Source organism: Triturus cristatus, chromosome 8, assembly GCF_964204655.1.
Source record: "Triturus cristatus chromosome 8, aTriCri1.1, whole genome shotgun sequence".
Lineage (NCBI taxonomy): Eukaryota > Metazoa > Chordata > Amphibia > Caudata > Salamandridae > Triturus > Triturus cristatus.
This window is the reverse complement of record NC_140591.1, coordinates 1,373,726,806-1,373,870,984: the sequence shown is the minus strand read 5'-3', so window position 1 is coordinate 1,373,870,984 and position 144,179 is coordinate 1,373,726,806.

Genomic DNA, 144,179 nt, shown 5'->3' with positions numbered 1-144,179 from the left:
GTCGGCATCTGTTGAAGTGAATACTTACACCACTACAAACAGGACCAAGGCGAGGATTCTCGCCGCCACTGGCATACCCCGGGGCAGGGGAAATATGACGCCATGGATGGCGGGCAAGCGTCGCCTTGTTCCAGGCTAGAAAACAGACCCATTTATCAAATGCTCTTTCACTCATTCGAGTATGTGGGTTTTCCTGATTGTGAGATTTGCCTGTGACGGAGTAAAGGCACCGCTGGGCTGTTTGTTGAGGACCCGATTTCGTGTGTGTGTGTGGGGGGCGGAAGGGGTGTCCGAAGACGGGGAGATCGGAGACTAGATGTCAACTACACTGCTGTCTTCTACCATCCACTTTCACCGAGGAAGGGCGTTAGTAGGACTTGGAAAGCCTGTGTATTCAATGCTTTAAATGGGCCGGTACTGAGTACAGGCACTTTTTTATATTGAGCTGGGCAGTACCGGCACTTATCACGAGAGATGTAATACTTATAATTGGCGAGTACCGGCACTTCTTTGAAACATGCAGGCACTCTGGTACAGAGTACCTGCACTTCTATTTTTCCATTTTCCACTAGCAGAGATCATGGGTCTCCGTGTAAACGTGTATTCTTTAGGGCAGTAGCCCTAAAAAATACACACATAGGGTCTGCGTGTAAACATGTCAACCCCTTAAGGCACTAACAGACAGTGGTGTGGATGCAAACGTTTCTGTCCTGTGTGCAAGCTTGGATTTTATATTGCACAAAGGCACAGATTATTTTATAATTTAGAAAAGAAAGCAGTGAAGTATAATGAAGTGTCAACTTAGTGCCTGAGTGGGGTGAATGGATGATCTGTACTTGCGAGACTCAACCAGGAACGATGCAAAGGGGTCACTGTTGCAGGCGTTACATAGTTTTCCTCTGGAGCGCTCCACATTTACATCCACTAATAATAAGGTTCTTCTTTTTTCTTGTAATACCCTGCCACCGAGTGGTAGCACTCTAAGGCTGTGCCTCAACTCGCCCTAGAGTGGCACAAGTCCCAATCTCAACATAGAAAACACATGCTGCACAGTGCAGCAACAATTTAAACAGGTGAAGTACCAAGGCTGAGTTTGAACCCCAAACACAAGCTTTTAGTTGTTGGTGGTGTGCATGTGTCGGATGCTGAGCCTGTGCACTGGAGGGGACTGCACACAGAGCACTGGAACCCATTCCAGTACCGGAGCCCAGCACCATTTCAACTTCCTTTTGACTCCTCACGTCTTCTCCTGCTGGGCTCCCTAACGATCCAAGTGGTGAATTTGCCTGTGACCAATCAGCGACCCCATTACAAAAGTCAGGCATATGTAGTGTCACCAAATTTATGGACAATCCATCTGTGAATGTTGTGCAGTCTTGTTTTACAAAGTAAACATTATAACCCCCTAACCAGGGACCAACCTTTTAATTGCATATTCTAAAATCTTTTCCATTTCAAAGAAAAACAAGCATCTGCAATGCAATAGGTCTCGCATTTACGCGAGTTTGAGCTATTGGCATTGTAAATGACAAAGCCTTTTCTTTATGTTTTAAAACCCAACACATAAAGAAAAGGCATTGTCATTTACAATAACAATAGCTCAAACTCGCGCAAATGTGAGACCTATTGCATTGCAAATGCTTTTTCTAGATGTGCACAATGTGACCATGGGCTTGGCCATCCTGGGAAACCTACCAAACCCAGACTTTTGGGAAACTAGACACCCATAGGAGTCCAGAATGGTATGACCTGATTGAATACTACTACGTTTTGCCAGTCATGATGTCCTGAAACATCAAACTTTGGCTAAAATCATGCATTTTTCTCACATTTCTGTAACGGAAAATTATGGCATCTGTGTGAATCCCAAAAAATCGTAAGACCCAGCATTCCCGGTCTTGTGTAGTAAAAATATTACCCTATTTGTGTGGCTGGGCCTGTAGCTATGGAGACTTGCACAAACAGAGACCTCTACAACTTGACAGCCTTCAAGTCCAGACCATGGTCTGAAGCACCAGTTCAGACACACAGAGGTATTTGGATATTAACTGCACATATTTACCTGCACACACATAAGCGAATGTAATATTCTATGGTATAAAAAGAAAGGACTGTAGTTGATAGCAACAACATTTGTAATCTAACTTCTCTTTTTATTTGCCCAGATATTTTTGCCGTATCTCCTCTATATATGTTTAGTATATTGATATTTAGCATTGTTTGGGCTATTTTCTATAGGTATTTGTGTTAGAAGCATGGCTTTTATTTTCCTGCACCTTGAAGCACATTTTACCAGGGTAAGAGTTGAACCTGATAAAATCTGCCAAAGATACAGCTAGTGGTAAGGTAAAGAGCCCTTCAGTCTGTCAGTAGTTGAATTTGGGCCTTGAGAAAACTTATGAAGAGTGCATAATTATGCAATGTGGTGCAATGGTAAAAGTTCTGTAATTTCGCATAGCAAGCTAACGCACAATTCCCCAAATTAAACAAATTATGCTGGCGTAATGAAAATTTCGCCCAGGCCTACTTTAGAGGCTTGTAACTTGAACGCAAGGTCCCTGTTGCCTTTTAATAGATATTGAAATCTCTATTGGGAAAACTGCTGCTACCAAAATCATTGTTTTTTTCAGTAAATGAAACGGAACTGAACATAACATAAACTAAAACAATTTCTAAACGAATCACTTCACATTACGTGCAAAATACCTCTCTGTTCATGCGCGCCATTTTTATGCTGCAGAAAAACCCAAACTTCCAGTAGGCGTTGCGAGGGACAAGGTCAGGCCTGCTCTTTCCAGCCAGGGGAGCATGTGGTAAAAGGTTTGCTCGGGAGACACTGGCCCTTTCTTCTTGTGGAAAGAAGGCGCTCCTGTTTTATGGCAGCCCGGAGGCTGAAAAGCAGCCTGCTGCCAGGGCTGCTGCTGCTGTAGTAGCCTCAGCAATCGAGCTGACTCCGGCTAAGAGGTAAAGTGGCGAGGCCTCTGCTTACCATTTGTTTATTCTGTAACCTGGAGCGGCTGTCTTTTTTCTTCCTCTCTGTCTCTGTATGTCTCTCCCCCAGCTTATTCTAGGAAGTCCAAGCACAGTGTCAACACACTGTATAAACTGACAGAAACGGCCTGTCTTCTGTGTATGCTACAATACGACAACTTCTTTAAAATCCCTTTTGCCTCTAGCCATGGCTTTGAGAAAAAAAAAATTGCACGGATTTATACTTTTTTATCACATTTTCATAAAATCATTTCACTAACTTAACGAGCATTTTTGGACCGGAATTTACACGCGGAATTTGCTTGCTGCTGGTGGATTATCACCAGAAATCGAACACACTAACCGCATGACTGGGACAGGACGACACTGCTTTTCACGACCGAAATGGAAAATATTTTGGTAGCTAACTGTGAAAAGACTTAGGGGCAGATTTACAAGAAAGTGACGCATCTGTAGAGATGCGTCACTTTCCCTGCGCCAAAATGCAAAACCCTTGAGTCACCATGGATGCGCCGTATTTACAATACGGCACACCATGGCGCAAGGGTTGACAGATGCATCTGTTGACGGAAAAGTCATGCATTGCTGGAGTCATGTCGCAAGCACGGCGCAACTCCAGCAATGCTCAGGGGTGCCCTATGCCTAACATGCTGCATCACTCCTTACGCCTGCTTCAAGCAGGCGCAGGGTTTTGACGCAGCATGGACGTAAAAGTGACTCAGTGAAATCTTGTAGATTTCACTGCGTCACTTTTAGGGGGCTTCCTGCGAAGGAACGCCCACCCTGCATACATTAAACCTGATGCAGGTTTAATGCGGTGCAGGGCTTCACAACGTGACGCATCTCCCTAGATGCGTCATGTTGTAAATGGGCCGCAACTTTTACGATGCCGCTGCATCACAAAAGTGACGCAACGACGGTGCAAAAGTGACACAAGGGGCTTGTAAATCTGCCCCTTCAGAGGACACTCATGCGGATTGATATCTGCGATATATATATGTTCACTAAATTACATCTTCTGGTGTCACCGCCAGCATCTTCCTATTTCGGTGTCCCAGTACAGTAAACTTTGCATACACTGTCCACAAACAAGTTTCTGAAATCGTCACAGCTGGTGCATTGGGCTTTGGAGTTAAGAACTGCAGTTGTAGGACATCAAAGCAAACAGAATTGACTTTCTGTATACCTTTAAAGTACTGCACAGGTCAGTACCGTACAGTGAATGCCCAAGGAGAATACTCGTACTTGCTTCATTTTAAATGCCACAAGCTCTCTTTTATTTTATGTTACATGAGTCATTTAATGCACATTCCTAGCATGGTTAATGTTTCTGTTTTTAATTGTGTGGTCGAATTAAAGTGAGCAAATCATAAGGATTACTGAGAAGCAATGAGTTGCTGATGCTGACACTTATTATCAGGAGAGCTGGCGTTTATTCCGGAAACGCCGAGGCCAAAAGAGAAAGTGGCACCTCTTGAGAACCAAAGTCCCGGCCCTCCCGAACTTCACATCTCCTTTGCATCTTGAGAGATTGCACTTTGCGCCTCCCACAGGCAGCTCAAGATTTCCCTAACACTTCTTCCATCTGCTCCAGCATAAAGCACCGGGCGACGGGTCAGCGCACTTCAGCTATTGGCTAACTATGCTTTGAGCTGTGTGCTATGCTTTGTGCCAGGGACTGCTATGGCAAAGTGTGCTTTTTGAGACCAAGAGCTTTTCATAGATGAACCTATGCAACTTGAGAGCTTACTTTTAAAAAGAGTGTCAGGTCTGAAACTGCAGTTGTACAGCAGCCTTAAATGATGAAAAGTTTATGCCCTCTGAGGTATTACCAAAAGCTGTATATTGTCTCTGGTTGAAAGATGAAGCTAATAAAGAATAGAATCAGAGTAAACAAGATTGAGAGAGCGCTAAGAAGCTCTTTCCAGTCGATTAGCTAAGCTTGTATGAGAGCTTGCCTAGTGATACGTATGGCTGGGCCTGAACTAGGGTGGCGAAGTGAGCTAAAGAACGATGATGGATTCAACCCCGATCTATGACTAGGGGTGAGTGTCTGAAATGTTACAGCGCTCCATCCATCATTTCCTTGTGTTTGCTTTGTGGTGAAACCATGACCACTACTCTCTGAGACAAAGTTTGTAATCACAGTTCTAGGCGCCATGTTCCCACTTTGAGTCAATAGTCCTATGCGCATACACTGGAACTGTTTCTGCCCACAACCTCTCTTATTCTTGGAAATCTCCTTGGTGAAGACAGTCCATTGCCAAGGCCCCATTGCCATACATGATTCTCCAGTGACTAGCTGTCCCTGTTCACCGTCCTCGCAGAGCCCTACCTTCTCAATGAGACCACTGTTTCCTGGTCACCACAAGGTGAGTGAAACTCCTTTCTTAGCTCCTGCCTCAGAAAAACTGCATTGCTTGATAATTTATTTTAGTTTTTGCTTCTCAGTAGGCAGACACAATTCGAGCAGCAGACAGTAAATAAGAAATATTTAGGTAAGGCATTACAAATTCCTGAACCATAGGAATACTGAGTTTTAACTAGTAAATATGTATCAGTATAATTTCAGTCTAACACAATTTACATAATACCTTATACTGGAATAATGTACCATAAAAATGTATTAGCATTTTTAGGAGGTTTTAATTAAAAAATAGAAATAAAAAAAGGAGAAAAAGATAAGCGGGACATAGTATTAAGATGGGCAATCCTCATGGCTAAAGACAGGTTAAAGAAAAGAAGAAGCAGTTGCTCTCCACAGCTGTGGTCTGACAAAGACAGTTTTGTTTATAGCTCTGGTTGCCCCTCTGTGCTCCTCCAGTGACCACCCACATCGCCGATGTGTAGGGCCTGCCCTGACCATCCTTGATAGAGTGCGACGTCACTCCCGTGAGTCCTTTATTTTATTTTCCAACTCCCGGGGTAGTAAAGTTAAGGTTGCTTAGAAGGGGTCATTTTATTTCCAGTTCAAGTGTAGGTGTTTGCTGACAGGTCCAAACAGCAAAGACATTTAGTACTGTTTATTAAATATTCAGATTATTTAGTTGTTGCTGCACCAGGGTACCAAAAATTCATACCGCAATACCAATAACTCACAGTAAAACCACATGTAATTGTAATTGTTACTGGTATTAATATAGCGCTTGCTACCCCTGACGAGGCATTGAAGCTCTTTTCGATGAGTAGCACACTACTTCAGAACCCAAAAAAGATTAGTGGTGAGTTAATACAGGGAAAAATATGTGTTAATTTGAGTGTTGGACATGCAAGTCTGTTAGTTTATTTAAAAAGGATAGTGGAGGGATAGAAAAGGGAAGCATCTAGAAAGTGTTTATTTGGAGATCATAGTAGTAGGAGGAGGTTTTGGATGGGGTAGAGTCTCTAAAAGTGGATTAAGGAGAAAAATGAGGTCTTGGATGACTCTAAGGAGGGATACATGAGGATTGAGATGATGCAAGGAGGGATAGAGGGAGGAAGTGTCTAGAAATGGTTATTTTGAAGATCATAGTAGAGGAATGAGGTTTGGGATGAAAACTGGAGGTGAAGGATATATTGAGAGAGGTATAAGTTTTTTTTTTTTTGCTTAAGTTGTTTAAATGCAATCCTGTTCCTGCATTTTGAATTAGTTAAAACACCTTTACTCTCATTAGGGATCTACATTTGACTGTATCCACGTCCTATGGATTTTCTCATCTTTTATTTGAGAGTTTTCACTTCTTTGGGGGTAGTTATAACATGGCATTTGGAGGATACCGGAGATCAAATGAAGACCCTTCGGATGGTCACAAGCCAAGGCCCTCTCCTGTGTAAACTGTAAGAGTGTGCATCTCCATTCTACCGGGAGTCAGGAAGGCAAAACTGGACACCTGCAAATTTACCAGGCACTAAAACATATTTGCTGAGTACTTCTGGCATGCTAAAGCATTTAAATGTATGGTCTACACATATGTGGACTTGTCTTTGATAAAGATCGCGCTCTATGAGGAGAATAGAGCTTTCAGTCTTAAAACAAATGAGTCTGTTGAATCTTTTGTTTCAATGGGCGTAGGTTCAGAAGGTTGGGAGCATTATTGCTGGAATTAAGAGCAATTGTGTATTGTGTTATGAAGATAGCAATTGCAATGTAATACCTGAGGTCACAAAAAGATGGGGAGATGTCCAATGACCCAATTTTGATAAATGTCATTGTTAAGAGTTGCATTTCAATCAGCATGTAGAGATTTCTGTTTGATGCCTAGTTGGCTATTAAAACACATCATTAGGTATTAATAAATAGCTGCACATCATCAGGTATTCATGTATTGTTCTATTGGTTCACATATTAAATACTATTGTCAAACAACTAAAGAGAAAATGTTTCATGTTTTCTAATCTCCTCTGGAACTCCTCTGCAACCTGAATGAGAAAGAGGCTGTCCATAAGTCAAAGTCAGACATAATCTTATGGAAACGATAACCTTCCTGGGTCAGGAGCAAAAACACAGCTTTTTGCATGCACTCAAAATATCTGAAAAGCGCTGGCAGTGCCAAAGACTAAGATTAATTACTATATATGGAAAGGTTGGCTTCATAATCAGTACAATGTGGCTTGCGCTGACATGCAGTTTTTTAAAATAATTTGATAAAGAATACATTTCTGCGAAAAGTGGGAGTAACTGTGCTAATTAATGCTGCAGCCCACGTTCTTGTCGGAGATCTAATGATGTAAGCATTTTCTCTCATTTGTTATTTGTCATTCATGAAAGAAAGCGTACATGGTGCAATTGTACTAGGGTTAACAGGTGAAATATGCAGAAATTCCAAACATTTAGGAGGCTTGACATTAGTAGTAAAGTTGTGCAATAGGCAGCCATGCTGTTCTGAATAAATAGCTTTGAATAAGAACACACAGTGTAGCAAATATGGAAAAATGTCCAGTGGTTATCGGTTTTTAAACTTACAGTGACTGATGAAAATCCACGCCCAACTTAGAAGCACACAAGAAAAAAACTACGTCCCCACAAGGAAGCAGAAATAAAACCTAACCTGCATGTGAAAAAAGTTCACATTTTCAGAGTAGATAGAGTGCTTACACATTTTACTAAATTAGCAGCCACTATGGACTCACTCTAGCACTACATGCCTGCTCACAACACTGTAAGAAATAAATAGAGCATCTGTGCTTCTGAAAATAGACATGGTTTGATGTTGCAGCTGCTGCATTACTGTGTTGTGAGAGTAGATCTGCTGTATGATGCTTCATAAAATGAAGGAATGGAGCTGTTTTGGTTCCACAGCAAAATACAATTGATGAATTGATGAGTTGTGTTTCCAAAAAACATCTGACTAATTCATTGTCACTTTTCCAGTGGCAATAGGCTGTAGTGTCCTCCCCAGCCAATGAGCAGGTAACATACCACACCAGACTCGGAGCTCTGGTTTGCACATCTTTATTTTTCAGCAGGCCACCGATAACTGAACACACTGCGTTCCAAACATAATCAACTACACTCAGTCACACCCACCGGATTATGTAATACTTGTAAGGAGTCTTCCAGGAACCACTAGAGGCCATATTCACACAAACACAGGACACAAAATCTTCCCCTTTGTTACATAAAAAGTATGAACAAATATATACACATATACACATTATAACTCCTCGTTGAGTTGTCAACGTGCCTGCACCAGCATTCCTGATCTAGTTGTAAGAGATAGATGAGGGGCGCCTTCATCTGGCATCTCTAAAGAAAAGCAGCATGCTTGATTTGGGCACTCAGGTGGGCTTGCCTAACTCCTGAGTTCTTGAGCTGACGAACATCGATGCAAAGGCTGAATTGTGACAAGTCTTTGGTTATGGCTTTTCCAGGTCATTGGGCAGTTACCTTATGTCCTTTGCTCGTCACAACTCTTAGTTGTTCAGAATCAAATGGAGCATCAGTCTTGTGTGTCTGCTTCTCGTCTGACAAGAACTTGGTCTCCTTTCTCTAACACTGTGTCTCGGGCACATCAGTGCTTATCAACGTAAACCTTCATTTTGCATTTTTGAAAGGTGCCAGTGACACAAATGTCATCTGGGTATATTGACCGACTCGTGGTCCATTGTGGTATCTTTGTTCCAAGAGCAGTCCCAAACAGCAAGGTGGCAGGACTTTCTCCTGTCTTGGAATTAGGAGTGGAACGGTAGACATGAAGGGTTAGGCATAAAGTTGACTTGAGGTCGATGTCTTCCAGTGCAGTACGTTGAACCACCCTTTTCAAAGTACTCATAAATTGTTCAACAACATCATTTGTCTGTGGACAGAAAGGTGTATTTCTCTGATGTCTGATTGATGTTCAAGCGATTAAGAAAGTCTTTGAACTCTCTGGTATTAGAGGGTGAACCGTTGTCAGATTTGATAATCGAGGGAACACTCCATGTCATGAAAATGTCATCCAGCCCCTTGATTACTCTGTCATGTGTGGTTGATGATAAATCTTCCACTAGATGAAAGCATGAGTACTCATCAACTACTACTATGAGATGATTTCCATTGTTGAGGGGTCCAAAGAAATCAACCGCAATCCTCTCCCAGGCTTACTTAGGAAGATCAGACATGCTCAGTGGGTGCTGAGTCATTTTGGGAGACAGAAAGTTGCACAGATGACGAGCTTTAAGCTCCCTTTTAACTCACTCATCAAGGCACAGGAACCACTCTCGATCCTTGAGGGCTCCTTTAGTTGCGCCAATGCCCCGATGTCCTTCTTGTGCCAGTTCAATAACTTGTTGCTTCAGGGATAACAATTGTTGCCCCTCTTAGTATGACATGATCATGTGAAGGAGAACGTTCTTCCAGAGCAATTATTGAACCTCTAGTACTCAACATCATCTGTAATAGATTGAGTATGTTTCCTCCATGATTGTGTTGTAATGAGTTCTTTAAGGTTAACCATGTCTTTGTCAGTATTAGTAGCTGTCAGAATCTGTTCAATAGAAAGGGCTGCAGGAGCAGTTGGGTTTACTATGAAATTGATGTAGGCCTCAGCCGCTTTGGATGTTGTACTATGATGCGGTGGCAGCACTCATGAAAAGTAGTCTGCAGGGTTTTGATCCTTCTCCTGGTTTGTGCACAATAGTGTAAATGTTCTCCTGCAGAAGTAACTCCTGCCTCTCAATGCGAGGGGGCATCTTGACTTTTGGATTTCTGAACATAGTAAGTATTTGAAATGTGGTCTGTAGTTAGCAGAGGTATGCACCCTGTCCAAGCAGGAACCACAATCCTAGTCAGGGGCACCTAGATACGCACTAACAGATAACCTGTGATCACCCTCTGGTAGCCTGGCACAGAGCAGTTAGGCTTATTCTGGTGCTTAATAGCAATAATCGCCTCTGGGAGTTATCTGGTCATGCTGGACAACAGTTTAAGCTGACTGTGATGGAGCGCAGCCCGGGGACAAGAGCCAAGCAGGCCCGGTGAATAGAGTACCTTGATCCTGGTCAGCAAGATACGGGGCGCAGAAGAGCAATGCGCCGATGTTGAGTGATGCATCAATCTTCCCCATGCAGTGATGGTGATGCATCAATTCTGAAGCAAAAAGCCCTGAGATGTGTTGGTTCTGAACTGCGATGAGCTGGGTTTCTCCATGCAGTTGAAGAATGCGTCGATCTCGGTAGTGCGTTGGATTCTGCAAGCGCTGTGCAGTTCCAATCTATGTGCTGGGTTCTGCTTCTGCCCAGTGATGATGCACTGACTCCTGCTCATGCAGTCAGCAGATGTGTTGGTGCCTCTGAAGAAATTATCTGGGCCTACGTCCAGTGAGCTAGGCACAAGAGCTGGGGTAAAGACTGAGTCTCAACAACAGGATGCTAGCCAACAAGCTCCTGGAGATCACTATGGTGTGAGGCAGAGTCTAGCTCTCCTCAGCAGGGTCAGAGAGCAACAGACAGCACAACAGAAAAGCAGGCCATCCCGGTCAGCAGTACAGCAGAGGGTCAGTCCTTGATGCAGCAGTTCTTCTGACAGAGTCCAGTCGTAGGTCCAGAAGTGTCTGATTTATTTGGATCAGAGACCCTGTACTTAAACCCAGTTGTGCCTTTGAAGCGGGGGGACTTTAAAGAAGGGTCTTTGAAGTGCACAGAAGCCTTTTCTTCCTATTTCTGGCTCCAGGCTATCAGTAGAGGGTAATCAGCCCTTTGTGTGAAACAGGACACTACCTATTCTGGTGCAAGTGTCAGCTTGTCCATCCCTTCCTTCCCAGGAAGGGTAATCAGAATGCAGACGAGTGCTCAGACACACCTAACCTTCCTGTGTTGTGGCTGCCTGGAAGGAATTCACAAAGTGAAGCTGCCACCCACCCCAGACATGTATTGGAGTCAGGCTGTGGGATACAGACCTGTAAGGGCAGAGAAATGGCAAATTTCTAAAAGGGGCCTTTCTAAAATAGTAATGTAAATCCAACTTTACCAGTAAAGAGGGTTAATCATTACCATTTCAAAGATATAAAACATGACAAAGCTACATCTGTCTAATCAGGAATTACAATTTAAAAGTGCATTAATTAATTCCCAATGTTAACCTTTGATAGGAGTAGGCCTCACAGTACTGAAAAATGAATTTAGGGATTGTGCACTACCAGGACATGCAAAACGCAAAGTACATGTCCTATTTTTACTTACACAGCACCCTGCCCTACAAGCTACCTAGGGCCTACCTTCAAAGTGACTTAGGTGTAATAGCAGTGGAGTTCAAGGCTTGGCAAAGGGTTAACTGCCAAGTTGAAGTGGCAATAAATTTCACACTCAGGCCCTGCAGTGGCATGCCTGAGACAGGGTAGAAAGGCGACTTATATGGTTGGCACAGTCAGTGCTGCAGGTCCACTAGTAGCATTTAATTTACAGACCCTGGGTATATGGTATATCACTTTACAAGGGACTTACAAATAAATTAAATAGGCCAATTGTGTACAGAACAATGTTACTATGTTTAGGGGAGAGGCACATGCACTTTAGCACTGGTCAGCAGTGGTAAAGTGCTCAGAGGCCTAAGGGCAACAAAAGAGGAGGAAAGAAAGGAAAATGTTTGGGGGAAGACCGCCCTAAGGACGACAGGTCTAACAATTTGCTTTTGAAATGGTTATTCTGCGCATGCTCTGCAGTAACAGATGTGAATGGAAAAACCCATTCAGAGTATGCCACACCACCTTCTATGAAACTGATGGTGTTAGACATGTATATACTATAGTGTTTCCTGAAACCTGATATCCTAATGGAGTACTGTTTGTGAGTAGTGATGATGTTTCTTTCCCAAAAGCACACTTAGCTCACTAGACTTGCAGTGCAGGTCTGCTGTTGTACAAATTAGTGCCAATTCTCACATATCCTACATGAAGGTGAGTAGTTCTCACTAAAGTCAGAAGGCCAAGGGAACATCTGAGTCCTCAAAGACTTCTGTTTCAGATCAGTGCACTATTCTCCAAAATGTACCTCTTCAGATTTCAACTGATACTTTTGACAAAGAGGACCTGTGAGTTGGCTGCAGTTTAATTTCAGGTGTAGTTGCAGTTCAACTGATAATTGAATCAGCATATTCTCAAAGTTGTGTTTTACATGTTGAACTCGGTCGGGATACAGTGTTTGTACCTGAGATGCTAGAGTGGGTGTAAGGCTTGCACTAAATGAGATGATTGTGTGGCTTCTAGAGTATGAGAAGGCCTTTAAAAGAACAGAAGAACATTTGTCTTCAGAAAAGTTTTTTTTGTTCAACTGATCAGAATAGTGTTGAACATAATGTCTTCTGCTACTCATCCGCTTCTAGTTGTGCCTATTTGTGTATGCTCTTTAACAGAATTAATAAGCACCTCTTGTTTCTTTTGAAACTGGCGTGGGTTGAGGGGGAAAATGCAGTTTCTTAAAATGTTTGCTTGTCACAGTAAGTACAAAATATTTCGTAAAAGAAGGACTGCAATCTTGGTAACAGGAAAAGGAGATTAAACATCATGAACCACAAATGTATCTATATTGATTTGACAACCAAACAAATATATTTCCCTGGCTCACCGTGCATGCTGCATATTACCCCATCGTGATCTTAAAATATGACCAACTCTCCTCTGTGGAACTGGAGTTCAGGAGGAGTCAATTGAAATTATTATTTATAAACACATACATTTAATTGATGTTTTCTCTCAAATGATATCTGTAGGTTAGAGCAGAACATGTTCATACTTAATCTGTGTTTTATTTTCTGTCTATATATGTGATTTTGAGAAGGCATTATTTACAGATTGCTATTCGGTTGAATAGGAAGGAACAGATTTAGAACTAGGCATGCATATCTATAAAGATATTTGTGTTCAATGAAGATGTTCTATTTAAGTTCAGATGATAAACACAAGTTAACAAATGTTTAACCCTTTCAGTGCTCATGAGGGAATGGTTCCGTCATGAGCACAAGTTCTAGTGTGCTCATGACGGAACCATTCCGTCATGAGCACATGCTCAGGAAATCCCTCTGCTGCAGCCAGCAGAGGGAATTCCTTTTTTTTTGCCTGGGGAGGTGGGGAAGAGCCTCTCCAGGCCGATTTTTGCATTTCATTGAAATGATGATCACGCGCATGGCGCACTATCGTCATTACAATGAAATCAAAACTGAAACTTAGTTTCAGTTTCTCAGTTTCGGTGCTTGTGGGGCTATCTCAGCCCCCCCCCCCGAGCACCGAAAAAGATAAAGATGGGAGAGGTCTCATTGGAAAGGGGAGAATCTCCCATTTCCAGTTGTACCCTTCCCTAGTGGATCCTTGCTTAGGGATCACCCCAGGAGGGTGATCCCCAAGCAGGGATCCACCCACTAGCACCAGGGAGGGGGGAGCGGCCCATTGGGCAAGGGCCTTTGCTCCCCCCATTCCCATTTTCTTTTGGGCACAACAGTCTTTCTGATGGGGGTAGTAGCCCCCCGGGGGGGGGGGCAAAAGGCCCACTAGACACCAGGGATTTTTTTTAAATTGATGTTGGGGTGGTGGCTGCCCAAAAAGGGCATGCCAATGCCCACCCCCGAGAAATGTCAGTCTTTCTGCTTTCTGCCCCCTCTGGGCTTAGCAGCCATCTAGAGAAACCTACCAAACCCACACATTTTTAAAAACTAGAGACCCAGGGGAGTCCAGGGAGCTATGGCTTGCGTGGGTCCCCTAACGTTTTCCTACCCAGAACCCCCTGCTAACCTCAAATTTTGATGAAAAAATCACTTTTTTCACAATTTCTGTGTGGGAAAGTTCTGGAATCTACGTGGATCCACAAATGTCCTACCACCCAGCATTGCCCCAGGTCTCCCGATGAAAAATGATACCTCACTCACGTGTGCGGGTCAAGTACCCGTGACAGTCAAGGGCCTAAAACGTGTTGAGGAGACATCAAAATGTCCTATCACAAAACAACCTGGTTTGGCAAGGGGGCTCACCTGGGTTTTTGGCCCCGGGCTCGTGGCCATCTTGGAAAACTACCAAACCCACACATTTCTGAAAACTAGACACCTGGGGGAGTCCAGAGAGGTATGGCTTGCGTGGGTCCCCCCAACGTTTTCCTGCCCACAATGCCCTGCAAACCTCAAATTTAGCTAAAAAAACCCCACTTTTTTCTCAAATTCCTGAGTGGGAAAGTTCTGGAATCTACGTAGATCCACAAATTTCCTACCACCCAGTGTTCCCCCAGGTCTCCTGATAAAAATGATACCTCACTCGCGTGGGTGGGTCAAGGACCCGTGACAGGCAAGGGCCCAAAACATATTCCTACCCAGAATGCCTTGCAAACCTTACATTTAGCTGGAAAAACTACATTTTCCACTTATTGTTGGGTGTAATCCCTGTGCCGGCACAAATGTCCAACCCCACAGTGTTCCCCTCAGTCTACCGAGTAAAATAATACCTCGTGTGGGTGAGGCAAGGGCCTGTGACTGGTAAGAGCCCAAAACATAGGGAATATGGGTATAGCACCGAGAATTCTAAGCGCTACATTTAAAAAAAAAAAGTTTTTAGCCACTTCTGCGTTGGACACCCACACAAGTGAGGTATAATTTTACTCGGGACACTAAGGAGAATGATGTGGGGTAGGACATTTGTGCCGCCACAGTGATTCCACACAAAAATATGTGGAAAATATATTTTATTCAGCTAAATCTGAGGTTTGCAGGGAATTCTGGGTAGGGAAACATTTGGGGATCCTAGCAAGCCATTCCTCTTTAGACTCCCCAGGGTGTCTAGTTTTCAGAAATGTGTGGGTTTGGTAGGTTTCCCTAAATAGCGGCGAGCCCGGGGCCAAAAACTCATGGGACCCCCCTTGCAAAATCAGGTTGATTTGTGATAGGTAATTTTGATGTCACCTTGATAGGTTTTTGGCCCTTGCCTGTCATGGGTCCTTGACCCACCCACGCGAGTGAGGTACCATTTTTATTGGGAGACCTGAGGAAACGCTGGGTGGTGGATATTTGTGGATCCACGTAGATTCCAGAACTTTCCACCACAGAAATGTGAGGAAAATGTGTTTTTTAAACATTTGTTTAGGTTTGCAATGGATTCTGGGTAACAGAACCTGGTGAAAGCCAGTCAAGTCACCCCATCCTAAATTCCCCTGGGAGTCTAGTTTTAAAAAATGTATAGGTTTGCTAGGTTTCCCTAGGTGCTGGCAGAGCTAGGTTAAAAAATTACAGCTAGGCACTTTTTTATTTTTTCATTGTGAAAATGTGTTGTGTCCACGTTGCTTTTTGAGCCATTTCCTGTCGTGGACACTAGGCCTACCCACACAAGTGAGGTACCATTTTTATAGGGAGACTTAGGGTAACACAGAATTATAGAGCAACTTTTATTACCTATTGGCTTTTGATGCATTTCTGCCTTCCAAATGGAAGACAATGTGTAAAAAATAAGTCATTTTGAAAAATGACCTATAATTCTCATGCTAGTACGGGTAGTCCAAATTTTGGAAATGTGCAAATATCTACTGTTTCTAAACTCTATATTGTATTCCCATTTCAGAAATACATAGGTGTCTTTCATACCGATTTTCACATGTATACATTTTCCCAGAATAATTGCTATATACCCTGTACATAATAAAAAAACATTGCAAGTCGCTGCTAGGTAATTGGCTCTGAGTTTGTCGGGTTCTTGGTGAACCTACAAGTCCTATATATCCTCACAACCAGAAAGGTCCATTAGATGTAACGGTATATTGATTTCAAACAGCTGTCATAATTAGAAGAAGTTACAGGTAAAATCATTGACACAGATGGCTGTTTTTTTCAACTAATTTTCAATTTTTCCTATATTCAACGGTTAGTTTCTATAAAGAAACCTTGGAGGATCTACACAAATGACCCCTTGCTGAATTCAGAATTTTGTCTACTTTTCTAAAATGTATAGCTTTCCAGGATCCATTATTGCTTTCATACCCATTTCTACAATTAACTGGAAAGAGGTTGAAAGCACAAAAAATAGCAAAAATATGCTATGTCCCAGAAAATGCCAAAATATTTTGGTTTTCTGACAAAAGTCTGCTTGTCCCTGAAAGCCGGGAAGAATGTGATTTCAGCACCAGAACCACTTTTTTGATGCCATTTGCAGGGAAAAAAACAGACGCTTACATCTGTAGTCCTTTTTTCCCATTTAAAAAAAAATTTAGCTGTATTTTGGCTAATTTCTGAGTCCCCTCAATGGGAATCCACAAACCCTGGGTGCTTTTAGAATCCCCATCATGTTGGAATAAAAGGATTCAAATTTGGCGTGGATACCTTATGTGATCAAAATGTTACAGGGGCCTAATCTCGAACTACCCCAAATAGCACAGGGGGGAAAAAGGCCTAGCAGCGAAGGGGTTAAAAGGTGAACATTTGCAAAGGCACAAAATAGCAACAATAAACAGTACATTCTCGCACACAAGTCTGGAAGCACCTCATATAATTTTGGACTGCTCAAAACGTGATGATAAAGATACAGCTGTTACAATGCAGCTGGTGTTGTCTTCCCATCCACTATCACTGGCCAGCGAGGATTACATTTTACGGCCTAGGCTACATCGAGTTTTGATGACTTGTGATCTTACACAACCCCTTGGTTGAGCGCCTGCTAAGTGTTTGTCTTTTGCTGCTTTAGTTTCAGAAAATATGACTTTGATCTTTAGCACACCGGTTATGTATTTTTGTATAACTGATCATTCCTTTCTTGTTTCAAAAGAAATGGATGCTGAACGTATCTCTATTCTAGTGTTACCCACATTTTCAAGCTCTGACGGTATGTGGGGGAACATTAGGTGCCAGTGGAGCATCACTATTTTTGACGATCTGGTGACGCAGCACCATTTTCCATATTTTTAAGGTGGGGTTAAGACATGTGGGGCTTAACGCCATCTTGTAAATATGCCCCTTTCCACCGCAGTCCTGTGAGGCAAAAGGGTGTGCAATGGGTGTTGCTATGGGCATTCCACCGCAACACCCATTGCTTTTTGATGCTGCCTGAGATTTACACCGCTGAGGCAGCGCCAAAAATAACGCCATAGAATACCATGCGTTGCAATGTTGCAACGAGGAGAAATTATTAATTCCCCCTAATTTTTGGTCTTTCCATGTGTGCTGCATTCTGCAGCACATATAGAAGGTGCAATTCGTCATTACTGATTGTTTATGTGCAGGAAAGTGTCCCTTCCTGCACATAAACAATCGTCACTGCAGTGCGGGCACTATTGCAAAATGGCAGAAGGGTGCCTGTGTTGCCGCTAGGCAGCTTTTTTTGTACCAGGGCTAGGGGAAACATAGGGGTGCGCCATATTCTTGTGAATAAGGCACATCCCTGTATTTTGAAAATGTCGGAGTGTGGTGCAGCCAAATTTGGCACAGCTCAGCGGTCTGGCATTTTCTTGTGGATATGCCCCTAGACATCCAGAAAGGTATTCTCTTTTTAAGTCTTAATCTTCTCTTTGTCAGCTTCTGTTAACTTCAAACATGAACACAGAGTCTGCCAAATTATCTTGTTTATGTTTGTTTTTATTGTCAAGGATACATAACAGCTTGCTTAAGAAACTGTGTTGTATTTCACATCAAAGGTCACTCAAGAGCAAATAATCGTTTCTTTTACTTTGCGCTCAAGAACAAAATACTCTTTTTTTCCAGGTCTGTGTTTTTCCTGGGATCACAACTGGTGTTTAACAATTGGCAAATGTCTTGCGCTGATGCTCTAATAAATTGAATTAATTATCCGAGTTTCTCCCACGTGTTAGGTTGTGCTCACAACATTGGCTTGCCTGTCTGGAAAATTAATTGTATCTCATGTGTTGAATCAGAATTGGTGTTCTAATTCTCTGTGTAAGTTTTCAACCAACATTTCATTTCTTGCTTATAGCAAATTGTGTCAATTTCCATACATAAAAATTTAATTCAGATATAAACAATACATGTGCTTTCACAGTATAGTTGCTAACCATACATTCCAATACTGAAGGTGCTTCTGTTTGTCGTTGCCTGGAAATCCTAGGTAATCCAGAGGCGGGTGCATAGAGTTACATGTACACGTGTTTACAAAGGGGCAGTCATTTCAAAACTATCACTGGGTTCCATTATCTATCATGTTCATGTTGTATGGTTTACACTACTATGGTCCTCATAATAAGTGCCCTAGTGAACTTCCTGTATTTTCCTCACCTCTGGAGCTCCTGATACCAGAGGTAATAGTAATTTCCTGCAACTTAACATGATTTCAGCTGTTTTCTGGGTGAAAGCGAAGCAATTTGTATTATTTACTCATAATTCCGATGGAACCAGTAACTGTTCCTGGGACCACTGGGATTACGAGACCCCTCATATTGAGGGCCAATGTGGTTAACATCAGTCAAATCATGTGACCCATGATCCACCTTACACGCCCCCATAACGTTTAGGCAAACTCATCCTATATACACCCCTTTCGCTGCCGCACGCCACCATTGCATGGTACTCCTCCATTCTCTGATCACTGGTGGCCATGGGCTCACCCATATCCTCTCTAGGTCGGATTTTGCTTTTTGATGCCCTGCAAAGTTCTGTGCTTCCCGTTTTTCAAGTAGTGTTGTAAATGCCTTGAGCTTTTAATTACATGAGTAGCAACACATCTATTTCTATCTGTATGTCCAGTTGCTATTCATGATTCAGCAGTTCCATGAAGTATGGTTTAAGGTACCTTGCACCCGACAAGCCCTTAGATAATTATGATTGTTTGTTGTGCTAATGTTTTCATGAATGAATGAATTAATTAATTAATGGAAACATATTTATTGAGTGCGTACTTACCCGAGGGCATCCCACGCTAGGAGCAGCTGTACACAGATGATGATAAAGGTACTGAGCGAGATTAAGGAAAGACCATGTTTTAAGACGTTTCCGGAAAGCTAATTGGTTCATCTGGACCATTGTGTAGTTTATCCTGTGCAGAACTTTAAATTGCACTGGCCTAAACATTAGTATGAGTGAGACCCCCTGATAGTGCATTGAGTTGTCCTCCTACCCTTTTTACTATGTCTGTTTCCCAGTCTGCTTTTAGATTTTCAAAATGTCCCTGTGTTGAGCATTAAGGTTGCGTATGTGCAAGGTACCACCTCTTTCACTGTTTGTGAATCCATGTGTCTGATTTTTAGTGGAGATTCCTCTAACGCCAATGTGCTGTCTCTTTTGAGCTGTGTCGTGCATTTGTAATTAATAGGTATCTGAATATCTGGGAGTTATTAATCCTATAATTATTTTTTTACTTTTGAGAATGGTATCATGTCTGACTTTGCCCACACGTCATAGTGTTGAGGTTCCTGTAGTATTCCTAACCTAGAAGCTTTTTGGTTCAATCTGTCTGGGCAGTTTGATTCCTACCCATAGAGGTGCCTTGGCCATTAGATTCCTTTTCCATCCCACTTACCTTGTGAGTTTGTGCTACAACTCCATCACCATATATGTGGCTGGTGGTAGCTTGTTCATTGGTCTTCACTCATATATTGCTCATTTGTCCTATTTTGTATCCACGTCTTGTCTGGTAATTCTTTTTTTGTATATTATTCTTACTGATTTTAACCATATACTAGAGGCACATAACATCACACCACACTGTTGTTCATAAATAAACACATGAATTCAACCTTCCGCCTTTAGTTCTACAACCCTCAACCTGGTGCTTCAGGTGGGTCTCAGTATCTTATGTAAGGACAATGTGGAAACAGTGCCAAAACGACCTCCATAAGTTTTGTGTTTATTGGGACAATCCCTGGTGTATGTCAATTCTTAATGCAGATTATTGTGATGGGCAAGGAAACGTTCAGTCACTGTCACTAATTCAGCAGCTTTGTAGTATTTTCTAAATTGGCTGTGCTATCGCCTTAAAAAGTGTTTTGTTTGTGACCTCAGATTCACTAGTGTTCAGTTTTGCTCTGAAATGTGTGTTTCCATTTACAATTGTTGTGCCAAATGTCTTTCTCTTTATTATTACAAATCCAAATATGTTATGCACTCATGTAAATAAAATCAAAATGCCTTTTCAATATAACATTGTTTCTTCCCTGCTACATTTTATGCGGTTTCTTTCTATACATAAAGCTTTTCTCCTCCACCTGCATGTCTCCAAAGACTGCTGAAAAACATGTCAACATCATTGTGCTGGCCCCAGAAGTGCAGGGCATTACACTAAAATCTATATGCACAGCATATTAAACAATTTGTTAGCTTAAGAAGGTATGCACCTGAGAAGGCGCTGAGATAACGTGAAGTTCACTAAACACTTCCTGATCTTTCTTGCTCATCCAGAATAGCTATCCATGCTCTTGGGCAGAACACATGACGGTGCAATGCTCTGATGGTGTAACCAGCGTCTTCAGTGGTAGAGCTTTACTGTGCCCCCCAACAGCAGAGCCCCACACTGGCAGGTGCAACACGTATAATTCTTGAGACTCTACTGACAGCCATCTTTTCTAACTATGAACACTAGAAACAAGAGGAAACAGCCCCGATGAGCATCAGGCATGCTTCCACACTGCTCATCTGTTCTCAGAATCTTTGTAAATGCTCTTAGAGTAAAGTGCTAAGTAAATCCCCTCGGCAAGGCACAATGTAGAAGAGGTCTTATGTCCTAGAGCCGTGGATTTCCTCCATATTTTCTCAGCTCCGGCAGACTAGTTTTGATTTTGATAAATCCAGTGGTGGCCGGCACGGATCTGGTGTGGGGGTGGGAGGGTGGGGGCAGTATTGTGATTGGTTAGAGCGCTGTGGCTCGGCACTCAGCCAGGGAATGGGAGCCTGGGCATGTTCTCCAAACAGGCTGTAATGCAGCCTGCGTGGAGAACATGCAAAGTGTGCATGACGGTTTGACCAGCCCGCGATGGCCGGCCAAACATTCATGTGCACTTGGAGTGGGCAAACCACTCCTCCCCCTGCTCCTCTGTCAGCGCAACAACCCGGTCCCACCCGCAAACCTGCAGGAAAACATAAAATGATAATAACCTCGAGTTATTATCATTTTGTTTCCTTTATTTCACTGATGGAAAGCAGTGGGCGACGCTTCTCCGCCTTCGCAGAGGAGCCGCTGCTGGGTATATCATTATAATATGCAGCTGGGGCCCTAGTGGTGAAGATGAGATTGCGTATTAATCCTCATTAATTGTCTTCTAAACTTCTCTGTTGATTGTAGAACTGTTAGACTCAACACCTTAAATCAGCTAATACCTGCATCTCAGTTCTTGCATAATTTGCAAATGTCCTTTCTTTAATGGTATACATATCCCTGTATTTCCTACACAGAGGCAGCAACCAAAACGTTTAGACTATTGAAACTTTTAGTAAAATTTGCCCTCATATCAAATAATCCACTTTGGGTAAATGAATGGATCACCCATAAAAATAGATGGTTCACAATGTGATTTGAAACATACAATAAAGAGAAGTTGTGGGGGTCATGTTCTTGTAATTTTGTGCTATGGTTCTCAAGATAACACCTTAACTAAGAGAAACAACAAAAGACAGTTTAAAGATAATCCAGGGACAATAAATGAAGTCAGTGAAGATTGTTAAAAAAACGGTAAAAATGCCACTTCCTTGACAGAGGAGGTCGAGAAGAATGATGGAAAGAATAATACCGAGAATTTGTAAAGAACATGGTTAAATAGACAGTAGTAGTAGTGGCAAAAGATCTCAAAAGTGTATCAGTTAGGGGGCATAAATTCAAGTGAGAACCAGGAGGGAGGAAATGCAAGAGTTGAAGAATGAGTCAATGATGTTCAAGACATGTATCTTCTCCGTGACCGTGCCCAGGACTTTCAGCACTATTCCAAGTTGAGCATCACTTCTAAAGATAAACTAAAGATATTTCGCATTTAGATAGTGAATGGAATGGGGACTTTGCTGAATGCCATGCACAGGCAGTGTGGAGCATTTCTGAAACTGTGCTTCCAATGAAAGGAGCAATCAGGGGAAATAATGGTTCAGGTGAAAGAATGAAGAACCAGATTTGTGAATGGTTAACATCGTGAAAAATGGAAAAACTGATGGAATGGGATACAAAAAATAAACAAAAGACAAGAGTTACCCATGGAAGGGGTATTTGGTAAAAATTCCCAATTCTAGACTTCTCTACTGAGATGTCAATTTCTTTAAACAATATAATACAGAAAAGTGAAAGAAAAAAAAGGGCATTTGTGCAATTTTCTTATAGGAGAGATTCTGAATACACAAAAATAAATGTTACACATACTAATTTGATCTTGAAGGCCAATGTATTGATATTGAAGCAGCGCAAATAATAGAAGCTGAAAGAATAAATGACTTACATACACAGCGTCCCACGGTCTTTTGGTACTCAAGGTGAGTGTCCTAATTAAAGGTGAACGTGGCAAAATCGAGCAAAACCTTTGAACACGATGGTAAAGGGACAAATCACTAAGCTATGTTCAAACATACCCATAGGTTTACTTCAATATATACCTCATTTACACCTATCAGGAGTTTGGAAGAGAGATTCTTGAAGGCATGAATGCATTTACTACAGTGAATTTCTCAATGAATGCAGAGAAATCCACACTCAAGGGGTGGGAAATGGGCATTTCAAGTCATGGTTTACCTTTCAAGTTAGGGAACACCCACAAACATGCAAATGTTTTGTCTTTCTCAAACTTCTATCCAACCAAGTTTCACCCTGGAAATCTGAGATCTACTCCCACAATGTGCTGGATTAACTCATGTTACAGGATGAGATAGATAGCAAACCAGACCCATATTTGCTTTGTCAGGAAGGAGTATTCTCTACAGGGAAAATGTTTTTTCCAAGGAGAAAATAAAAATGGGCATTTAACCAGGGGGTTCCCTTCCACCTGTGAGTACTTTTACACAATGTGGAATTCTGCACATCAGGATTTGGTGTCCAAAGATATTGTCATATGACATTTCATGTAGCACGACTAGAAACTTGTGCCTGTGACAACTTTCCAGGCATGCTGCAAAGAATGTTTGTGAATTCCCAAAATAGCAGAGTTACGTTCAGATTGAGATATTTATCTCCACCCATACTTTCACATTTTTATTGGTGAATGGTACTCAAAGTGAATAAAATGACAGGTGCTTAATTGCACAAATTTAGAAACAATGGTAGTCTCTCAAAGGAAAGCTCAGCACAAAAGAGAAACCACAAACAAGGCCAATATACATAGGGTAATCTGACACTTTGGGCCAGATTTGACATACTTTCATGCAACACAACGCATCAAGACAATTTGCTGTGCTGCGCTGTGTAAGAGAGAGAGAGCAGGAATGCACTATATTTACCAATATATGGCGCATTCCTGCTCTCTGCCTGCGCTGGTGCAAAATCTGCTGTTTCGCACCAAGGCAGGCATCCTTGCCTCATAGTGCAAGGGTGCCTGTGCTACAAGCAGAATTGATTTTGTGCCCTGTTGGCATTGCAGTTTAAAAACTGTGTGAGCAGACACTGCAGTGGCAGGCCTGAGGGACATTTGAAAGGCTACTGGTGTGAGTGGCACAATACATGTTAGCGGCCCACTAGCAGCATTTGATTTACAGGCCCTGGGCACACAAAGTGCACTTTACTAGGGACTTACCAGTAAATCAAATACGCGAATCATGGAGAACCAATCAGAATTACAATTTACATAGGGACCACTTGCACTTTGGCACTGATCAGTAGTGGCAAAGCATCCAAAGTACCTAAACCAAAAAAAATGAAGCCCAGCACACAGTCAAAATTACAGGAGGTAGAGGCATAAAGACAGTGGAAACCACTCCAAGGGTGCCAGGTCTAACAGTGAGATATTTAAAAATGTGTGTCTCTAAGCTAACGTTATTGTGATATCTTCAATGTTTTAGATTTTTTTATGTTTTATGTTTGTGGGTTTGTATGAATTTGTTAATAGATTGACTATGTGTACATGGGACTGTGTCATAGAGCTTTGATTTTATATGAATTTTTTACATCTTGTGTTTGTCTCATTATTGTCTTTTATAGTTGCAACCCTGATGAAGCCTTTGTTAGGTGCATGGTGTTGGCTGTGGGTTTATAGTGGGGCTGAAGAAACAAAAATAAAGAAGATCAAACTGCCACTGTTATTAGAACCTATGAGTTTTGATTTATGCTAACTGTTACTCCATACTCAATTGTGTTTGTTGCCTCTCTTTCTTGTGCAAAACATATTCTATGACACCATTGATAATATTATAATAATCAAACTGGAGGGAGAAGGAAGAACTTCTGATCCACTCAGCTTCCTTGTCACAAGTATACAATAAATCAAAAGGGAGTGGATCACTAGTCCCAAAGAACCAGGGTGTGCAAAAGCAGTAAAGGTACTGTTTAAAAAACCCTCAATCACGTTATAAATGTTTCGGATGTTAGCGGTATATTTTCATTCTCCGCTTCGTTATTGGTAACGTGACAGCATCATCATTGGGCTTGTTGTAATGCTTTCTCCACCTGGAGATCGTACCACTGGTTTTGTTGGTAGTGATCGTAAATGAAAAAGAGTGAGTTTGGTGAAGTGTACAGTGGTGAAAAAATGGAAGTATTTAAAATCCAACAGAGCTAGTAAAAAATCTTTAATTGTACTAGATGTCGGAGAGTTTTGTAAATTCCTCAGTGTGCACTCAGGGGTGAGTTAGGACCCTGTGCATTCTAAAAAAGTGTCATAAAAAAGGTCGACATGTTTCAGCCCTTGTTGTGCCCATAGGGTCACACGGGCTTTCTTCAGGACCTAGGAGGTGAGATAAAGACCTGAATATTCACAGGATCTTTAGGGTGAAAGGATTTTGGGTTAATTAATCCCAAAGGTAACTGTTCATTTGAACCTGTAGTTGTAGTTCCAATTAGTAAGGTGGGGAAGGAAAATAAGGGGAAGAAAAACAGACCTTGTTAGAACAAAAAACTTATTAGTGAGGTTAAAATACAGTTTTCTTTAAATTAAGAACAGACAGCGAACAGTCCGAAATTATTGATTTTTCCTCAGACCATAAGGATGTCTGCAGCAACTGGAAAATGGCAATTTCTATTTGTTTGGAGTCAAGACACTAAGAAGCGTCCCGTCTCTCATATGGCAAAATTCGTCCCTTCTAGGGCAGAGTCAGCACAGAAGCCTCGTTCAGCGCCGAAGAGGTTCTTAATTTAAAGAAGACTGTATTTTAACCTCACTAATAAGTTTTTTGTTCTAACAAGGTCTGTTTTTCTTCCTCTTATTTTCTTTCCCCACCTTACTAATCAACCTTTTTTATGACAGTTTTTTAGAATGCACAGGGTCCTAACTCACCCCTGAGTGTACACTGAGGAATCTACAAAACTCTCCGACATCTAGTACAATTAAAGATTTTTTACTAGCTCTGTTGGATTTTAAATACTTCCATTTTTTCACCACTGTACACTTCACCAAACTCACTCTTTTTCATTTACGATCACTACCAACAAAACCAGTGGTACGATCTCCAGGTGGAGAAAGCATTACAACAAGCCCAATGATGATGCTGTCACGTTACCAATAACGAAGCGGAGAATGAAAATATACCGCTAACATCCGAAACATTTATAACGTGATTGAGGGTTTTTTAAACAGTACCTTTACTGCTTTTGCACACCCTGGTTCTTTGGGACTAGTGATCCACTCCCTTTTGATTTATTGTACCATTGATAATATCACAGCAAAATTTCCAAATAATTATTGATGAGAAAACTGTGCTTGGCGAGGATGCTAGTCATAATTACCCTAGGGCATGGTGCATGGTTACCAGAGCTAAATATAAGTGGCACATTATAGTGGTTTTGTACATTTAAAATGCTACATTGTCACTGAAATTTTCACTTTAACAGCTGGTTTTATCAGTATATATATACATATATATATATATATACAGAATATATATATATATATATTCACTGAAAAAACCATAGGTTTCAGGCCTGATATAGTTAGGAATTAGCATTTAAAAAACCTTTGAAATTCACTGAAAAAAACATAGGTTTCAGGCCTGATATAGTTAGGAATTAGCATTTAAAAAACCTTTGAAATTCACTGAAAAAACCATAGGTTTCAGGCCTGATATAGTTAGGAATTAGCATTTAAAAAACCTTAGAAAGTCACTGAAAAAACAATAGGTTTTAGGGGTGTTATAGTTAGCTGGACATTTCACTCGAACAAAACCATTGAAATTCCTCCGATATAGTTGTACTAACTACATCTCGCGCGCCCGCAATCCACTGCTGATGATGTCACATATTACATCATTCATGACATGGTCAGTGACATCATTGATGACATCAGAAATTTTTTCACATAGAATCACCAATGTTATCCTATGGCAGAAAATTCACTTAGCAGATAAGTAGTGTTATCGGTACTTTTTCTTACTCAGTGGTGGATCCTGGATCCAGCACTGGTGAGTCTCCTGTAAACAGTTGAAAGATTGTGTTTAAGTCATACAGACGATTTTTTAGGAATATTTTTAGTTTGTGAAAATAGACACTCAGAGGCCACGCCTCTTTTTACAACACTCTGCAACTCAGCTCCGTGGCGCTTACTGGAGGTACCTGATGGGCTAGTTGGCCCCTAGGGGACCTCTGGATTGAAGAGGAATTAATTCCCCAACTTAAAACGCGCCACAGGACATGTTTGCACACATATCACCTCAGGCCCCACCCCCTACCTTCACCACTGTGCAAACGCGCCCCGTGGCGCGTTTTAAGTTGGGGGATTAAGTCCCCTTGAATCCTGAGGTCCCCTGGCGACCAACTAGCCCACCAGGTACCTCCAGTAAGCACCACGGAGCTGCGTGGCAGAGAGGTGTAAAAAGGGGCGTGGCCTCATTACACCTCTCTGCAACGCAGCCCCCTGGTGCATACTGGAAGTTCCTGGTGGGCTAGTTGGCCCCCAGGGACCCCCAGTATTCAAGGGAAATTAGTTCCCCCTCTGCAAACGCGCCAGGGGGTGCGTTTGCAGAGTGGTGCAAGGAGGGGGCATGGCCTCCGGCCCGATCCCGTCTTTTTAAAAAAAAGAATTTTTTAGAAGGGGGGCTGTGTAGCACCCCTTCTTTTCCTAATTTATTGGCCCTGGGGACCCCATTTCCCAGGGCCTGCCCCCAATTTGATTTTTTTAAAAAAATACAATCGGGAAGGCGGCCGCGTGGCCCCCCTCCCGAGGCCATAATTTGCCCCAGGGACCCCATCCCCCGGGGCATGGCCCTTTTGTTTTTGAATTTTTTATTTTGGAAGGGGGCTGTTTTTTGCATTTGAATAAAAAAAAATTAGGAGGGGGGCCGCGTGGTCCCCATCCCGGGCTACTACTAGCCCTTGGGACCCTATCCCCCGGGGCTGGCCCTCTTCGTTGGGTGCCGTGGGGGGGGTCACCAATCCCCCCACGGTCCCAGTCGGCTCTCCGCGTCCTGCAGGAGCCAGCATTGCGCCGACGCGGCAGGGTCGTGGACCAGTGTCAAAAACGGACTCGATAATTCTCGCCTCGGTACCTACTCTAACCAGGAACACACTCGGCAACTCTGGGCATTAGCTTGCCTCATCTCCACAACGGCCCCCCACATTCGCCAGGGATGCCTGGTTTCACCTTGGAGATACCCTGGAGGGACCATCTCACAGGGATAGCCAGGATGGGTTCCCCAGCGGTCTACAGCGCCAGGACGCCTCAGGGCAGCAGTGCGCTTTACAAGACACATACATTTACAAGACACATTTTTCCACATGGGGAGCACCTAACATCGGCGAGGCTCCCGTCCTGTCATTGCAAACTACAGTGTCCCGGGGGTGGGCACCCCGGGACACTGCAGGAGCCGACCCTAGGGGGTGGCGGTCCCCAGGGCCTATACAAGACTCCAGGAGGGGTCCGCGCAGACCCCTCCCACATTTTGAAGTTGCAACGGGGTGGAGGTCCCCGGGGCTGGGGGGGCTCACAGCCCCCCCATACCAAATGTTTGGAAGCCCCGGGGGGTGGTGGTCCCTGGGGCTGCAGGGGGGGCCGTGAGCCCCCCGCCTATATTATGTTAGAACTCCGGGGGTGGCGGTCCCCGGGGCAGTGTGGGGGGGATTGGGACCCCCCACACTTAATTTTTCATTAGGCCCCCAGGATTTGCTCCCCCGCTGATTTTTCTTTTTCTATCGGCAGGATGCGCGCAACCAGCGCACATCTCCCCGTTTAAAAAAAATAAATAATAATAATTTTTTGGGCCTTGGGGGTCCTTGTGGGACCTCCTGAGCAAGCCTAGGGGGTCAGGGTGTTTCTACCCTGCCCCCTTTTCACGCTTTGCGACTTTTTTGGGGGGGTTTCTTGTGCCTCGGTTCTACCGAGGCACAAGATGGCTGCCAACACTTCCTGATTCAGAGTGTTGGCAGCCAATTAAAATTCGGCTCGTGATTGGGAGGGTGCGCGGATCCTCAAGGGTCATAGACATATATGTACTTTTAACTGTAATTTTCTCAGGAACTACTGAACGGATTTACACCATTTAAGTAAAAGGCACGAGTCTGAACTGAGGACTACCTCTTTGCCAAATTTGGTATAATTCCGTTTAGCAGTTCGGGCTGTAGCTGCGGCTAAAGTTCCTATGAGAAAATGCATGAGGAAAATGTGTTTTTGGACCCCCTTTTTTCTCGACCCCCGCTTGACGAATGCCCGTGGAACTTTCAGGATAGGTGCGGACAGGAGCTGGCCAAAAGTTCGGAAACTTTCGCGAAGATTCGTCAATCGGTGCCAAAGTTATTCCAAATAGAATGTTGCGGATTTCCTATGGAAAATAGGTCCTAACTGTATCTACCTACTGGTGACCACCAGTAAGTAATATATATAAAGATATATATATCAATATACATATACTGATATATATATATTGATATGCATATATCAAAACAATAACCTTTCATGCTTAGAGTGCTGCATAAATTATGCAAAAAAGAAAACAATGGACCTCTGGTTAGATCCCAAATTTAGGTGGACAGCAGCTCCTATATAGAGCACCCTGCAACACCAGCAGCACTCTGAATCTGATCACCATTTTTACAGCAAAGTCTTTAAGCATAGGATTAGCTAGTGCCATTGTTGCTGACCTGAAAAATTACAAATGCCTTTTCCCGCTCCAGGCACAGCATTACAGCTTTGGAGTGGTATAATACTACCCAAGCCAACCTCTAATGAATAAAAGCAACCTCTGACACGTGTTTGCTCTTGTTATGAGCTTTTCAAAGTGGTATTGCTTTGTCCAGACACAAGGGAGCACCCAATACAAGTCAAAACAATAACCTTTCAGGCTCAGAGTGCCACATTACTTATGAAAAAATTAAAGCAAGGAACTGTGGGTAGTTCCCAAATGTAGATGGCAATGAATCTGCTCACCTCAAATTCCTGTCTTTCTAGCTAACTTTTTAAAGCCTAGGATTAGTAGAGTTCCATTTGTACCAAGCTAGAAAGTGACAAAGTATTTTGCCATTTTTACAGCACAGTCTTGAAGCATAGGATTAGCTAGTGCCATCCACGCTGACCTAAAAAAATGTCAAATTCCTTTTAGTACTCCAGGCACAGTATTATAGCTTTGGAATGGTAAAATACCATCCAAGCCAACCTGGAATGAATAAAAGACAGCAGAGCCCATGCCCCAAACTGAAGAGAGGGAAACCAATGTGTTTGTTTGCAATAACAGACACCGAGAATAGACTTCTTGCAGGAAGTTGAGCACCAAAAAGGGATAGAGCATTTGGATGGGGATTGAAAAGTGACAAATTTTACCAGTGTCAGAGCTAAAAAGCAAAACATTATGCACATGAACCCTTTCCTATTTCAATAATGCTGTTGAATATTACAGGACTTTACTTTAAGAGCAACATACGGCATACAAGAATATTGTGAAATTGAGTCATTATAATTAAATGGTTTTCATTTGTCACATGAAAATCACCAGATTTAAGAGCAACTCATTACATTTATACAGACCACATGGTCCGAATTTGGATTGGAAAGATGGGGGACTTCAGATTACTTTTGTTGATTTATATGGGAGCATTTTGATTAGCCTCCACAACCTCAAATAATTCAAGGGATTTGCAAGCCTCTTTTCAGGGAAACAACCTTAACAACGCGGGCATCACATCGCAATGCCATTACAACACGGTCATTACAACGACTACGTTGTTACCACTCAATGCCATTACTACGCAAGTCATTACATCGACTTGCAGTAGATGGCGTGCTAACATTAGAAATAGTATAGTTTACTATTCCAACACCTTCCCTACTGTTACGTAGGCTGGAGATAGAATAGTAAATTATATATTTCCAATGTCAGCGCGCCATCTACTGCAAGTCGCTGTAATGATTTGCGTAGTAATGACTTTGCGTGGTAACAACACGTTTGTTGTAACGACCGCATTGTAATGGCACGCGTTGTGATGACTCGCGTTGTAACGAGTCATATATTCCTCTTTTCAAGAATTTAATCCTAAAAAGGAAGACTGAACGATTGGATGGTCTCCGGTCTGCCACACATCACTATTTAGACCATAACAAAAACATGGGTGATTCTGATTTGACAGCTGGTTAGTGTGACTAAGTTCTGACCCTATATACATTATTTTATTACAAAGAAATTGGAAAATGATGGTGATATACTAAGAAGTACGCCTCCGGTAAAACAATCCTTTTGTTGTGTACAATGTTCTGAATGGTGGTTTGCTGTTTTGAATTTTCTTTCGGAGTGGATATATTTGTTACCACATCTGTATAAACAAATAACTAAGTTGTAATTGTCTCCTTCGGCACACATTTTGGGGCATATTTACAAGGGCATTGCTCCACAGGAACATCACTTTTAATGACGTTCCTGTGGCACAATGCCCTGCTCTATAGTTACAAAGTGGTGTTAAACCACTTTTTCTGGCTTAACGCCGCATTGTAAATATAGTACCCTTTCGGGCATCTGCGTTAAAGGGGCGTGCAATGGATGTTGATGTTGGTGTTTTACCACAACACCCATTGCTATGTGACGCTGCCCCAGATTTACAAGGATGTGCAAATCTGAGGCAGCGCCAAAAACGAATGCCATGCAATAGCAGTCATTAGAATGGAGATATAATGAGAAATACTTTTCTCTCTCCTTGTTTTTGCTTTTTCTATGTGTGCTGTCTTCTGCAGCACACATACAAAGAGTGAAAACGCCATGAATGATTTTTTATGTGCAGTTAGGTGTCCCTCCCTGCACATAAACAATCATTCATACTTTTATTTCTCCTCATTTGTGTTTTTCTTTGTGTGCTGCCTTCTGCAGCACCCATAGAAAGAGTGAAAACGCCATGAATGATTGTTTATGTGCAGGAAAGTCTCCCTTCCTGCACATAAAAAATCATTAAATAATGATGATTTGCTACTTCGATGTGTGCAGCATTCTACAGAACACATAGAAGTAAAAATATTGCATTTATGGATTGTTTATGTGCAGGAAGGAACACCTTCCTGCAAATAAACAATCATTCCCTGCAGTGCAGGTACACTTGTACTAAGGTGCAACGGTGTCTGTGTTGGTGCTAGGTAGCTAATTTCTAGTGACAGTGCTGCAGCGTGGAATACAAAATCCCTCATGCCGTCACAGACCAAAGATCTCACAAACACACGCAATCAATATATTCGCTGGTGGGGCCCATAACACCAACATTCACTCCTCCTCAGTCTGTATTTCTTGGGAGATGATTGTTCCAAACGCTGATTTGAAAGGAAATACCTCTTTACCCTAATGAGCAATACATCTACATAGCCTTCAACTCATTAGGCCCTAAATTCCACCTTTGGCATGCCTCTCATAGATTGGCGATGAATCTGTTAGTTGCTGGTTTAGGTTAATTTCTAATTCTCTATTCTCTTTGAATTAATACATTTTCTATGAACAAACAACCCAACTCATTTGGCAATTTAATCAAATCAATCTTTGTCTAATTAATGCAGGTTAAATCATTTTTTATTCAAGCCGCCAATCATCATATTTACCTATTCTGGCTAATTGTCGTCCTCTAAGTCAAAATTTGAGCATCAGTTCAATCTGTCAAAGATTCAGGGAAACAGCTGTCCTGCAGTGTCACCGTCCTCTTCGTCAGCATAACGTCAGGAACCAAGAACGAACGTCGAGTCGAGAGAGTCTCAGACCTCACTATTCTACCATAATTTATAGTAAAATCACTGTCAAAAAGTATCAAATATTGGTTTTCAGGACTTCTGATTGGATAATCAGAGATCGTCCTACAGAGTTCTCATGGAATATTGTCCAATATGTCATCACACTTGCTAGTTCCGGTTTCAAAAGACATTCCATTATTCTCAAAAAAGCTGGCTGTCTTCCCGGGGCGACCTTGGTGGGTACAGTCTGGTTAGGGTCACGACGAGGCCACTGTAGCTTGTGTTGGCGCAGGCGCACGTCACCCAAAACCTCGTGGATCGTCTACCGTCACGTTAGGTACAGGAGGCAGCCATCTTGTGGCAGGCCCAAATGGTCAACTTAAGCAAAAGAAACACAAAACGCAATTAATACATAGAAATGACTAATAAAATGTTATTCCCTCGCTAATACCCATATGTGTGTGTATTTATCTAGCAGAAAGCAACACTCAAGCGGTTTATACTCACTTAATAAAGCACAAATCATAAATACATCACAAAAGCAACATATATCATGAAATATTCTACTTGTCTATAATTAGCATGCATACATAATTTAGTTTACGTATTAATTAAGCCATGCAAATGCAATCCCACGTGTATTTCAGTTATTAATAAGATTGGTTAATACTTTTCACTTCAAACTATTAATACGGTTATAATTAATTAATTAATCTAATTAGTAAAAACATGTAAATTGGGGAGGGTATACAAAATTTTGCATTACCCGCTCCAGCAACAGCACTAGTGAATACACAGAGGTTGTGAATACGGTGCATCCCTGCAAATGTCGGAGTGCAGCACTGCCAAATTTTGTCCCAACTCCGCATTCTGACATTTCCATGTACATATACTCCTTTGTGTTTTTCATGTTCATATCCAGGCTCCTGGCAGATTATTGGGGTGCCCTATCTGGCTGTACTTGCTTAGTTCATTTAAGCACATTTAAGCTCCAGTTTTTGGCAACTAATATTGGGCCCTTTCTAACTTGAGGGGGGATATTATACTTTAGATTATCAATTCTCATTGGTAGGGCTATCCTACTTACTGGAAATTATGAGTTGTCCGGTAATTGGAGGGGGAGATAACAGGTCCTGAGTTTGACCAGTATCTCCACAAGCCATGATCGATCATAAGGAGTTACATAGTGCATAGCTGAGGAAAATATGAAAGACCTGGCACTATTGGGTCCGCTGCTGCAACCACTTACACAATTCTTGGCTCTTTGCCCAGAAATATTCCTCTCTCTTTCAGCAGAAGGAAAATGTGTGTGAAAATAAATTGATTTTATTGGCTGGGTTCCCGCAACCATAAAATCTTCTACAAGATGCAAGCCCGCATGACTCAAAATGAGGACCTAAGACAAATGGCAGGTTTTCTGTGGGAATGTACGATTACTGATGCTGTACCCAGGACTGATAAATTGACATTCTTTGGAGAGCTCTTGTAGATTAGACTGGAAATTGATGTGCATTTCAGAAAACGTAAATATGATCATGAAAGCAATGAAAAAATACAAAGAGCAGATACACCCACTACAGGGTTGTTCCCTCCCCACTACAGTACTGAAAATATATCTACTCCTGTCCTCATCAGTACATTTCCAACAGTTTTGGGTGTAACATATTTCCTGAAAAAGCTTTATGGATGCCAACAAACATGTGTTTTTATTCATGTTCACCAGCTTTTGCAGCTGTTGCCATCACTGAATTCACACAACTTGAGGTGTAAAACTCTCATATAAAATTAGATGTGGAAGTGCATCCATCTTCTGGATGCAAATTCTTGTTGTGAGAGTCCCAAAGGAGAATTTAAGCTCATTAATGATGTTGTTTGATCTCTATAGTGTCACTTATGTATGCAAATAGCTTTGTAAAACTGGCCAAAGATGGAGTCCAAAATGCAACCATATGAAGTCGACGGTCATGGAAATTCAATAATCAAGGAATTAGACACATAAGGCCCGATTCACAGAACTAACTTTAGACAAAATCCTAAACTTACTACCATTTTGGTATTCACAGAAGGCATTTAGGAGTCCTAAAGTTAGGAGTCCTAACTTTACTATTCCTAAACTGAGAAAAATCCTAACTTTAAGACTTTCGGTATTCACAGAAGGCATTTAGGAGTATTAAAGTTAGGAGTCCTAACTTTACTACTCCTAAACTAATCCTAACTTTAAGACTTTCAGTATTCACAGAAGGCATTTAGGAGTCCTAAAGTTAGGACTCCTAACTTCTGTGAATACCGAAATGAGTAAGTGCTTTCTGTGAATACCAAAATGAGTAAGTGCCTTCTGTGAATACCAAAATAGTAGTAAGTTTAGGATTTTGTCTTAAGTTAGTTCTGTGAATCGGGCCCATTTATCTTTTATCTTCCAAGTATGCAGTGGTGTTTATGTACTAATCAATTAAGGAGGAGTGAATGCCTACAGCTTTTGAGATTATAAATGATTATCTTTAAATGTTATCCATCAAGGAATCCTTGATTCTGAAATTACGTCATTGAAAGCACTGTCCAAACTGACCAATCAATGTTATCAATAGGATGCCGTTCAAACTGATAGTACCACATTAGGCATTTAGGACCCAACTAACTTACAGGCATTACTAAGTGTCTACAACAGTCGTTCCCAAACTTTTGACTACTGCGGACCCCCAGTAAGTCACTACTGGAAGCCAGGGACCCCCAAGCAATTTGTACTATTTAAATTTCAAACATTAAAACACTAATTCGTGAAAAATACACAAACAATTGTACACCAAACAAATACTCTAATAGCTAAAGATAATAATATTTTATATTGAAAAAATTTGCAAAAATCTAAAGATTGTGATGGGAAGGTTGGTACTGCACCTCGGTGACTAACTTTTCATTGTTTGCTTTTATTTTGCGGTACAAGGCTCCTGCTCCTGCCAGGGCCGTACTGGAAACCCAAAGCAGCCCTGGCAAATGTTGTCAGACCAGTCCCTTTACGGTGCGCACCAAGTGCAGCGAGTGAGCCTGACCACTACAAAGGGAGCTTTGGGGGTCTCCCCCAAGGAAATTAGGGAAAAGTGGTGCATTCCACATACATTTGTCATTATATATTGGACCGTATTAGCATAGTAATTGAAGAGCTAACTGTGTACCAGGATACAAAGATCTTTGTTGAGGCTCTTCAATGATTCCCTCACTATCACCCTCCAACAGTGCCTCTTATCTCTCCATAGAACCCCTGTCACATGTATTGTATTTGTTTGATAGCATCTCTCATACCAGTGTAGGGCAGTGACAATGAATCATACATGTGTAAATCAGTTTATAGAAAATGTTACCTAAGGCAAAGGGGACTTCAAGGTGTAGGATTCAGATGTCATCTATACTGGTAGGCATTTTTTAATTGTACTTTGTCTGGAGAAGCACAAACTCAGGATTCAGAACATAACACAGTGGTCAGCATTGACATTATTAATAAGAATTTATTTCTACCCAAATAAACCTTTATTGGCAGCATCAGGATAGTGAAAGATTGAGAGAAAACATAATTTACTAACTTGTAACATGCAGTTTGAATGCAGCTCTTTGATGGCAATTCATAGCTCACTGTGCTAGTTTACGATTGTAACTTATGATCTGCGCAGTAACAACAGAAGCTCTGTGACAAAAGCAGTAACCCACTGAGCTATGCACATAAAATATTGTTTTTTTAAATGCTTGGTACACTTTCTTTGCAGCAGGCATATTAAACCTCTGCCCTTCCTTAGAGGAGTCAAAGCTGCTTCTAGACAAAACTCCCATCTCTCTTCAGCAGATACATTGTCTTGACACTTTTATTGTTGCTTTGAAAACTGCTGATTATACAAGGAACTTTGCAGCACTTTTAAACCTGCAGCCTGCGGACCCCCTGGGAATGTGTCATGGACCCCTAGGGGTCCACGGACCCCAGTTTGGGAACCACTGGTCTACAATAAAGAAAAATGAAATAAAATCCTCCAAGTCATTTACTACCAAACTATTAATTGTTGGTCCCCTGCGGAGCTACAATAACATTATTCTGCCATACTACTACTCCCTCTGGCTTAATCTGTATAGCTATAAAGTACTAGGACGCTGTGCCTGTTTCATCAACTTTCAAACCCTACATTTCTGCCAACACATTCATTACTCATCTCATGCGTTAGTTACACTCTACAGCACTATCTCAGACCTATGTACCTTTTTAAATTGGCCTTTTCACTTTTGCCTATCAGTGTGTAAAATGAATCAAGTCTATAAGCTAGAAGACCTGCATTGAGTAGTGGATGATATAAACAAGACCCTGGGGAGGGCCATTTTGCCCTTCTCTGACATCTTGCAACAGCTGAGCCTTGCTACAAGTGCAATTTTAATACTAACTGGTCTGGGAATGAGAGTTAATAGCCCCATCAGAACTGAGTCCTACAGGAACTCCGCAGGTTAAGTGTTTAGGGATTTGCACTTAGTAAAAGCAGACGGCATTTCCAGGGGAACCACAAGGTGTGAAAAAATAAGCAGGGGAATCAGACATATTTTGCGAGTTGCCATTGTAATTTCTTATTTTATAGGGGACCACTTGCAATGCATATCAACTCTCCCCCCCCTCCCTCCCCGCCAGACTTGCAGATGTCTCCAGTATCAGTAACTCCAAAGAGTGGAGCTACAATGTGGATTACTCGGGGCCTTGCAATTAGATCCTCTATTATATTTGACGTGACTAAAAATCGATAAAACATATTCAAAATGTTACAAGTATTTATAGTTTTTCCCTTGAGTGAATTGCTTCTTTTGTGAAATAAATACATGTTCGTACATATTATTTTGGTCCTGAATCATATTAGAACTTTGTTTGTTCTATGCTTTTGCAACCTTACATCTGTGTACTGTGCAATTTGAACTTCTGGAGCAAAACATTCTGATGCTTGGTCTTCAATGATATCTGTGGATAGATATAAACAGGATGTATTAATTTCAAGTCAAAACAACCTTACTAGGTCTGCCTGTGTACCTATCCCCAATAACATGTCAAAATGTAAGAGGTCTAAAACTTGGTGTATATATAAATTAGACCATGTTTTTATTAATCATACACTTGTTTATTTACTTTTTAATCTTTTTAATGGAGCAATCTTATCCAGGAGTGGTGTGTTCCTTTACATTGATAAGAAACTAGAACAAATGGAGGAAGAGAATCTAGTGTTCTTGGTCTGAAGGGATAAAGGATGTAGTATAGGAGCAGGGGTATTGTTCGCAAAGATCAAATATGCGTAAGCGAAGAGAGAAAGGTACAGTGCCTTTGATAGTCATGATGCGCTCCCAGAGGTGTTGCAAAGATAGAGCGTGGTAGAAATAGTCGAAGGAACACTTTCCTGCACAAAAACAACCGCCTGGGACATTTTCCTCTTTCTCTATGTGCTGCATTCTGCAGCACACAGAGAAATAGGATGTAACGAGGAGAAATAAAAACTTTCTCCCTGTTACGCCTCAACTGGGAGGCGTAGCATTTTGACGCATTCCCAGGTCTACCTGCAATGGTAAGTCTGGGAATGCTATGGGTGGATGAGAGGGAACACCCACACTCCACCCATGGAACACCTCCCTGGGGCACAGTAATGCAATGGAGCAATTTGCGCTGCTGTGGGATTCGAGTCAAATATGTGTAGTTAGCATAATGTATCTTAGACTGTATCTCTACTCCATAAGCATCGAGGACTGCTTTATAAAGTAACTCTTGTGTCTCCGTGTCCTGCATGATAGAAAGGGCCGAAAAACCATACTGTGGCCATCTTGAATCATGAGCGGTCGTGCTTCGGGTCACGTGTCTCTCTCTACCCCCTTCTGTATGATTTAGCTCATACCAGCCTAGAGACAGGGTGAATTGTATTTACGGCCGAGGCCCAAGGTCACATCTGCAGTAGGGAGTACTAAGCTAAATTCCTCTGTGCCCGAGACGAAAGGGAGTCACCCGGCCGGCCTTCTTTGAACGAGATAGTAACCTTATACGGGCAGATGGTATGAGCTCATTTAGGAGCTCTAGGACTAACTGGTACTTTTCCACTTGCAATGCTTTGTATGCTGAATCTGTAAAGTATATAAGTGTGGTTCTCTCAAGGAGCCAGCAGTCTTCCTCGGCGCACCTGATGGGTGAGGTTCGATGAGGCTCCTCTATGTAGAGTTCTGTTGTGGCCAATAAACGCTTGAACCTTCTACGTTGCCAACTGCTTATTATTGACTTAATATTGCGGACCACTGGTAAGTGTGGCCCTTGGGATTACTATTAGATTACTTCACTGCATTACTCTAGATTTATCATGGCACGCAAGGCCATGCAAGGTGCCCTTGTGTGGCTTGATAAATCAAACTTAAGAGTTGTGTCACTCTTGCATCCCATTGCATGATGCAAGGGCAACATAACCGCTTCATACATTTGGCCCTAAATCTCAAGATTATGGCCTTTGGAGTCCTAGACTCACAGAATGACATGAAGCGTCTACAGTCCTAAATTCGAGGCCACAGAAGGGTGAGTTCTATGCGGGTTGCAATGAAAAATGCTTTTGAAGTCACAATTGAAAAGCAACAATGAAAAATGTCATTGCTTTTTTAGGGAAGTGGTTTCTATAGAAGGAGAAATATTTTCACTCAGGAGTTCAAAAAGGAAAAAACACTTGTGATGTGCATATCCATAGATCTGTGGCTTCTGCTTGTGTGGAGATTCTGCCCTATGAATAGTTCTCAGCAGTGTAGAGGACCTGCATCATTGTCCATGCATTGTCGTGTGGATTTTTGTGAACCCAGTGAAGGTCAAAACCCGATGCACCTTTTGGCACATGTGCATGAGGTAGAGATGTCTGACTTTCTGCAAACATTTGTGGATTGATTCTCACTTTTTTATTCTTTACTTTAAAGGTGGTGCAGGGTGATTTAAACATTGTTCTACAGTTGACAATGTTTCAGATGGAGTAGGCGATGATCCCGTTAGGACTGTAGTTTCTGTAGCAGAGTCTGGAGGTGATTTTAGGTAGGTCATGAATATGCCTCTGACCAATTAACATGTGACAGGGATTTATTTAAGTACCATTTATCTATGTCTTGCATGCAATTGCACTTCACCCGATGTACAATCTACAGGTATTGCTTCATATAAGCCAACAAATGCATTCACATATGCTAGATGAGAAATCATTATTATTTTATGCCAACTTGTCCTCTGTGTTAACATATCAACGCTACATCAAGGGAAATGCAGTCATACCTGAATGGGCCTTTGTGGGAAGGCGTGTTGTTATGCCCCAAATATGGTCCAAGCTAATGTCTTAGATACACTGGATCTGAAGGAGAACCAGTCACACTGCTTACTGAAGGCTAATGTCTGCTAAACATACAGTGGAAGGTTTTCCTTCTAAAGAATATTAATTTACACCTAATGGCATTAGAACTGGGTGAATCAATGTGTTCTACCCTGAGCAATCTAGATGTCTGAGAAGCTACCAAACTGTGGACATGTTCTAAGGGCCAGGCAGGTCATTTATTCCACCAGGTATTTCCCTGGTGGGCTCGTGCCCTTTGGAGGCAGGTTTCTAAAGCCCAAGGCATTTATTTCTTGGTGCCCCGTGACTTCCCCTGCTTCCCAAGGTTAACTGCAGCAGGTACTGAGAGGCTTCTAGAAAGAGAGGGAGAATATAGAGAGAAAGCAATCAGAGAGGGAGAGGAGGGAAAGTGAGAGAGAGCGAGAGAGAGAGAGTGAATGGAGGGATGGATGGAAAGGAAAGATTGCATGATGATACAAAGGGAGAGGGGCTGCTTTTTGTTCCTCGGTCCAGCTCTGAGTTTGATTAAGCATCTGATTGCTGTCTGCATTATGAACACGCCTTTAATTGAAAAGATTGCAAATGGCATGGCTGAGGAAAGACCTCTACGTATTTGCAGTTTGCTGCTTCTATCAGGGAACCTGATGAAGACTACTCAGAGACCAGATAAACAAGGGCCTCATTTTTCATTTAAAACTCTTTAGCATGAACATGATAATTGTGTTCAACACATGGACTGCATGTGATGATTTTCACACCCTGGTTAAGTACTCAGGAGATAATTACCCAATGGTGGAGCTGAGTACAGAGAATATTTTCAAGTTGGGATAATTAGTAAAGAGGGAGTCCAATGGAGGTTCCATGCAAAATGTTTCCACAGTGAGATAGATGAATAAGCTGCCCCAAATCCTACTAGCTTTTACAGGTAAGTATCACTTGAAAAAAACCCCATGGAGCGAAAAAAACTTGATTTGAAAATTCACAAACCAGCTGCACATAACTGTGTTCAATTTGACTTTTTGAATGGTCCTCTGAAGACTATGCTGAGATTGTGCATAACTTTCAATGGCTAGCTATGGAGATTTTGGGAATCCCAGTACAGTAATTTCTTTCTGAAAACCTAGGCATATGTACCTAGCACGGCACATCATTATGACATGAGGGGTCCAAGCCACCACTTTTTTAAGGTTCACGAAGAATGTCTGTCAGGCTGAGAAAGGTCAATGCAGAGGCGACTGGATGCCTGAGCTGAGTTTTGCCGGGCTGAAGATTTCGCTACCCGAGAGTGTGGCCTCCGTGGCCCAGAAAATCACTGTGAGGTTCATCCCTTCATAATTCAAAATGAGGGAGAGCATCACGGATAGACTCAGACCTGGGTGCATCAGATTTAAGCCCGGAAGTGCTGAATCTCAACAGTCCATTAGTGACACCTCGTCACAGAGAACCATCCCACTCTGTCCACCTCTCATTGGCTAATCTATGACAAGGTCAGGCAATGAGAGGAGATGGTGGGATCTTCCAGCAGTCCTTTCTCCAAACCCTTCAGGAACCACTAAGACTTCTCTCCCGCCACTCACTGTTGCTGCCACAACCAGGTGATATTTTTTATAATGTGGGGTGCATGTGTGTATGTATGAATGCATGTGTATTTGTGCATGTGTGCTGTAAATGGGTGTGTACATGTGTATGTGCTTGTGAATGGTGGGTGTATGTGTGTGGCTTGTGCATGGATTGGTGTGAGTGTGCATGTGCATGGGTGAGTGAGTGTACACACATCTGGCCCGTCCCACTCTCAGGCACATTACCAGCCACCACTGATATGTACAGAAGTAATAGATATTCAAAAGACTCCAAACTTATGTGAATCATCCACATACATTTGGGGAATTTCATTGCTCAAAAAAGAGATGGCCGGTAGTTTAAAAATGATTCTAGCTGAGTTGGTGAATCAATTAAAAGTTCCAGGTTTTCAGACATCAGACAGGGATTCCAGTAAGAGTGGAGTTTTCAGAGCAGAGTATGGAGATGATTATAGGGAGGTCATAAATATGCATCACATTATTTAACATGCAGTAGGAATTAACTGAGCAGTCACCATATCTCACATGAGTTTACATGCCAACTTTCCTGTATGTAAACAATTCAAAACTACTGGAGTGCTCACTTTACAGAACCTCAGGAAGAAAATTACATTTATCCAGAACGTGTGTCTATATGGAAAGCAGGTTTTGTTTGTCACGTAGGGAAGGTTACTGGCCAGTTTATGTACCAAGCCAAATACATTACTCTTAATGTATTTTAAGGCCCTAAATCCACTGGAACATAGCTTCATCCATTCCAAGTTCACAGTTCAGGTTCAATATGTACTAAAGTAATTCTGGAAAGTTTTGCGTTACCTAATAAGACTGTGGGAATCAAACTTGGTAAATCCCCGACTATCCATATGTTTGGGAGAGTATCACATATGACTATTGTGATTTGAACAATGTGTCTACAAGCTGTCAGTACTGTAAACAAGGCAGCATGATAATACTTTCATGCTTCCTACTAAAAGTTAAGCATTTCAATTAATTTCATGGTTTGCAAAATGTCTCTTATTAGAATGAGGTCTACTCTAGCCTTCACAAGTTCCTCTCAGTAGAAAGTGAATCTCATTTTCATCTGCCATATACATTTTAAAGAAAAGGCAGATGGTAATGAAGCTATCTGAAAAAATGTGTATGCTACCTGCAGGCCATAGATTTTGATTCCAGTAAGGACACATTCATTTCCCTCTGGTGATATTTATTAAGTGATAATGTTAACAAAGTCACTGGTGTTGCTTTTACCAACTCCACAAGGACAAATGTTTGGGACTGCTCATCCCATGTTGGAATGTGTGACCTGCAAGTCACACACATATCTCTACAAAGGTGGAAGTAATCACCCAGACCTCTCAATAAAATTGTTTATTGAATGAGAGGTCAGAAACGATCAGCAAATAGGATACTACACGCTACACTCAGAATTGCCTCTTGACACAAAGATTGGTTGATTATATGAAAGTACTTCAATGGTACTCATTTTCCCAACTTCAGAAGGACACAAGGTACTGTCAAGGCATTTGAATAGCTTTTCGGGCACCATAGGCCTATTAGACCTGAAATCTCCTTAGTTTAATGTTCTCCAGTGGAAATGATGTGCCTCTCACTAGAAAGAGGCACTGAGATATTACATAACCTTTCAGCTGCGATGTTACCCTTTCGATTATACTCATTTTAGGGAAAACTCAATGAAAACACTATAGCAAGCTTGTCTGAAATGTTGATGGCTGCCTTTCAGAGGTACAGACCAGATGGAAAATGTTATAATTGTAACATTATTTACTCATGTAATTGGCCCTGCAATGGGAACAGTTTGAGGCAAGCAATCCTGACATGTGACTCCCTGTCTACCACAGGGCTGTCAGCTAATTTACATCAGAAGTTCTGCCCTATATATTATGGTTCTTCCAATCTACAAAAGCCTGGAAGTCTCAAAGTAGACATGCTATGTGATACAAGGTTTTATTTCACTACTGTCAATACAACAAATGGGAATAGAAGCATATTTAGTCTTGGACAAAATACGGGGTGTGATAGACTATGAAGTGAACGTGTGGTTCTTCATCTTTTTTTGAGTTCAAATTAGGTTTATTGAAATAGAAGAACACAGTAAAGCAATAAATACAATGTTAATAGAAGTAAAGATATTACAAACAATGTAATAATGCATTCCTGATAAAACATAGATAGTGTACATGTAAGTCCAATAGCATAAAATAGTCAAATATCGACAACACATTAAAATCGGTGTAAACAAAAGAAGAAAAAGGATAATTATGCTTAGCGCTAATACAGCAATCATAAATTGTATATAACTATACTATATATTATTAACATGAAGGAAGTCATGGAGGTTTAGACACTTCCTGCTGGAAAGGAGTCAGAGACGGAGATCGTCGGGCACTAGTATCAATAAAGAGTGTGACAGGCATCCATAAATCTAAGCGCTTGGATGCCATGTGCATCGGGTACACATATGTTGTATCTAATCTATGGTTGTGGCAAACAGCATACCACCATGCTCGGTATGATATTTTGGTAAAATCTTTCCAATTCTTAGTTATTTGTTGAAAAGCAACAGCTAGCAATAAATCTATTATCTTTATGTTAGAGGTGCAGCTTTCCCAAATAGGAGACAAACTTCCCAAGAAAACATGTGAAATGGAAAAGTGATGGGAAGACTTAAAAATCAAATTAATTTGAGACCATACTTTTTCCCAGAAATCGTGAACAAACTTACATGCGAAGAGCAGATGATGTAGATCCGCATGCAATGAGGAACAAGTCCAACATTCATCTGAAAGGCCAGCGTGTCTTGTGCTGAGAATAAGTGGAGAGAGCAGGAGCCTATTATATATAAAAAAAAGTGATTGTAGAGTGCTTGCAGCCCTAGACGATTTCCTAAGCTTAAGCCAAATTTTGTCCCAAAATTCCACAGGCCAAGAGAGTTCGAGATCTTTTTCCCAGGCTACTTCTACTTTGGTTTTCTGTCTTGGAATGGATGAGCTATGTAAAAATTTGTATATAGCAGAGGCTCTGGAGCTATGAAGAAGAAGAGACCGTATTTTATTTGCATGGACAAGCGCAGAAGGAGTAGAGGTGCGGGAAGCCGTGCATTGCATGCGAGCAGTTTGAATAGCCGTAGTCAGGAGGGAATATTTGGCGCAGAAAGATGCAGGCAGGTCAAAGGAGCTACTCGCAAGTGCAAAGGGTATGATCGTATCATGGAGATATAATTGATGCACCCAAATCAAATTCCGTTGTCTCCAAGATTTCCAAAATATAGGTTTGTTATTGATTAAAATATAGACGTTATGCCATATGGTAAGGTTGAGAAAGGAAGGCCAATCAGGAGGGGCCAAGGAAGTGAGAGATGGTAAAATCTTAGATGTATGTTTAATTATAGGAGTAGACACGGATTGGGGTTTATGCGTGAAAGATAGAACTTCTTGGAACGAGAATGGGGAAATGAACGACTGCTCAAGCGTGACCCAGAGAGGGCAATTGATACAAGACTTAGAAAACCATCTCGAAGCCTGATGTAATAAGAAGGATTTGTGATAAATAGGAAAATCAGGGAAGTTCACACCTCCCTCTGATTTGGGGCGAATCAACTTTGACAAAGACATACGAGATTTTTTATTATTCCATAAAAAGGAGGACAGAATAGAGTTGAACTTTTTAAAATATTTTAAAGGGATAGAGAGTGGAATGTTGGAAATTGTATATAAAACTATGGGCGAGAACATCATCTTTATAGTGTCTAAGCGGCCCCACCAAGACAAGTATAGCGGGTGCCACTTCGTTGTTAAGAGAAGTAACCTTTGTATGCAATTATCCATGCAACGTGATATGGTGCCAGATATGGACGAAGTAAAATGTAAACCTAAATACTTAATGTATTGGGGACTCCATGTGAAACCAGAAGTAACAAAGTCAGCCTTAAAGGTATATTTGGTGAGAGGTAAGATTTCACATTTATCCTTATTTAGCCTGTACCCAGAAACACATGCAAAGGAATCCACTTCTTCTAAAAAGGCGGGAAGGGAGAGCTGGGGTTGCGAAAGGAACAAAAGAACATCATCGGCGTAAGCTGCCATTTTGACTTGGGTGTCTTTGAAGGTGAAACCATGAATGTTGTCATTTTGACGAATCCTCAATAGAAAAGGTTCTAGGGCAAGATTAAAAAGAAATGGAGAAAGTGGGAAACCCTGTCGGACACCTCTTCCAAGTTGAAAATAAGAGGAAACACCACCATTTGCGCAAACAGCCACCCTCGGATTAGAATACAGAATAGATATTAGAGCAATAATTTTTGGACCGAAATCAAACCATTTAAGCGTTTGGAAAAGATATGACCATTCAACTCTGTCAAATGCTTTTTCTGCATCTAAGGCTATTGCTGCTAAGGAATGAGGAATCTGAGAGACTTTGGAAAGGACATCGAAGAATAGGCCAGTATTATCCGTAAGGAGCCGACCCTTAACAAAACCAGATTGTTCTGCGCCTAATAGGTCAGGCAAATGGGATTCCAAACGTGACGCTAGAGCTTTGGAGAAAATCTTGTAATCTATATTGACAAGGGAAATAGGACGGTAATTTTTGCAATGTTGTGGATCTTTGCCATCCTTAGGGATCAGGCATATAAGGACGTCCGAGAAAGAACCAGACGATCCTCCTGTCTGCAAAAAGATGGTGATGAGAGTATGTAATTTAGGGATAAGTAAGTGCGCAAAGTGAGTAAAGAATTCCACAGTGAACCCATCCGGGCCGGGAGCTTTATCCTTTTTGAGTGATTTTAAGGCACTGAGGAGCTCCTTCTGCGTAAGGGGAGTTTCTAGAGATGAAAGATCTGGGCGCGTGACGGGTGCATGTTGGACTTTAGAAAGAAATTGAGAAATGGAGTGGTCTGAAGAAGGAGTTTCAGATGTATATAATGTTTTATAGAACTGGAGAAATTCATTGAGGATGTCATCATCTTTAAACTTCAATGTATGGTGTCTATCATAAATAGATTCAATAGTAAGTTTGTTATGTTTGACCTTTAAATAATTAGCAAGCAGTTTCCCAGCTTTATTTTGGCCACCGTAAAATTTTGCACTGGACCGCAATAGACAATTAGAGGCATTATTAGTCGTGTCTTGATTAAATTGGAATTTGGCTTTCATGAGCTCTGATAAACATGTTTTTGATTTAGAAGAATAATAAGACTGTTCCAATCTCTTTATTTGAGATAATAAGGTATTAGTAATTCGCTGTGCTTTTTTTCGTTTAGCTGAGACAAACCTAATAACAAAATCTCTGGCTGATGCTTTAAATGCGTCCCACACCACATGAAAAGGTATAGTGTCTGATTGGTTGATAAGGAAATATTTGTTAAAAAAAGAAACAAATGAGGACGTAAATGCTGAGTCCAAAAGTAGGGCGTTGTTAAAACGCCACTTCCGAGGGAAGGTAGGTTTCAACAAAACATCAAGATGAATAGTGACAGGAGCATGATCGGAAATCAAGATAGAACCTATGTCTGCTGTCACCAATGATTGGGATATATTATGTGATACAAAAAAATAATCTAATCGTGACTGAGTGTGGTGTGTCGGGGAGTAATAGGAATATTCTCTCAATGTAGGATTACAAAGTCTCCAAGCATCAATGAGCTTATGTTGCTTAATTGTTTGTGTAAAAAGTTTATGGGATTTGTGTGGGACAAAGGGGATTGACGAGCTCCGATCAAGAAATGGATCAAATACTTCATTACAATCTCCTGCAAGTATAAAATTGTCATCTAGATGTTGTGTAATTTGCTGAGCTATGGAGGTCCAGAAGGAAGAGTCGCCTACTGTAGGCGCATAAACATTTAACAAAGAGATTGGAGCATCATCCACCACAAATTTAACAAAAATCCACCTACCAACTTCATCTATGAATTGCGACAGTATTTTAAAGGAAAGGGATTTACGAAAGAGAATGATGACTCCATTACGCTTACCATCGCCTGGAGAGAAAAGGACCTCCCCTACCCATCCTCTTTTAAGTTTTTCAGATTCTTCAGCCTTCAAATGAGATTCTTGTAAACATGCAATATCAGTTCCCAACTTAGCTAAATGGGTCAATACTCTCTGTCGCTTAATAGGTGAATGCAAACCTCTGACATTCCATGAAACACATTTTAAGGGCATAAACTAAGACTGTAAACAAGCAGTATACACCGAAAAAAATAAAACCTTAATTCATTAATGATGTGCCAAACAACAAACCTACTGTTTACGAAATATTTCAACTGAGATAGAAGAGAGGAAAGAAAGAGAAAATTACAGTGTAAAGGTAGTGTTTGAAATATAGAGAATAAAAGTGAAACAAAAAGAAATGTTAGCATGAAAACAAAGTAAGGCAGACCATTCAGAATGATGTGAAGACAGAAGAGAAAAAACATAGTGGGGAAGAAGAGAAAAGTGTATAAGATCTGGGACTTACATAGAATCCAGAACACACGAAGGGTGAAGGGATGTGAGGCCACACGGATCAATGACGTGTCTCAAGCCTACACGGTAAGACGGACAGGATAACAGAACCAACGGACGCTGGAACATATGGGGAGGAATAACATGACATATCTGTGAGGAGAAAAGGGAAAACGATCAGTTAAATGGAAAAGGCAAATTAATATAGAAGAAAACTTCAGCTTACTAAATATCAACCTGCAAGCAAAACAACATTAGAAATAAAACTGACAATTAGTATAAGGCCATTGGAAAAAACAGAAAACGCTTATTTGGCTTTTGATGAAGAAGTGTCCATAGAGTCAGCGTGGTAAGAATAAAGAAAACTCTTCAGCTTCAGTGGATCCTCATAGGTATTAGTTTTGTTATTAATGGTGACTTTGAATAAGCAAGGATGGAAGAGGCCATAGCGTGCACCTATGGAGCGAAGTTGCGGTCTTAATGCTAGAAACTCCTTACGGCGATCGGCAGTTGACTTGGCATAATCTTGAGAAAAAAACAAGGAGGCCCCTGACCAGGTAATACGATTCATTGCCCTGGCCGCAGAGATGATTTTGAGCAGGTCAGTGTATTGTAGGAAATATAAGATCACTCCTCTTGGTCTTCTTCCAGAAGCAGAGGCCATCGAGGATGGTGGTGCCGGTCCCAACCGATGGGCCCTCTGAATGTTAAGAAGAGTGCCTTCCGGTAACTTGAGAAGCTTTGGAATGAAAGTTGCGAAGAAAGTGATGGGGTCTGCACCTTCCGTTCCTTCAGGCAGACCATAAATACGAAGATTGTTTCTTCTGCTCCTGTTTTCCAAACTTTCAATTTGCTTGTGTAACATTGACGTCTGGGAGCATAAGGATTCAACCTTGGAAGCAGAAGAATTTAAGGAGTCAACATTATGTTCCAACGCAACAACACGCTCTTCCATATTCTACCACCTATCTGAGAGAAGCTGTAGCTTAGAGTTAGTTTCTTCAACAAAGGGATGCAAGGCCCTGATTTCTTCAAGTAGGAGATCCATTGTGACTGAAGTAGACTCTTTAGGGGGCGACGGAGGATCCTTCTTCAATCGTTTGCTCGATGCTTTAGTAGCAACTGGAGTTGAAGAGGTAGTGGATGTTGATGCACCTTTAGGCGAGGTGGTAGTTGAGTCATCCATGGATAAGCAGTTGTAGCGTGAGCTGGTGCGAATTAAAAATGTTCGTGTAGAAGGCTTAGATTGAGAGAGACCTTTAGTTAGTCTACCCATAAATTAGGGTAGAGTTTTCTTTGAAACATTAACAAGAACAATAATAACGCACCCTGCAACAATCCAAAGCTCAGTTCGCTAAAGATACATAGAAAATACACAAAAATGTAAAAATACATATGATCAGGTGCAGAACCATAAAGTAATCACAATAGCCTGAGTGTACATGAAGCAACAAAGGTGGCAAAAGAAGTAAAATAAATAAGATATAAATAAGGCTATTACATGTCACAAAAATGTGTCAATAGAGGCATGTCAAGGATATAAGCCTTGTAGAAAGACATAGGTATTTATAGAAAATACAATGCCCGCATGAGAAGGCAGTCACACTGTAGGTATAGCTGAGAGGAATAGATGAATGTCGGTCCATGAAGTAGTAGATAGAGGAGGACACATTGTCCATAAAGTTGAATAAAATGACGGCCTTGGATTTGAGCTGAATAGAGATTATAAAATCAAATGTCTCGCCAAGAGGGCAAACAAAATGCTGCCAATGGTGCACGTGGTTGTCAGAACTCCGCGCTCAATGTACTAGAGGAAAAAGAAGGACTCCATCTATGAGCATACCCAAAATGGCGAATGGGGGTGTACATCAACCGCGCCTTAGAAAAGAGAAATCATCAACAGAACCCCAAGTAATGATATATGTAGTTCCCTTTGTGCTTCAGGAAGTTAAAGAAACAATGCACTGAAATTGAGGAGCACGCCTGCAGATGATGGTGCTGTAGAGGAGCATAACCACTTAGAAAAATAGTTAAATAAATAAATAAAAGATAGAATACAAGTCTACATCCAAGGGCAGCCACATTTAGCAAAATTTGGGTGCAGTCCAAATTAAATCCTACACAGAGGAAGTATTGTGGAGTCAAGTGTCACTTTAAGAGGGCAGGCAGAGTGTTTCCGACATGTTAAGAGAGCAGGCAGAGTATTTCCGATGTTGTATGCGGCTGACAGAACGCCGCGTTTAACGCGCTGAGGAGATGAAAGTCTCCGTCCGCAAGAGCAACCAAAATGGCGGACGCGAACGTATCACAGCCGCACCTCCACTCACTTGACGAGAAGAAACGCCAGCAGGTCACCAGAAAGTATGGAAAACAGCTCCCTCGGCGCCTCAAGGAATCAGAAAAGCATTTCTCCCGGTTAGAGGCTCATGTCAGCAGAAAACATCGCGTCCGTGCCGTTACCGCTCCCGTCAGTACCGGAGAGCTACGGACCAGCCGCCATCATCGTTGGGCGCTAGCCACGCCCCCCTGTGGTTCTTCATCTTAACACCAAGGTCATTGTATTTTTAGGGCTCCAGCGGGCTGTCTGAAAAGGGCGGGATTTAAGTGTTTCATTAAAAGCAGTTGCTTTGCCCTTGGTTTAATGGTGGTGTTAAATGGTAATCAGAGTTGGGGTTCTTGCACTACAGCAGAGCTGCTTCCATGTTTGATCTGCTTCAATTGGATTAACATTTTATCAGGGTGTTGTAAAACCTGGGATTTATTGCAGTCTAAAGGCTCCTGGACATTGGCAAAAACTATTGTTTCTTGAGTAGATAATCTTCTCTGAAACATGATTCACTCACTTGTTAATAGTTGTGAAGCTAAGTTTGCAGCCCTTGAAAACCACCATTAGCTTACAACCTGATTTTAGCCACTCTAATTAATGCTGTTTGTGTTTACATTACTCTTACTGTTTGCTTTTTACACGAACATAAAGCAGCCTATAATGTACACACAAAGAGCATCCAGACTTTAATCATATTATGGAGCAGTCTCAGAAATGATCTGCAACTTACAACATCTGAACCATCATGTCAGAGAGCTATCATGCAACCAGAATGAAAATCAACAGAGCATTTGAATTTCACAAGAAGAAGGGGTGAAACCCATCTCCCATGAGCATGTTGATAAGTTTGATAGTTCCCAAGAAAACATTGATTAACAACAACATTCATAACATTATTAAACTAAAAATATTTCTTTGATTTAAACCTCAAAGTTTTTCTTGTATGTACATGAATATCATTGCAAAAAGCTGGTGTCAATGTACAGGACAAAGAAGGATATTAGGGGTGGGCGTAACTGGCATAATTCCATCTAGCGTAATTACTCATAATTACCGCACAATTACTCGAAATTATGATTAATTGTGTGAGAAGCGTAAAACAGCAATTAGCACACATTTTCTGAGTGGGAAATGCACCCTTCGATCCAAAATGGGCCAGAGCAAGCAATTTGCACTACGAAAATAGTACTAAATGCTACAGGAAACAAACAGCAATAGCCAGCAACCGCTCGCCTCGTTCTCAGTTCGTTGTTCATGTGCTCCTGCAGTAGGATTTTTGCCCGGAATTACTCTTAATTACTCAAGCTGGCGTAATCACAAAACTTCGGTAATCTCACATCACATGAGTAATGCATAATTACTGAAACTACTCCAATTACTCCAGCGTAATTAAAATTGTCCCCAGGCTTAGAATATATGTTGGGTTCTTGAACATTCTGTGGAACATACAATTGGAGAAGAATGTACTATTTAGGTATGAGTAGATGACATCTTAACATGTACTCACCAGTCTCAGTTTCAGGAGGCTGACACCTGGCAACTGTGCCTATTTTGATGAAACATTTAGTTCATTATTGAGTAGTCATAACTTTGTAATGTCAAAAAGCATAATATCAAGGGTGGGCGTCGTGGGCGTAGTGGGGCTACGTGGAGCAGCGCTGCCCGCCTCCCGCCCGCCCTAATTTAAAAATAATTAAAATAAGTTTAAAAGTAAATATTAACCTCTTACCTTAAGCGCAGCGTCCCGGGGCTCCCTCTTCTTGCTGATGGTAACTTCTTCACGCAAATGCGCATGCGTGGACGCCCACGCATGCACATTTCTCGCGAGGAATGCGCATGCGCGGGCGTCCGCGCAGGCGCATTTGCATGAAAAAGTTACCGTCAGCAGGAAGAGGGAGCCCCGGGAGGCCGCGCTGAAGGTAAGAGGTTTATATTCACTTTAACCCTATTTTAATTATTTTTAAATTAGGGCGGGCGAGAGGCGGGTGGCGGGCAGCTCTGCTTCGCTACGGTGTGTGCGTAGCGCTGCCTGCTTCGCCTACTTCGTAAATGGCGAAGCAGGCAGCGCTACGTGCACTCCGTGGGCGAAGCAGAGCACGACGCCCAGGGTTACATAATATTCGAAGAAGTTCTGGGTACCAATTTGCCAACATTTCCCAAAAGTCAGGAAAAGATACTCTGTAAAGGCATTTGGGATACTTTTCCTTCCCATGAGATAAAATTGAACTTCGCACAACTAGGGATTACTCATATAAAGCAATCTCCTACTCTAACATGGACTTCATTAACTCCGCTACTGGTCTGAAGCATGCAAGTTAACTGTAGTTAAAGGTAACCCGCTGCCCTTTCCTATGACTCTCGGGTTTAGCACACCTACGGGCATGTCAGCTGCTTGCTTTAATGTTTATTTAATCAATGTCAAAGGACCACGTGTTGACCTCTATGAAAGTAATGACAAACTCCTAGTTCAAATGTTCTTCTTGACTCACGTTTTGCGAATGGTTTTCTATATATTTACACTTCGGGAACAGGACAATCTGAAACCTATACTCTGTTTTCTGTTCCTAAACAAGGGATATTTGGGAACATATAATTTTATTATGACGAACGAAAATATGTTTCCAAAACAAAGTTGGTGCTCTTATTTCTTGACTTTGAAATCAGGCTGGGATACATAGTTCCATACAAATTATTTCCATGGATTTCACTGTAGCCAGTACATGATTTTCATTTACATGGCTGGAATTGATAAACCATGTTTTTACTTAAGGTGATAATTTCCCTATTGACTGCTGCACAATATTTAGAAGATGATACGAACAGACAAACATATTCAATCCATGATTAATTGCATTAAATAGAAAACAAATTCCTAATGAATTTATAAACGTGTAGGAGTGTTTCTTTCCGTCAGTTTCTCTCTAAGTACACACTGCCCCCAACATTATGACACTGACTCACTGAAATGTTTGGTCAATTCAATTATTCTTTAATATATGACCATCTTCTGTTTAATATTATGTGGGTGGTAGTATGTTCATAATGACCAAAAATATGCCGGAGAATAAGGTTTCTTCACATAAGAATAAATATAAATGACATCTGATGTGACTTTTTTAGGTGCTCAGTCATCAGCATCCTAATTGCTATATCTCAACTGAGGTATTTATTTACTAGAATGGCGTGTTACACGTTTTGTAGCGCACACATTCTCAAGTTACTTGTCCTCTTACTATTGTTGTGGAGAGCTGATCTGTGGTTGTGTGTTTGCCTGCACGGTGACGGTTCGGTGTGGTCCTGCCAATGGATATGCCCTGGCCCAATGAGTGTGGTGTGGAATGAGTGGAGCATTTTTCTGGTTGATGAGATCTCTAGGGGTGGATGTATCTTGCCACTTGTCCTCCAAACCCCTGTGATGTCGGAATATGTTAGGATTGTCTTTAAGGGGTGATTCACAGTGATGTATTGGCTCTCTGACCCTACACTTATCTGAAGCCATCTGTGGCAGTGTAGCCATTTGCTTGGTGTCATACCAGACTCCATACTGCCAGGGCTGGTTGCTGCCTTTCCTATGTGTTGGTGGGTTATTGTGCTGGCGGATGTGAAGGTAGGGGTGGAAGTTAGTTAATGTAGATTGCCACTAGCACTTGTATAGTTTGTATGCATGCATGTATATATATGGTATTTCTGTAGTTTGAACCTAGCCAAAAGGCAGTGCAATTTTGAGTTACATATTATTAAAGTGCCTTGAAGTTTTCATCAGCATTATAAATGGGGGTCTCTAGTTGGCAGAGGTATGCACCTTATCCAAGTAGGGTCCCTACCTTCTAGTCAGGATGAGTAAAGTACACATTTAAGTTTTGCCCATGCTCAACCTCTGGTCGCTTGGCACAAAGCAATCAGGCTAAACTACAGAGGCAATATGTAAAGCATTTGTATATAACCAACAGTAACATAGTGAAAACACCACAAGTGGACACCACACCAGTTTTGAAAAATAAAGTATCTTTATCTAAACCAAAGAAGACCAAAACGACAAAAATCCAACATACACAATTCATAATTTCACTTGTAAAAGGTTTCTTGCAGAAATTTAGCTCTTAGAAGAAAATAGCTCAAACTGGGGCTATCTCGATGTCGGGACAGGTAGAAATTCAAAGTATGGAGCCAACTATGAGTCACACGGACCCCCAGAGAAATGGTAAGTTGTGTGATGATCCAAACAACAGCATTGCATGGCGTCGGGAGGTGAGGCATTGGTTCCTTAATGCTGCAGGGCAGGTGAGGCATCAGTTCCTTACTGTGCAGGGGAGGTGGCACAGTGTCGGTGGCAGTGCGTCAGTGCCCTACAACGGTGAAGTGAAGGGCAGTCCCCCACATTGGTTATCGACACCACGATGGTGTGTGGGAGGAGCTGGCATCAGGCAGTGCTTCATGCACTCAACAAATGATGCCCTTGGCCCATGTGCAGGCAGCAGCCTTGATGATGAGATCGGAGTTAATGAGGAGACGGCATCGTCAGGCTTCGGGCTGCGGTGTATCCCCGTTTGGAGCTGCGAGTGGTGACCGCAGCGTCAGTACAGACAGCGGCATGGGAGATGGTGTTAGGAATCTTCTTCTTGGGGTTTGCAGCCCAGCACATACCTCCAGTGGCCCAGAACTGGGATTGGCACCACTAGACAAGTCAGAACTCCCAGCAGTGGAGTACAGGGAAGTGAAGTCTTTGTGTCCCTGAGAAATCAGAACAGGAGGCAAGCGCACACAAGCCCATGGAGATTCTTCTCAAGCAGGTTCACAGCAAAGTCCAGTCTTTGTCCTCTCCTTGGCAGAAGCAGCAACAGCAGGCCAACACAGCAAAGCAACACACTGCAAAGGGGCAGTCTCCTACTTACAGGCCTCCAGCTCTTCTCCTTGGCAGAGGTTCCTCTTGATTCCAGAAGCAATCTAAAGTTCTGGGGTTTTAGGTCGACAACTAATATCTCATTTTCCCTTTGAAGTCTTTGTTTAGAAAGTCTCTCTTGCTCCGTAAAACCTGTTCTGTCCTCCCTGCTCCAGCTTCACTACAGGAGGTAGGGACAGCATTGTACAGAGCATACACAACCTATTCAGGTGCTAAAGAAAACTTCTCCCACCACTCTAAATGCAGAAAAGTTATATTCAGCCTGGCTATGAGTCACCCAGAAACCCCATTTGTGACTTTCTAGAGTGAATGCACATCCCCAGATCCTGTCACTCCAAAACCAGATTGTGAATACACAAACAGGCAGAGGCTCGCAGGATGGTTAAATAAGAAAATGCCCACTTTCTAAAAGTGGCATTTTCAAACACACAATTTAAAAACCACCTTCATTAAAAGGTGTTTTTTAAATTCTGAGTTCAGAAACGCTAAACTTCTCCTTTAGGGGGTACCTTATATGTAAGAAAAAGAAAGGTCAGGTTCTGGCAAGTGGGTGCACTTACCAGGTCGACGTGGCAGTTAAAAACTGCACGCACAGACACTGCAGTTGTAGGACTGAGACACATTTACCAGGCTACTCAGGTACGTGGCACAACCAGTGCTGCAAGCACACTTGTAGGATTTGATTTACAGGCCCTGGCACACTCAGTGCGCTTCACTAGGGAACAACTCGTAAATCAAATATGCTAGTCATGGATAACTAATCAGATCACAATTTACACGGGGAGAAGTTGCACTTTGGCACTGATCAGCAGTGGTAAAGGGCCCAGAGCACCTATACCAGCAAAAACCAAGTCCAGCACACAGCAAAAAAATACATAAGACAGAGATAAAAAGTCAGGGTAAACCAGGCCAAGGATGCCAGGTCTAACACTCAGATATGGGATTACTTGAAATGTCTCACTCAGTTATGATACTTGCAGCCATCATGTGGACTGAAGTCATATTTTATTACCAGGTTGTGACCCTGGTTCCCATGTTCCCCTTTACTCAAGTTCCACTTGCATTTTCCAGAGGCCCGATTGTCATTCTCCCATCCCTGCTGCAATTGGCCTGTTTTATTTAGTTTATTTATTCAAAGTTCTCCCTTTTGCATTTTACCAGTCACTCCTGTAGAACCATGGCACGGCACATATAGCAGGCAAAAGGAGTGCATCTTTGCAGTTGTGCAGTCATGCTACAAAGTTTGCAACATCACATCTTCAAAATCATCAGAATCTGGCCAAAAGAGTCAGAGTGATGAACAGAAATAGACCATTATGTAAAGATTGCACTACACTGCCAAGTAGCACCAGCCCACCTTGTCAGTAATTGCCTAAGAAGCAGCAATGCAAGCCCGGTGCATGGGTAAATTCAGACCACAAAAGATGGTCCATGGTCTGATCCTGTTTTCCACATCTCCTCCTATCCAACAACAGCCTAGATGAGGGTTGCCAATCACCAGGCCATGCTCCAATCTTGCCTTACTGTCATGAAGAAAACTCCATTGCTCTACCCTGAAGCTTCTTCCCAAAGTGACAATGGAATGACCAAATACCATCATTAGCGGACCTTGGAGCTCCAGAGCAGGAAATTACAACAGTGTATCCAGAGAGCCTAAACATAGCAGCCTCCAACTACCCAGCACCCTTACTCACCCCTTCAAACTTCAGGTACCAAGCAAACTGTATGAGGCAAGGAGGACAAGTGGTAATAGCGCAATCCTAAGTGCCAGAGGAGGGCTTACCTTCCTTGTTCTTCCCAGCCCTCTAGGATGTTTAGCCTCCAGACTTCCCAAATGGCACCCTGGTGATATTGGTCCTGCAAACTCCACCTTAACCAGCCATTGTCACGGTGACAAATTCTGTTGTTCTCTAGCCCACCCGCCCTCATCACCTGAACAGGGCTATAGTCACCTCTGTCACGGCAGTTGCTGTATAGTCATCAATGAATCTCTTGAAACTATAGTGTGTGGTGGAGAGGATATATATTGCCAGGTTGTAGGCTATCCTGTTATTCAAATCAAATGAGCATTTGAACACTCAGTATTCTTGATCCTGTGCCTCCTGAAATTGAATTGGTGGATGGTCTCTACCCAGTAATGAAAGGCTTCTGCTAACCCTGCAAGGCTAAAATACCTTCAAGACCTGTTGTGGCATAGTCAAGGCAACCAGCTCCATCAAGTCACCCCACGAACAGGAAAGATCAAGATATCCAATAGTGAACATAACACAAGGTGTCAGGACATTGCTATGCTTGAGCCAAAGAAAGTCAAGAAGGAAAAGACTATAAGACACACATTCTCCTGCAGAGCACTCAAGTCATGTAAAACTATCACAAAGCAGATGTAACAAACTTCTCCACTCCTCCACTTCAGGAAGAAGATGAGGAAACATCTCAAGAAATAATCAGTTTCATTGCTTGCCCGAGATAGACATCAATGAAGAGAATCATTGTTGTCCTCTCTTTCAACCTTTGCCTTGTACTGCCCTCCTTTGCTTAATAGCTATGGTTGCTCTAGATACCATCCAGTTGGTGTTTACAACCTCCAACATAATTTAGAAAGTGCAACCACAAAATATATAAAATGAATAAACTGATGTTTATTGTGACAATAGATGTTATCTGCTTTTATTGTGAGAACAGATGCTATCTGCTGCCAAATGTATGTGCACAAGGACATGAACAAGGGAGCAATTGATTTATTTATGTGATAGGATTTTTTGCCAAATATCATTTTTTTTCTTTTTCACGCATGGGTAGATTAAATGATTTGCTCTGAATTACAGGGATGTTGTGGCGAGACATAACAAGCATTGGCAAAGCCAATCGATCTTGCCTTAACACTTTTGGCTCTGCCATTGCCTTTTATCATTGCTTACTTTGGCAATGATTTGTAGCCATGCTGTATAGCAGTGTGGGTGCTGTGCAGCATGACTAAAAAAAAAAATAATAACAAAAGGCCTATGATGTATCCAGGGCTGATGCACTTCATAGCGCTTTTTAAAATTAGTTTTAGCCACACTGCAAAGCATCAATGCTGCTGTGGAGCATGTCTAAAAAGCATTACCAATGCCAATAACTCTCATAGGTGAGACCCATTGGCTTTGATACTGCTCGTAATATTTTGGTGTTCTCACCCTTTGACAAAGTCATTAGGTCTGCCTTACTTAAAATTACATCCTTTATATTGAAACATCACATAGTCAACCTTGCTTGCCCCCAGAGGTTTGGGATCCAGGCCCTGCACCCAACCACCCGCTGCACACAGCTCGTGTGCAGTGGGGGTGTTAGACACTATGGGGAATTCGGGACAGAACCTAGCCTCAGGTCCTCTGGCCAACCCCACACCATACAAGGCTGAAGGCTATGCACAGCATAGGGTTGGATGCCCATGGGTTGTTTGGCACAAGGCCTGGCTGCAGACCAGGCCCTTCAGCCAATCCCATCCTGGTACATGCTGAAGGCCATGTGCAGTGGGGGGGGGGGGGTGGGTTGGCTGCCCACGAGGGGTTGGATGCAGGACCTGGCTGTAGACCAGGCCCTGCATACAACCCCATGCCAATCACAGCCGAAAGCAGTGTGCGTGTGGGATTGGCTGCCCATGGGAGTTGGACGCAGGACCTGGTCATATTACATTACTCATGACATGTTCTATGCCATCATTAATTACATCACTGCAACATCTGAAATGAAATCACTAACGAGAAAACTGTGCATGGTGGGGGCACAAGTTATAGTTACTTTACGGCACGAGTTATAGTTCATTGAGATAACTATAACTAGTGAATTTCATTGTTTCCGTTTGTTTAAAATGCTATCTTTTAACTAACCTTTTCCATAACAATCCTTTCAACATTTGTTTTTTTTTCTTAGGTGGAGTTCTAATATTTATTTTAATGCAAAGTAAGACATTATTACCATACCTAACTGTAATGTCACTTTTCGTACTGCAAAGATACTTACCTTGATGTAATGACTCCAATGTAATGTATTGAGAAGTAACAACTGACATTCATTGCGTGACTTGATGGTGGGCATCTGGGGATTTTATTCTCCCAATAGGCTGGTTGTGTAGAGTTGTGAGTCATACTAATTAAATTACATTTTATGGTAGTTTCGACCAGGGGCCAGTTGAGTTACTTTGTAGCTGGTTTAATATATCCCAGAGCTGGGAAGTTGTATACCAGTGAGGCAGTTTTAGATTCATTGTAGCTTGGAGATGATGGGTCTCTATGTGCAAGACTAGCTTAACACAGACCAGAAAAAAATATGACTCAAATAAGGGTCATTCAGAGACAGGCCATGGAAATACATCAATGTTTTCTGTAAAAACTGTAGTTTGTAGTTGAGAAGGTAGCTGAAAACTTAAATATGACATTGAAGCTATGAGTAGACCAGACTGACATGGATTCTACTCCAAGTGAATCTAAGTGAATCAGGCCACTGAGAGTGAAGTGAGCAGAAACGAAATGTTGACAGTCGTTAAATCTTAAATTTCATTGTGGCAAGTGGAAATCAAATGTCAGACTGAAGGCATGTCTTTGAAATTGGTTACCTTAGCCTACAAGATTTGTGAGGCTAGCTAATGCCATCATTTGCTTCAGCCTTGAAAATATGAGTGACTTAGTGGATAGTTTTGCTCTCCAAATCATGAGCCAATCAGATCTGTGTAATATGATGGATATCTTAGTTGCCATAACTCTGAACCTAAACAAACTTTTCAACCTGGGAGGCACTCCTCGATCTAAGACTAAAAGATCGTGCTAGCCTCTGAAATTGTTGAGACGGTAAATATGTATACACTGAGGGAGGACTTTCTAGTAGAGGATAAACCTGTATTAATCCCTGCATAACCTATGGGAGTGTTCTGTTGTCAAAAGCATCAATGCCCATGACTTGTGTAGTTTGGGAAACAACCTTTACAACGCAACTTTTACAACGCAATGCTATTACAACGCATTTTTTACAACGCAAACGCTTTTACAACGCATGCATTTACAACGCATGCTTTTACAACGCATATACCATTACAACGCATTTTTTAATTTTTTTTATTTTTTAGAAAAATGATGTTTGAAAAATAATTAATTAATATTTTATTATTTATATTAAATACTATATTTTAAAAATATGAAAGAGTAATTATTGAGTATAAATTATTTAATAATTAAGAAAAATTAAAAAATATGAGTAGTATAATAAAAGATTAATACTTGAGTATTTATAAAATATGAAAGAGTATTTTTTAAGTTTAAATAAATAAATAAAAAAAGTATAATAAATGAGTAGTATTATGAGAGATTAATACTTGAGTATTTTTAACTTTCTTATTAAAAATGTAATTAATAATATAAAATATTTAAAAAAAGAAAGAGTACTATTGGAGTATTTAAAAAATAATTAATCAATAATTTATTATTTATATTAAATACTATATTTTAAAAATATGAAAGAGTAATTATTGAGTATAAATTATTTAATAAATAAGTTAAATTAAAATATATGAGTAGTATTATAAAAGATTAATACTTGAGTATTTTTAAAATATGAAAGAGTATTTTTTAAGTATAAAAAAATAAATAAATAAAGTATAATAAATGAGTAGTATTATGAGTGATTAATACTTGAGTATTTTTAACCTTCTTATTTAAAATGTAATTAATATTATAAAATATTTAAAAAACGAAAGAGTACTTTTGGAGTATTTAAATATAAAATATGAATAATGTAAAAAAAAAAAAAAATTAATTTAATATTTAAAATATTAATAGAGATATTTAAAAATAATTTAACATGAAATTATACCAAAAGAAAATAGAACTAAGAAAATGGAACTAAATTAAAAAAAAATCCCACGCTTTTGTATTGAAGTCTATGTGCTAAATTGTCCTTCATTTATTTTGGCAGCTTAAGAAGATACAACCCGCGGAACAAGAAAAGAAGGAGCGAAAAGAGAAGAAAAAGCAAGTTTGAAAGGAAAAAGAAAATAGAGTCGAGGTAAGGAACACATTTAGTAAATTTACATATTATAATTTAAATTTTACATGTTTAAATAACAAATTAATAATAAATAACAGTAAACAAATAAGGTTTTATTAAATATTTCTTTATTTGCAAAAACACAGAAAAAACATTTTTGATTTATTGTTTTTTATAACATAATGTACATATTTATGAAAAAATAAACATTATTTATTACTATTTTTAAACATATATTTATTGAAATAGTAAATAAAATAGTCCTTTTTTAACATTGATGCACGCGATGACGTCATGACGTGAGCGTAAACGTAAGGCGCCATTTTGGAGAGCATCGGAGGAGGAAGCAGCAGGAAGCTGATCTGCGTCCAGGTAGGAAACTTTTTCACATTTATTTATAGATATAAAGTTAAAAAAAAGATACATATATAGTAAAAAAGGATTAAGGAGAGGTTGCGGAATAACTAATTGATGTTTAAAATGTAAAAAAGCATGTCCACGTTCATGTCATTAGTGTATGCCTATGTCGGGTCGCGAAAATTTATTTGTTTAAAAAAAATGTAAGTAACTGTAACAGTAATTAAAGTTATAATTAAAAATGTTATTTTCAAAACTTCGGCACGATTACAAATGATTTATATCTTCATTTTTTTTAAAAAAAAATTTGCGTATTCATAATTTGTGAAAAAAAACATTGTTATTAATTTGGTGTTTATGCAGCAATGTGCATTTCGGAAAATGGATTGACTTTTGAAAATTTGAATAGGTAGAGTTTTTTTGATTTTATGGGTGGTAGTTAGTTAGGAAGTTTTCTAAAAATTATTTACTTGCTATTGATCTTTGGAAAGTTGGACAAATATTATGGTAAAGTTGCTTTGGATACATTGGTTGTTTGGAAAAAAATGAAGATTGGGAAAAAAAAGACAAAAATTAGGAGACCCGACTCGTAATTTTGAAAAAATGTTTGAAAAATAATTGTATGCCAATTGTAATTAAAGGATATTTAAATTTGAAGCAAAGCAGGAAAGTAAGTACATAACTATTTTTAGAAAGAAAGAATGTTAGCAAGATTTTCCAGGTAGTCTAGAGCCACACACAACCTAAATTGTTGTAATATAGCCAATAGTCTCTCAGACATTTCCTTAGTTTTGACAGTTACTCGTGGGTTTAGACTACCTGCAAGTGTTTGGGCAAGTCTCATTTCTTGAAAACTTTGCTCCTTCTTCAAAGTTTCCAAGAAAGAGTAGAAATTTGGATGAGGTTTGCCAATTGTATGGTTGAAGGAGTTATGCCATCCCTCAATGGCATTATTTGTTTTTGCTTCTCCCTCTAAACAGCTCGTGTAACAGTTCCACCACTCCACATGGAATCGTGGCTTCCTCCTGCGACCCGATCTGCTTAGGTGCCCAATCCATGTGTCCTCGAAATAATTTAGGATGGGTGCCAATTTCTCTTCATTACTTGTATAAAAAACAGATTCTATAATAGCAGTGTAGTACTCGTCCACACTATCGGGAGGAACAAAACAAAGTGCTGTTAATTTTTTTAATTCAAACTGTAGTTTGCTATCTCGACAGTATTCTGCAACTAGGGATGTTTTTTGTAATTTACGCCAAAATGCCTGGGAAAAATAGAAAAAACATCCCTGAATTTGGGTATCCATGTACGTTTTATCGATCACATTGATCATGCTCAATTTAAAATCTATTATTATTTTCCTAGGACTTTGAGAAGTTTTACTTGTAATAACTGATAAAAGTTCAGAATATGTTGCAGAAGTCTTATCAGGTAGCAAACTATATACTAAGGGGATTACATTATTGTTAATTTTTGCATGTATAGTGTAAATTTGAGTGAAAGGATGGGGTGTACTTTTAAACGTCCCATCCATCATCCAAATTTCACTATTTTCTAACTTTGCTAGGTTACGTGGGGTACTAAAAATAAGAATTCGTTTCTGAGGGTTTTGGTTATCATGCAGAAGGAAAGGTTCATCAGAAAAAGAAATAGAAAGATCATGTGGAATTCTAATATCAGAAAAAGTATGTGGTGTAGATAATTGGATGTTACTTGCCTGCTTTTGTCTTTGAATAATTCGTCTCAAATTAGGAATTATAGGCATGTTACTAGCAACATGACTGGGGACATGCTGTGCCACCTCTCTTAAAATGGATTCTGTAGAATCATTGGAGGTGCTTGCAATAGCTTTCATTTCATTAACAGTTTCTCTTATTTCTACCTCCATTGCAGAGGCAGAGTGGTTATGTTCTGTTGTTTTTACAACTAAATTATCAAGTGTAACCGCTCTGCCACTGCAATGGGTAGTGTAGTATTGCACACACCTCCAATGATTTCTAGGAAAACTTATTCTTTCCTTACTATATATGTATCCTGCATGGTTTAATAAATTTTTCCCTTTCCTCGATTTTATATATTTAGCTGCTTCAAGAGTAGACATTATCTGTGAAGAGAAGAGAAGAAAAACAAATTAGGATGTAAAAGTAAATACACTAGCTCTAATGTTACCCCTACACCATCTAACACTTTCCCTACTGCTGCACCTGCCTGGAGTTAGAATAGTAAATTTTACCCCTACACCATCCAACACTTTCCCTACTGCTGCACCTTCCTGGAGTTAGAATAGTAAATTATACCCCTACACCATCCAACACTTTCCCTACTGCTGCACCTTGCTGGAGTTAGAATAGTAAATTTTACCCCTACACCATCCAACACTTTCCCTACTGCTGCACCTTCCTGGAGTTAGAATAGTAAATTATACCCCTACACCATCCAACACTTTCCCTACTGCTGCACCTTCCTGGAGTTAGAATAGTAAATTATACCCCTACACCATCCAACACTTTCCCTACTGCTGCACCTTCCTGGAGTTAGAATAGTAAATTTTACCCCTACACCATCCAACACTTTCCCTGCTGCTGCACCTTCCTGGAGTTAGAATAGTAAATTATACCCCTACACCATCCAACACTTTCCCTACTGCTGCACCTTCCTGGAGTTAGAATAGTAAATTTTACCCCTACACCATCCAACACTTTCCCTACTGCTGCACCTTCCTGGAGTTAGAATAGTAAATTATATCCCTACACCATCCAACACTTTCCTTACTGCTGCACCTTCCTGGAGTTAGAATAGTAAATTATACCCCTACACCATCCAACATTTTCCCTACTGCTGCACCTTCCTGGAGTTAGAATAGTAAATTATACCCCTACACCATCCAACACTTTCCCTACTGCTGCACCTTCCTGGAGTTAGAATAGTAAATTATACCCCTACACCATCCAACACTTTCCCTACTGCTGCACCTTCCTGGAGTTAGAATAGTAAATTATGCCCCTACACCATCCAACACTTTCCCTACTGCTGCACCTTCCTGGAGTTAGAATAGTAAATTATACCCCTACACCATCCAACACTTTCCCTACTGCTGCACCTTCCTGGAGTTAGAATAGTAAATTATACCCCTACACCATCCCACACTTTCCCTACTGCTGCACCTTCCTGGAGTTAGAATAGTAAATTTTACCCCTACACCATCCAACACTTTCCCTACTGCTGCACCTTCCTGGAGTTAGAATTGTAAATTATACCCCTACAACATCCAACACTTTCCCTACTGCTGCACCATCCTGGAGTTAGAATAGTAAATTATACCCCTACACCATCCAACACTTTCCCTACTGCTGCACCTTCCTGGAGTTAGAATAGTAAATTATACCCCTACACCATCCAACACTTTCCCTACTGCTGCACCTTCCTGGAGTTAGAATAGTCAATTTTACCCCTACACCATCCAACACTTTCCCTACTGCTGCACCATCTTTGAGTTAAAATAGTTATAGTTATTCCAACTACAACCCATATTTTAAGCATTGTGGGATTTTATTTAAATTAATAAATAAAAGGTTTGACTATTATATTGTTGGATTTATAACAGTGTTGATTTAAAATACCTTTTGTTTTTGGTGTTTCTTACCTTGGTTTGGCTTCTGCTGTGGTTTTGGCCTGCTGGCTGGGGTTTTTGGTTATTTGTTTTTCAGATTTTTTCCACAAAGTTGCAAAATTTGAAAAATTGTTTGTAATGCTGACATTTTATTTCAGTGTAACTACATAACATATCATATTTTCCATGGTGCTGCACCACACTTGAGTTAGAAAAATAAATTGTACCCCTAAACATACTACACTTTCAATAATGCTGCACCATCATGAACTTAGAGTAGTAATGGACACCCCTACACCATCCCTCACTTTCCCTACTGCTGCACCTTCCTGGAGTTAGAATAGTAATTGTTACCCCTGCACCATCAAACACTTTCTCTACTGCTGCACCTAAGTGCAGTAACATTAGTAATTGTTACCCCTGCACCATCCCACACTTTCCTTTATGATGCACCTTCAATGTGTTAAAAAATTATTTTTTACCACTACACCATACAACACTTTTGCTAATGGTAAAATTAATTTTTTAATAAAAAAATAAAAAAAAAGAAATATTAAAAAATTTACCTTCACAATAACAAAGGTGAGTCGAGTAGGTTGAGGTGAAGAAAAATTAGGCAAACGATATGTTGCTTTTGATAGAAAAACAAATTTCTGTTTTAGGAACAAAAATAAGATGTTTTAAGTTGGTATATATTAAAGTTACTTCAGAGAAAAAAAATTGGTTAGAGTACATTTTATAAAATATTAAAATTATTTTTAATGCACTGTTTGGATGGAAATAAAACATGATTTAGGACAAAACATGGTGTTAAAATATAATAGTGACTTACTAGTAGTAGGAAAGAAAGAATGCTTCTCCAAAGGATTGCAGTGTTCTCTCAGTCGAGGTCACAGTCTAGGTGTCAGAGGGTCAGGTTTTTGCGTCTGGTCTCTCTGGTAGTTGATAATCAATTGATTGCAAAATGTTGTCTTGCTGGTATTTATAAGTTTTAGTCAGTGTGACTATTAATTTTTTTAAAAACAGCGTTCGTTGTGTTTTTTAGTATATTTTATTTTGCTGTGGAAAATGATAATTTAAAAAAGCATTAAAAGATGTTTTGTTTTCATTTATTTGCTCCGTTTTGGCATCCATTTTGGAACATGTCTTTTGCTATTGTTTTCATAGAAAGTGTTGTAGGACAAGTTTTAGAAGTGAGATGGATAAAATGGCGACTGTGGTGCCGATTACGATCCGGTAAAAACCGGGTACGAACCGTCGGTCGGAGCGTATTCTCCGTCCGACTCGTACCCGGTTGTAAAACATTACAAACATGGAATTACGATTCGCACGGAAACACCATTTCCGTACGGTTCGTAAAAAACACCGACCGACGAAATTATGCATACGAATGTGATCCGGGAATGCTGCGACGTGACGTTGGGACGCTTCCAGGCAGCGTTTCACGACCCAGGAATTACGATTCGAACCGACAGCAGTCCGGACGGCAATATTTTTACGTCACCCAAAAAGTGCCGGAAATGCAAAGTACGGCGCGAAACGACCAGAGTAGGTGGCCCGGTAAGCGCCGTACCCCCCCCCCAGCCCCCGCATGTACGCGCCGTACCCCCCCAGCCCCCGCATGTACGCGCCGTACCCCCCCCAGCCCCCGCATGTACGCGCCGTATCCCCCTCCAGCCCCCGCATGTACGCGCCGTAACCCCCCCAGCCCCCGCATGTACGCGCCGTACCCCCCCAGCCCCCGCATGTACGCGCCGTACCCCCCCAGCCCCCGCATGTACGCGCCGTACCCCCCCCAGCCCCCGCATGTACGCGCCGTACCCCGCCAGCCCCCGCATGTACGCGCCGTACCCCCCCCAGCCCCCGCATGTACGCGCCGTACCCCCCCCAGCCCCCGCATGTACGCGCCGTACCCCCCTCCAGCCCCCGCATGTACGCGCCGTACCCCCCCAGTCCCCGCATGTACGTGTCGAACCCCCCCGTGTATGTACACCCGAGTACGTGTCGAACTGTACGTGTCGAACCCCTCCGTGTATGTACACCCGAGTACGTGTCGAACTGTACGCGCTGGGGGTACGCACCGTACATACACGGGTGGGGGTACGACTCGAACGTACTCGGGTGTACATACACGGGGGGTTCGACACGTACAGTTCGACACGTACTCGGGTGTACATACACGGGGGGGTTCGACACGTACTCGGGTGTACATACACGGGGGTTCGACACGTACAGTTCGACACGTACTCGGGTGTACATACACGGGGGGTTCGACATGTACAGTTCGACACGTACTCGGGTGTACATACACGGGGGGGTTCGACACGTACATGCGGGGACTGGGGGGGGTACGGTGCGTACATGCAGGGGCTGGGGGGGGTACGGCGCGTACATGCGGGGGCTGGGGGGGTACGGCACGTACCGGGCACCTGTTTGGACGTCTCCATGGTTGTTATAGGGGTTCGGTGCGGACGGTCTTTTAACCATACGGTTGTACATTCGGACGCCCGGGACGGATCGTGATTCCCCGGTCGGACTTCGCTTTTCACGTTTGTACGGTAAATCGTCCGAGGACGTGTCGGACACTTTTTCCGACCCGAGGATGTGTGGGGAATTATTCCCAATGCGATTCGTGTGGTCTTTTTCCCATGCGAATCGTGATTGCCAGTTCGTACGGCACTTGTACGATTCGTACGGTAAAAAGACCGGATACGAGTCGCACGGGGAATTTTTTTGCCGGATCGTAATTGGCACCAAAGTGTATGTGTTTTCTGTTTTAATCCGTTTACTTATTTTCTGATATAATCATGATTTAAATGTATATGAACTGTTGTTTAATTATTTGTTATTTGTGTAAAACTTTTAAATGTGTTAAAACGGATTTTTTTGGGAAATAGGAGTATTAATTTTAATACTCGAGTATTAATTTTAATACTCGCACATTTATTTGGTAATGCATTTCAGTAGATTTACGTTCAGTTTTGCTCCACATTTTAATACACTTCCCCACCCTAAAACCCCTAATTTCCCTGCATCCCGTGCCAGATTTTATTGTACTTTTTAAAAAAAAAAATATTTTTTGGCGTTGTAATGGTATGCGTTGTAATGGTTTTCGTTGTAAAAGCACTTTTAAGTATTTTACTTAGTTTTGCGTTGTAACAGTATTCCTTGTAAAATATTGCGTTGTAATAGTGTTTGCGTTGTAAAAAATGCGTTGTAAAGGTATGCGTTGTAATAGCATGCGTTGTAACGTCATACATCCGTGTAATTTAGGCGATGGCTGTATTTTCTGAGGAAGAAGCCTGTGACCTCTTTCATGATCTTGTTGTGATGCTCAGAAGTGAATCAAGGGATGCAGGACTGTAGCACTAACAGTAGAAATATTTATTGGAAATACATTGAGAAATATGCAAGGGTAGGAATAAGAGCTAAATGTAGGTAGGACCATGATAGATGAGAATCATTAGTGATAGGCAAAGCAAACGTAATTAAGGTGATCAATAATACAAAACTAGTAGCTCGGATTGCTCACTGAAGACAATGAGGAAATTATACTTCTGTGAAACTGCATTTTTTCGATTTATTTAGCAAGATGGACATACCATACTTTCCATCATACAGTTTTATTGCTCAAAGTTATAAATCTTAGATCACCATTGCAATGGATTGTGTACAGAAGAAAGAGATTTTGAGAGAACGTCTCTTGTTCTGATCTTGGTTAAACAAACCCAATGGAATTAAATTTTGTCTTTCAAACCATCCCTCACCTAAATCAACAGGCATTACTGAACGAAACTGCAATGAGGAAAGGACCACATTGAAGACATGGACCGGAAAAGATATATTAATTATAAAAATGTTGTGCATTTCCTTAAGAAGAGGGTTAAACTTTTTTTTTGAAAGTCAACAGTCAAAATCAATTCTGCTTTTGAGTAACAAATTGACTAGATATTGACAAGCAGCACTGGGGCAATAGCAGTCGTGAATGATTATTTCCGGCTCAGAGGAAATCTTGCACTTCTGCCGCTCATGCTGCAGTGCAGTCCCTGGTCTGTGCGCGTGCATGTGGGCTCATCAGGATGCACCCATGGCTGCTGCCCAGGCCGCACCTATGCTGCGTGGTGATGCATTTGGTGAACACCTTTCCACTATGTCAAACCTCAATGGTTGGTACTGATTGACACTATCAATGGTGTGGGGGTTAAGGATCTCAGGATGCAAGTGGGAAACAAAGGGAGGTGTGGGGTGAAGGGAGTCCTGGGTTCATGGGCGAACTTTGGACACAGTGGAGAATAGAGTTAAGGGTCAGAGTGCAAGATCGGTGTGCATGGTACAAGAAGAAAACACTTCATTTAAAGTAGGAGTACAAAATGCAAAAAGGCTGCAATGTTTGATGCACTCTCAGTACAGGTATAGGACAGGCAAGAATAGCTGATGCTTCCTCCACAAACACACCAAACAAGTCTGACATGGGCATCAGCAGTGCAGGGTTTGTTTGCAAAGACAGACGAAGTATAGGAGAGGCGACAGTAGAGCATGCTTTCCTCTTATACATAAAGCAGCTACTACGTGGACATCAGCATTAATGGATTACACAAACACACAGGCAGATGTCATATGGGTCTCAGCAGGATAAAGTTAACATAAATACAGACAGACATAAAAATACCCAATCAACAGACAACACAAGGGCATTACTAGTGCAAACTTCCCTCGTTATACATAGAACATGCACCACGTGGGCAGCTCCTGGGCTAAACTTAATAGCACTAATTTTCTGCGAGTTGGAAAAATAAATGTTTGTGTTCCTGGTGGAAATTAAACTGTTGCCAGTGCTTAATTTGAACCAGTGGTTGTTAGTGGGGGACACTGTAGGAGTGGGCAGAGCTCGCACAATGTGACTCCGTAGACACATAAAACTCAATTGAGATTCCATGAAGTTCCGCCTAGGGGCGGAAATTGACACATTGATCCGCTCACACTGTAATTTAGTGCCGGGAGCTCATTTTGCACTGAAAAATCTGCATGAACGCCACCACAGAGTGAGCTAGAGGGCGCAGCTACTTAAGTGGATTTTGTTTACTCCAGCGGCAGCCTTCTGACTGCGACCTCCTGTGACCGCTTGCAATAGAGCAATCTCGTCAAATGTCCTCCTAGTGACCAGAAATCATGCTAGAGAATGCCAAATCTCACTCACACTTGCCCACTTACCATTGTAGAGCCATGCACAAGAAACAATTCCACCATGTGGCAATTGGGGAAATTTGACCTGAACTCAGCGTTACATCAGTAATGCAGAGGTGCAAAAATTCCGCCAATTATGCAGGTGTAACAAAATATTTCACTCACCCCTAAGCCACCGGCACTCGTTTTTGGGGACCGGCACTCAATTTTCTTTATCCGGCATTTCTCAAGAGCCAAAGAGGGAAAAACACGCAATGGGGACAGAAGGAGGACAGAAAGAAGGAAAACTTGCCACAAGGGGGAGAAAGTAGAGACCTTTATGAGTGAGTGAGATAAACGGAAAGAGGGTATCTGGCAGTGGATTAAAGAGGCATGAAGTCGATTAATGACTATGCAATCTTCACATTCGACGCAGCGCTTCTGAGCACAAATTTAGGGACCAGCACTCATTGCTTTACAAATTAAACACTGACTGTGGCTACATGTACTACGAAGATCTATGAGGAAGCCCAGGCAGTAATCTCATGAAGCTATCTTACCAAACGGTGTGCAAAATGTTGAAAGTATAAAAAGCTCATGTACCTATCTCCTTTTTGTCTTCCACACAAGGCAGCATAAATTGAAATTGCGAGGAGAGGGAGGAGAGGGGGCTATAAAGTGAACGATGTGACAAGAACCTTTCGCACACGTAGTTCGCAGCTGCTCTGCAACATTTTGCAAATGAAGCAGGAATAGAAATGAGAATTTGCTTTGATCTCAATGCAGCAGAGCAAACTGCATTGTGAAGCAGGCTCACAATGCCCACACATTAGCTCTCACGTGGTTACCCAGTGGAAGTTGTGCAACATCCTCCACATTGTTATCAATGAGTGTACATTGCCCAGCCTCTGACTTTCTTTTCTAAGAGACAGAATCACCTCATAATAGAGCAGAACATGCATAGAAAAGAAGATGGGGATAGTATTGTACAGTTTTTAAATAAAGTTCAATTTTCTAAAGCAGAAGAAATCCTTGCAATTAGAACCACTATTCAATGCAGGTTACATGAAGGGACAGCCAGAGGCAGTCATTCCATGAGTTGGGACTCACGAAAAGTAGGCAAGCATTTTCCCAGTCAATTCTATTTCCCTGATATAAAGTTTGCAAACATATGATCTGTGGTTTCACATACTGCCTCCCTGCTCGGTGAAGTTCCTAGTAAAAAATGTTCTTTGAAGGAGTTGCTTTCAGCTGAAAGAATAGTTTTCTCTTTTCCAAAATATGTAAATAAAATCTAATGGTAAGCACTTTCACAAATATCATCATAATACCTGGTGCTGTTTATACAGTACTGAAAGCCAACATTGACTGATACATTGGAAGAGTTAGCCATTTTCCGTGTTTGTGAATGCCTTATTTCTTTTTTTATTTCTGGTGATTCTACTGTAATTACATTTTCTTTATATATATTTCATGTTGATGCACAAAAATCCTCAAAGTGTTAGAAATGAAGCATTCTCTGATACACATAGCCTATTGTTTTCAGTGTGATAGATGGATACCTAGGGAATGTTTTATTTAGAATAGGCTGGCGTTTGCAGAAGTGTTTATTATACTAAGAGTCTTTGTTGGGGCCGAACTCAATTTGAAGGGGATGAAGTAAACTATAAAACAGAAGATTAAACACTGGTAGACAAAGGAGCCAAGATCCTTTTGCAAATGTGTAGCGGACTGCCATTTCCTTTGCTGGGCATGAACCTCCCTCCCTCCCTATGAACTCCACAGTTCAGGTCCTATTAGCCTCTATTGTCGTCAGTTTGTGAGTACAACAAGGGACTCTTACCCTCCTCTCTATGGTTGAGCTCAGGTCATTGCTCTTTTTTCACCACACACTGCTTTGCCTTGTGACGCTGGCACGGATGTGATTTTCCATTTTGCAGAGGGGAGCCTGGCAGGTCACACACTTAATTTCGGTCGAGATTTTAATTATAAATGTGCTCTCGCATTTCCTTAGGGATTTGTGACTTAGGGGATGTGATAAGCTACCCCAAGACAATCACCTCCATTGATTTTTTTCAACCATCATTCTTCTGAAACAGTTTTTTTTTGTTTTATAAGCAGGCGTTTATTAAAAATGGAAAGAACAACACTAATACAACGTATTTTCTGCGTATTGCATGAAAACTTCGGGAAATATCTAAAATGTTCGAAGGTAACACACGTGGCTCTTAATGTTAATACACACGTAAGGCAGCCAAGGGGGAAAGCAGCAATGGCTGTGTGCCCCTCTTTGTCCCTGCTGCAGTAGGTCTGGTCCGTGCTCTGATAGAGGCACACTTTGTTCAGTGTCGGCATGAGTGGAAGTTTCCAATGGAAAACTCCACTGATACTTTATTAATGCTGCTTCAGTCTACCTGCGGTGTCTGGCACAGAGTCAGGCGAATGGCTGTTCAGAGGCTAGTGCAGGAAATGTAAGGTGACGACAGCAGAACTAACACAAATGCAAACTTATGTTTCTGACGCGCGGAATACTAAACATAAGTTTGTGCTTCATTTCGAGTTCAGAATCATTGAAAGTGAAAAACTAGCAAAGGAAAAGTAATATAGGCTTTTAGCAAAAAAGGAGATTTATGGATGGTATGACCTGCACAATCCTGCGAACCGTAGCAATAAAAACAAGCATTGGCAAAGCCAATAGGTCTTGCCTTTGGAAGCTATTGGCTTTGCCAATGGTTTCAGCCATACAGTACAGTATCCCGGTGCTGTGCCTCATGGCTAAAGAATAAAAAAATATATATATACATTAGACATGAAAAGAGGGGTGTGGGTGTATAGTGGAAACAACACAGGGGACCAGGGGTGGAAGCCAAATAGGGCGATGGTGGGGAGAGAGTTTTTAAGGTGTGTGGGGAAAGCAACAAGGGGGAGGAACCAACACTGGGGTTGGAAGTAACCGAAGGCACGGGTGGGGGGGGAACAGGAAAAGAGAACAAACAGACAGCTGCCATGGAAAATGCACATGGATGACGAGGCAATACGAAGGGAGGCAGGGAGAAGCACAAGGGCAGGACAGACTAATACAGAGTGTGGCAAAGGGTGGGAGACAAGCACATGATGGAGACAGCGGAAAAACACATACACTCTTATAAAATGCAAAAAGAAGAAAAAAGTAGTGTTGTAAAAAGTGGGCAGTGTAATAGGTCTGGCTTTGGCAAGCATGCAGTGATTTTTTGTTTAAGTATTTTTTCAATCCTATTCAAATTACAAAAAACATATACAACTGGAGTGACCCAGAAGCCCCAGCCCCCTGACAGTGAAGATCAGTCAATTTTCAGGGGAGCTTGAACATATGATGGGGCAAAATGTTATCACTCACAATGCAAGATACAACATAAATTATTTAGGCAGATCCATTACCCATGCTGTAGGCTGTGGTTTTTGGATGCAAAATCTGAATGACAGCAACACTTGAACAGATCAATAGATGAAGAGGTCTTGCTGTGAGCTCTTCTACACATAATAAGTATTTTTAATGAATTTGTTGGAAAACATGAGGCTGTTTCAAGGTTGAAGGCTCCAGAGCACGATACAACACATCTTCCCCCTTACAATGAAAATGTTGAAAATAAAAGAGTAGAAAAAAGAACAAATAATATCAACTATAACAATATATGGTAAATTAAACAGCAAAAACATGCAGTAGTCAAACATAAGAACATGGTTAAAGAAACACAATGCAAAGAATGAAAAAACAAACCAAAGACATACTCGCTGTGTGGTTCTCAGTGGTTCATGATAAAATCATCAAACTGTTTAGGCAAGTTGTGAGTTCTAGTCCATTTCTCATCCACATGTTCAGACAACCCTTCTGACAACCCACTGTCACATCCACATCCATGCTTCACCATATCCTCCTTTAACAGACAATCAGGCACCTTTACCACCTTCTTGACATTCCACACTATGCCATCACCCAATTTTACATAGCCAACCGTCCTCCAACCACTCCCTTGGAGTTCCCGGGTAACTCACTATCAACCCTTTCCTTCAGCACCCCTTTGAAAAGCAATGATGGTGTCTTCCTTGCCCTCATAATTTCAAAAGGTACCTTGCCAGTAACACCATTAGGGGTTGTATGGTATGCCCATAAAAGCTTACACACAGCTCCTCTCCACTGCTCTCCTTGGCTCAAAGCCAACTGGATCCCCTCTTTCAATGTCCTGGTCTATCTTTCCACCAGACCATTACTTTGTGGATTATAGACAGATGACCTGATGTTCTCTACCCCACACAACTGCAAAAACGCCTTCATAGCCTGTGACGCAAACTGTACACCATTGTCAGTTACAATGTTTCAGGGAATACCTTCTCTTTCCCATAATCGTGCACCACGATTCATAAACTCTATTTCAACCCACCCTGAATGATAGTCTATATTGACAAGCGCTTACACGAGTCACACACCCAACACATTGTAAGGTCCTGAAACATCCATTCCAACTTTCTTTAATGGAGCATCTGTCTTTTCCACATCCACGGGAGGATAAGTCACAGTTTTCTGTGATTTAGCACTCCAAGCACATGCCAAACATTCCCTGACCGGGCCACCAATACTCCACACAAATTCTCCGTTTGGACGCACTCATGCCCACATGGCTCTCATGTTCTAGCCCCAGAATGCATGACCATAACACCTTAGGAACAACCAACAACTCTCTCTTCAACAAGACCCCACTCACCAATGACAACTTTGTGTTTATGTTATGGAACGACTACACCTTCTCAGAAACTTTTCCCTTGTCAGGCCACCCACAGGACATGTTCTTCATAACCTTCTCCAACACTTTGTCCTCCTTCACCGTCTGCTGCCACTCCTCAGGCCCAATCTGACCTCCCAAAATGGCACACACGGCCATTACCATTTCTCCATTGTTCTCCACCACATTACCATCAGAGCCCTCTACTGGCAACTGAAATAAGCAATCTGCCACTGAATTTTCTTTCCTGGCATGTGCTCTATGGAATACGAAAACTCCACCATTTGCAACACCCAATGCATTTTCCTGGGTGAATTGAAGTGGTCCCTTTGTTGGTAAACACCTAAACTAGAGGGCGATGAACTGTGCGGACCACAAATTGCGTTCCCCACACAATTGTTTTTAAATGGTTCACTCCTCACCAACATGACAGGGCCTCTGTCTCAATAGTGGAATACATGCGCTCTGCACCCTTCAATGGCCTGGACGCATAAGCAATCATCAGTTCTCTACCTTGTCTCTGCTGTACGAGCACATCACCTAATCCCAAGGAACTGGCATCAGTGCACACTATATTTTTGTCCTGGGTGTTGTACCGCTTGAGAGCAGGCGCTGAGGCAATCTCCCCTTTGATCTGCTTAAACTCTTGTTTGCATTCAGGACACCAAACAAACTTGGCATACTTGAGCATCAAACCCCGCATGCACATAGTTTTGTCTGCAAACCTAGGAATGAACTGTGAATAGTATTCAACCAACCCTAAGAAATATCTCAATTGATCTTTATCCAAAGGTGACAGAGAATTCACAATGGCTATCTATCACCAGCTCTAACTTGGGAGATATACCTTTCTCAACCAGCCAATGACCTAGATATTCAACACCATTGACCCTAAATTTTTCAAAATACTCAATGCCTCAGACAACACTTCATCATGTTTCAACACATTTGCAGCAAAATTGAGTATGTCGTCTTGAAAATAATTCACATTACTTAGTCCCTTAAACAGCTGTTTCATTGCCCTCTGAAATACAGCCAAGGCTGAGGCCAAGCCGAAAGACATGCGCTTGAACCTGTGCACTCCTTTTGAGGTAACAAAGGACATAATATGTGTAGAATCAGAATGTAACGCAATCTGATTATAAGCCGATGACAGATCCAGGGTAGAGAACACTTTTGCACCCTCGATCGTCGCTAACCTGTGCCCAATATTAGGCATAGGATGTCTGTCAAATCAGATTGCCTGATTAAGATCTCTCAAGTCGACACCCATCTTCAAATCCGCATTGGGCTTCTTAGCCAAAACCACAGGGGCTAACCATTCTGATGCTTCAATCTCCTCAATTATACCAGAACAAAACAATTTCTCCAACTCTTTCTACAAAAGCTCCCTCATCGCCACAGGTACAGTTCGAACTTTGTGCACCTTGGGGACCACACCATTCTTCAATAAAATCTTATTGGAGTATCCCTTGAGTAATCCCAACTCATTCTTGACGACATCAGGAAACTTCTCCTGCCATTTCTCAGCCCGTACCTCACTCACATTTGATCTAGTACCCAACACTTGCTGAGGATGGTTGGGGACCAATATGGTCCTCAAATCCCTTTGCTGAGGTTACCCCGACAAACATGACCCATACTGGGCAATATACACTTTGGAATTAGTCTCCACCCCTTGAAACTCCAAAACCCCTTCAAAATACCCCAACAACTCTATGGGCTTATTTCCATATGCCAACAGCTTAATGTTTGGCTTACAGAATTTGTGATGAGGGAACTCCATTAAATGTTCTTCACCAATCAAAGTATACCTTGCTCTGGAATCGTCCATGGTGTGCGCCTCCACTCCATCTACCTTAATGGTACAATAAGGATGTACTTTTTCAGACACAACTCCAACATCACCAATGTGCAAAATGAACCCCTCTGCATTCTGATCCTTACGGTAATCACCACACCCCTTAAGAACATCCACTTTAGAATTAGGGAAACTCGCACCAACCTTCTCTTTACAAATCCTAGCAAAATGTCCTTTGGCTTTACACCTCCTACACACTTGTTGTACGTCTGGGCAATTGGGATTGTGGCAATGTGCCCATTCAGACCAAATTTAAAACGTGTAGCCCCTCTGATCACCCCAATTTCCACGGAACAAAGTCACTCTGTTCTTAACAGTGTTGGATGACTTAGCTTGAACCGTCTCCTCCTTCCCAGCTTTGTTGGCCGCCAACTCCTTAATCCCTTCTTCTGTATTCTCTGCCCTTTTTGCCATATCTTTAGCTTTTGACAGAATCAAGTTTTTAGTGCTCAACAATTTTTCCTGAGCTCGCTTGTCTGAAAACTTTTGTACAAGTTGATTTCGCAGCACTTCCTCTACAAATCCTTTGTATTAAAACAGGTTGACACCAATCTACATAAATCAGTCAAAAAATTGTCAATAGTTTCCCCTGGCATTTGACCCCTCTGAGAAAATTGAAATCTCTCTACGACAACATGAATCTTTTTGCCATAATTTATATCCAGTTTTTTAGGGCTATCTCATAGTCATTAGTTTCTGAATCCTCCTCCTTCTCTTCAGGTAAAAGGGGTAAATGTTTCAAAATCCTAGCCCCTAAGCAATGTTTCTGCATGGCCAACTTGCGCAAAGTTGTATAAATATCACCACCAATACCCTCCACATTCACTTGAAATCCTTCTTTCCAATCTTCACACAACACCACAGGTTCACCAGGAGTTCCGAGAAATTGAACCAAAGCCATTATGACCTCCATGGTTCACTAGGAAGAGAACAAAAACAAAAAACAAAATAAAGAAGGTCATCACCGATGTCACCCTCTGGTCCCAACAAAATAAATTAAAATAAAGAAAGTAGTTACCGCTGTCGCCACATAAAGACATAGCACAAATCCTGGGAGTTTGCGCTATAAGAGGTTAGTTACTCTTTTTCACTTTTGGAATGCTGAGATAGCTCACCCGCACAAGGACTGTATCATGTGGCAGGTGAAACAAGCAGTGCCTATGAGAGTCTGCACCCCAGAAAAGTTAGCAAACTGTATTAAGCTGTGCCTGTCAGCGTGTGGTAAAATATACGAATACCCATTTCCAAAGCAGAACAATATGTCCGCACTCACACCGGGCTCCTTTGGTTGCCTAGATATGGCGTCAGAGATCCCTTTAAGCAAACATGCCCGGGCTGTTGCACAACCCCTCGCCGGTTGCTATGACACGGCGCTCAGCAATACCTTTAAGCTGACGTGCATGCGTATTTAAGCTTGTGCCCGAGCCAGAGACCCCTAGGCCCAGTAGTAACAAATTCCTAGGCCTTCCAATCCATAAAAATATATTTTTGCTCTACCGGATTCACTTTCTGAGGACCCCACTGCTGAACCAGGAGCAGCCAGCTGGTAAGAACAGGCAGACATCTCTATACCTCTTCCAAGGAAATCTGCTGACCCATCAGAGGTGCTCTCCTCCTGGCAGTTCCACTGCTCGTCGCCAGTGAAATGAAGGTCCCAACTGCAGGTAATTTTTATAGGTAAAAGAAGGCACAAGGGGAGACATACAAGGTGGTCATATAGAGGTACAGAGACTGCAGTAAGTCAGTGAGGGTAATCAAAGGGGAATGGCAGAATAAATGCAGACCTAATATGATTACAGATAGAATATTCCACAACCTCCCTTGTCCAGCTTCAGAGAATGGGATGGGAAGGAAATCTTAAAAATTTGGAAGGGGTTAAGGCTGGAAAAAAAAACATTGGGAGAAATAAGGTCGTGGTTTCAGCCTTGGCAGAGGACTGGATAATGCTAAAGAGAGCACAGTAACTTTTGGAATACATTCAGATACAGAATTTGAAAACGTTTGGATTTCTTGAATAACAACAATGAGCTCATAGGAGAAATCCAACATTAGACACGATTTTGGATTTTCCAGCCTCAAAACAGTCTGGCAGGACCACGCACAAGAAACAGGAAAACTTGACTGCTGTAACCATTTCTTGCTGCATTCCCTGGCAGCTTACCTTATCTTCCTTACCGGACACCGTTCTAATCATGCAGATGTCACAATTTAATGTTCGCTTATTTTGAGACTCCAAGCTTCCCTTACAAGCATAAATGTATTGTCCCAAATTACTTTGTGATAAGAAATTCAAAAACTGATCCCTAATTCTCCCTAAAAAATTAATGGCAATTGTTAGGATCAGCGCTTTGCTCTGTTTTCATGATCTTTTAATGGCCAGTGTAAGTGAAGTACTTTTTACATCTATCTCACCAGTGCAGCTGCATACCAGAGCTTTCGTCACTACTCTTCTAAAGATATGCTTCTGCTGGGCTTCAAAGGGTCAACAACTCTCATCTCATACTATTTACTTTTTGGTACATCATTTCGTCTCCTAAGGAGTGCATCTGTAGCAATTCATGAAGGACTATTATACTGAAAGGACAATGCATCATCACATGTTTGTGCACATCCAAACATTTATCTCACCAATGCATAACAAAGAGAAACCAATCCATCGTTTTTTTCTTTTTTTTAGGAGCAGACATTTTTATTACATTACCTAAGATTCTACTGCAAGCCTGACCTTGTCATGGGTTTGTAGATCAGGGTGATATGACCCCAAAATTGCCACACTGAAGGTAGTTTCACAAGATGAACAGAACAGTTGCACAACTTTCAGGTAGCACTCTTGGTGACAAGCCCTGCCCACTCCACTTCTGCCACTTTCCTCACCCTTCCCATATAGTACAATCTTCACGTGCAAATAGTGTTGTTTCTTTTTCCAGTCTTGCAGCCTTAAACTGCATGTTATCTCAATTATATCTCCTATGTCGCTAAATCATCACGAAAGACTGCTCTTTAATTAAAAGTTCTGCTTGTTGCCTCTCTTTTTTTCTTTCAAATGTCCCTTTCCTTCCCTTCTATCCTCTGCATGCCTTCTCTCTATGAGCACAACCTGCACTCTCACGTGTATGTTTGCCCAATTGTTTTTCTGCAAATTGCCCAAAACTCCTTTATAAAACCACAACCTCTCCTCCTTTCTCTGAACATCAAACCTGCAACCTAACAATACTTAATCTTCTCTAGCTCATTTATTATTCCCAATCACCATCTGTATGAGATCACATAATTCTCACCCCACCTAATGATCACAACTAACTCTTACTAATGTAATCCACCACAAAGAAACTGGAGAGAATGCGTGGAATTGTTTACTTGGGAACAGAAAAATAATCCCAGTAACAAGAAATAATCAATAATACTGGTCTAAGCACTAACTTTGAGTTCAGGAGCAGTGTGCTACCTGGTGTAAAGTATTATCTACCTCTCACACTTCTTCCCTCCTTCTTTTTCTTTCTGCTTTGGAACTCCTTGTTTTCTTATTGCAGCAGCTCCTTCAAGGCAGCAGTTTCAAATTCAAATCAATTTTAAAATCTTTGGGAAATGTGCAACTTTGCTAAAAATATTTCAGGACAGGTGTTAGAATAGAAGATACACCAACTGGAGTATTTTGGGCAAATGTTTTACTTCACCAAATAGTCTACGACTCAATTTCAAAAAGTGAATTAGCCTTCTCAGCAGCCACAAAAACCTCTGATGCCATTAGACCACAATGGAAGGCCCAAAACCCAGCAGGACTGCATCTAACTACTGGCAGTGGTGTTTTATAAATGAAAAAGCAAGGTTCATTGTATGCTGTCTTTAAGGATGTTGGCTTAAAAGCAAGTATTTGCATATGCACTTGTTCTGGCATTATTGCCCTAACATATACATAAACAGGAGTGCAAACAGCATTGTTGAATGTCTGTGTTTGCATGTGTGAGCACATGAGAGCCCCACTGATTAACTCTGTTAATGTTTGTTGTGAAATTGATCTAATCTCGTCTCTACTTTTACATGTATTCCTTTGCCATAGCTTTATACCTCAAATGCTGATGCACCTTCTTTTTCTTTATCATGGAAATTGCATTCAGAGACCAACTTAAGCATTTAGGCCCAGATTTACTCAGCCTTTCCACAAGGTGACGCAAGTACAGCGCAAAGACTTCAGTAAGATTTACAAAGCCACGCAATGGGCCATTCGCGCTCCTTTGCAAAGCCTGTGTGGCTTTGTAACGAAATGTACAACATAGTGGCTTGTGATATGTTACGTTACATTTCCCATGGGGGTGCTTGTGCATTTACCCATGGGTTTGACGTTATTCAAGATAAATAAATGTTCGTAAACCTGGGATTGTGTCATATCGGAATACCTGTCACAGGATGGCGAAACAAAGAGATACATGTTTTTGACTCCTCGTCATTTCCTGTTTGGCTGTTTTTGTGCAGGAATGTATCTCTCCCGGTACAAAAACGATACTGCCTGTATTGCAGGCAGTCTTCACCATGGCACAAGGGTACCTGCATTGGCGCTAGGCAACAGATATTGAGCCTGCGTTAGCATGGAGCAGACGTGCGCCAAATCTTAGTAGGTGTGGCACATTTCTGCTCTCTCCCTTTCACCCAACACAGCACAGCATCTTTGCTTACTGCCCTTCGATGCGTGACACATCTGTAAATATGCCCTCAAGTTTTGATATTTTATTTTCCTGTCCGATCTTTCTCTGCCTGCATAATGCAATGAAATCATAACTTATTAAGACTTCATCTGCTCTGTGTAATCAGTGGCAAACTAATACACTATCTACAACGTTTCCAATGCATTCTATGCTGAGGTTAATCCCTAAAGTATAGCATTATATTATATATAATTATAAAGTAAAAAGAATTACAGGGAGGTGCTTATTCACCTCCTGCGCTCTAGACCATGCAGTCTCAGTTATCATCCTTGTATACACTGGTGACTCCAAGCGCTGCTGCCATTCAAAAGGGGAGATTAAAATGTTCAGCTTTGTATAATAAAATGCAAGTATGATATCACATATATTATAATCCATAGACCATTTCAGAAGAGAACAAAAGCATAAACATTTACTGTGTTACAGCCTGTCATCTGCTTTAATAAGGATTACATGGAAAGAAATGCCTGAGCATGAGGTGAGCCAGGGGACAGGTACTGAGGAGTCATATTACCTGGCAAGCAGTGCCCTGACATGCACACTTCTTTTTGTGGAATTAAACCAGCTACCCTCAGTTTATAATGCATGCAGGCGTTGCCAGATTTCAGCTCTAGGGGTGAATCTTCGACTTCTTGTGACAAAAATAATTTCCCTATCTGTTTTCCCTTCTAAGTGTCCTCTATTGCCATGGAGCATCCTCGCAAGGTTTTCTTCTACATATACAATGTGAACAATTTTTAAAATCTATATCTGTTAATCTACATATATTTTCTGCAATTGGATGTGTTCACGACTGTGTTTTTTTTGTACAAAACATGTCCAAAGTTGAATTCTCCAGAATAACAAAAAAAAAACTATTGCAATGCAGTACAGACCAAGGTCGGAATCATTTCTTGTCACGAGAACTGGACCCCTTCAGCGAGCTCCAAAACAGACCCCCTGCAGTTGGAGTGATCAAACCTCACCTACTGACTAATATGACATCCACATCCAGGTAAATATCACACAGATTCCAAGCTGAGAGGAACCAGAAGGGCAATGAAGCCTATTTACAAAGGTAAATTGAGTTGTAAATGATTTTACCTTTATATGGCTGCCAGGAATTCGCAGAGGGGTGCATGGTGGAGTTAAATGCATTAATTACCGCCTCATCTTGTCCTCCTCGCCCCTGTCCTGACTGAATGAGGTGACCCACCTCCAAACAGTGCCTTTACATGCTTTAGGATTTACATTTCCGCCTTCTGAGCCCTTGTTCTCTTTTCATACTTAGTGGTAGAAGAATATACTTTTCCTCATCCTATTTCTTTTCTGTCTCTGACCGAAGTAAACATGCTAATCTTTTCTTTTATTTGGAATGTGTTCATTGTTTGTTATTTACTATAAATGCAGACCATAAAAACGTAGCACTTTCACTGGAGCAAAATCCAGCACTTACTGTTCAGTGGGGCAGCGGCATCAGCTGACTTTCTTTACCGGTTGCCGACGCACTCCCCTCTCCTGTGCTGTGCTGGGGCAGGGGGCTCCCAAAGCATCGGCAGTCGGGATATTTGAGAGTTGTTTGTCAGTGTGGCAGCCCCACACCGCTGGGTTTCCTGCACAGCAGGTGCAGAGAGAGAGCGTGCTTTAATTGCCTTAGATCTCCCAGAGTGAGATTTAATTAAAGCAACATAGGGGCAGATTTACAAGAAAGTGACGCATCTGGACAGATGCGTCACTTTCCCTGCGCTACCTTTAGAAACCCTTGCGCCACCATAGATGCGCCGTATTTACAATACGGCGCACTATGGCGCAAGGATTGACAGATGCGTCAGAAATTCTGGCGCATCTGTTGGCGGAAAAGTCACGCATTTGCTGGATTCATGTCGCAAGCACGACGCAACTCCAGCAATGCGTGTTGAGGCCTATTCCTACTACACTGCGTCACTACTTACGCCTGCTTGAAGCAGGCGTAAGGTTTTGACGTAGTGGCGTCCTAAAATTGGTGCAGTGAAATCTTGTAGATTTCACTACGTCACTTTTATGGGGCTTCCTGCTTGGGAACGCCCACCCTGCATATATTATACCTGACGCAGGTATAATGTGACGCAGGGCTTTACAACATGATGCATCTCCCTAGATGCGTCACGTTGTAAATAGACCGCATTGTTTGCGCCGCTGTTGCGTCAAAAAAGTGACGCAACTGCAGCGCAAAAGTCACGCAAGGGGCTTGTAAAGCTGCCCCCTTGTATTTAAGGACACTGCTATAGCATATCTCCTAGTTTGTGTGTCAATATGGCAGCAAAGAAGGCTGCTGAGAAGCAGCTTCATATAGCAGCGGTCCGTGGAGGGAGTTCCGTGGGGCGGAAAGGCGGGGCGGGGGAGGGGCAATTGGGGGGTACTAAACACTGGAAAATGGATAATTGGAGGTAAGTAAACAATTAAATAAATAAAACGAATTTCGTAGCGTGCCCTACATCACAAAATGCGGTGCAGCGCGCGCTACGAAATTCATTTTAGTTATTTAATTGTTTACTTACCTCCAATTATCCATATTCCGGTGTTTAGTACACCCCACCCTGCCGCTCCCCCACCCCGCCTTTCCGCCCCACAGAACTCCCTCCATGGACCGCTGCTGGCTTCATATTGAGCCTGTTCTGAATCCGGATGAAAAGCACTGCAGTTCTTAAGAACTGATCTGCAACCTTTGATAAATGAAGCAGTGGATACTGTTTTAACTGAGACTTGCGCTAAGAAGCAGTGGGAAGAGCATAATTAGACCATGACGCCAACCAAAAAGGAGAATATATTCAAGATCGTCAAATGAGTGACCTCCTTCCTTAAACAAATCAGAGAGAGTCTGGGATTTGAAGAGAAGCCTCAGTAGCAGAATGGATTTTACTCATAATATAGTGGGATGCAGGTGGATGAATTACCTCTCCGTGATGTCATTAAGCAGCTGTTGCTTAAGCAATGGAAAGATAAGGACAAGAAGTCCATCACACGGGTTTGAATAAAAGTTATTCTCTCCATGGTTTTAAAGATGAATTTCCTTATATTGCATGTAAATAAAATAATGGCATTAGTGGTATTAAAGTCAAACCTGGCATCTGAGGATGCTACTTTACTAGAGGTAGTTGACTGAAAAGTAGAAGGTACCTTCAAGAGATCATGATCAGGTTGCAATATTGTAATTTGAGTGAATATCCACACGGCCTATGCCACACAAGTCCTTGTGAAGGATTTCAAGCAGCTATATGACTCCCTTCAGGAGACTGAGGATCCAACTTTTATGTTAGCGGAGATGGAACTCCTATCACACTTCTTGTCAGATGTGTCTTTGACAGCTTGTGGGCGTCTATATCTGCTGCAGGAGAGGCCATAGCAGGTCACCATTTTTATTTCATTAAGTTATGGAAGCTGGGCATAGCCCGGAATACACTAGTTAAAAAGTTACCATTCACAGGCCCAAAATTATTTGGATTGGAGCTTGATGGGATGGTCAAGGAGGCGGCGCAGGAGAAAGGGATCCTCAAACCATTTAAACCATTCTCAGCCAAGAAGACTTTTCTATCAAAGCAAAAGCCATTTAAATCCCAGGAAAAATATCCATTTTGTGGACAGGTCTGAGGATGGGAGGGCTGCATTTGCCATCAAGAGCTGACCTGACACCCCCAAGATCCTGGACAATCACAAAATGACTATGGCAGGGTGGTGGCCAGATTATGACTATTCTACCATCAGTGCAAAAAGAACAATTGATAGACGGATTTCTGAACAATGTACCATAGTAAAGAGATCTGGGCCTAAATCCATTGTTTTTCTGCCCACCATGACCAACCTGTTTAAACCCAGCCATATGCAAATCAGCCTTGACCCTGCTCACCATGGGTAAAGTCCAGCCCGAATTGCCTGAAATGCTTGAATACAGTGGCATGGTGAGCACAGGGCCCACCTCTAGGCATACTGGTGCCAATTGGGGTGACAAATGCAAAAACGACACTTGATGGATAGATTGCTGAACAATTTCAAACATTCATGCCTAGTACAGAGATCTTGGCCTAAATCCATCATTTGTTTTGCCCACCATTCCATTGCGATCCCAGGATGCTTGTTTCTGGTCGAGGAAAGACCTGGCTTGGCAGTTTGAGCTGGACTGTTCCCATGAGGATCAGGGACAAGACTGTTTTGCATATGGCTGGGTCCAAACTGGGGTGGTGTGGTGAGCAAAGGAATGATGGATTAAACCCAGATCTGGGGGTGAATGTTTGCATTATTCAGCATTCCATTCATCATTTGTTCTTTTTGCTAATCTACCATCAGTGGCAAAATTAGATTTCAAACACAAGGGTGCTCAATATATTCAGAAGAGGGTACTGTATCCCATTTCCATACAAACTTATAGACAACCAATTTCTATGTACCTTATTACACAGAGACTATTGCAAATGACAGGCAATGCTCCTGGGGATAAAAACGTTTCTAGAGAAAGAAGTAAAAATACCAATCTATGAGAATCAGAAGAAATATGCATTCTGCGCTACTCTTTTCTTGGTACACATTTTAGGTGTTAATAGGTGCAAGCCTTCCTAATATAAAGATGTCTACCTGAACAGGTCTGCCGGTGTATTGTCCAGTTTCAGGGCCTAGACCCCATGTAGTGGTAGATGAAACCACTTGCACACACCCCACTATCATTATACAAAGCTCAGCATCAAAAGGCATCAAAAGGCCAGCCCGTATGAGCACACCTTTCCTATTTTCAGGCCCTGGCCCTTCTGTATCCAAATATTCCCCTAGGCAAAGCTTACAGGTCGCTCACTACTTTCCTCCTACTCATAACAGGAGATAAAACATTCAAGCCTCTTTAATATACACATTTCTCCTTGAACACAACTGACTGTGTATCTCTTTTCCGGCCATGTATACCATGTCCTGGTAGGTTAAAGCACTTGAACATAGAGCCCTCACTGTAGAGAGCAATCTACCTGAAAAGAACAGTTCTCAAGTGCACACATCACCTCATACTTGGCACCCCTACTGCTGCTTTCAGCCGCGGCTGGTGCAGGTAAGCGTGGTAGGGTGGGTGGAAGGGGTTGGGGGAGTCGCAGACATCGGAATAGGGAAAATTACATAATAAATAAATAAATACATTCGGTCGTCTGTTGACATCCCCCGCCCGCCGCGCGTGCCTGCACCGAACGCCGCTGATCTCTTCCCCTAAAGAAAGCTCACAATTAAGTTGCTAGTTATATAGTAGAAACGATACATGTGAAGATGCATGAGCCTCTTTTATCTTGAAGTTTATATGACAACAGAAGTGAGTGTGAAGACCCCTGTCCCCTCTCACACACAGCAGATACTGTTGTATAGGCGTTGCACCCCAAAATGAAGTTGTACTCCAAAAGGCAAGTCTTCTAATGAACTCATCAGTTCATTCCAGGCCCTGGTAGTTCTGCATAGAACTCTCCCCATTAGGAAATCTTAGAAGAAAGTGACTACCACTGTACTAGAAATATTTCATGTTTATTTGGCAGACCCTCTTTTATATAGATGTGTGTCCCTGACCAGAGGTGACTATGAACACTCAAGTCCCAACTCTTACACACTTTGTACTGGCAGGTGAAGCCACTTTTAGAAACAGCTGTTTTCAGAAAGAAAGCTGAGTGCGAAAAGGCCAGTCCCAAAGTGCATATTTTACCTGGTTACATGACAAGGTACTTCTGTACTAAATTGTTCCCCTAAGCAAAGCTTACAGCTCAGAGACTGCTCCCTTAGTACATATTTTAGGTGCTAACAGGTGAAATCCTTTGTAATGTAGAACTTACTGCCTGAACAGAGCTGGCTGTTTACTGTCCGGTGTCAGCGCATGCACACCATGTAGTGGGAGATGACACCTTTTACATACACTCACCTCTCTGTTTAAACAAAGCTCAGCATCACAAGACAAATCCTCGTGACCACACTTTTTCTAATAGTAGGACATGCTGAAGCTCACAGGTAGCTGGCTACTTGACTGTTACTCATATTAGGAGATAAGAGGTTCTAGTATCTGTAATATGCAAGTTTCTCAATGAACAGAGCTGACTTTGTACTGTGATGTCTAAGCCCATACATACCATGTAGTGGTTGGTGTAAGTCCTTCCACAAACACCTGTCACTTAAGAGAAAGCTTGGAATCAAACAGTCCAGTTCCTAACATGGACATCACCGTATACCAAACCCAAGTATATTCTGTACTCCATTACTAGAAGCATCCCATGTTGAAGGCCCTCAACTTCTATAATGTATTACTTTATTCATTATCAAAGCTGAGTATGAATACCTCAGTCCCAGACTATACATTTGATTTACTAGTATGTGAAGTTAATTTTACACAAACTTACTTCTGTAAAGAAAGCTCTGCATGAAAACACAAGTTCACAAGTACACACATTATCTCAAACCAGGCCTTCCCCCTTCTGTGTAGAATTCTCCCCCTAAGAAAAGATTCTGTAATGGTGCACCAAAACACTTTTATAAAATGTTGTTTCTGTTAGTAAAGGTATGTATAGAAACCCGAATCGCCTATAAACTGATAACCTATTATTGTCCATAATGAGTTAAAGAAAGTTGAGAATAAACATAATGTAGGAAAGATTCTTTGATTAAAGTAATATAGTTAAAATCATCATCATCATTATTATTTCATTTCGGATCACAAAGGATCCATCGAACCACGATAAAACAGACAATACTTTTCCATTATAAATAATCACAACAGTTCAAACATAGTAAAAAACAAAAAGTGATAAAACTGTAAAATACAAGTTAAAAAAGCGTAGCCATCATCTTGGTGCGTTATACTAAAAATAAGATGGAAGACTTAATAGGCTAGCATTACATTCAATTCACAAAAAGAAGTTGGGATGCCATCCTATGGGAACAAAAAGTGTGAGCGCTTAGTGGAGCTTAAATGATGACTTCTTAAAGAGGGTTCCAAAGTACTCTAACAATCATAACGTTTGAATTGTGGACCTCCTTTCATTGAAGTATACCTATATCTACAAGCTCTCCTCTTCAACATTCCCCTTCGAAGCACCATGAGCCATGCTGCATAAATATATTTAGATACTGCAATGACTGCTGCTTCTCTAGTATCTGTGTGCAAAACTTTGAGTTTAGTGGAATACTGTCTATAGTCCAGGAGCTTGCATTAGGCTTAAACCATTTCCCCACTGAGCGAGAAATTGAATTACAAAAATAGGCAGAATGATGTAGTGTATCTTTCTCTTGATTACATATGGGTTTTCTTCCATTGTAGAGTTTATAAACCACCCAGTTTGCTGTGGAGCATTAGATGGTTTGCATGGCCCCATGGGATGACATCTAGAACTGACTCACATGCAGGGATAGACTTACAATCTAAAAATGTGTTGGTTAAGCTACCAGGCCTAATACTCCTCATCTCTCACTCTCAGAGAAAGTGCCTACAAAGCTTCTTTATGAGTGGGCGTAACACTTGCTTACATAGGACCAGGTTCTCCTACAGATCTGGTAGGCTTATCTCCTGCAACATTGACATAATAAAAGCGAGCCATGGTATCTTCTCCCACCCCTTTTGGGGGAGAAGCGACTTAATCATCTGCCTGTAGGTTTTCAGGTCCTCAGTGGACCACAGCCTGCGCCAATAAAGCAGGGGTCTGGAGAGCAAGGTAAAGCAGATCAGAAAAATGCCCATGTCAAGGAGCTGGGGAAGACAGGGGTGCCCTGCGGGAGATTCAGGAGATTCCTAATAAACGCATTTTCAGCTTTGACGAGAGGTTCAATTCTGACATGCCCACATAGCTCTGACACGCACATAGCTGTACCTTTAACTCTTATGTTCTAGATCTCCAATGCAAGTGTTAAAGGACTCGTCTGGGTCTTCTTCTGCAGTTTTGTCCACAGCACTAGCCTCCTGTTAAAATTTCAGGGTACTCCTGTTAATCTGTAACACCCAACTAGATTTATTTGTTAGGCTGACCCCCAGACAGACAAATTCCTGGACTTGCTCAAGCGGAGCTTCTTGAACCATGATATATTATTCTGTATGGGTAAAAGACCCTGGGGCAGATTTATGTTCCCTGGCGCATCCCTGCAAATCAGCATGGATGAGCCAGGGAAGATGCGTCACGCAAGTTTGCTCTTGCGCCACCGCAGATGCGCCGCATTTACAATGCGGCGCATCGTGGCGCAAGGGCAAGCAGATACGTAACGCATCTGCCGGCATAAGGTTGGCGCAGTGCTGAAGTTGCGTCGCAAGCGCGACGCAACTCCAGCACTGTTCCAACCTTTCTTATCCCTAACATGGTGCGTCAAGCCTTACGCCTGCTTCAAGCAGGCGCAGGGTTTTGACGCATCAGCGTTGGGAAAGTGACTCAGTGAAATCTTATAGATTTCACTGAGTCACTTTTCAGGGGCGTTCCTGCGACGGAACGCCCCCCCTGAGTTGAAACGCCCACATGAAACCTGACGTAGGTTTCATGTGGCACAGGGCTTTACACCGTGACGCATCTCCATAGATGCGTCACGATGTAAATGGGGCGCAACATGGTGCAGGGTTTACGCCGCCGCTGCGTCACAAAAGTGACGCAACGGCGGCGTAAAAGTGGCGCAAGTCCGATATAAATCTGTCCCCCTGAGTTTTGTCTTGCTAACTTTCAGACCAATGTCACTGCAGAAACACAATAACATGTCCACTATGACTTGCAGACCCGACAGAGTTTTAATATCAAAACGGTGTCGTCTGCAAATCGCTGGGTGGAAATCTTATGAGAAGCCAGTTTAGGGGCAATGTTTCCTAGGAAGTCAAGTGAAGTCATTGATGTAAAGGGTGAACACAGTCAGTGTCAAAACACAACCCTGCCTCACACCTGACTCAGTCACAAAGTGGTCAGTTAGCTCTCCTCTATTTCTGAATCTAGCATGCACAAAATGTGCAGTGAGCAGTTTCATTAAAATTACTAGGAGATTCTCGGGAATGCCCATCTGCTGTAACACCTCCCACAGTTTTTCCCTGGGGATAAAGTCAAATGCTGACCTAAGGTCAACAAAGACCGCATTCAAGTGGCCCTAGTCCAGCAAAACTGTTTTCCAGTAAAGACAACAAAAGCGTAAGATTTGATCTATTGTGCTTACCTTTTTTTGAAACCCTAATCTGAAAATATACCATTTGTCTGTACCCACTCTAATAGTTCCCCAAGTACAAGACCAGAGAAGACCTTTTATGTGAGACACCTATAAGGCTAATTGGTCTTTAAATACTGGGGTCATCTTTCTTGTCCTTTTTGAAAATGGGGACTATTTTGGCTTCTTCCCATAATCCAGGTATAGGGCTCCCTCCCAGGATAGACTTAAAGATTGCGTAAAAATAAGGCCACCAGACAGAGGTCCCCAAAAAATTATAAGTTGCCTTCACCGAATCAGGCCTTGGCCTTTGTTTTGGCTGATGGCCTTGATTGCCTCCAAGATGTCATTAAGAGTAAAATCTAACTGGTCAGCAGTATTTTTTCAGGAATAGGGTCATCTCGAATAGTGTTTGGGGCAAAAGCATCCCTCGTTGCATAAACGTTTTTGAAGAGTTGGACCCAAACCTGCGTCTACAAATGAAAATCGGTGGGGGTCACGTTTTATCGGCAACCATGAGCCAATGTCCCCCAAAAGAGCTTAATTTCCCCTTCCCTGACTGCCCGACCAAAGTCTCACAAACCTCTAGTTCCCATGATCTTCGCGCTGCTGACAAAGTATCTTTATAGCCCTTCTTGGCAGTGGAAATATCCGCTCTACTACCAGCCTTTAATGTCCTATTCAGGTGAAGCGTAGGTACCCTACACTAGATATTAAACCAGGCGCCGTGAGGTTGCAACTTACTTACCTAGCTCTTTAGTTAATGGTTCCTGGAGGTCGCTGTAAAACTGATCATGGATGTTATTTACAAATTGTTCAGTGCAATGGGGGAGGTGTTATTTTGAATTTTCTCAAGGGTATTGCCAACCAGCTCAAAGATTTTAGTAAGGCAATATTGTCCTGAACCACACAGGACCATTTGAGGGAAAGTCTATTATAAGTGAGGCATAGAGTTAAACTCAATGATTGTTTTTTTGTTGATATTTTAAGTTTATAAAAATATCTTTTGGTCAACACATTTGTTTTTGTATTGTGCCATCCTTCTTCTTGAGCTGTTTTACATCTTTCACAATGCCAACTAAGCAGCAGAAGAAGTAGACAATATGTGGCAAATACAGGAAGGAAGTGATATTATGATTGAAACTAGTACAGGTGAAATACAACAGAAAATACCGAATATCGATAAGAGTATGCAAAGGTTTGTTAGAAAAATAATTAATTAAAGCACATTTTCAACTAAGGCTGTCAAGAAGAAAAAATGGTGTACCACAATGAAAATAGATTCACAGCAAGAATGTACAGTTTAGAGTATTGTGCATATGCAATGTAACTACTCTAATACAAGGAACAATACATTCAAGGAGCTTAAACAAAAGTTTTTTCATCCAAGAGTAATGAATGACATAACATTCTTAAATTGATGAAGCCAAAGAAGAGAAGAGACACTAGAATTTGTCAAAACAAATTTGTTGATAGTATAGTAGAGAAGACTTTTACAATTAAAAAGAAGTTATTCATTCTGGTCCTGAATCGAATGAGAAGTTTAGATGGATTAGTCTCTTATCTCAAAAGAAGTGTAAACAAAAGGTACAGACTACTAAAACCAACGTTTGCAGCATCTTTGATGGGGAGTGGAAACATACTTCAAGTACAGATGCTTACTTTAAAGAAGAAAGTTATTTCAACACAATAACTGTTTATACTCTTGATGTAGATGGTCGGTCTTATGAGTTAAAACATGGTACAGCCAAAGGAAAAATTGATACCCAGAAATTCTGATGAAGTAAGCAGGGCTGAAAATGTACAGTGAGGTACGCCAGTTCTAATAATGAGTGGCAGTGTAGCAGTTTCTGTAATATAAGATAAGAATCAATTTACAAACTCAGAGTAATCCTGGCAAAGTTTCATAGAGGAATTTAAAAACAGAAAATCAGATTATTGCACAATCTTGACTCCTGTAGAGTAAGGGACATTTCAAAGCTACAAGGGCATTCATGAGCTTGCTTGTTCAAATAAATATATGACGGTACTTCTCATTATTTTCAAATGCTCTCTGTCAATTACTCGAAAATGGGCAACCTAGTTAGACAGTTGTATCTTGTAAAAAGTCAATTTCTTCATTTTGAAGCTTTGACTGAAATTCTTTTAAATGACACTGTATTGGAAATTTGTAGTATAGATTCAAATAATCTTACTTTTGTCCAGAGACCAAGACAAAAGTACATGAAGTAGAACTACCTCCCACCCTAGAAAATGACAGCACTGGAATTACATTAGAGCTGTTCAGGAAGGAAATAAGCCAGTTTATTGCTACATCTGCTGAAATTCCAAACATAATATGTTTGTTGTCAACATACAATCTACAAAGCATAAACAAAACAAATAGATAATTGTTCAAAAACTAAAGCGGAAGGCAGTATTCAGTGGTTTAAACTTGTCCTGTGCTTAATTGTAGAGGAAACGTTTTATTTATGTGTTAATCAAGTAGTGTGCAAATAGTGCATCACTAAACGATGATAATGAAATTCCTGCTATAGGTATACACAATAACTTAGACATGTTCCCAGTTTCCCCCAAAACTCAAACAGCTAATTGTGTATGAGAGTATTTTGATTCAAACTGTGCACCCGTTTCCAGCCATAGTTGGGATGCAAGCAAAAACTGCAAAATTACCTCAAAGTGAGTTAGTAAATGTTATTAAAGGGAAAGTTGTGTATCTACCATTATATTTAATAAAAAACAATTGAAAATCTAGGGATAGAATGAGAAGTAGAGGAACAAATAATAGTTTTCGTAAATGGTGTTCTAACAAGGAATACAAATATTTGGCAGGAATTTGTTAGTATAGACAAAGTAAGAAAAAAAACAGAATATCAGAAAAGACATAACATTTTCTATAAAGATGTAAATGTAGATCACCATGTGACCCTCAGAGACACCTACTTCTTTTTTTAAATTATTTTATAAGTACTTTTATTGACAACACAAGTAAATCAGAAAGAAAAGAACATACACAAGCTTTTTAGGATTAGCTGATAATAATAGCATATACATTTGATATCAAGTAGGCCTTACAAATAGATAAACATTAGAGATGTAAAAAGAAAAATTAAAGAAAAGTTCCCCATATTCTATCAAATTTTTTCATTGATTTCAATCCCTTTATTTTGGCAATAGCACGTTCCATAGTGTAAATTTCATTGATCAAGGACCACCATTCCAAAATATGTGGAGGTTTCTGAGATATCCAAGCCCTAGCAATAGTCAATCTAGCACATGAAAATAATATTGTTAATAGATCTTTATGTGGGCAATTCGAAGCTTGTATGTCTAATAAAACAGACAGAGGCGAGAGAGAACAAAAGACAATTTGTTTTTGCGATAAGATATTTTCAAATCCAGCCCAGAACTCAGACAGGGCTGGGCATGAGAAAAGTATATGTGTAATGTCAGCCGCAACAAGATCGCATTTGGGGCACTTAGAGCGTTCACTTGGTGGAGAATTTTGGGACCAGTTGGATATTCTTAGCGGGGTATAGTATAAAAGGCAAATTGTTTTATATAGCTGAATCCTTAGGCTCGAAGATTGTACCACTTTGTTAATATTGCAAAGTGAAGCCGAGACTTTGTTAGAGGTGATGTTAGTTCCTAATCTAATTGTCCATTTCAGGGCAATTTTTGGACAGTTATCCTCTTTAAAGTTATTTAAACATTTGTAACCCCTGCTAATTAGTGATTTCTGATTTTCCAAGTAGAAGCACGTCCATAAATCTGAATCCGAAATTTGGTTGATTTTCATCTTGCAAACCAGATAGTCTCGGATTTGCATGTATTTAAATCGCATAGCTTCAGTTAGATTAAAGAGAAGTTTAAGCGTTGTGAAATCTAAAAATCCTTGAGTACCATAGAGGTCCCCCAAAAAACGTAATACCCAAGTTGGCCCAAACGACCCCGAATCCATCATTAAATATTCCCGGTAGCCCGGGGTTACCCCACAAGGGGAGCTTTAAATGAAAAAAGGAAGTCTTACATGTAATTAAAAAAGATTTCCAAATAGCGACTATCTCTCTCGCGGTCTTGAATTTGACCCTTTTAAAGTAGTTAGGGTCGTTTACTCTTGCTAGGAATTGATTAGAGTCAGTACCCAACATAAATTGGTGGTAATAATATTGACTGTTGGGGTTAAATAAACTGCCAAAAAATATAGTTTAAAGTCGGGGAAGTTTAAACCGCCTTTGTTAGTTGGTAGTTTGAGCAGAGCAAGTGATCTTCTAGCTTTTTTATACCCCCAGATATAACTACTTAAAATCCCGTCTAGTTTTTTAAAGAAGGAATTATTAACGCGTAAGGGTATAGACCTAAATAAATACAAACATTTTGGCAGTATCTTCATTTTGATTAAGTTGATCCGGCCTACAAGGCTTAAAGGTATTTTATGCCATTTTTTGAGTAAGCCAGATACTTCTTTCAATAAAGCATCATAGTTGAGGGTATTTATGTCACTTACTTTGGCTGATATTTTAACACCTAGATACGTCGCCACCCGACAGGTACCTTGGACAGGAGTCGATGGTTTGTAATTTAATATTACCTGTGTTTTACTTAAGTTTAATTTGTATCCGGAAATTGATCCAAAAGCATTAGATTCTTCAATTATCGTTGACAGAGCTTTTACTACATCAGTAGAGTATATGGCAATGTCGTCGGCAGAGGCTGTGATTTTCAGGGAATTAGGGCCGAACTCCAATGGAATAATATGGGGTTGAGTTTGTAGTGAGTTTATAAATGGCTCCATGGAGAGCGCGAACAGCAAGGGTGAGAGCGGGCACCCTTGCCGTGTGCCCCTAAATATTTTAAAACCTGGAGAGATCATACCAGCATAGCTAATTTTGGCAGTTGGAGAGTCATATAGGGCCTGTATCCATCTTAAATATCGGCCCTTAAAACCATACGCCCTCATTACAGCCCAGAGGTAATCCCACCCGACCCGGTCAAATGCCTTTTCAGCATCTAAAAGTATCATATCGAGTCGGGTGGAATTAGTCTCTGCTACATCAAAAGCGGTAATTGCCATGTTGACATGGGCTGAAGTGTCCCTGCCAGTAATAAATCCATGTTGTTGTTGGTTAACTAGCTTAAGCATGTGAGGAGCCAGTCGGACTGCGAGAATTTTAGAGAATACTTTAGCATCTGCGTTAATGAGTGAGATAGGCCTGTAAGAGCCGCACTCATCAGCAGGTTTATTTTTTTTTGAGAAAAAACACTATCTTAGCAGAATTCCAAGAGTTTGGAGCCTTCCCTGTTAAACCAATCGAGTTAATTACTAAACAGAGAAGGGGAAGTATTTTGTCAATGCAGATTTTGTAAAGTTCTATAGGGAGTGTGTCTTCTCCTGCCGCCTTACCAGACGGAAGAGAAGTAATTGCCGTTCTGATTTCGGTAGTGGTAATATTCTCCCCTAATTGCCCATTGTGTTCAATTTCGCTATTATTAGTAACGTTATTACCTATGTATGCTTGGATATTGTGTAACATAGGGTTATTTTCCGGAGTGTATAAATGACAGTAATAATTAACAAATTGTTCCATTATATGTATGGGTTGAACGTAAATGATGTTATTAAGTCCCTTAATAGATTTAATTATTGTATTAGCTTTATCATCCGCAACTTTGTAGGCCAAGATCTTACCGATTTTATCGCCACTCTCATATTGAGAGATTTGAAATTTATGTAATTTTACACTGGCTCGCTCTCTAAAAATATTTTTTGTAGCAGATCGGAGACTAATTAGTTCTAGTCCTAATTTGTCCATATCTGATGAACCTTGTATAAGAGCGTCTGCTAGCTGACTTTCTAGCAACAAAATATTAGACGTCCCAATCTTAACCTCTTTTCGGCGTTTTGAATTTTGTGTAAAGATAAACTGCTGTGTAAATCCTCTTCTTGCAGGCGTCCCATACATAGATTGGGGAAGTAGAGTGAAGATTTATATCAATAAATTCAGAGATATGTTCTTTGAGTTGTGGTATAAATTCTGAATCTGAAAGAAGATACCTGGGAAATGAAAATAATCTTATATCTTGTTTTCTTAAAGTGGTGTTAAAAATAAAAAGAATGAGATTGTGGTCTGAGGTGACTCTTGGGCAAATATCAATAGTGCTGGATTCTAAAATCTTATCAGAGGCCCAAATCATATCTATGCGAGAGCATAATTTGTGAGGTGCAGAATAGTACGTATAACCTGGTATTTTGGGATGTATAAATCGCCAAGAATCTTTTAGATTATGTAAACGACCTAGTTCTAAAATAGCCGCACGTGTCTTCCGCATGCGTTGAAACCCCCCTTGTCTAGTAGTATCTAAATCATAATCCATTATGCAGTTAAAATCGCCCCCGATTAGAAGTTCTCCTTCCCATTCCAATAATTCAATGTTTAACCAGTCGAAGATATAAGGATCATTAGTATTAGGTCCATATACAGTACATATAACATATTTACAGCTTTCCAAATCAATTTGGATGATTATCCATCAGCCCCTCTTATCTACAGCAGTTTTAGTAATATTTAGTCTCAGTTGTCTTTGTTTTAAAATGGCAACCCCTCTGATAGTGGCGTTTAAAGTTGTACAGGCGATCACCTCATACCCTAATAACCTTAATAACTTCCTATCTTTATAACAGATGTGAGTTTCAGTAAGTAGAACTAAATGAGGATTATACATTTTAAGCTCTTCCTGTACTAGTCGTCTCTTGTTCTTGCAGTTGAGGCCAGCGACATTCCATACTAAACAACTGAATCGACGCATTTCAGAAATATTAGATGATCAGCTATTCTAATAATAACTATCAAGGATATCAGCTTTTCTTTTTTATTAGTTTCAGTAAGTGTTGCTCTTGTGTTGTCATTTTTAGCATTAGTGACTTCCGCCCGTGTCCCCCTACTCCCAACCCACCCCAACCTGAACCCTCCCCCAAGTCCCTTAGGGGAAAACACCCCTCTAATCCATGCTGCCGTTGTTAGGGCAGCCTTGTTGAGAGGCAGCAGCGGGTAACTCCCTCTACCTCCCCCACTCCGCCTGTTGAAAGAAGAAACATACAGTGCATGTGCAAATACAAATGTAAAAAGAGAGAAGTTAGAGAGCTTAAAAGAAAAACCTATATAGTAAACATCAAATAATGTGATCCCATATTAGTTACCAAACCCTAGTCCCTACTCCACATAGACAAGATTACCAGATATTACGGCTAACCCACTAAGACCCCGAAGGCGAATAGCCATATAGGTGAGAACATTGATGGTAAATTCTTAACTGAATTTCGATAATGCTGCCTCAGCTTCCTTGACATCGGTGAAAGTATATGTATGACCCCCTTTCATTACTTTTAAACGGGCAGGTTCCTGCAGAAATACCTGCCCACCCAGAGATTTAAAAGGGTCAATAAATTGTCGTAGCTTCCAGCGCTTGTCCATAGTGGCCTTACTCAGGTCAGATCTGACAAAGAAAGTAATATTATCAAATTTAATAGGGAAGTGAGGCTTGGCCTTAAGGGAAATCGCTTGCCTTAGTAGGTAATTACCGAAGTAGATCAGGAAAGGGCGGGGAAATCTACTCTCTTTATTTCTTTGAATCAGAGGTAACCTATGGACCCTTTGCAGCTGAGAGTCCCAATCCCAATCTGATAGGTCTGGAAAAGCTTTCTGAAAAAGATTTACAATATAGGCCCGCGGATCAGATCCTTCTGAGCCTTCCGTGATGCCAAAGAGTCGGAGATTTTGCCTTCTTTGGCGGTTCTCCATATCTTCGAGCTTGTTCTGAAGGCTTGATGTCTGTGTGTCATGTTGGTTTGTTAGAGTCTCGACCCGGGCAGATGACTCCTCAATGCCCGCCACCCTTTGTTGTAGCTCCTCCACTTCTTGAGTGATTATTCCGAATTTATTAGTAGCTTCTACTAAAGACTTCTGTAGTTGACAATTATCTTCTCTGAGCTGTAGAAAATGTTGTTGCGCTTCATTTCTATGGTCAGTCAAAATCTTTAAGATCTGATCAAAAGAAGAGAGATTAAATTCTGTGTTCCCAGTGTTATCTTGGGCAAGCAAGGCTGTTGGGGTAGTTGTAGGGATTAAAGGCGATCGTTGAAAATCCAGTTCAGTGGTTATTGCTGCAGTAGAAGCAGAAGAGTCAGCTAAGGAGATTGCTGAAACAGCAGCGGATGAAACAGTCGAAACAGGTAGGATTGTTTTACCTCCGGCCATGGCAGAGCACTCCTTCAGGTGCTCTTCTTCAGTGGGACTAGTACCTGAAAGGCGTAAGGCCATGCTCTTGACCCCTCCTTTTGCCTGTATCCACCTTCGTAAGGGACTTTCATCAGTGATGGTTTTACCGCGTGTTTTCAGGACCGAGCTTGAAGCGGACAAAATAGAGGTATTGAGAATCTTCCCTTTCTTTATTTTATGCTTTGCCTTTGATTTCCCCTTTTTGGGACCAGAGTGTTTCGTGGGTGGGCTAGATGTATCTTCCTCATCCCCCGAGTCTTCGTAATCATCAATGAGGCAGTCCTCTGTTTCCTTGCAGTTCATTTCGTCTTCTGTTGATGTAGTTTGCGTGTCAGTAGGGGGCAGCATCAGTATATCCGAGCTCATCTCAGTACCAGTAGGTACATACGTCTGGCCAGCCCTTTGTGGACATTCAGGCGCTTTCAAAGTATCAACCGTAGATGCGCCCCCCCAACAGGTGTAATAGTCTCTGAACAGACCATGTTGAATAAGTTAGAGTCTATCTCTCCATTGGCGCTGGAGTTGTCTGATTGTTGGTTTAAAGTTAGCTCACAGCCTGTTCCAATTACACCTGGTTTAGCAGAAAGGATGTCTTCCTGATTGCTAGAGAGGCCCCCCTTTAGCTTAGTAGAAAGGGTATCATCCTGATCGCTAGAGAGGCCCCCCGTTGGTTTGAGTGACAAGGCTTTGTTGTGGATTGAGAGCATGCCAGGAGCAGCGTTGTTCCCTAATGTCAATATAGAGCCAGACCTACCCTGTGGATCAGCAGAAAATAAAGAAGCTCGTATAATCTGCTTACCGGGAATCACTGTGATTTTCTCGGTTTTCCCAGCGTGTTCTGTTATAGCCTCCGGGACCGCCAAAGGAGCCGTAACTGTTCCCACAACAATGTTTGCACTGCAGGCTGAGTTCTCGGCAGTGAGACCCCTCCCTGCCCGAGCAGATCTATGTGTAGTTTTCGGCACCATAATGCAAGTATCCACGACGAGCCGCGTCTCCTTTGTTGAACAGATGCCGGGAGCGGGACGTATAGCCAGGAGCCGCGGCCGTCCAAGACCAAATCAGCCGAGTGAAGTGTTCAGTGAAGCTCTGGCTACCTCCGGGATGATCGCAGATCGAGTGAGGAGGAACCTCCGCCCATAGCGACCCAACAGGAAACGTAGCATCCGATGGCTGGTCGGTGGTGGATATCAGCGGGTAAAGCTTTTCTGGTTCTTTTTTAAGTTGAGAATGGTTTAAGAAGAAATTCTCCTCCGGGTTTAGATCGACGATAAGTATTTCTCATGCAGCACTATTCTCGCATAGAATGAGGAGAAGGAGCGTCACACAGCGCTGCCGCTCAGTGGCGTCTTCAGCCCGCCATCTTGGATCCTGCCTGTTTTCCACACCGACCAGAGACACCTACTTCAAAGTTTACTGAGAGTGGGCAGTGTGAAAAAGTAGATTTTGCAAAGGATGAACAGCTATATGATCGCTCTAGTATTCATCCGTTTTATTCTAGGGATGTAATGGTTGATGCTTCGGAATTATATCAAATGAAGCAAGCCAATGGTGAACTTATTTGTGTGCAGCAAAAGACCTTAGAAACAGATCTCTTTCCAACTGGAAAGGAGGTTGTTATGTAGGGATACCTGCTTCAGACTACAGATCAATTAGACTGTATTAAAAAGATCCCAGATTTAGAGAAAATATTCCCTATCTGTTTCTCCTTCTCTGTGAAAGTGAACTGTCAGTTTTATCATATGATGTTGGACATATTGTGAAAACAGGAGCATGTTTGCAAATTATGCGTGCAAGAGAGTTTGTTGAAAAAGTTCATGGAAATGATGAGAATCTTGAGTCTAATCTCATGGCATACCAGTATGGTTCTAATGAGTACTTGCTCAATGGCATGGTGAACTGAGTTGCATGTTAAGAAACCTGGCTGCACCTACCTGGTTTGTAGTGATTAGTTGTGCAGAGAATGCATAGGATGATTTGCATGAGCTTCTTAGAGAAGCAAACTTCAACATTTCAGGCATCAACTTTAAAACACCAGGTAAATTATGCTCAATGGATCCTGCTAATGTATGCAGGTTATTTAATCATAGATTTCAAGCCATACTTCACTTCATTTGTAATAAAGGAAATTCTCCTATTGGTGAGGAGACTGATTACTTTTGGAGGAAATAATGCCAAGCTAGGGGTGTCCCACTCATTTACATGACATGGTGCTCTGTGTTAAAGGTGCACCAACATTGAGGGAGGATGCTATTGAGTCAGTACTATTGTTCACTGAGCAGTATATATCATTTGAGATTCCCAATGAGAGTGTTAAAAAATCAGCAAGTGTTGAGATTTTGATCCCACAGATGTGGGAAGTACTGTCATCAGAAATACAGGAGCAAAGGTAAATACTACACCAAATACTGCTTTGGTTTTCCATGACCTGTTATCTCTACAGGAAGAGTGAACAGTTTTATGTCTGCATTCAGACATAAAGTCATTGGCAAATCTCCTAAGAACACATAATTGACTACAACTCATTGTTTTCTATGTGAAATGCAAATATGGACATTCCATAGCTGTTGCGTGCTATGTTTCACCTTACATTACAGAGTCAGTAATGACAGAAATGAAAGAGGTGTGGGAAGAAATTTCTGCAGAAAAGCCTTGAACAAAAAAGTATTAATCCTTCAGTTTAAAGATGCTTTCACACAGGTTAGTTCTTATGCGGCATGTGACAGAATCATTTTTTCTAGTTTCTATGGCAAATCCAAATCAATCATCTGCATTAGTTTGGACCTTGCTTCAACTTGCAGCAGAGTATTGCAGTCTTTTGATGAGAGTGAATATCTTGTACACTCAGATCCTACCACTACAGAAATTGTGAAAACAAATATGCTTTGCAATTACTATCCAAATCAAAAGTGTCCATTTAGAAATTCCTTGTTGGTATGAAGTAGTTTAGTTCTACGCATACAGACACAATGAAGAAGAAACAATTGAAACTAGCTGTAATGGTTATTTAATTAGACACAATTAAATACCTGCCAAAGTGCTGATGGAGAGAGTTCTTTTATTTCAGTTTTCTCCAACTATTTAAAACTTGGCACCATGAACAAGAACTGTTTGGTGATTCTGACTGCTATGAAGATGCTTCTAATGCAGTTAAAGGTCTGATTGAATATTCAGTGTTTCCTACTTATTTGAAAATGTTGAATGATGAGATTCAACAAGAGTAGACTATAGCAGCCGAGACTGCAAAGGATAGTTCACATGGAAGCCTGAGTGCAGGGTCCCATAGTCAAGATCCACTTAGCCAGCCAATTATCGAGAATGAGGCAGCCTTTGCAATGAATGAGCTGTAGAATGTTATTGACCAGGTCAATAACATTCACCAGGTCAAGTTATTGACCAGGTCAAGTTTCAAACTACAGACTTGAACAAGTTGCTAGGTCAACTAAATGAAGAGCAACTATAGATATACCAGGAGATAACTGCATCTGTTGATAATGGAATTCTGCACAATAATTGTGACTGTAAGTGCACGGCATTGAAGCCCACATTTCTATATGTTAGTAGACTAGCAAGGAGTGGGAAACGTTTCCTGATAAAGTGCTTACTGCATATGTTCACCAAAAATCTTAAAGCAAGATTTCTCATGTTGTAACAGCACCCAGTGGTCCTGCTGCACACAATATAAAAGGTATTACTTTGCATGGACTTCTAACGTTGCCAGTCTAGTTTGATAACAAACAGAAAGACCAAAAGTTATCTGGTGATGCTTTCTGTGAGGTATCAAGAGTTCTTAGGAAACTGAAGGTGTTGATTATAGAAGAGGTGAGAATGGTGTCAAATGTAATGTTTGCTTTTATTCACCTGTGAATGTAAGAAGTTCGCAGGACAGACTATGATATTCTTTTGTGGTAACAATGTTATAATGTTTGGGATTTCACTCCAGCTGACTCTTGTGAAAGGTCAGCCAGTTTTTAATAAAATGATCCATGAGGAAACTAGAAATTATTTTGGTAGTATTGTAAATTTTAACAATTGGTTAAAATTCCAATACAGAGAGCTCACTAAGAATATGACTATGTCTATATCTACAGTATGCAGAGGCAGTCACCACTGGGTAGTTACAGTTAGGATAGTGTTTCCTTTCGAAAAGCATTTTTTTGGTTTGCTTACATTTTCGACCCGTTTAACAAATCTCTAAGAAACATTAATAAAATAATTTTCTTCCATAGGAACTTTTGACATAGCTACAGCCCGAATACCTGAAGCTACATCGTGATCCAGAAAGAGAGTTCTTTGTGATTTAGTGTAAACTCATTCTGTAGTTTTTGAGTGATTAAGCCTCAAAACATTGGTACATTTTATGGTGTGGAGGCTTCATGGACCTGACCGATCTCATGCTGAGATCTGATTGACTGCCACCTCATCAACAAGGATGTGGTGGCAGCCATCTTAGGACTAGGGACTCAGTAATGAGTCCTACAGAAAAATACATACAAAGGTAGGTTAGGGATACCCTAAGCCACTAGGCCTGGTGAGGGGATTGCAGAGGAACCCCGCCTGGTGACAAAAATGTTTTTTTAATTTTGTCGGGACCCCCTTCACCGATCCTGAAGCTGGCTCAATTTACTGAGTCCCAGGAGCATACCTTTGGGGCCAAAAAAATTTCCTGTCTGTAAGAGCAAGGGAAAATATGTCTGCTCCCACCCAGCAGGAGCATTTTAAAAGCTCCCACTGAGTGGGATCAGGCATGCTTTGCTAGCTCACTGGATCGCTGGCATACCCACACCAATGTAAGGCCCCGGGGATGGGGTCCCTGGGGCCAGTTTTGGCTCACAGAGCGAGGCTGCATGCATATGTGAACGTATGTTGAGTCTAAATGCCAAGCTACGTTTGCTAACTGATCACAGAGAGACTGGGAACAGTGTTGTTTGACCTTGTACAAGATGTTGAGACAGATTCTGAACCAATAGCAAAAACATGTGCAGTGTTTTTATAAAATAATGTTGTGACACAAAAATAAACGCACTTATTGTAACGTGTGCAAGGAAAAGCAGCCTAAAACATGCAGGCAAGCTTAAATAAGAGTAAACTAAGTGGACCCTAAAGGAAACACATGACACTCCCCCTTTCGCCAGGCTAGTGATGGAGCTACTAATAGGCATTATAAAGCACAAGCTAAGCAAATTAATTGCTCTGCTAATAGGCAGATTATAGAAAAAAAGCTTAAAATGATAATAATAAGAAAGCATAACATGGCAATTTGGAAACATGGCTATATTAAGGTGTGTTGGAGGTATCCATGATGTCTCCCATGAGTTCAAGAGAAAGTGAATCCAGGATGGACTCCATCTCCGCAGATGAAGAATCCGTCATAGCCCAGTTCATATCATCCAGAGAACAGACATGATACTTGGTATCAGCCTATTCTAAGGAAGTATCCTGGCAACCTGCATCCATGCCATTAGTGCCAAGTTTATTTAGTCTTGTGCCGAAGCATTCATCTTTTCAGAAGAGAGGGGCTCATACCTAGCATTGTGCAGCAGGCGCAAGACTATGGGACAACTCCAAAAATGGATCATTAGAGGACTTACCAACAGGTTCATTTCCACAGGAACTGGTGTTTGGAGAACCAGGCAAATATCCAGTGCCCATTTGAAGGAGCACCAAAGGCAATGAAACACAGGTTGAATACAGGCACACCAGAGAAGTCAGAACATCACTGACAAGTCAAGATGCAGTTCATGGAGCAGTAAGATTCGGAAAAACCTAACCATGTGTTCACAACATAACTGGGCCGGTGGTAGTTCCACAGGGCTCTGAAACGAAACATCTATTGCGAAGGAGCAAAAATAGAATCAAAATGCCACAAATGAGGAATAACACCAATGGGATTCCTCCGAACACACTTGAGAAAGGAGAGCCAATGAAAGCTGGTAATACTACAAAGATTTTTGGGAAGGAACTGACTATTCCAGAACCGAGAACTTTAAAAAAGTGAGCAAGGCTGGCAGTATGAGATGCATTAAAAATGCGATGAACTAATTTGGCAAAATATATTGGGAGGTTGGTGTTTAACAAAGACTGTATTTAACTGGATGTACTTGCAACTTGTAATTTCGAAGGTTTCTTGAGCAGTCGTTTATGCTGCTTCTTTTTGAAACAATAATGCTTTGAGTTTGCTTAGCTTCTTAAAATCTGTCTTCAAAGTTGAAATGGAAGGCCACAACGAGCTATTGTATCCTAGCAGAGGTGGGAAGAGCAAGTTATTCCAGCAGGTGATTATCTGGGAAAGCAAGAAAATATATGGGATTCTGACATTCATTCCATTCGTGATCACTTAACATTAAATAGCTTCCATTTGAAAGCACTTGAAGGGGAACAATTGAAGGGACTGGTGTTCCTTTTAGAAAAGAGGCCAAATTCACTACTGAAGCATTACATGCATCATGAATGGTAATGTGTTGACAAGTAAGTGAATGTTTAACAAAAAGAAGGGAAGAGTCGCATTCCTTTTCACTAAGGAAGATTTCCTTATTCACACGTTCACACCAATAAGAGACTGGGAGGGACCATAATTCATGAATGAAGCTGCTTGTTTCATTCAAGCTGTAAATTGAAATGTTGAATTTGGCAGAGTTATTAAACCATTTGTTAACCATACAGCGGAAGGTGTTTCTGCTACAGTGAAAGGGAGCTGCTCTGACATCTCAAGATGTAACATTGTGTGGGTTGTGTCTTTTTTGCCATGAGTCATTGCTTATGTGTCAGATTGAAAGGTATGAATACCTGGATTGAAATAAGGTAACGCCAAGGGATGAAACAATTTTTAAGGGTTTAAAGGGTCCTGCTAAACTGCATGATGGATCTAAGCTGACTTGCCCATGGTGCAATGAAGACATGTCTATTTGCATGATATCAATAACAGATAGCACAAAGTTATTCAGATTGCAAATGCATGAAGACAACATATTAATACTATTATCAACAACAGCAAGCACTTTATCCACAGTACCTTGATCAATTTGTCTTAAATGTGCAGCAGCTTCCATTTGTGGCAATTTCCAAATTTCATTGTATGTAGCATAACTAAATCTTTTAGTATGCAGAGATCTAGGACCCAACAGATACAAATAGGTACATACCCTTTGAAAGGAGAGAACAATGTTGTTTCAATGATTGTGTTTTTGTATTCTAACCATTATTGACACAATTTTCCCACTGAATAGGTAGTAACAATTACTGAGTGTTGGGATTGGGAATACAAGGATCAAGTCGGCTAGCTTTAAAGGCCAGTGTGAAATAAAAAAACGGGCATGACATCCATTTGTGTCCCCCAGCCACAATAACCACCTGTGAGGACCTGAAAGTGTGGTGCTAAATGTATCATTCTGTGACATACTATCGAGTTGGTCAGCAGTGAAATTTGTGCAAAGGAAGAAATGGTTGGTTTGATAGAGATCAGGGTGTGTATAATATTTCCACTACCACGGATAGAGTAATCTCACAGTTACACACACATGCATACATCATACGCTAGGGCCCATTTCACTACACTAACATACGCTCAAATACTCTACCAGCAAAGAACCTGTGGGAAGGAAAACTCCTAATCACCCTGCATCTATATCGAGGTCGATAAGACCTGGTTTTTGTGACTGTCCTTAAACATAATCTATACAACATATACAGCAATAATCAAAAATGTAAACCCAATAATTGACAAGAAAGAATATCCAACACCATGTTTAAAATTATATTGCTTTATCTAAAATTAGTCAAAGGAAATCAATCAGAGTAAATCATTTCTCATAGTTACCTATTCTAGCTAAATGTCAGTACGGGTCAGGACAAGTCTCTCGGTAAATGTCTCTCAAGACGAAGTCCCTTCAGCATCAATCCTCAGCAACGCAGATTCGGTACGCGGCAAAGGCAAAATGGCAAGTGGCAAAAACCCTCTCTAGGCTAACATTTCTTATAGTTTCTAAAACAATGGAAAGATACATTGGAAACATAGAAAAAGCTGTAATGTCCGCCGGACCTGCTGAGCAGAGCGAGAAGGAAAGGATGTAACATCGCTACATTTGAAAATCTCCGCTCAGGAAAAGTTCACATAATAAAGACTACGGAACAGGAACCAAGAAATAAAACATGTATCTTATTAGTTCAACTTCTCCTCGGCAATCGAGCCACAGTTCAGAATTTTTCTCTAAGTCTCCTTTGTTTCCCAAGGCTGCCAAGGACATTTTCATTTCACTTGGAGATCTCCCAAAACTGCTGCTGTCCTCATGGAAAGTTTTCAAACAAGCAAGCAAGGACCATGGTCAGTTAGCTTCAGGACCATTTCCAGCAGGGGTCTCCCTCGTCACAGTTTTCATATTATAAATCACAGCCAGGCTTACAAATCGGCCATCTTTTCTAGGCCATCATAGGCCTCAATAGACCATCTTAATTAAAAGAAACAAAAACAACGTTACCACAGCATAGTGATTAAACAGTGTTAACCCCACTAATACCCTTATGTGTATGCATCTATCTAGCACTTGCAACATAGAAAAGCATTCATTCGGAAAGCATTTTGTGCTCAAAAATAAACAGCACATAGCAACGTTTAAACATGAAAACACGCACGTTATTTTTAAACAGCACATTTATGCGCACCCACGTGTAACTCTCTCTTGTTAGGACAAACGGATTGATTAATATAAACACACTTGCACAAGACAAATAATTAATTATTAATTATTAATAAATTAGTACAACGAATAGACATGCCAGAGCTTCAAAAGCCACTGAATTTTCAAACTGAAAACTCTGCTCCAGCAATCCCCCCTTTGGTGATTTTATCACCAAATAAACCCAAAAAAAAAATTAGTGAAAATTTAGTCCCATTTTAGGAGAAATCGGAAATGTCTTTTCCCCCCTACACAACATTACACACCAGTCACTCTTTCATCATCCCTTTTTGTCTCTAAGTAAACACTCTCCCTCAATTCTTCTAATTCAATTTCTTGCGGTTCTCTTTTCAACCTCTTGTTTTTCTTTTCTTTATTCAATTTCTTCCTCCCTCCCCTGTTTTTACAACACACACACACCAATCTTATTATCAATAAAGCAACAATTATACAAGTTAAAGGAAACAATATTCTACCTATAATAGTACTACCTATTTTTGCAATAAAATCCTTAACAGCTATAATTTTATTAGCTATTTTAGTCCATAAATTTTCAGCTTCAAGTGGTACTAATTCTTCATGCAAATCAGTAATATTTTTGATATAGACCTTCAGGTCTTTGCTTTCGTCTGGAATGTAAGTGCAACAATGTTGAACTTTCAGCATTCCACAGACTCCACCCTCCTTGGCCAATAGAATATCAAGGGCAAGTCGATTTTGCATAGACATGGCACGTACGGCACTTAATTCCGTATTCACCAAAAGAAACCCTCCAGCGGTATTTGTCGATAAGCGATCAACCACTGTGGACAGTTTCCGAATTCCATAAGCATTCAAAGAAATTCCCACTGCTGGAATCAAAACCCCAAAAATGTCACCCACTATTTCAGACCAAGTTTCTCTCTTAAAACGCATTAGTAAATTAATATGTTCTACATCTGTTATTTTATCTATATGAAAAATCTTTGGAAAAACCAGACCCACATAACACGTGCCATACCAATGGTCAGGCAACTTGTAATAAGCCTTGTTCCCACAAACATAGTACACCCCTGGAAAAATTGTATCTTCTCCACCTCTGAAACCCCAACCTGTTGCAATGAAGTATGTATCATGGCACTCACTAGTCCCAACAAAATATGTATCATATTGGGATTTCCTTCTTGTAATACAAAGTTTACCCTTCTGTGGTGCATCTAAAGCTAAAGTTGGACTAGCCCCATTCTTCAACTCTTTTCCCATCTCAATGTCCCAAATTGTCTCACTCACTTTATATTCTCCTGCTTTTTCCTGCATGTTCAATCTCCTTTCCTCTACCATATCCAGGAAAGCTTTCTCCTCTCCTTTCAAACTGCAAGTTAAATTATTCTTAAAAATGTAATCTAATGTTAATCCTTTTTCTTCAATAAAAATCTCACCAAAAGTGTTAGCTTCTTTAGCTGGATTCAGCTCTTTGTTCATTGGCAAGTGCCCAAAAATACTATCTCTGTTAGACATCTTATAATCTACTTTCCCTAACAAATAAAAAACACTACTTAAAATACTACAGGAAATACCATATGTAGCTGGTAAATGATGATAAGTAACACCCTCTGAAACGGATGCAGGTAATTGCATACAGACGTAGCAATCCCTTACTTCCATTGTTTTCACATATTCATATAACAATTTTGAAAAAACATTACTAGAAAAGTTATTAATTGACCTATCTTTGTGTATGTAAGTATTACTAATTCTAATTGGAACTATTTTTTGCGAATTCTTCTCTACATTAGTCACATTCTCTGTATGCATCTCAAACTCTACTTTAAAAGTAACTAATAAAACTAAAACACCCCATAGAAGCATTAATAATCCAGTACAGCAGCAGCACATTCTACACCACCTCTTAAAGAAGGCACACCTATTTCTATTATCCTCTATGTTAGCCATTATACCACTTTAGTTTAGCCTCTACTACTCCACTACTGTTGGAACTTCTTCAATTCTTCAGCAATTCTTCAGCTTTCAATTTTTCCAAATGATCTTTTTCGTTCACTTAATCCAAGTGAATCCTTCCTTTATTCAGTTTGGATACTTGTCATTCTTCACTTCAATTTCTTCAACATCAAATTGTATTAGATCTCCGACATCAAAATCCTCAGTACTCGACTCTTCTCCAATGTCAGTCAAGAGTACTTTCAGAATTTCACCAGTATCTTCCTCAACCACTTCTCTCAAGATCCCTTCCGGATTATCTCGAGTCACTGTTTCTTCTTTTCCTCCTTCAGACAGTGCCACATAAGACCATTCCGGTGATCTGTACTTTTGGTTGGGTCTTCTTACTCTTTTTATTTCTACTGGTTCGTTTGACTCCTTTGATTCTTCTCCTTCAGCTTTTGAACTTTGACTCGAAACTTCATTCACTTGTTCAGCTCTCGATGTACTTGCTCTTATTATTCTGTATCTCAGCCTCTTAACTCTGTTGTTAGGCCAACGATCTCCTCTTAACACCTTTTTCGGCTTTATTTCTTTATTACTTCTTTCTCCAATCCAAGTTCTCTTTCTCAGAACTCGACCCTCTGTTTGTTCATTCTCATCATCTGTTTCAAGTGCCTCTTGTTTCCGTTTTCCAGCAGCTTTCTTCTTTTCCACAGATTTTTTCACCACTGTTTGAGATTTCCCTACTTCTGTCCCTCCTCGGGTCTCCGACACGCAATCTTCTTGCTGTCTACTTGTCCCTTCACCTGGCTCATCAAGAATGTTCCCTACACCTCCTCGGGGGTCTTCCGCAATCTGTCCCTCTCTATCTTCTTCTGACCCTACTTCTTCAAGTATAATCTCAAGTGGTTCTTCAATCTCCTCCTCTTCTGATTCAGGAGTAGTCTCTGTGTGATTTCTCTTTTCTTTTTCCTTCACTGCTGTTTGAAACTTCAGGCTCTCTTACAGAATCTGATCTCTTCTCTGATACTCGCAGTGGTTCATTCGAAGCTCTTCCTACTTCTTTCCCCACTGATTCTGTATCTTCATCATCACTGGAATCTGACTCTTCAAAATACTCTTTACCAGTCCCTTCTTTTGGGTTTGGAACTCTCAGAGTATGACTTGCATGTACCCAGTGCTTCACTCCAGCACACTTTACTGCAGTCGTCGTAGTCAGAATAACTTGTCTTGGCCTTCCCCACCTTGGAATCAAGCAATTTCTTCTTCTGTGAACTTTTATCCTCACCCAGTCTCCTGGACTCAGATCATGGGCTTGCTTCTTCTCAAGTGTGGTAGCTTCTTCTCCAACCTGGTGAAACACAGAATGAACTGCGTCAGCCAGGCCTTTACAGTAATCCAAAATCATGGCATCAGTTATTGTCACCAACTTATTGACAGGCACGAATGCATGGCGCATTGCACGTCCCATGATTATTTCGTGCGGACTCAAACCAGTAGTTCTATCTGGAGTAGATCTCATAGTCATCAGAACTAGAGGTAAAACATCTGGCCATTTCATGCCAGTGGCTAAGCACATTTTTCCAATCCTATTCTTGATTGTGCCATTAATCTGCTCAACCACACCAGAAGCCTCTGGTCGGTATGCACAATGTAGCTTCTGCTGTATTTTCAATGCTTCACAAATCAAACCCATAAGCTCATTTTGAAAGTGTCCACCTCTATCAGACTCAATTGTTACTGGAAACCCGTACCTAGGAATCAACTCCCTTAACAGTAACTTTGCCACTGTTAATCCATCATTTCTTCTAGTCGGGTAAGCTTCCACCCACCTTGAAAACAAACAGACTACCACTAAAACATACCTCAGTCTGTTTACTTGGGGCATCTCAATGAAATCAATCTGCATTCTTGTAAAAGGACCTCCTTCTCTGCCTATTGTCCCCAGACTCACCACTGTCTTTTTCCCAGTGTTAAATTGCTGGCAAACTAAACACCTTTGACAGATGCTTTCTGCAATTGTCCTGAACTTTGCATTGTACCAGGTCTGCTTGAACGACCTAACCATCGCATCCCTCCCCAAATGTCCCTGGCCATGATACATCCTTGCCATTGATGACAAGATGGAATTGGGCATTACTGGTCTGCCATCTCTGTAGACCCAAACATGGTCTGTTTCTCTTGGAGCACATCCTGCCTTAATCCAATCTTTTTTCTCTTCCTCTCCTGCCTCATCTTGCAACTGTTTCACTTCATCCCAGGTTTCTAAGACATTAGTAAACATCACAGAGAGTAAAGACATTTCCCCCTCTCTGTCCCTATTGATGGACTGATTTGTTTTGGCACAGTATTGCGCAACATCGTTGGCATAACGGTTTCCGACCGTTATAAAATCCTCCCCTTGTCCATGGGCAACACATTTTACAACTGCTAACTCCTTAGGCAGCTGTATCGCCTCAAGCAATTTACCAATCATTTCAGCATTCTTTATCGGAGTTCCACTCGATGTCAAGAAACCTCTTTGTAGCCAAAGCTGGCCAAAATCATGCACCACTCCAAATCCATACTGACTATCAGTCATTACAGTTGTCCTCAAATCTCTCCCAATTTCGCAAGCTTTTGTCAATGCCACCAATTCAGCAACTTGCGCAGATTTCACTCCTTTCAATGGTGATGCTTCCATGACCTCTGAAACTTTGCATACCGCATATGCTGCACATAGCACACCATCATCATTTCTCAGGCATGATCCATCCACAAACAACACATGATCACTCTCATTCAAGGGTAGATCCCTTATGTCTGGTCTCGGTTTTGTACAGTACTCAAGCACATCCAAACAATCATGATCATCTTCCATCTTCACACCCACATTTTCAATATCTGGCAAAAGTGTCGCTGGATTCACATTTACACATCTCTCAAGAGTCACATTTGATGCTCCCAGAATCACTTTTTCATATTTAGTCAACCGACTATGTGACATGTACTGAGTTCTGCTTCTTGTCAAAAGAATTGCCACATTGTGAGGTACGAATACCCTTACAGGATATCCCATTATGATTCCCTCACTCTGTTCCAGGCTTCTGCATGTTGCTGCCACAGATTTCAGACAACCTGGTAAACCCACAGCTACAGGGTCAAGTGTCGATGAGAAGTACGCAATAGGCCTTCTCAGTAATCCATGCTTCTGAATTAACACTGAAAGTGCACATCCATTTCTTTCACTGCAGTACAATTCAAATTCCTTTTCGTAGTCAGGCATACCCAAAGCTGGAGCCTCACACATTTTACTTTTGAGCTCTTCAAATGCTGCCATTTGTTCTGCATCTAGATCCAATGGATCTGTCATCTCACTTTTTGTCAGTTTAATCAGTGGCTTTGCTATCAAGGAAAAATTAATTATCCACTGACGACAATAACCCACCATACCCAGGAACATTCTCACTTCTCTCTGGGTTTTTGGAGCTTTCATTTCTCTGATTATTCTGATCCTGTCATCAGTCACTTTTCTCAGACCCTTTTCAATATTGTGTCCAAGATAATGCACCTCTTTCTTGCAAAATTGCAATTTGGCTGGAGATACCTTTAACCCTCCATCTGCCAGATGATTCAGTAAAGCTATGGTATCTACTTCACAAGCTTCACGTGTCTTTGATGCCACCAGTAGGTCATCAATATACTGCACTAGCACTGAACTCTCGGGCATGATCAAACTTTCCAACGATTTCTTCAATAACTGATTGAATATCGAAGGACTCTCCGTATACCCCTGTGGGATACGACACCATGCTAAGATACGCTGGCCAAACCTAAATGCAAAAATCGGTTGGCTATCATGATGCAATGGAATTGAAACGAACGCATGACACAAATCAATCACTGTATACCACTCAGCATCATGTGGAATTTGATACAGGATTACTGATGGATTTGGCACAATAGGACAACATGCCACCACAATTTGATTAACTTTTCTCAAATCCTGTACAATCCTAAATTTCCCATTGGGCTTTTTTAGTCCCATTATCGGTGAATTACACGGACTACTCAGTAGTTCTCTCAGGACTCCTTGCTGAATCATTTTCTCAATTATAGGAGTTATCCCTTCAATTATTTCTGGTGTCATTTTGTATTGAGGAATGTTAGGATATGTAATTCCCTCTTTCACTGCAATTTTCACTGGATCTACATTATTCATCAATCCCACATCCTCTCCAGTAAAATCCCAAACTGTCCTTTTCACTGTGTCTCTCAGCTCTCGAGGCAAATCCTCCGGATTAAACACAGCAAATGCACCAATTAACTCACTTTCTCTATTCTCTAGAGTCACTCGGTACAAAACATCTTCATCTGGTGTCTCAAAGGCTATTCCATCTGGTGTACAAAAAATTGTACAGTTCATTTTGCATAACAAGTCCCTACCCAATAGGTTCACTGGACTCGTGTCACAGACAATGAATCTGTGCATGTCTGAAAATTTCCCTATCTGTACTCTTACAGGTTCAGTAAGACGTGTTCTGATTTGCGTATTGGCTACACCAACTACTTGGATTGCTTCATCCGAGAGAGGAAGATTTCTAACATCTGTTGACCTGACAGTTGATCTTGTCGCACCTGTGTCTACCAAACAAGTAACACTCTCCTCATTTATTTTCCCATCCACAAATGGTCCTGCCTGGTCTATTTCTAGAGTTGCACCAAGTATGCACTCTTCTTCCTCTCTTCGGCACCGTCAATAATCACCCTCAGACTCACTCCCTTCACTCTTTAACAAGTACTGTTGTACCTTGTTTGAACGTCTCGGTTTGTTTACCTGTATCCTCCTCCAGGTATTTCTCTCATAGGATAATTATCCACTGGTTTCTCCTTTTCTCTCACTGGAAATGCTGAATAAGTTATTCTATCTTCAGCCTCATCTCTTTTCTTGTACCACCTATCCTTCCACTTTTCTACATCACCCCATCTTCGCAATAATGCTACCATTTCCTTAATCTGTCCTGTTCTGCCAGTAGCATTCAAATTCTCAATATCCTTCTCTGTAAAATCCATCCTGTAAGTTCTTTGTAAAGCTTTCACTTTATCAATGTCAACTCCCTGTTCATTTGCTATTGCTCTTAGCCTGTCATGTGTATTTCTTGCTCTCCAGGTAATATTCTTGCACATAAACATTAGTTCACCATCATGATGACTCTTCAGAATCTCTGTTGGAACTGTTCCTGTAACAAGCTCTTCTAGTTCTACACGCAACCTAGCTACATCAATTACTTGTGAATCTTTATCCTTTTTCTGTAGAACCTTCATCCAATCATTCAAATCATCAACTGTTATTTCAGCAGTTTTTCTCACTGGAACCACTCTCTTTTGCGGTTCTAAAATTGGCATCCCTGAACAACTAGCTTCACTAGCATCCAATATTTCACTACATGTGTCATGTCTTGATTGTCTCAGGTCACTTCTTTCTGCTCTTTTGCCTGAATCTCCTGAAGGACCAACTGAATTTGTCAGATTATTCCCAACATATGGAATCACCAGTCCATTCTCACCTGTCCTCTGTTTGTCAAACACAGGCATAACCGGACCTATTGTTACAGGCACCGTAACAGCTTCTAGATTCTTCGTTAACTCCCTAATCTTCTCTGTCAACTCTGTTGTAGTTCTGGCTAATTGTCTGGCATTCTCATCAAGGTAATGATCACTTCTTACCTCAGGTGTCTCATTTTCCGTCTCACTAACACACACTGTATCTCTTATCGGAGAAACAACTGGTGTACTTTTATCCGGTTCTGGTCTATATGGAGGTGGTCTCTTGTAAATCATGTCATTCAAGACCTCATCCTCATACTCATTAACTCCATATTTTCTCATTTCTGACTCAGGAACCCTTTCTGCTCCTCCTTCAACTGTTCTCATCGGATATAATCCCTCTGACATACTAACATCTCGCCACCTTTTCATTCGATCATGATGAGTCTCGCGATCATGTCTCCTCCCAAACATGTACTTATAGTACCCTCCAGATCTCTGTTTTTCTCTCTCATGTACTTCCTCTTCCCATTCCACTAAAGCCTCGAACTGTGTAGGTCTCGGTTTCGGGTCTAGACATAGCATCTTTTCCCGTAAATTTCTCAACACGGCTAGATTAAATGAACCATGTTCTGGAAATGCTAGAACACCATCTTCTTTAGTATACCTAACCCAATTCTCCAACCATATACAGGTATGAAACCCATGTCTTGCAGCCATGAAGGATGCAGGTGTTTTCGGTGGAGGTAACAACTCACCCTCTCTTGTTTTAACATCTTTATCCTTGCTAAACCACTTTTTAATTTTACCAAAAAATGTTTTCTTCTTTTTCTCTTCTTGGTAATACATTTTAGCGTTTACTAAACAAAAACTACCAAAAAAAACTCTCTACTCTTTCCGTATTATAAATATACAATACGAATTTTTCAACCAATTGCAGCGCGATTCACACTAACGCACAAATCTGGAACGTCTACATCACTAAAATAGCTCTTCCAATCCTTGCGCGGCTCACACTAACGCACCAATCCTAGCGCGAGCACTATTCTGATCTACCATCCAATCAGAGCGCGGTCTTTCTGACGTCAACAGTCGCTGCAGTCGCTTGTCTCCTGTCTTCTGTCACTCGTCTACCCCTCCTTTACAAAATCTTTTCAGTAGACTTCGTGTCAAAATTTCTACAAAATCTATTAGTTACAACATAAAAAACATCTCCATTGTCTGCTTCGCTAACCACAGAATAGTAAAAGAGAGTCTATTTCATAAGAGACCTTTCATTGACACAGTAGCACTTCCTCTACTCTGCCCTACTAACATACATTCATTAACTGTTTCCTCTAGGATTTGTCCAAAGAGTTTTACAATCAACTAAATGTACAAACATTCACGCACATTCATACAAGAAAATATAGTACATACGCACAGAATCCTGCTTCCCGAGAACAGACAATCTGCTCCACTACAGAATTATAACATACATCAACTAAGCAAGCTTTCTTTGCCCAGTTCTTCAAACAAGCTCAGAGAATACCTATTACTCCTCCCGCGATAAGCTTTAACGGAAATCCTTACGGATCCCTGGGACTTAAGACCAGAGTTTCACAGATAACCTTCACTATCATACACACTCCTTATATACCAGAAATATCTAATAGTAACATACGACGATGTCACTGATTCCGAACCCAGACAATGTGACGCGCAACTTCAATTGTCACACGTTATTCCTCACAATTCCGTCTTTCCAGAGAGCAGCATATACTTCCCTCTGCCCTACTACGGAACTGCTACAGCTTCCAAGTTCCAGAAGCACTACATATAACTCAACATTACGACTCCAACATATAGTATTAGTACATATACCAACATGAACCAATAATCAATAATCAATAAACTAATGTACAAGCAATCTTATCAGATCAAGACAATCATCAAAAACCATCCTCTGCTACCAGGAAATTGATAGAGATCAGGGTGTGTATAATATTTCCACTACCACGGATAGAGTAATCTCACAGTTACACACACATGCATACATCATACGCTAGGGCCCATTTCACTACACTAACATACGCTCCAATACTCTACCAGCAAAGAACCTGTGGGAAGGAAAACTCCTAATCACCCTGCATCTATATCGAGGTCGATAAGACCTGGTTTTTGTGACTGTCCTTAAACATAATCTATACAACATATACAGCAATAATCAAAAATGTAAACCCAATAATTGACAAGAAAGAATATCCAACACCATGTTTAAAATTATATTGCTTTATCTAAAATTAGTCAAAGGAAATCAATCAGAGTAAATCATTTCTCATAGTTACCTATTCTAGCTAAATGTCAGTACGGGTCAGGACAAGTCTCTCGGTAAATGTCTCTCAAGACGAAGTCCCTTCAGCATCAATCCTCAGCAACGCAGATTCGGTACGCGGCAAAGGCAAAATGGCAAGTGGCAAAAACCCTCTCTAGGCTAACATTTCTTATAGTTTCTAAAACAATGGAAAGATACATTGGAAACATAGAAAAAGCTGTAATGTCCGCCGGACCTGCTGAGCAGAGCGAGAAGGAAAGGATGTAACATCGCTACATTTGAAAATCCCCGCTCAGGAAAAGTTCACATAATAAAGACTACGGAACAGGAACCAAGAAATAAAACATGTATCTTATTAGTTCAACTTCTCCTCGGCAATCGAGCCACAGTTCAGAGTTTTTCTCTAAGGCTCCTTTGTTTCCCAAGGCTGCCAAGGACATTTTCATTTCACTTGGAGATCTCCCAAAACTGCTGCTGTCCTCATGGAAAGTTTTCAAACAAGCAAGCAAGGACCATGGTCAGTTAGCTTCAGGACCATTTCCAGCAGGGGTCTCCCTCGTCACAGTTTTCATATTATAAATCACAGCCAGGCTTACAAATCGGCCATCTTTTCTAGGCCATCATAGGCCTCAATAGACCATCTTAATTAAAAGAAACAAAAACAACGTTACCACAGCATAGTGATTAAACAGTGTTAACCCCACTAATACCCTTATGTGTATGCATCTATCTAGCACTTGCAACATAGAAAAGCATTCATTCGGAAAGCATTTTGTGCTCAAAAATAAACAGCACATAGCAACGTTTAAACATGAAAACACGCACGTTATTTTTAAACAGCACATTTATGCGCACCCACGTGTAACTCTCTCTTGTTAGGACAAACGGATTGATTAATATAAACACACTTGCACAAGACAAATAATTAATTATTAATTATTAATAAATTAGTACAACGAATAGACATGCCAGAGCTTCAAAAGCCACTGAATTTTCAAACTGAAAACTCTGCTCCAGCAGGTTCATTAATCTCTTTAATTTTAGCCAGTCCTAGACATGTAGCCTGATGAACAGTGTTGTTCAGTAAAATAATTTAAGTTGGAATTTGGGAGGCTCGAAAAAAAGTATCCATACCCTGGACCTGCCAGGATTTCGTACCCCAAATCATTTCAATTCAATGGTGTCCTTCCAATAGCCATAGCCTTTCATAGTCAATTGCGTAACAAATGGATCGGTATATATTAATTTAGTTTGTGTAAGCATATATTTTTTTAGGGTGTAGGGACAAGTTTCAAATAAAAGGACATTGGATCTGACTTCTGATATCCACTCAATATGTAAATGTATCTGTGTATATTTTGGAACTCCCTTGTGGGGGAATTGGACAATGTTCCCATCGTGTGTAATTAAAAAGTGTGCATTGAACACAAGCTCAATGTAAACAGTGAAGTGAAGTGAGGGGTTTTTATAGAGCTGCTGCCCGCGGGCGTCCAAGCGCTGGTAGTGGAAGGAGGCTCTGAGGAGGGTCCGGGCGAGAACAGGGAGGATATGTGAGAGGGGGCAGGAGAAGATTAGTTTCTGAATAAAAATGTTTTCAGTTCTTTGCGGAAGTGACAGAGGGTGGGGTTGGATCTAAGTGAAAAGGGAAGAGAGTTCCAGAGTTTGGCAGCATTCAGAGAAAAGGATCTACCACCTACTCTAGCTCTTTTAATCCTTGGGACTACGGCGCAAAAAGCATTGGTGGAACGAAGGGTTTTACCGGGACAGTAAGGGGAGAGAAGTGAGTGATTGATCTTCGGGCTTACTCTATGAAATGCTTGATGCGATATGCAGAGGGCTTTGAACTTTATTCTCTCTCTGACTCGGAGCCAGTGGAGAGATCTGATCCCTGCCTTGACTGACTCTCTGCGAGGGATCTGGAGAAGAGTGCGGGCAGCACAATTCTGTGTTCTCTGCAGTTTTTCCAACACATACTCTGGGGCTCCTAAGTATAGAGCATTGTTGAAATCCAGCCTAGATTGTACAAGGCCTTGAATAACCACCTGCTTGGCTTCAAAGGGTAATATTGGCAGGATTTTTTTCAACATTCGGATAATCCCGAAGCAGGTTGCAGCTGTTTTCGTTGCCTGAGTATTTAAGGTGAGTTTGTTATCTAACCATACTCCTAGGCTTTTTATATCTTCCTTCGGTATTGGCATTGGTCCTAGACTTGCAGGCCATAGCTGGTCATGAGAGGTGAGAGGAGAGGGGCCGAGAATCATTATCTCGGTCTTATCACCGTTGAGTTTTAAGGATGACTTTGTCATCCAAATTTTGACATCCTCCATGCATGCTACCAGATTAGATTGGGGAAGCGCACTGCTTTTCTGTGTCAGGGAGACCACCAGCTGTATGTCGTCCGCATACGATATAATTTTGATACCGTATTTTTGGACGACCCCTGCCAGTGGCCTCATGTACACATTAAACAGCGTGGGACTCAATGAAGAGCCCTGGGGCACGCCGCAGTTTAGGAGTCGGCTTGTGGAGTAAGAATCGCCATCAAAGACCTGAAAGGTTCTGCTGCTGAGAAATGAACTCAGCCAATCGAGGGCATTTCCTGAAATGCCAAGATCAAAGAGTCGGGATAGCAGGGTTTTGTGGCATACTGTGTCGAATGCCGCGCTTAGATCGAGGAGGACCACTGCCACTGTCCCTCCTCGATCCAAGATCCTCCTGGCTTCTTCCGTAATGGCTAACAGCGCTGTTTCTGTGCCGTGTCTAGGGCGAAACCCAGTTTGGGTGACGTCCAGTAGGCGGTTCTCCTCAAGATAGTTGGTAAGATGGCGGTTAACGAATTTTTCCAAAATTTTACTTGCCCATGGTAGCAGGGAAATTGGATGGTAATTATTAAGGTCTGATGGGTTGAGATTTGGTTTTTTTAACAAAGCTTTCACCATTGCTTGTTTCCAGGCGGGAGGTACCATCCCTGATGAAATGGAGCTGTTGAGTAAATCCAGGAGGGTAGGAAGAATGATAGAGTTGGCCATATTCATCATTTTAGGGGGTGCAGGATCAAGGGGAGAACCAGATTTTACCTGGAGAACAAAATATTTGAGTGATTCCAGATCTAATAATGGAAATTCATTCAGGTGAACTAGCGTAGGGTGTTCAATGGCATTTGTGGGTTGTGATGTGACAACTTCTGAGTTAGGGGTTGTGAATGAAGAATATATTATATTTATTTTTTGAAAGAAGAACTCAGCTAATTCGTTGCAACGGGAGGTAGAGACGTGGGTTGTGGTTGTAAGTGAGGGGATTTTGGAAAGGGTTTTGACTACCTGATAAATTTCTTTGGGTTTGGACTTAGCTGCCATGATTTTCTCGTTGTAGTATATGGATTGAGCAGAAATTATTTCTGTTTTGTAAGCTCTAATATTTTCTCTGTATCTTTCTTTATCGATAAAGGCGTATCCCAGGCGCCACTTTCTCTCCATTTTCCTGCACTGTCGTTTCAGTTCCCTGAGTTTGTCCGAGTACCAGGGGGCGGTTTCTCTGGCTCTTTTTAGCATTGTCTTTCTTACGGGGAGGATGGTATCAATAGAGTCCTCTAGCCATTTGTTAAAAGTTGTGCTATTTTGTTCAGGATTTTCGGAAAGGGTGGGTTTGGAGTTAGAGAGAAGGCTAAACCAGAACTCTGGCGGAAGTTTCGACCAATTTCTCATCTTCCTTGTGGTGGGAGGGGGGGGCAACGGGGCTTTCCATGTGGACCAGTTAAGGAGGATCAAATGATGATCCGTCCATGGTAGGGGGGTGACGGAACCAACTGTTAGAGAGGAGCAGTTGGTAAAAACTGGGTCAAGCAGGTGACCTTTATCGTGAGTCGGTAGCTTTATCAGTTGTCGTAATTGGATCGCGGCTAGACTAGAGACGAGCTCGTTGGCAGTGCAGTTGGTGCTAACATCAAAATGGATATTGAAGTCACCCAATAGCGTGAAATTCGAGGAGGACATGGCCGTGTCTGCAGCGAACGAGGGTAAGGAGGAGGGAAAAAGGTTCAGTGGGCCTGGCGGGCGATATATAAGAGCCCCTGTTAAGCTGTCGTTGGAAGTGACCTTGAGGCAAAAGGACAGACTTTCGCAATCCGGGATTGGGTCAGAGGTGCAGTGGCATTGAAAGATGGACTTATGGATAATGGCGAGGCCTCCTCCTTTCCCGCATATGCGGTCTCGGCGTTCAATTTGATAGCCCGATGGCAGGTATGTCCAAGAGAACATTTCACCATAGTTCAGAGAATTAAGGTACAAAACCTCTGATTCAAAAACAGTATAATATCCCATCTCAGAGATCATGGAGTTTACAATTTCAACATCCGAATCATATAAATGTAACCCAGGTTCTATTTATATATATATCTGTAGGATCTCCATATGACCGACGATGTCTTAAGGAACTAAATCCCACCAATTTCTTCAGTTACTGGAGCAGCTGAAATGTTCACGAGGTGGGGGCCAACACCCCTTCGACCAGCTCAGCAGCAGAGTGTTCTGGAAGATAGTGGCCATTAATCAGCAAAACAAAACTGTCACAAATCCAATCCACAGGAATAGAACAAAACAAGGAAAGTGTTATCCAAACATACATCAAAGGTGGAACCAGATAAGTGTGTTTCAGTAATTAAAATAAGACACAGGTCTGTGCAGGAGGAGTTCCTAAAATGGAAGAATCATAAGAAGAATCTGAGGAAAAATCATCTCGACCCGCATCATACCCAGATGTAGTTTGTTGAAAAACTAGTGCTATTGTTACGTTTAAAGAATCGATAAACTCCCAGAGTGGTGAGAGAACCTTTTCTTTTATGGCCTATGTTTTAAAATTTACTAGTATTTTCCTAGGGTTTTTCCTTCCGGGCTTTTTTGTAAAGGGGTTTCGGTGAATTCTTTGAATATCGTTTTCTAAAATCGACCTCCCAATTTCAGGGTGGAAGTCATTTAGGAGATCGATTACAAAAGTTTTTATGTCTCTTCTCTCAAGGTCTTCTGGAATGTTTAAAATCCGAAGGTTATTTCTTCTAGCGTTATTCTCCAAACTCTCCAGTTTGTCCGCAAATGCTCTTTCTTTCGCTTTTAATCTCTTGATCTCCACTATATTCTCCTTAGCCTGCCTTGAAAGGTCTTCAACTGTGGCTTCCACTCTGCCCATTACTTCATTGATTCTCAATTCAAGCGCCTCACAGGCCCCCTGGATCTTTTGCTGGTTTTTTTCAGATGTCGTGAAATGTTCTCTCATCTCAGAGATCGGCTTTAAGAGTAGTTTCTCTGTGTTGGAGCTAGGCCCTATCGCTTGTCCTCCTACCCCTCCTCCCTGCTCGGCTGATTGACAAGGCAAATTAACGGGGAAAGTACTTGTAACAGGGGTTAGGATAAAACTGGAAGCAGAAGTGGAATTGGAGCTGGCGCTAATGGATTCTAGGTTTTTCTGCGTTGAATATTGCTCTGCAATGCTGATTCGTGGTTCTGTTAATGTGTCCTCCATATCTGTTAAACTGGAGAACCTATTCTCCAACCAAATCATATCGTTGCCCTGCTCCATGGCTCCCAAACCACCGTTTATTCTCTCACAATCGTGATTATAGGGGGCCTGGGCAGCTTGGGCACAGGTCTGGGCTTGGACTTTGAAATAAGTGCGGAGAGATGGCGTAACCTGAGTACTCACTTGGTTAGTTAACTTGGATTGATTATATTTCGTTTTTAAAGATTTTGCGGGTTTTGTGTTTTTTTCTCTATTACTTGAGGTCGGATAGCTGTTTTCTCCACTTGTGATATATTAGGTGGCATTTTAGTGCAAGACAAGTCCTGCTCCCACAGACCTCTCCGACGCAGAGTGTATCTGTTAAGGGTATTGCTACTCCCCTCTGTACCTACAACAGCAATGCTCCCTGCACTCCCTGCACTCCCTAAAGACTGTTGAGCGCCACCGCTACCGGCTTCGTTCTCTACAATCCCACCCTCTAGGTGCAGCCCCTGTGCCCCCTTATTCTTTTTTCTTACTGGGCACATCTGCAAGGGGGACTGTTTCTCCTTGACGTCTTTCCTGCCGTTTCCAGGGGAATTTAATTTTTCGCCAGCCGCCACCTCAACTAGGGCCGTGCAGGGGCTTCCGCATCCGGGGAAGCCAATCCTGGCTACCGCACGACGACGCCTGGCAATGCGTAGCGCCGCCCAGATCCCACCTCTTGGTGGCGGGTCGGCGCCTCCAACTACCGCGGCCACAGCGAGAATCGTCCCAGCGGCAGCCAATCTCACGTCGCGAGTCAAAGACCACCGGAGAAGCCGACACACACCAGGTAATCAATACATCCACAAAGTATTACGTTATACGTTATACCCCCAAGGTTGTCATTTTCGAGGCTTTTCGTCCATTTATGATGTAATTTACCCTTCCGTCAGGAGAGACCGCGACCGTCCGGCACTAACTAGTGGCCGCCATGTTCCCACTCCCAAAAGGGGGGTCTATAATAAGGGGGATTGGTCTTTCCGCATTAGATCGGATATCTCATGCACCACACAGGAGAGGCAATGAGAATTGGGAAAACATATAGAGGAATTGAAGGCCTTGGGGGCCACTGCAAAGCTCCAATTCCCTGCCTCACTGAAAGTGATGTGGGATAACAAAATGTTCAATTTCAGAGACCCCGAGGAAGTCAGCATTTGGATAAATCAGATTAAAGGCCCGTCCATTTAATTAATGATCAACTCATAAATTCTCATAAATTCTATCCTATCCGTCAGGGGAGGATGTGAGCCCATTGGAAAGAGACTCTATATGTCTCTAGAGTTGAGGGAGGGAAGGAGTGGGGGGGTTTAAGAGAAAGCACAGAAATCACAAAACTCAGAGAAAAAAAAATTCTTATCACAGGGTGGGGGAGCATATGGAAGAAAAATAACAAAAAAACGTCCTCAGGCACAAAATACTGCCCTAGAAACCACAATATCGTAGGTAAGAAGATACTCTTAATGGATCTCATGATAAAGTTTGGATAAATATGGATAGAGTACAAAACTTAAAAAATGTATCTTGGAATGTGAATGGGCTTAGGTTTTTCGCTAGAAGGAAGAAAGTTCTGGAATATCTGCGTATTACTAATCACGACAGTATATTCTTAAAGACCATAAATGGATAGAAAATTGTTTCTACTCAACACAAAAGACGCCGACAAAAGGTGTAGCTATTATTTTTAAGAAAAATATACGAGCAGTTATCGGGAATGTAACGGCAGATATTCATGGCAGGTGGGTAACTGTGAGGACAAAAATTAACGCAACTTAGTTTACGTTTGCCAGTTATTATGGCCCCAACACTGATGATCCAACTCATCTTCAATCTCTGTTCCTTCACCTGGGAGATGTAAATGATCAAATCATTATGGGAGGAGACTTTAACATAGCTTTAAATCCCAATTACGATTCTACGTCTAAAAGAGCCGCAGGGGCCACATCAAAAACCCGCAAAGCCCTACAACAATTAATGACTGAGGGAGGACTTTTGGATATATGGGGTGAAAGGAGATTTACGTCAAGGACTGCAGGGGGGAAATTCACCTTTCATAATAAGAAATGTGACCATTTCTCTAGGATCGACTTCTTCCTGGTGGATCATACCACCAGTAAAGATACAACTAAAGTTACACATCTGCCAGAACATCTATCCGACCACTCAGTGGTACTCCTGGAAGACGCTCTACCAAAGCGCTCTCTACCAAGAAGGTGGACTCTGAATCGCGCAATACTCCTTGATCCTTTTATTATTGATAGGCTGAAAATAGCCAAAAAGGAATTTCTCATATTCAATGTAAACTCAGCTGCCCGTCATATTGTCTGAGATTCATATAAAGCCTTCTTAAGAGGTTTACTGACCTCTCTCTCTATAATATATAGTAAGAAAGCAAGGGAGGATATTGAGGCAATGGAAGCTAAAATTACTCAAAAAACAACAGCACTACAACAAGCACCAAATGATCCAAATAGAAGACAACAATTATCTCTAGCCAAGAATGAGTTAATAGATCACCTAGAAGTAATAAATAAAAAGAAAATGGGAGGCAAGTAAACTTGCCCACCATGAGTACGGAGAAGGTTGTGGTAGATTCCTAGTATGGAAAACTAAATCAGACTACATCCGAAACATGGTGAAGAGCCTGAAATGTTCAAGTACCGGGACAATTATTGAAGAGGATTCCGAGATTGAGGAGGCCTTCATTCGCTTCTTTTTAGATCTATACTCTGAAGACTCAATCCCGAGTAAGAAAAGTCTGGAAGCCTTCTTCCAAGATCTTGAACTCCTTTTTCTTTCTACTGCTGATAGCAATAGTTTAAACAATCAAATTGGGTTAGAAGAAGTATCGCAGGTGATCAAAAACCTAAAAAAAGGGAAAGTAGCTGGCCCAGATGCCCTCCCGAATGAAGTCTATATCATCTTGAAAGAAGAGCTAACACCCTTTCTACTCCAACTTTTTAATTCTGTGTTTTCCCTGGCTCAGGAGTTGCCGGCATCCTGGAATGAGGCCACAATTACTATTATCTTAAAACCTAATACGAATCCACAATATTGTGAATCATACAGACCTATTTCCCTTTTAAATAGTGATCATAAACTTTATACCCAACTCCTCACTAAGAGGTTAGATAAAGTCGCTGGTTCCATAATACACCCCGACCAAAGGGGTTTTATGAAGGGGAGACAATTGCATGAATTAACCCACGATCTTATTGGAGCAATAGATCTAGCCAATTTATACGAAATTCCACTGGCAATTTTAACATTTGACACTGCTAAAGCTTTTGATAGGGTCAGTTGGCCCTTTCTAATAGAAGCAATCCAACGCTTCAATCTAGGTAAACTCTTTGTAGCAGCAATAAAGGCTCTTTACAATAACCCTTCTGCCAGGATTCTCGTCAACGGGACTTTAACTAAACAATTTAAAATCTCCCGTGGGACTAGACAAGGCTGCCCCCTCTCTCCCCTTCTCTTTAATATGTACATCGAACCACTGGCATGCAAATTAAGATCTTGTCATAATATTTCTCCCTTTGTTTGTATGGGTTGGGAAAGGAAAATAGGTCTATATGCGGACAACCTTATGGTCCTAACAGGAGATTTAGAACAAGCACTTCCTGAGATCTGGGATCAGTTGGAGAGTTTTGGGAAAGTTTCGGGATACTCTATAAATCAACAGAAAACTGAGCTAATGAAATGGAATTCCTTTTACAAAAGCGATCTGGAAAAACAGCAAATAAGATATTTGGGGCTTCAAATTATTAAGAACATAGATATGATAGCTCAGCTAAACTTTGATAAAACGGTCGCAAGCGTAAGACAGCAGCTACAGATATGGGACCTTCTCTCTCTTTCTATCGTAGGCAGATCTAACCTGCTGAAAATGTCAATTCTACCTAGATTCACTTTCTTATTTGATACTATTCCCTTAGTATTCTCTAAAAGTTGGTTTAAAAAGGTACAAGGCTTATTTTCCTCCTTTATATGGGGTAGGAAAAATCCTAGAATCTCCCAAAAGAAACTAAGGAGGAAAAAATCTAAGGGTGGAATAGCCACTCCTGATTTATACCTTTACTACTGTGCTTTTCATCTTAAAAATTCACACCAACATTTAAACGATAGTCAGACCCACTCACCTCTTTTTACCGCCTTAACACTTGCTTATAATATACAAGCTGACTCCTTTCTTTTAAAATTTGGACATCCGAAATTTTTCAAAAAGGTTAGACTGAAGATCCTTAAAGCAGCTATCAGAGTATGGGTTCAAGTGAGAGCACTATTAGATATTCCCTACTACAATGAAGAAACGCCTATATGGGATAGCCCGGGTACTCCGGCTTGCCTACAAGATGCCCTCACACTTCCCCTACATAAAACCGGGATACTAAGATGGGGAGAGCTAATAGTGGACAATGAGCTAATCCCTTGGCAGTGCTTTTCTATTTTAACCAACAACTCGGTTTCTCGATTTAAGTATCTGCAAATTCTAAGTTGGACCAAATCAATTAGAAAAGAAAAGGCTGGGAATGGAGATTTGGTCAAAGGAATCAGCACAAGACCAGCACGAAAGGAAGTAGCAGCATGGTACTGGCTAATGATTGAGACTGGAGAGGAAAAAATCAATCTTTTTACAGAGAGCTGGAAGAAGGACATGCCGGGCGAGGACCTCGAAACTCTCGGGCAAGTATCTATGTTTTCTCTTTGGTCATATGTGAAAGCTGCCCCCCTAAAAAGAAATCATCTCTTTACTGTCCACAAGGCTTACTGGACACCACTGAAATTATCTAAATTGGGGTATAGAGCGACAAAGAAGTGCCCGAAGTGCGACGAAATTAACGTAAACGAGGTACATATGTTCTGGCAGTGTCCTTCGTTGGAGCTCTTCTGGGAATACGTGAGTAAGATCATTTCTGAAATGATGGGAAAAGAGGTTAGATTAACAGTACCTATTGTCATTTTTGGGGTAACTTCAGGGGGGATAGACAATATGGCTCTATCAAGAAACCAGAAGGCACTTCTTTTTGTTTTGATCCTTCTGGCGCGTAGGGAAATCTGTATAAAGTGGATCTTACCTATTCCACCTACTAAATCTGAATGGATAAGCTCAGTCCAGCGTATTTCAACTCTAGATCGAGCAAGTAAGAGGGTTAAAAAGACCAAATACTGGGATTTATGGGATAACTGGTTTACAACTTATATTTACAACCCATAGTTTTTAATTTTATGTGTACCGTTTTTTTTCTCCATCATTTTCTGATCTGTATAGACTTGGCTGCATACCATCTATTATTGGACTTATTTAGGTAAAGAAATACAATTTATATACTCTTTAGTCCAATGATTATGAACTTGCTCTTTGGGCCGAGATGATGGGAAACTAGCTATAGCTAGAAGTAAACGCCCTTTGAACGAGGAGTAGTTTTGGTCATGTTGTATAAGCCCTTGTTGAAGACACCTCCCCCGGGGGTTAAATTCACCTATCCTTCAATGAGAAGAGACCGGGGGTGGATGTTCCTTCTCTTCGGGCTATAATATGGTCTAAGAAGCTCAATCTTCTCGAATTAAGAGCATGTTTTGTAGTATGAGGACAAAAAAAAACCACAAATAAAAACTCTCAGAGTGGTGGATCTTTCTAAAGGACATCAGCTGCAGAATTTGCACTAGCAAGTTCCGTACTCACCTCAGTTGAGTTCTGGCAATTGTAGGTGGTGCAGTTATGAATTGAAGTGCATTCTCCACCCCCACAGCCGGGGAAAACAGCTTCAGTGGTGGTCACTAGTTGTAGAGGAATTTGGTGAATCCAACTATGCCCAGTGCCTAATACTCTAGCTGTTAAGGACGGTTTTAAGTTATTCTCTTCACAATAGTATAGCCCTAGGGCCTACAGGGAGAAGAATAATGCACCTGTACACCCAGGGATGTCATAGTATTCTAGGAGACTTTAGAAGCGAAAGCCAGGCCCTGGTCGGAGTGGAATGTACTGCATTCATATGTCGAAATAAAGATGTGCATGTCTTTAATAACAGTGCGAGCATCAGACGAATGCTGTGGCCTAACCCAGAGGAATCTAGAGCAAGAATCAACTGCAACTAGGATAAATATGAACACTGTATCCAAAATAAGAGGACCACAATGGCCTAAAAATGCAGCCGAAATGTCTGTTAGAAATTACCAGGTGGGTCTGTGTTGGATGAGCCACGGTGGAAGCTTTAATTAGTTAACAAAGGTCACAACAAAGGACATCATTTTTGGCCTGTTGATATAAGCCATGCCACCTATAACGTTGCTGCAGCAGCAAAACTTTGGCAGCAAAACCAGCATGTGCAAAAGCAACACATTCGTTGGCAGCTATTTCTAAAGCTAGCCTGCGATCTTGGTTGGAAATCAATCGATCACAAACTACTGGGATAGTTACAAAAGGAATGTTTTGTTCACTCAATTGGTAGGTATATTTAGATGGAAATACCTTAGGTAACGGTGTGCCGTCTTTATTAGCATTAACAGTAGCTACAAAATCAGAGTCTGTTCTTATTTTAGAATAAGGTATTGCAGCAACAGTGGCAGTCAAAACAGCAGATTTTGCTGTTTCATCAGCCAAAGAATTCCCTACAGTGTGTGCTCCCATATTCTGATGACTCAGTGTATGTATAACATGAGCCTGTGGCAACCTATCTTTCAGGTCTACTACTTTACCCCAGAGTATTTTATGCTTGATTGTGTTGCCTTTAGAAGCTTCAAATCCATCCTGAAGCCAATATTGTAAATTACCATTAAAGGACTGTTCACAGTAATACGAATCACACACAATAAGTGTGGGGAACTCAGGATCTGTATGTCCGAGTGCAAGAGGCAGAGCTTTTAGTTCAGCCAACTGTGCAGTGCAGTCCCCTAAGGACTCAATGCAAGTTTTTTGTCGTTGGAATTTTCCACCCAAGACCATACCAGCAATGGTGGCACACGCTGCTGAATACTGCTGTTTGGAGCCTGTAGCAGGCTGGGCTGAACCATCACTGTAAACAATCTGTTTATACTAATCAAGAGGTAAGACCGAATTGGGCATGGAATAAACATGCAAAAATCCCTGTATCTGTAATGCTGGGTCAAAGATAAAAGGCCAGATGTATGAAACCATTTTGCGTTCGCAAATGGTGCAAATTGCAAAAATTGGCCGTTTGCGAACGCAAAATGGCCTTCCCCAATGCATGAAAGGGTTCGCATTCGCAAAATGGTAATCGCAAAAATGCTAATTCTTATTTTGCAAATACCAATTTTGTGAATCTCAAATTGCAAATTTGTAAATTGGTAATCACAGACCAATATATGACCCATTCGCAAATTGCAAATGATCCAAATTTTGCAATTTTGCACGTGCAAATTACCATCTATTCCAATCAGATGTTAACCAGGTGCAAACTATTTAAACAGGTCCAGAGGGCCTCAGAATCTTTCACAATGGCAGTGCTCTACGTAATAGCGAGGAGGATGAGGATTCATGCAGCAGCACAGAGAAGGAGGAGACAAGAACGCCTTTTCAGAGTGTGCCTAACCCTGTTTCAGCAGATGGAGGAAGAAATCCATGACAAATATAAATTAGACTCTGCTACAATACTAGTCCTGATAGCTGACCTTCATCCACCACTGCAGCATCAGACTCAAAGGATCAATGCCATTTCCACACATGTGCAGTTCCTATGTTTACTGCACCTACTAGCTTCATGGAGCTACAAGGGGCGATAGCTGCAGCAGGCAGGGACTCCTAAAGAGTGCTTTCATGCTTTTTCAATGGCTTCTGGGATGCAATAGTCCAGAGGATACCCCATTACATTAGATTCTCCACTGCACCACAGAAATTGCAGCAGACCAAATTAGATTTCTACCAGAGAGCACAACTCCCCCATGTAATTGGGTGCATTGATGGTAAACATGCAGCCATTTGTCCCCCCTCAGGTAATGAGTATGTGTTCAGAAACAGGAAATCCTTTCATTCAATGAACATCCAGGTCATATCTAAAGCCTCACACATAATAACTGAAATAGTGGCAAAATCCCCTGGCAGTACTCTCGATTCATTCATATTCAGACACAGTGGTATATACACACTTCTCCTTTGGGGAGAATTTGGTGAAGGATACTTGCCAGGCAAATGCATTTAACACAGTCTGGTAGACTCTCTGGATGTGGTGAAAAAGTACAGTGACTAATCTATTGCCTTTTACCCTGTAGGTGACAGTGCATATGCTGTGCGCTCCTTCATACTCACGCCATTCCTGAATCCTGCAACTGAAAGTGAAAGGAAATACAATGCTGCGCATAAGTCGACACGTAATGTGATAGAGCAGACCTTGGCCTACTGAAGAGTAGGTTGTGCTGCTGCCACAAAGGTGGAGGTGCACTGCAGAGATATGTTGCAAAATTGTGGCCACGTGTGGCATGGTGCACAACCTTGCGACAACCAATGGCATATCATTGGACCTGACAGATTGTGAGTCAGATGAAGAGGATTAACCACGCAACCTCGCAGAGCAGCAGATGGTGCAATGATAGCAGATGGCAGACCGAGACGTGATGAAATGACACAGAAATTTTTTTAAGCGAGTAACGATGAGACAATGCACATCATGACTTATTTTCTACTGTGTTTTAAGCGCCTTAATCTCAGGTAAACTGTGTGCACACAACCATCATCAAATTACGTGTGTGTACATTTGTAGGACAACATAGGATTTAAAATAAACATGCACAACATTCTGCATTGAGCATCACATGCAACAGGTTACCTCACCCAGTGGCATCCTTGGTCACATCGCTAACTACTTTTTATGGGCATGCAAAGCACTGGGAAGGTCAGTGTCTAAACTGGCCTCCCTTGATGCGGCCTCGTATGGCGTACCTTGCCTCACACTCCGCCATCTAGTCTCAGTCACCAGGGCAGTAATGCTGCTGAGGCTGGAGGCCTCCTCACTGTCCCCTGCACCCAGTATACTTGTCCCAGCTATAGTAGCTGTCTCTAACTGTTCTAGAGCAGTGGTGACCTACACAAATCCCCTGGTTACATCAGAACTGCAGTGGACCATTTCCACCTGAATGGCCATAGTGAGTCTGGACAGGACAGCTGTGGCATTGCTCAGACGGCCTAATAGGTGGTGAATTTGTCTGCGTTTGGAGGTATGCTGCCTCTGCATGGTGTTACAGAGGTCCCTGAGGCTTTCAACATTTGGCCTATGGCCATTCGACACTGTGTTGAGCAACTCCCTGATGCTGTCCTTACTGTCCACCATGTTGTTCTTCAGACACATCAGCTGGGTTTGCATTGACTGCATGTTTTTCAATTGCAGGTGCTGCACCTTCACCATGGTGCCCTCCAGCCCAGCAAAGAGAGAGGAGCCCTACGCTTCATCAGAAGGACTGTGTACCCTTGCTCTGTGTCTCCTGCAATTGGTGTTGTGATGCTGCCAGTGGGAATGTTCACTTTGGGTCTGTGCCTGCTCATCTGGCCTCACCTGCAGCTCTTCCTGGGTGTCTTTGCCTTCTACCTCAAACTCCTGTAGTGGAGCAACAGTGTACCTGCTTGTTCTTCGTGCCGGTGTTATTGGCATTGAGGTGACTGTCTCTTGTTCCCCTGTCTGTTCCTGTGTCTCCTCTGGCCTCTGGCGACGACACAGCAACAGTGTGTTGTCGCCCTGTGATCCAGGGGTATCTGTGAATGTAACATAACTACTTCAGCATTATGTGAGCACAGCTTTGTGACATTTTTCACTTAAATGAAAATTGATTTGATCTACTAAAATATGGTGTGTTCATTGGTGACTTGCATGTGGTCCTCAACTGCGCCTATGCTGCTTCAATTTTTTTATTTCTATCTTGCGTGCCTGACTTATTTTCCCATGATGCATTGCTGGCTGGTAGCCAAGAAGTGGACTGGAGTTGGGATTTTACAAAAATGTTTCTCAATTTACTAAGAGTGCATTTTGTGAGTTATGGGGCAAGTGTATTTTAGCATGCATCCTCCCTTAACTGGTGGTGGGGTGGCTGAGCTGTTGATGTCCCTAACATCACTGACTAAGGCTGTAGGGTCGGTTCCACCAAGTCCTCGAGGGGCATAGACACAGGCTTGGTAGACTGTCCTCCGCCGGTCTTTTTGGCCTCCAAACGCCTGCTTGCCACCTTCTCTTTAGTCCTTGACCGCAAGTCGTACCAGCGCTTGCTTAAATCTTCAGGGCAGTGCTGTGTGACCCCTACAGCGTTGATTTTTGCTTGTATGTTCAACCACATTTTTCTTTTCCCTGACTCTGGTACAAGAAGGGATTTTGTGCCAAAAAATTGTATGTGGTTCTTGACTAGTTCCTCAATTAGGACCTCCAATTCTTTCTCACTGAATTTTATTTTTCTCTTACATCCTACAGCCTCCTTTGCCTTCTCATGTGATGCCATGCTGGGTATTTGTGCCTGCCTCTGTATTCTGGATGTTCTCCTGTGTGGTGTGCCCCTGCTATCAGTCTCCTACACAGCCTCAGGCACTCAGGAACAGCATGAGAAACCTCACTTCCTGATTGTGAGGTCATCATGCTGCATTGGATTAGTAGATTCACAATTTTTCGAATCTATCATAGCGAATTCGCTATTTGTGAATCGCAAATTGGGAATCTTTATTTGCAATTGCGAATTTTACCAAATCGGTATTTGTAATCGGATTTTTTGATACACTGCATTTTTCGAATACCAAATAGCAATTCTGTAAAAATCACTGTTTGAAAATCGCAAAATGCTTTTTCAGGTACATCAGGCCCCTAGTCTCCATCAACAGCTGTTAAGGATGTTGCTGATTGCATCCATCTAGGATGCAGGGCTTTAGCGTTGGGCACTCTAGCCTTTGTGACAGCCTCTGAGGCTGGCACAGGAGTAACAACAATAATGCGTTTTCAAGTAGCTACTCCTTAAGAATAGCCATCTGCACAGCAGTTAGTATTTTTTCAGTGGAGGCAAAACAAATTTCCGCATTGGAGCATTAATGTAATTTATATGCCATCGGCACTGTCTCACCTTCGCTAAAAGTGATATAGGTGTAATACAATTGCACCCCGTAACATCCGGATGACTAGGTTCAGAGTATTTACACATGTATGTAAGTGACATGTGGCAAGTAGGTCAGATTGTAATGATCTGAGTGTATCAGTGTATTCTTATGTCCAATATGAATTAGAAAAAACAGAGGCTATTAATTCATAAAGAGGTTTAATATGTTCTGCATATTCTGATATCTATGTTCTGCCAAAATTAAGAAATACTAGCAGGGACTGTAATTTCCTTAAAGTATTTGGAGTTTGAAGTTGAACGTATAGCTAATCAAATCTCAATATAATACGATCTACTCTGGCTAAGTGGGGATTAAACTCATCATCCATAAGGTAGATATCATCGACGATGGGTCTAAGTCAATATTGTGTTTAATTGACATTATGAACGCAGCAAACAATCCTGGGCTATTCTTATACCCCATATCTCATGTAAAATCCAAGGGCTGAAAATGCTGTCCAATCCCTGCTTTCAAGCGCTAGATTGTGACTGAAAAAAGGTTTAAATATCCATGGTCATTTTGTATTTTTTATGGACTATACTGTTAATTAGTGCTGTACTGTGTGTATTTTGTGTTACAAATGTGCATGTATGCCTGTTTAAATGTCTGTAGTCCAAGGGCCTTATTTGAACTTTAGCGGTATGGGAGCGGGGCCACCAAACCACCACCCAACTCCCACACCGCCAAAGCCAAAATAGACTGCCTGCTGAATTCAGACTTGTATCCAGGTTGGGCGATTGTGCTGCATATGTCCTACGGCGTTGCCTGTTTAAAGGCTCATAGGAAAGCAGCAACAGGCACCGTAATAGAAACACTGCAGCGCATTACTGCACAGAAAGGAATGCATAATGTTGTGCATTAGTTCCTGTGCAACTGGGGGTGCAAAAATATAGGGCGTCACAACATGTTTCCCCCTGCATATGCCCCATGCACAGAAGTGACAGGGGACCCTTTAAAGGCACCATGAGTTGCCTCAACACCATCCTTTCTATGGTGGGCTCACCACAATAGAAAGGCTAGCAGTGAGGTAACTGGGGCAAACACAAGGAGATGATGGACGGAGCACTGAAACTTTTAAGACACTCACACTCAGTCACAGATCTGGGTTGAATAGTTCTTTAGCTCACTTCACCACCCCAGTTCAGACCCAGCAATATGCAAATCAGTCTTGACCCTTTTCCTCATGGGAACAGTCCAGCCCGAACTGCCAAGACACGTCTTTCCTGGACCAGAAACTAGCATCCTGGGACCGGTTTCGGCATAACACCCCTCCTCAGCCAGCCTAGCTTGAATCAAGTGGCAAAGTGAGCAAGGGACCCACGTACGGGCATACCCTGCCAACTTAGGGCAAACAATGCAAACACAAGGAGAAGATGGATGGAGCGCTGAAACTTTACAGACACTCACCCTCAGTCACAGATCTGGGTTGAATCTACCATCGTTTTTTAGTTCACACCTCTACCCCAATTCAGACCTAGCCATATGCAAATCATAATTGACCCTGATCCTCATTGGACAGTATAGCACGAACTGCCAAGCTAGAGCTTCGCTGGGCTGGAAACAAGCATACTGGGACTCGTTTCAGGGTAACACCACTCATTAGCCATGCTAGCTTGAATCCAGTGGCAAAGTGAGCAAGGGACCTATGTCTGGGCTCACCCTGCCAACTTAGGGCAAAAAGCGCAAACACAAGGAGATGATGGACAGAGCGCTGAAACTTTTCAGACTCTTACTCCCAGTTACAGATCTGGGTTGAATCCATCATCATTCTTTAGCTCATTCACCACCCCAGTTCAGACACAGCCATATGCAAATCAGTATTGACCCTGTTCCTCATGGGAACTGTCCAGCCCGAACTGCTAAGCCAGGTCTTCCCTGGACCAGAAACAAGTACGCTGGGACCGGTTTTGGGATAACACCCCTCATCAGCCAGTCTAGCTTGAATCCAGTGGCACATTTAGCAAGGGGCCAATGTCTGGGCATGCCCTGCCAATTTAGAGCAAACCAAGCAAACACAAGGACATATTGGACGGAGCGCTGAAACTGTTTCAGACACTCAGCCCAAGTCACAGATCTGGGTTGAATCTATCCTATGTTTTTTAGCTCACTTCCCCACCCCAGTTCAGACCCAGCCATATGCAAATCAGTCTTGACCCTGATCCTCATGGGAACAGTTCAGCCCGAACTGCCAAGCCAGATCTTCCCTCGACCAGAAACTAGCATCCTGGGACCTGTTTCGGAGTAACACCGCTCATTAGCCAGGCTAGCTTGAATCCAGTGTCAAAGTAAGCAAGGGACTCACATCTGGGCATACCCTGCCAACTTAGGGCGAACAAAGCAAACACAAGGAGATGAGGGACAGAGCGCTGAAACTTATCAGACACTCGCCCCCAGTCACAGATCTGGGTTGAATCCGTCATCGTTCTTTAGCTCATTCACCACCCCATTTTAGACCCAGCCATATGCAAACCAGTCTTGATCCTGTGTCTCATGTGAACAGTCGAGCGTACTGCCGAGCCAGGTCTTCACTGTAATAGAAACAAGCATCTTCAGGACCAGTTTCAGGGTCACACCCCTCATCACCCAGGCAAGCTTGAATCCAGTGGCAAATTTAGCAAGGGGCCAATGTCTGGGCATACCCTGCCAATTTAGGGCAAACAAAGCAAACACAAGGAGATGTTGTATAGAGCGCTGAAACTTTTCAGACACTCACCCCAAGTCACAGAACTGGGTTGAATCCATCCTATGTTTTTTAGCTCACTTCCCCACCCCAGTTCAGACCCAGCCATATGCAAATCAGTCTTGACCCTGATCCTCATGGGAACAGTTCAGCCCGAACTGCCGAGCCAGATCTTCCCTCGACCAGAAACTAGCATCCTGGGACCTGTTTCGGAGTAACACCGCTCATTAGCCAGGCTAGCTTGAATCCAGTGTCAAAGTAAGCAAGGGACTCACATCTGGGCATACCCTGCCAACTTAGGGCGAACAAAGCAAACACAAGGAGATGAGGGACAGAGCGCTGAAACTTATCAGACACTCGCCCCCAGTCACAGATCTGGGTTGAATCCGTCATCGTTCTTTAGCTCATTCACCACCCCATTTTAGACCCAGCCATATGCAAACCAGTCTTGATCCTGTGTCTCATGTGAACAGTCGAGCGTACTGCCGAGCCAGGTCTTCACTGTAATAGAAACAAGCATCTTCAGGACCAGTTACAGGGTCACACCCCTCATCACCCAGGCAAGCTTGAATCCAGTGGCAAATTTAGCAAGGGGCCAATGTCTGGGCATACCCTGCCAATTTAGGGCAAACAAAGCAAACACAAGGAGATGTTGTATAGAGCGCTGAAACTTTTCAGACACTCACCCCAAGTCACAGAACTGGGTTGAATCCATCCTCGTTTTTTAGCTCACTTCGCCACCCCAGTTCAGACCCAGCCATGTGCAAATCAGTCTTGACCCTGATCCTCATGGGAACAGTCTAGCCCGAACTGCCAAGATAGGTCTTCCCTGGACAGGAAAAAAGCATTCTGGGACCGGTTTTGGGGTAACACCTCTCATCAGCCAGGCTAGCTTGAATCCAGTGGCAAAGTGAGCAAGGTACCCACGTCTAGGCATACCCTGTCCACTTTGAGTGAACAATGCAAACACAAGGAGATGCAGCTGGTAAAATGCAGCAGGGGTACCGCCAGCATATTGCTCTGTCTGACCACTGTGCCACTGCCACGGGATACATGATCCACGGTGGATGCAGTGGTCTAATGGTGGTCCAACCGCCAATGTCCTGATAGGGTGGGTGGACCGCCAGTCTGGCAGTCCATGGTCCGCGGACACCCAACACAGGTTTGGTGGTCCAATGGACTGCTGAACTTGTAGTAAGATGAGACAACCAGGGTATGGACTCATAATCAGTAAGGCCGAGCCCGACTTACACAACAACCAAGAGAATGCCAATACTGATGATTATTTCCAAATTTATCTTTCAAAATGGCACCTTGAATTAATTAAAAATAAGCACTATCACTTTATCAAAACTAGTAATTTTTCAAAAAAGTTTTTTACACAAAAATATTACTCTCAACTCACAAGCAGAAACTCAAAATTGACATATATCAAATCAATTTCACCCCACACATTCTTTAGAAAGGCATCACCTCAACCATACACATTTACACCTTTCCAAAAAGTCACCACATTACAAAACACTTCCACATACGTTCCAGCAAACTCACCTTCATCCAACCTTACATACCCACAACAGATATATACAGACTTCAATTAAATAGTTCACAAAAAAGACTTTTTAAGCCACAACAAAACATATGGTGTAAGTATTTCGCAATATCTACAACAATCCAGCAAACTTTTTTCAAAAGTATAAACACTCTATAGGTTATAACAAATAGGTCGACGCGTTTCGAACACCAGTATCCAATTGTTGGTGTTCTCATTAGGATCATCAAGCTCTATTTTACGAACAATAGATCATCCGATCTATTAACCTCATGTGAATGACGCAATCATTTGGCTTGTTTTAGGTGGCACAAGGCATGGTGCAATATCGTATCACTGCACCCACAGTGCAACCTCCAAAACGTCACTTGTTTAGAAGTTGCGAGGTATCAAAACGTAAGCTGCTACTCTTCGTGAAAAAATGAATTCTTTCTTATTTAAAAGAACAGGGGTTGCCCGCTGGTTTTACACGTCGGGAGCCCAGTGCGTACCAGATACGCGTCGCGGACCTTCGTTTCTGGCCAAAACAGGAACTTGTAGTAAGACACTTAGACTTTTCAGTATGAATGATCAGGTTTCAAAACAGGAAAAAGAGGATTACTCAGCTGACAATTACAGGGTTCAATTACTCCCTGGTACTCGAACTGCAAGAGTATTTTTCTAATGGGTACTTTAGCATCTCTTTTAATGGGATATTGTGGTTGCACCAGCGGGTTAGACCCTATGGGTATGATATGATAAGGTGAGTTCTTATCTTAGCCAACATGATTGCGCTATCAAGCAGGGGCTTGTGCAAGAGCCCATTTTGCTGTATACGCTTGTTCGTCCTCATCAGTGATGAGAGCAGAATGAAGGAAGTATAACATCATCACCCAGTGGGGATGTTTGGATAAAGAGCGGGGACAAATCAGCCTCCACTAAAAGGATGTCATAACAAACTTGAGATCTCCCAGAAGATCAGTTTAATAGTGCACTCTATGTCACCCTCAATTTGTATATTCAAGTCATATACCCTCTCTGGAAGGGCTAAGCGTTTATCTGGAGTTTCAACTATAATGAACTTATCAGTTGCTCTTGCTGGCAGAAAAACGTATGGTGACTACTGCCACACTGTAAAGGAGAGTCACCCCCAACACCTGTTCAGGGGGAAGGTTCTCAGTGTCTGTGGCATATTTTTCAGTGATAGCAGCAACTTTCTTTTTTTGAAATTGAGGTTTAAATGGAGGAGATTTCTCCTTCTTCTTTATCTTTACATCAGATGAGCGTTGTGAGTCTCTTTTCGGCATCACATACTCTTCTTGTCTGCGCACATATCATCCTCCTCTCTCATACTGCTTGACAGATGAGTTCTGCAACGAATGAGGAGAACGTGTATCAGAACTCTGATGCCTGTCTGGAGCCTTGATTTTAGTGCACTCGTAGTGTCTTTCCGAGGGCTCCTAGGGTGGAGAACCTCTGGGAGGTTTACCTTTCTGGGTTTCTTTAGATTTATCTCATGGTTTTTTAACAAGCTCACAGTTTTGCTTGGCTTCCTTGTCTGTACTAGGTTTGCCAACAGGCAGTTTAGTAGGTCTGATTCGCAAATTATTGCATCCTAAGGATGTATACACATCAGCACTATTTAGAGGTAGCCCACGTTGACAGTTGACTTGTGTGATGGCTGTGAGCCTCTGGTGTATAGCCAGAGATGCTGCTTCACCTTTAAGTTGGCCTAACAGCTAGGGTGGTCGATCTCGAATTTGGGTAATCGGGTTCGAGTTACAGCAATGACGCTGAACATCCTGTGATTCTGGGCAAATCTCTTAATCTCCCTGTGCCTAACAAAAAATAAAAATGAATGTGTGTCCTCGTGTAACGCAACTGGTGCTATGTAAAGCGCTCTGATACCCAAGACCGGGTCAACTTTGGGCTACATAAAACTCTGTTAACTAGAAGAAGAAAATAAATTTGACCGCTGGAAAAATTCCCATTAGGTTTATCCCCAATTCAAGGGCAGCAGCTGCCCTGTGCTCGTTCTGTATTTGTTTCAACTTGTTCCGCAAGACTGACATGGACGGAGTGCCATGACTGATGGTATAGACCGTGGTAAAGACTGTCCCCCAAGTTTGACAGTCGCTAATCCGGGAACTATTCCATGTGGTAAGCAGATACTTAATATTCTGTGCTTGTCTTCTGGTCCTGTAAAGGAAAACACAGCTTCAATTTGGTCTACTTTGTGGGCATTCCAAAATGGAATGTCCTCACGATTAGTAGGCACCTTACCCATACCTGAATGAACAATTACAGGACTTATTGTAGGTACTGCCGGCAACTTTCTTGCCGTAGCAGCCAGGCCATGGTGGCACAACAAAAAAGTGTGTGAAACATATTGACTCAAGCGTCTATATAATGTAACTAGAGCCTCGTATAATGCTCATGTTTGAAAGAAATTAGGCACTCCCATATCAGGGTATGATGTGTACCCAGCTAAAGCTGGACAGGCCGCCCCATCATTACTGAGGGGACTCCAGCGTACGGGTGAAATTGCATGGGGAGTGTGCCAAGGAACCAAACATTGTGTTCCCGGTAAGATCGTGGTATTTTTATGAGTGCATATGCTCCGTATTGTGCTGGTGGTGCAGGACTAGTATAGGTATGAAATGTGTTTGAATTTTCATTCAAAGCTGGAAAATCGGCCTAAGAATAAAGTACTTCAAAACGATGAGCATTATTTGCTTCTACCACAAAGATGAAAGCATTACCTGCATTAGTAAGTCCATGATGCGTTACATGTGCATAGACAGCAGGTCTGCAATTAACACGAATAACACCAGCAGGTGCACCCATTAAACAATAAAACAGAAATGAATATATAGTGCTAAACAAAAATGGGATTTCCTTTTAACTTTCAAGCTTGAAAAACCACAGAAGTTAGTACTTCCTAAATACTGTGGAAGAATAATCTCCAACACCATGGACATCTCCAGTGGTAGGTGTAAAGGCTATTATGAACACACACAAGCACTGCTCAGGAGACCTGTGCAATAAGTACCAGACCAAGTGCTGGTCGTGCCATGTTGCAGGGATTCTGTGTAAACCGAACTATACCTGGGATCACAGAATGTCAGTATGTAGGTACTGAGTCACCATACCACATCAACCCCATGAACCCCAATCCAAACTAGCTTATTGTGACTTACCTGCCATCATAACCTTCCCAGAGTGAGAGGTGAGATAGCACACCAGAACACAACATTCTAGTCCCCTCAGGGAACCGTGGAAACCTTTTCTCACTCATGCATTTCCATAATAAACAAAACAAAGACAAAAGAACAGTTTACTATATTTATTGAAACTATTGTGTTCTATTATAAAACAGCTGCGCTGCAACTAGAAAACATATGCATCCCAACGGAGTGAGAAGCATTACAAGTAAACTAGATACAATAAGAAGTCCCACCATGGTGAACTATAGCTCTGCCTCAGCCTACATTCACTATGGGAACACAGTGTTATATTATAGATCTCTGGAATTAGTGATGAACCCAATACCTGGCATGCATAAATACCTGTTCTAACTCTCAGCTGGTGCTGCTCTCTCGTCTCGGACCTTTGTTGTGCGAGAATGTCTTCTCCTTGGATTCAAATGGCATGTCTTTTTGTATATGTTGCACAGTGTATTTTTTCAAAACAGCAGATGTGAATGTATGTTTCGTCTAAATGCCAAGCTACATTTGTTATCTGATACCAGAAAGACCGGGCACAGAGTTGTTTGACCTTGTACGAGATGTTCAAACAGAGTCTGAACAAAGAAAAAAAATATGTGCAGTGTTTTTCTAAAATAATGTTGTGGGACAAAAATAAACGTACTGAGTGTAACGTTTTCAAAGCAGGCAACCTGAAATGAAATCAAACTAAGTGGACCATTAAGGAAACATACACTTTCTTTCTTTCTGCTTTCTATTTTTCTTTCTTTCCTTCTTTCTTTCTTTTCTTCTCTTTAAAACTCTTGCTCTTTTGCCTTACCTTTCTTTCTTTCCTTATTTCCTTTTCTTTCTTTCCTTTTTTTATTTTCTCTTCCTTTCTGTTTCAGTCTCTTTCTTTCTCCCCTTCTCTCTATCTTTACTTTTCTCTCTCCTTTTTTCTCGCTATTATTCTGTTTCTTTTCATCTGTATGTCTTTTATGTCTTTCACGCAATGACTGATTGACTTTTTATGTCTGTGTTAGCCAACACCTTTTGTATTTGCTAAAATTATGTGTATAACAAAATTACTTGCATGGGTTTCAGCCAGACATCACCCCGTAGTCTGTGGCTGGTGCCATTCACATTTTTATTCCACCCACTCCAGCATGCATTAAGGGTTAGTGTGCCAGCCAACTTAAGCCATTGGCTGACCTCACTGCGAGTTATGGCATGCTGCCTTCTTACAAGGAATACATTCACAGTAGTTCCCTTCAGTGAGAGGGAGCACTATGAAGATGTGTGGTTTTTGGAGACTTTGAAAAAACCATGACAAACAAAACATGAATTGCCAGGAGGCTGGTTCCCAATGCCAGATCTATTGGCTTTGCCAATGCTTGTTTTTTTGTTGATCCCAACTTGTGTTGTATTAAGTATGGAGCTGTATCTACTGCACAACGACTGACAATCATTTAAATATTCTCTTGCTCTCCGCAATAATTTCGATTTATACAGGTTGAACAGCTCACATTCAGCACAAACTTGCACTGTTCATTAATTGGAAAGAAGTCCCATTATGCATGGAAAGAAACACGTGGCAAGTTACCTTTTGCTACAGCTTCCGGTATTCGCCCATTCATCCAGGTTTGAAAGTTGATATGTTGAGGGATCGGTTATTCCATCTGCAAAAACAGATCGGACACATCTATTTATGGTTTTCAATTAGAGACTTTTTTCAGGTTTTCCTACGCTGCAGGTTGCTCTGTGTTTAAAAGGCCACCACTGAGCATTTCTCATAAAACACTCATGTCACGTACTGCTTCCCTTTGAACATCTCTGAAATATAAATCAGACCATTGACACAAGGAGTCAGAGCAGGCATGGGTTAGAAATCATGTACCATGGATGTTAACACTGGCCCTGAGGCATAGTCGGCTCGCTGAATAAACAGTACTCCTGTATGTGGAAACACACATAGGCTCCTGGAGTGAAGGCTGCTAGAAAAACATTCAGCGCACAGTGGACAATGGTTTGCACAAAATACTAAAATGTAGAACTCTTTTAAATTGCGGATCAACAATGAAAAGGCAACTATGTAAGAGGTCGCATTAATTGCAATTCATTTTCCTGTTACAGAACATCTAGTATGTGGGAACACCTTAATGAAAGTGTTGATGGAGCAGGTAAAACAAAATTTTGTATACCTTCTCTATTTTTGCATGAAATTAATTACTTAATCATTCTAAAAATTAAGTTGTACTAATTAGTTTGAAATGAGACATTACTAACCAACCTTTACACCTTGATAAACACAAGATACACGTGGGACTAAAATGCTAATTGCATGGCAGAACAACTAATTAATTAGCTGTGGTACGCAAACTAACTTTAGATTGTGGTGAAATAGAGAATTGCATGATTTATGTTGCTTTTGTGATGGTTTGTGCTTTCAGTACTGCAGAATGGTGAGTATTACTGCTTTAAATGTTGCTACAAGCTAGGAAAATACTAATATACATTGGGATTAGAGTGGCATTAAACATTAGAATCTTCATTTCCATATTTTAATTACTGTTATGTCTGTTTTTGCTGAAGTTGGCATTCGGGCCTACTAGGCCGCTGTACTTAAAATGGAGTTCCTGTGAAGCTGCCGTCATGTGAGCGCGACGACTTCTGCGCAGAAT